The sequence below is a fragment of the Ahaetulla prasina genome, chromosome 17 (assembly GCF_028640845.1).
Source record: "Ahaetulla prasina isolate Xishuangbanna chromosome 17, ASM2864084v1, whole genome shotgun sequence".
NCBI classification, from domain to species: domain Eukaryota; kingdom Metazoa; phylum Chordata; class Lepidosauria; order Squamata; family Colubridae; genus Ahaetulla; species Ahaetulla prasina.
In genome coordinates this window covers 10,406,707-10,533,834 of record NC_080555.1, presented here as the reverse complement: position 1 = coordinate 10,533,834, position 127,128 = coordinate 10,406,707, and the positions used below count along the sequence as shown (strand labels likewise).

The 127,128-nt window shown below is 44.7% G+C and overlaps 2 protein-coding genes across 4 annotated transcripts; one reads left to right on the top strand and one right to left on the bottom strand.

Annotated features, from left to right (window-relative positions):
- The first annotated feature begins 2,528 nt into the window (after window positions 1-2,528).
- On the top strand, window positions 2,529-49,433 carry NAALADL1 (N-acetylated alpha-linked acidic dipeptidase like 1). Its single transcript, XM_058160754.1, has 19 exons — window positions 2,529-2,731; window positions 5,739-5,911; window positions 9,236-9,354; window positions 12,788-12,910; window positions 18,717-18,906; window positions 20,906-20,999; window positions 26,063-26,167; window positions 26,307-26,392; window positions 27,794-27,913; window positions 28,830-28,915; window positions 29,007-29,070; window positions 30,247-30,314; window positions 31,309-31,400; window positions 33,851-33,941; window positions 35,106-35,187; window positions 45,173-45,346; window positions 46,396-46,486; window positions 48,115-48,207; window positions 49,262-49,433. Exons 1-19 carry the CDS (start codon window positions 2,529-2,531, stop codon window positions 49,431-49,433), a joined length of 2,226 nt encoding a protein of 741 aa, XP_058016737.1.
- Window positions 49,434-65,496: 16,063 nt separating this feature from the next.
- Window positions 65,497-115,183, bottom strand: TMEM79 (transmembrane protein 79). Of its 3 annotated transcripts, XM_058160680.1 has the most exons (6): window positions 114,849-115,183; window positions 109,581-110,439; window positions 106,168-106,381; window positions 85,892-86,016; window positions 66,650-66,799; window positions 65,497-65,733 (listed from the first exon to the last, which is right to left on the bottom strand). In XM_058160680.1, the coding sequence occupies exons 2-6, from the start codon at window positions 110,296-110,298 to the stop codon at window positions 65,648-65,650; spliced, it is 1,293 nt and encodes a 430-aa protein (XP_058016663.1). In that variant the 5' UTR covers window positions 110,299-110,439; window positions 114,849-115,183; the 3' UTR covers window positions 65,497-65,647. The 3 variants fall into 3 exon arrangements, with proteins under 3 accessions (XP_058016663.1, XP_058016665.1, XP_058016664.1); XM_058160682.1 differs by lacking the exons at window positions 65,497-65,733; window positions 85,892-86,016 and adding an exon at window positions 77,756-77,820 and having other exon boundaries at window positions 66,748-66,799; XM_058160681.1 differs by lacking the exons at window positions 65,497-65,733; window positions 66,650-66,799; window positions 85,892-86,016 and adding an exon at window positions 98,069-101,422.
- Between the last annotated feature and the right edge of the window lie 11,945 nt (window positions 115,184-127,128).

Genomic DNA, 127,128 nt, shown 5'->3' with positions numbered 1-127,128 from the left:
GCACATACGTGCTAGTCATTCCCGACTCTAGGGGGCGGTGCTCATCTCCGTTTCAAAGCCGAAGAGCCAGCGCTGTCCGAAGACGTCTCCGTGGTCATGTGGCCGGCATGACTCAACGCCAAAGGCGCACGGAACGCTCTTCCCTTCCCACCAAAGATGGTCCCTATTTTCCTACTTGCGTTTTTTTTTTACGTGCTTTCGAACTGCTAGGTTGGCAGAAGCTGGGACAAGTCACGGGAGCTCACCCCGTTACGCGGCAGCGCTAGGGATTCGAACCGCTGAACTGCCGACCTTTCGATCGACAAGCTCAACGTCCTAGCCCCCGAGCCACCGCGAGCCCTCTAAGAATTGGGTATGGCTAGTTTAATGAAAAGAAGAACTAGCAGTGACATGAGAGCAGCGTTCCAGTATTTGAGGCTTTACCACAAAGAGGGATCAACCTATTCTCCAAAGCACCAGAAGGCAGGACAATAAACAACAGATGGAAACTAATCAAGGAGAGAAATAACATGGAATTAAGGAGAAACTTCCTAACGGAACTATTAACCAGTGGAAAGAGTTTCCTTCCAGAAGTTGTGGGTGCTTAATCCCTGGAGACTTTCAAGAAGAGATTGGACAAGCCATTTGTCTGAAATGGGAGAGGTCCGTGATGGCGAACCTATGGCATGCGGTTTTCTCTCTCACCTGGCTCCAGAGCCTTTCTCAGAGTCTGGAGAAGGCGAAAACCGCCTTCCCCACCCTCCCGGAGGCCCTCTGGGCCTTTGTCCATTTGTCAACTTCTGGTGGGAACGGAAGGCCCGATTTTTGCTATCCCCAGGCTCCAGAGCCTCTCTAGGAGTCTGGGGAGGGTTAAAACGGCCTTCCCCCCCTGCCCCCCGGAGCCCCTTCAGAGGCCAGAAATGGCCCGTTTGCCAACTTCGGGTGGGACCGGAAGTTGACAAATGGGCCATTTTCAGCTTCCGGAGGACCTCTGGGGGGGTGGGGGGTGGGAAGGCTGTTTTCACACACACCTCCCAGACTCCTAGAGAGGCTCTGGAGCCAGGTGAGAGAGAAAAACGGGCCTTCCTTCCTTCCTTCCTTCCTTCCTTCCTTCCTTCCTTCCTTCCCTCCCTCCCTCCCTTTTTCCTTCCTTCTTTCCTTTCCTCCCTCCCTTTTTTCTTCCTTCCTTCCTTCCTTTCCTCCCTCCCTTTTTCCTCCCTTCCTTCTTTCCTCCCTCCCTTTTTTCTTCCTTCCTTCCTTCCCCTTCCCTCCCCCTCCCTTTTTCCTTCCTTCCTTCTTTCCTCCCTCCCTTTTTTCTTCCTTCCTTCCTTCCTTCCTCCCTCCTTTTCCTTCCTTCCTTCCCTCCCTCCCTTTTTCTTCCTTCTTTCCTTTCCTCCCTTCCTTTCCTCCCTCCCTTTTTTCTTCCTTCCTTCCTTCCCCTTCCCTCCCCCTCCCTTTCCTTCCTTCCTTCCTTCCTTTCCTCCCTCCCTTTTTCTTCCTTCTTTCCTTTCCTCCCTCCCTTTTTCCTTCCTTCCTTCCTTTCCTCCCTCCTTTTTTCTTCCTTCCTTCCTTCCCCTTCCCTCCCCCTCCCTTTTTCCTTCCTTCCTTCCTTCCTTTCCTCCCTCCCTTTTTCCTCCCTTCCTTCTTTCCCCTCCCCTCTCCCTCCTTCCTTCCTTCCTTCCTTCCAAACCGAAAGACCCAAGAAGGAAAAAAGAGGAGCAAATCTACAACATACAATGTCAGAACTTCAGCAAGCGCTCTGTAGGACAAGCAGGCGGAAGACTGGCAGAACGCATCCACTGGCAGTCAGAAGACACGAGGAAAATTCTTCCATTTCACAACCTACGGACAGATTTGACCCTAGTTTCAGTGCGGAAAATGTGACCCTCCTAGACCAGACCAAGTCCCCAAAAATGCCAGGGACTTTCTAGAAGCCAGACACTCTGATGCATCAGCCATCAATAAGACACCAACAAAGCTGGCTGAGGAATTCTGGGAGTTGAAGTCCACAAGTCTTAAAGTTGCCAAGGTTGGAGACCCCTGGACTAGATGATCTACAAGGTCCCTTCCCACTCTGTTAATCTGTAAAGAACAGAAGTTGCCTTCGGAAGTTGTAGGAGCTTCATCCCTGGAGGCTCTCAAGAAGAGACTGGGCTGCCATCTGTTAGAAAAAGTGCAGGGTCTCCTGCTTGGGCGCGGGGTTGGACTAGATGGCCTCCAAGGTCCCTTCCCACCCTGTTTAATCTGACTACCTGTAGCCCATTCAGCCGCTAGGCGACCAATTCGACGTGGCTTTGGAGCGCCAGAATGCCACTGGGAAAACTCACCTCTTTCTGCCCGATTGGTCCGAAAACACAACCCCCCCACCACTCTCCCAGCCCCCTTTGTCAGAACCACGTAATCCATTTCCTTGATCGGCCCATCCCAGACGATCAAAGGGCATGTCATCGTTGCAACACGCCTTTCTTTTCACGCCCCGGCACTGAGCAAGACCTGCCTGGAGCCAGGAGCTAAGAAAGGGGCTGCCAGGGTTAGGGTTAGGGTTAGCCATGGCAAACTGGAAATGCATTCTGGGCTCCGTCTTCGGGGGAGCAGTGCTGCTGACCGCGGGGATCCTGCTGGGCCACTTCGCCATCCCCAAAGAGTCGCCTTCCCCCAACTGGGTCAAAAACATCACCCAGGATCTGGATCCAGAAATCCTGGAGGATTTCATGAACCAGGTGGAAGCTGCCAACATCCGAGAGAACCTCAAGTAAGCATTTTTTTTGGGGTGTGTGTGCTCGGGACCAGCCCTGAAATCATGGGCAAGGGGGGCCCCCTGTGGCCCTTGAGGCGCTCGTGTTTGTGTTTGAAAGTGCTGGCCCAGAAACCAGGAGGTGGCGAGTTCGAGTTCCATTGTAGGTATGAAAGGCCGCTGGGTGACTTTGGGCTAGTCCTTCTCTCTCAGTCCAATTCACCTCGCTGGGCTGTTGTGCGGGAAATAGGAGGAGGAAGGAGGAATAGTCATCTTGAGGAAGGAAAGAAGGAAGGAAAGAGAGAGAGAGAGAGAAAGAAAGAAAGAAGGAAGGGAGGGTGGAAGAGAGGAATGAAGGTAGAAAGGAAGAAGGAAGAGAGAGAGAAAGAAGGAAGGAAGGAAAGAAGAAGGAAAAAGGAAGAAAGAAGAAAGAAAGAAAGAAAGAAAGAAAGAAAGAAAGAAAGAAAGAAAGAAAAAGGCATGGAGGAAGGGACAGAGAGACATGGGGAGGGAGGGTGGAAGAGAGGAATGAAGGTAGAAAGGAAGAAAAGAAGAAAAGAAGGAAGGAAGGAAGGAAGGGGAGACAGAGAAAGAAAGGAAGGAAGGAAGGAAGGAAGAAAGGAAGGAAGGAGGGAAAGGAGAAAAAGGAAAGGAAAGGAAAAAAAGGAAACTTTCTTTCATACTCCCAGAAACATCAGCGCTGGGATTACATATTTTGTGTCTACCAGTCAGTTGGATTCAGGATTAACCCACCCTTGAAACCTGACCTGCTTGTCTGAATCCAAAGTTTGCAGGCGTCTTGCTTGCAGATCTTCAATCTCAGCGGCTTCTCTCAGCTTTCCTCAGAGAAGACCATGGATTAAGTCAGTTGCCTTCTTAAAATAGCCCAGATGTGATTCATTCGAATTTCAGCTACACTCCATTTCATTTGCTGGCAAAGCACGTTAAACTTATTATCTACCTGGTACGTGATGAATGTAGGACCTGAAAGGAGAAAAGTGGCTTAATTTTTAACCAGGTTACACATATTATAAAAACCAGCCTCTTTGGTAAATGTACCATGCAAAGCATCATCCAAACTCTGAAACAGCCAGCTTCTAAAACAGATTTAAAAGGGCCATTTTTTGGGGGTGGCTCTTGTAAATTCCTTGGACTAAAATGATTTAGCCGAATTATATGGTAGTCTCTGACCATTCATTTAGCAACAATCTGAAGTTACAACGGCAACGGCACGGCCGGCTGGGGAATTCTGGGAATTGAAATCCATACATCTTCAAGCTGCCTAAATTGAGAAACACTAATTTATACTATGAGGTAGATATTGGGATAAACGCAACATTGCAACCTCTGGGACAACTCCAAATATTTTGTACTAACAATCTCACCACGCCCTGCCACTGGTTATACTCTAAGCATGATGGGAGTGGTCGTCCAAAATATGTGGAGATTACCAAACTGGTCAGCCCCAATAACAGAATAACAGAATAAAGAGAATAAAAAATAACAGAATAACAGAATAAAGGAATAACAGAGTAAAGAGAATAACAGAATAACAAAGAGAATAACAGAATAAAAAAATAACAGAATAAAGAGAATAACAGAATAAAGAGAATAACAGAATAACAGAATAAAGAGAATAACAGAATAAGGAGAATAACAGAATAACAGAATAAAGAGAATAACAGAATAAAGAGAATAACAGAATAACAGAATAAAGAGAATAACAGAATAAAAAGAATAACAGAATAAAGAGAATAACAGAATAAAAAGAATAACAGAATAAAGAGAATAACAGAGTAAAGAGAATAACAGAATAACAAAGAGAATAACAGAATAAAAAAATAACAGAATAAGGAGAATAACAGAATAAAGAGAATAACAGAATAACAGAATAAGGAGAATAACAGAATAAAGAGAATAACAGAATAACAGAATAAAAAGAATAACAGAATAACAGAATAAAAAGAATAACAGAATAAAGAGAATAACAGAATAAAAAGAATAAAAAGAATAGCAGAATAAAGAGAATAACAGAATAACAGAATAAAGAGAATAACAGAATAAAGAGAATAACAGAATAACAGAATAAAAAGAATAACAGAATAAAGAGAATAACAGAATAACAGAATAAAAAGAATAACAGAATAAAGAGAATAACAGAATAACAGAATAAAAAGAATAGCAGAATAAAGAGAATAACAGAATAACAGAATAAAAAGAATAACGGAATAAAGGGAATAACAGAATAAAAAGAATAACAGTATAAAAAGAATAACAAGAAAGAGAATAAAAAGAATAACAGAATAAAGAGAATAACAGAATAAAGAGAATAACAGAATAACAGAATAAGGAGAATAACAGAATAAAGAGAATAACAGAATAACAGAATAAAAAGAATAACAGAATAACAGAATAAAGAGAATAACAGAATAAAGAGAATAACAGAATAACAGAATAAGGAGAATAGCAGAATAAAGAGAATAACAGAATAACAGAATAAAAAGAATAAAGAGAATAACAGAATAACAGAATAAAAAGAATAGCAGAATAAAGAGAATAACAAAATAAAAATAACAGAATAAGAAGAATAACAATAAAGAGAATAAAAAGAATAACAGAATAACAGAATAAAGAGAATAACAGAATAACAGAATAAAAAGAATAACGGAATAAAGAGAATAACAGAATAAAAAGAATAACAATAAAGAGAATAAAAAGAATAACAGAATAACAGAATAAAGAGAATAACAGAATTAGAAGGGACCTTGGAGGTCTTCTAGTCCAACCCTCTGCTCAATCAGGAGATCCTATCATTCCAGGCTAATGGCTGCCCAATCTCTTCTTAAAAACTTCCAGTCCTGGAAGTTTCCCAAAACTTCTGAAGGGAAGCCGCCGCTTTTTCTGCTTTTTCAATTCTCTGTTGAAAGAAGCAATCGTGTATATAAAAAAAAGAAAAAGAAAAAAAAGTGATGTTGGTCTCTGACATCTGAAATGTGCAACCCACGTTCTGTCCTTCACACGTTAGGAAGCTGTCAGCCAAGCCGCACATGGCAACCACGAAGGGGGACCAAGATCTAGTCAAACTCCTCCTCGAACGCTGGAGCGACCCGAAATCTGGTCTTGACAGGGCCATGGAAATGCGGTACGACGTTTTTCTGTCTTTCCCAGATCCAGAGAGACCCAACAGAGTGACTGTGGGTGAGTATGGGGGGAAAGGACAGGGCGGTGTTGGGCAGAGAGTTTTGGGGATATCCCCTCCCCTTGCAGCTTCCCCCCCACTTCCCATTAGGGAGGACTGCCTAAATTCCCCATTGAATACCCAGCCGGTTCGGACAAACCGGTAGTGGAGCTCTATGCTGTCCTATTTAGGCACGATTTTGAGGCCGAGTGCATGTGCGGAAGGCACGCACGCGAGCAAAACATGTGCGCAGAAGACCGGGCACATGAGCGGAAAGTGCTCATGCGCGCGGCGAACCGGTGGTATCAAAAGGTGAAACCCACCACTGGTCTCCATGCAACACCACGCTAGATGAATGCCAATTAGTTGTGTCGGAAGGAAAAATCCATCCGGGTCAAGTCCAATCTGGGAATGAAATAAAATGGCGGCTGATTGGAAAGGAAGTTTAATGAGGAATACAACCGTACAAACACGCTGTCGGGTCCCACTCCTCCGCTGACGGCCGGGTCAGGGAAATCCGAATCAGGCTTGCCTCTGCAGCTCTGCCCAAAGTCCTAGCAAAGTCCTCAGAGCAGGCAGGAGACCAGTAAGTGACTTCAGCAAGATAAGTTCGACTTTGCCTGACTCAGAGACTGCCAGAAAGCAGATCCTTTATATAGGCCATGGGGTGTGGCTCCATGACTCAGCACTCATTAAGGCCTGCCCCTCCCTTCCTTCTGTTGCCTCCGCCTATCCAGTCTTCTGATGCGAGGGTCACTCCAATCAGCAGCTGTTGGAAATAAACTTTCCTCAGGCTCACATGCTGTGGAGGAGGGGGAGAGGTCTAGCTGCTCCGTTTGCCTGGGCATGGAGCCAGGGCTGGGGCCGGGGGATGCTCCCTCCTCTGCAGCCTGCTTGGGCATGGAGCCAGGGCTGGGACCGGGAGGTGCCCCCTCCTCTGCAGCCTGCTTGGGCATGGAGCCAGGGCTGGGACCGGGAGGTGTCCCCTCCTCTTCAGCTTGTCTGGGCATGGAGCCAGGACTGGGGCCGGGAGGCATACATTCCTCCGTGTTCGGGAGCAGATAAGACGGCCCCGGCTGCTGTGAGAGCGGACAAGACACAACACACGCACACACAAAGACAGCGTGCAGTTCTGGGTCGGCTGAACAACTAGCTAGCTCAGGGGTCTGCAAACTTGGCTCTTTTAAGACTTGTAGACTTCAATTCCCAGAGTTCCTCAGCCAGCTTTCCTGCAGAGCCACATTTGCAGACCCCTGAGCTAGATGAGTGCCAGGATTCTGAAATGCTGCTGGGGGTAGTGGGGGGGGGGAGGTTTGTGCAATGAAGGAGGCTTGTATTCTGAAATCGGGTTGGGGCGATTCCTATCGTGGCTAATGGCTTTCATCCTGTGTTGGATCTTGGATGAGGGGATTCCTGCTGTACGGATCCTGCCTTTCTAACAAGGAATCTCGTGTCTTGAATGGGTTTCGGCCTGCAGGGTTTGCTTTGCTTATGAACGGAGCCGTCTAGATAGTTGGCTTCCTCGTTCAATAAGCTTTTTGTTTCCTTAAGTGCTGGCGTCCGCTGTGTGGCTGTTACTCGGGGAGCTGCTTTCTGCCTCTAAAAACATGTATCTCCATTTCTTCCTTATCGGGAAATATAATAATCGATGCCTCTTTTAAATATTTCCCAAAACATTTCATTCTTTGAGGTGGGGGGGGCTTCCCACAGCTGGATTGAAAAATGCTAAACTAGGTTTAAATCATGCAGGATCAAGCTGTGGTCTGTTTAACTGGCTAACCCCTCCCATGGCGGACTACCCTAACCCTAATCCTCGGCCTGATTTCAAAAGACAACAGGTGGCAATCCATGCAGGCAGCCTTTGATTTGCAATCATTTGTTTAGTGACCGCTCAAAAGTCACAATGGCGCTGAAAAAAAGAGAGCGAAATACAGAATAATGCAGCTGGAAGGGGCCTTAGAGATCTTGTAGTCCAACCCCCACCCCCCTGCTCAAGCAGGAGACTTAAATAATGGTAATATTAATCGTCACGCTCAAACAACAGTAATGGCAACAACAACAAACAACAGTGGTTTGGAGTTAGAGGTAGTCCTCGACGTACGACCGCAATTGCGGTCGTTAAGTTTGTCAGGCCCATTTTTGTGTCCATTTTTGCCAGGGTCGTTAAGTGAATCAGGTGGTCATTAAGCAAATCCGGCTTTCCCCTTTAGCCTGGCTTGAGGGAAGCAGGCTGGGAAGATCGCACAGCCGTCGTAAAAGCCGATGTTTGTCACGCACTTGAATTTTGATCGCAGGACCAAAATGGGGACATTGCAACGGTCGTAAATGCGAGGACTAATTGTAAGTCATTTTTTCCCCCCCAGCACCGTTGCAACTCTGAAGGGTTTTTAGAGCAGAGGTCTTCAAACTCGGCAGCTTTAAGACTTGTGGACTTCAACTCCCAGAATTCATAGCACAGTTGGCTGGGGAATTCTGGGAGTTGAAGTCCACAAGTCTTAAAGCTGCCAGGTTTGAAGACCTCTGCCAAGTTTTTTTTTTTTATTGAAAGAGTTTTAAAAACAAAACATTTTCCCCTTTTTCCCCTCCTCCCAAAACCCCTTCCCCTCCTCCCCGGCTTCCCGGTCAATCACAAGGTATTGTTATACATAAACCAAACATAGAATAAAATTTTCCTTCCAATCCAAATAACCACATCCAAAGCTTTTCATCTCCCAACCCCTCCCATTACATAAAATAACTTTCTAATTATTCAAAGGCAATCTGATATTTCTTAATCTGATATCTGTTTTGTAGATAATCAATCCATTTTTTCCATTCAATTAAATATCTTTCCTGCGTATTGTCTTTTAAAAAAGCTGAGATTTTAGCCATCTCAGCCAAATTAGTAACTTTCAGTATCCATTCTTCTATTGTAGGTATCTCTTCCTTCTTCCAGTATTGTCCAATCAACAGTCTTGCTGCTGTTATTAAGTTCAGAATCAATTTAGTCTCAATCCCTGTACAATCCGTTATAATTCCCAAAAGGAAAAATTGTGGCAGGAACTTTATCTTCTTCTTCAGTACATTTTGAATAATCCACCAAATTCTTATCCAAAAGACCTTAATTTTCTTGCAAGTCCACCAAATATGAAAATATGTAGTGTCATCACAATCACACCTCCAACATTTCGCTTGGATATTAGGATACATACATGATAATTTTTTGGGATCTAAGTGCCATCTTGACCTCTGCCAAGTTTATAGCATGCTGGCTGGGGAATTCTGGGAGATGAAGTCCAACCCTCTTAAAGCATGCCGGCTGGGGGAATTCTGGGAACTTTAACCAAAATTTCTTTCCTTTCCAGTGGAAAACCACACTGAGGTGTTTGCGTCCCGAGAAACTGAGGAAAAACTCACTCCCGATCAAGAAGATCCAGATATAGTAAAGCCCTATGCTGCTTTCGGACCCCCGGGGACCGCCGAGGTATAAATCCTGAAAGGCTAACTCTATCCTTGCCTTTTTTTAAATTCTTCTATCTCAGCGTTTCAACCTCGGCCACCTGAAGATGGGTGGACTTCGAGTCCCAGAATTCCTGAGGCTCCCGACGTTCTCCGTGCTGCCTGGAGGATTCTGGGAATTTAACAGATTTAACAGATTAACAGAATTGGAAGGGAGCTTGTAGGTCATCTAGTCCAACCCGTCCCCCCCCCCGTCCCCCGCACCCAAGCAGGAAATCCTACACCAGGGGTGAAATCCAGCAGGTTTCTAACAGATTCTGGAGAACCGGTAGCGGAAATTTTGAGCAGTTCGGAGAACCAGCAAATGCCACCTCTGGTTTGCACCCAGAGTGGGGTGGGAATGGGGATTTTGCAATATCTTTCCCTTGCCACAGCCACCAAGCCGCAATCAACCCATGGAACAGAAGTTTCTTTCGCAGCCCCTCAGATATTGGAAGATGCTCTCCTGTCTCCCCTGGTCCTTCTCTTCACTAGACTAGCCAGGCCCAGTTCCTGCAACCCTTCATCGTATGTTTTATTTCTCCAGTCCCCTCATCATTTTATTTATTTATTTATTTATTTATTTTGTCACAACAATATATGTAGGTATCATACAAAAAGATTATATAGTATATAAACACATATATGAGTAAATGTCATCCTGGTTGCTCTTCTCTGCACTCTTTCTGGAGTCTCAACATCTTTTTTATAGTGTGGTGACCAAAACTGGATTCCAACTGAGGTCTTATCAAAGCATTATAAAGTTCACTTTAACAGATTAACAGAGTTGGAAGGGACCTTGTGGGTCATCTAGTCCAACCCCCCGCCCAAGCAGGAGACCCTACACCGTTTCTGACAAGATGGCAGCTTCTTAAAAGCTTCCAGGGATGAAGCTCCCACAACTTCTGAAGGCAACTTCTGTTCCATGGGTTGATGGTCCTCACTGTCAGAAAATTCCTCCTTATTTCCAGGTTGAATCTCTCCTTGTTCAGTTTCCATCCATTATTCTTTGTCTGGCCTTGGAAAATAGCTTGATTTCCTTCCTCCTCTCTGTGGCAGCCCCTCAAATATTGGATGATGCTATCATGTCTCCCCTGGTCCTTCTCACTAGACTAGCCGAGCCCAGTTCCTGCAACCATTCATCGTATGTTTTATTTCTCCAGTCCCCTCATCGTCTTTGTTGCTCTTCTGTGCACTTTTTCTAGAGTCTCAACATCTCTTTTATAGTGTGGCAACCAAACCTTATGAAATCCACCCATCTTCAATGGGCTAATCGTAGGGGCAACCTCCTTCTATCTAATCTCTCATCTTTGTTATCGCATCTCCCAGGCTGGAATTTGCTCAGTTTTATGATCCAACCCCAGATAGCATGCTCCTCTTCTACTGCCGTTAAATCAATAAATCACCTTTATTGGCTGTTAAAATTATTGCTCAGCTCAGTGGATTTTTAGCTTCGGGAGGGGAACCGAAGGACAAAGCCGTCTTGAATTTTTTGCAAGATCTCTGATTTTTATGGTACTTTCGTATTGTTTTTCCCTTTTAACAACAAGAAACCTTGGATGTTTCCCCTTAAACATTTTACCCCGAGGGTCTTCTCTTTAGTTGACACATTAGACCAGGGGTGGGATTCAGGTAATTGAACAACTGGCTCTCTGCCCTAATGACCAGCTGGATAGGCGTGGCTGGGTGGTCATGTGACTGGGTGGGCGTGGCCAATTTGACATCACTCACGTCTTGAGGGGCGCTTCACCTCGCCATGCCCGGCCCCGCTTCACCCCTCCCCTCCCAGCCACTCCTTGTCACACCCAGCTACTCGCCCTGCCGCCCAGGTGAGCGAGCGGCCAGGTGGCCTGGTGAACAGGTGGGTGGTAAGCCGAAGAGTGGCTGGGAGGGGAGGGGCAAGGCAGGACCAGGCAGGGCAAGGCACACTATTGAAACACTTTGCCGAACTGCACAAAAAGTTAGCTACCGGTTCTACTGAATCGGCGCGAACCGGCTGAATCCCGCCACTCATTCAATCCATTCATTTAGTCACCGTTCAAAGTTGCAACGGCTTTGGGGAAAAAAACGACTTAAGGCTGTTTTTCACACTCAATGACTGTGGCAGACTCCTCCTAGATCAAAATTTGGACATTTAGCAACTTGGCTAATGTTTATGATGGTCGCAGTGTCCCCGGGGGTCACGTTACCTCCCTTTGAGAACTTCTGCCAAGCAATGTCAATGGGTAGCTGTCGTGTCCCACTCCTCCGCTGACGGCCGGGTCAGGGAAATCCGAATCAGGCGTGCCTCTGCAGCTCTGCCAAAGTCCTAGCAAAGTCCTCAGAGCAGGCAGGAGACCAGAAAGTGACTTCAGCAAGATATGTTTAGACTTTGCCTGACTCAGAGAATGCCAGAAAGCAGGTCCTTTATATAGGCCATGGGGTGTGGCTCCATGACTCAGCACTTATCCAGGCCTGCCCCTCCCTTCCTTCTGACGCCGCCGCCTATCAATTCTTCTGAAGCGAGGGTCACTCCAGTCGGCAGCTGTTGGTAATTGGCCTCCCTCAGGCTCACATGCTGTGGGGAGGGGGAGGGGTCTAGTTGCTCCGTTTGCCTGGGCATGGAGCCAGGGCTGGGGCCAGGAGGTGCCCCCTCCTCCTCAGCCTGCCTGGGCATGGAGCCAGGGCTGGGGCCGGGAGGCATACTAGGACATTCCTCAGCGTTCGGAAGCAGATAAGAAGACCCCGGCTGCGGTGAGAGCGGGCAAGACACAACAAAGCCTGATTCACTTAACAACAGTGTGACTAACTTAACAACTGCAGTGCAGTGGTGGGTATTCAGCCAGTTCTACCTGGTTCGGGTGAACCGGTAGTGACGACTGTGGGAGGCTCCGCCCACCCACCCGGACGTCATCACTCCTGTTTTTGATGCTCTGCGCATGCGCACATACTCACATTTGCGAACCGGTAGTGAAGGTAAGTCGATACCACCACTGCATCGGTGGCTCTCTTAACAACTGTGGCAAGCCAGGTCGTAAAATGGGGCAAAACTCACTTTTTTTAAATTATTTGCATTTATATCCCGCCCTTCTCTGAAGACTCAGGGCGGCTTACATTGTGTTAAGCAATAGTCTTCATCCATTTGTATATTATATACAAAGTCAACTTTTATTGCCCCCAACAATCTGGGTCCTCATTTTACTTACCTTATAAAGGATGGAAGGCTGAGTCAACCTTGGGCCTGGTGGGACTTGAACCTGCAATAATTGCAAGCAGCTGCTGTTAATAACAGACTGCATTAGCCTGTTGAGCCACCAGAGGCCCTGTCTCGTTTAGTAACATAAATTTGGACTCCATTGTGGTTCTAATTTGAGAACTACCTGTATTAGTGCATTAATATCAGGATATATCAATAATAACATGGCTTGATTGTCTTGCAGGGGAAACTGGTCTATGCCAACCAAGGAAAAACGAGCGATTATGAATTCCTTCTTAATCAAAATATCGACCTCAATGGCACCATTGCCATCACACGCTATGGAGGAGCCGGCAGAGTTGCAAAGGTATGTTTGTAGGATGCACAGGGCCAGAGGTTCAAAATCTAAATTCATCCATTGAAAGGATAAATCAGTATTTCCTAACCTGGATCACTTTAAGACGGGTGGACGTCAACTCCCAGAATTCCCTAGCCAGAATTCTGGGAGTTGAAGTCCACCCGTCTTAAAGTGTCCAGGTTGAGAAACACCAAGTTGGTTTAGCTAACGTACTGGAGAGGCTGTACAGTCCAATAAACTATACCACGTAAGCCAGGTTTTCCCAACATTTGATGGCGACAGATACACAAAAAAGGCCCGTGATCATAATTAACCACTTTAATTGAGCCTCACGTGACATAGGTCTTGAATTGACTTTTGTGCATGTTGTGCTAACATAAGTTACGTGCTCTGGTAGTGATTTAAGGCAGTTGCTGGGACCACAACTCTCTCTCTCAAAATACTTGACACGGTCCATCACTCCCAGCCTGGCTGAGGGTGATGGGTGCTGTAGTCACACATGCCTAGAAGCAGGGGAGAAATCCAGCAGGTTCTGACAGGTTCTGGAGAACTGGTAGTGGAAATTTTGAGCAGTTCGGAGAACCGGCAAATACCACCTCTGGCTGGCCCCAGACTGGGGAGGGAATGGGGATTTTGCAATATCCTTAACCTAGAGTGGGGAGGAAATGGGGATTTTGCAATATCCTTACCCTGGAGTGGGGAGGGAATGGGGATTTTGCAATATCCTTACCCTTGAGTGGGGAGGGAATGGGGATTTTGCAATATCCTTACCCTGGAGTGGGGAGGGAATGGGGATTTTGCAATATCCTTACCCTGGAGTGGGGAGGGAATGGGGATTTTGCAATATCCTTACCCTGGAGTGGGGAGGGAATGGGGGTTTTGCAATATCCTTACCCTGGAGTGGGGAGGGAATGGGGATTTTGCAATATCCTTACCCTGGAGTGAGGGGCGGAATGGGGATTTTGCAATATCCTTCCCCTGTCACTGCCACCAAGCCACACCCACCAAGCTACACCACGCCCACCAAGCCACGCCCGCAGAACTGGTAGTAAAAAAATTTGGATTTCACCACTGCCTAGAAGACATTGGAGTTTAGAGGGGTTGTGTGGTTGTTTTCTGCAGTATTTTGTAACACGCTGTTGAAGATATTTGGCCTCTCTGAATATGTTCTGCCCATTTTTAGAATGTTCATATATAATTATATTATACATATTTATCTATCAATATTATATATAATATATATTATAATTATAATATAACAGGCAATAGTAATGTAATGATATAATAATAGAATAGAATAGAATAGAATAGAATAGAATAGAATAGAATAGAATAGAATAGAATAGAATAGAACTTTTTATTGGCCAAGTGTGATTGGACACACAAGGAATTTGTCTTGGTGCATATGCTCTCAGTGTACATAAAAGATACCTTCATCAAGGTACAATACTTACAACACTTAATGATAATCATACGGTACAAATTTAACACTTAATGATACAACACTTAATGATAGTCATAGGCTACAAATAAGCAATCAGGAAACAATATCAGTATAAATTGTAAGGATACAAGCAACAAAGTTACAGTCGTAAGTGGAAGGATTATATTATATTAATTATATTATATTATATTATATTATATTATATTATATTATATTATATTATATTATATTATATTATATTATATTATATTATTAAAAAAAAGTTTTATTTTAACATTCATATCCAATAACATATTTAATGTACCATCATATACAATTAATCGGACCTGCTATATAATTATATACATTACAATATTATTATTGTAATGTATATAATTATGTTCCATATAATTATACTGGATATTTTATTATTTTAACTTTATAGTTTATTAGCAATCTTAACTTTAATTATCTTTTACCTCCTATAAGTATTGGTGGATTTATTGAAATTGCTGCAGTTTGGCTGTATTTTATGCCGGGCGACGCGGTGGCTCAGTGGCTAAGATGCTGATCTTGTCTATTAAAAGGTCAGCAGTTCTGCGGTTCGAATCCCTAGTGCTGCCGTGTAATGGGGTGAGCTCCCGTTACTTGTCCCAGCTCCTGCCAAACTAGCAGTTCGAAAGCAGGTAAAAATGCAAGTAGAAAAATAGAGACCACCTTTGGTGGGAAGGGAAGAGTGTTCCATGCGCCTTTGGCGTTGAGTCATGCCGGCCACATGACCACCGAGACGTCTTCGGACAGCGCTGGCTCTTCGGCTTTGAAACGGAGATGAGCACCGCCCCCTAGAGTTGGGAACGACTAGCACGCATGTGCGAGGGGAACCTTTACCTTTACCTTTATATATATAAAAAGTTTTTTATATATATAAAAAAACCTTTAAATAAAAATGGGGTGGATGAATGTTTTAGAATATTTTTAGAATGTTTTAGGAGTCACAACAAATATTTTGGTTCTAATAAATGGTAATGATTGACCAAAATTGGCAATAGCTTTTCCTATAAGGTTAATAAATAAACAGTTAGGGCAAAAAAGCCACAGGAGACTTTTTCAAAATATCATCATAGAAACAAGATTATTGCCTGCATAAAGATGGAAAGATACAGCTGGCGATGTTGACAGATTTTGCTTGGATGGATAAATTGACTTCTTTGATTGGAGAAAAGTCATCAACTGCATTTATTGCTGAGTAGAAGCCTCTGATGGACTTTTTTTATGTGTAAAACTGAAAAAAAACCCCGAAGTTGTGATAAATGGTTTTGATGATTAGATAGAATTATTGATTATAGAAAAAAGACTCATACGAAGTAAGTAGAGAGAGGCTGAAATATATTTGTACTGATAACTGCTGCGAAGAACTTCAGAAATCACTTTTTAATATCTTTTAAAATATCTGTAATATCTTATCTTTATTATTTTTTCCCCTTTCTTTTCTATTTTTCTTCAGCTTTTTTTCCTTTTCTTGTTGTCTCCCTCATTTTTTTCTTCTTTACTTTATGTTAGTTTATATTAGTTTTTATTGAATAAAAATGGCATATAAAATTGGCGATAGCCCCGAAAGGCTCAAAGCCTTTAGCTCAACTTATATTTTTAAAGTAAAATTCATCTCCACTGTGAGAGGAAGGAATTAAACCCAGATTTCTTTAATTATTTATTTAAAAAAACCTTAGTAATTAATTATTACTATGTATTTTATAAATTAAACCTCTATTAAGGAATAAAATATAAGTGAAAATAAAGATAGCAGGAAGAGAGAAGTGTGAGATAAAGGGGGGGGGAGAGAAAAAAATAGCATTAACTTTCAATTCTTTTCAGTTTCGGTAGAATAAACGTAATATCTTTGCATCCTCAATTTTGTACTTTTGCATACTAATTCCCATACTTTCTATAACAACCAACTTATCAAATCAGCAAATCCTGAAGTCAAAGAGTTTCATTTTTCCCCCCCTTCTGCCTCAAGGGCAAAATCCAGAAGCGGTTTCCAAATAAAAACAAAATGGGAAGTTTTCCTTGTTTAAGCATTAAATTTGGCCATCTCTGTCATTTTTTCCAGCTGTTCTACTACAGTGGGAATTCCTTGTGTCTGTCCATTTTCGCAGATAGAGCATTCTGGCTGTTGTCAATATTATACAGTAGTGGCCAAAATTGTGGAAACCTTTTGGGAAAAGTGTATTTTCTAAAACAAGCTAATAACACCACTTTTTTTTTGGAGTATACCATAAAATTATATAGAATAGAATAGAATAGAATTTTATTGGCCAAGTGTGATTGGACACACAAGGAATTTGTCTTGGTGCATATGCTCTCAGTGTACATAAAAGAAAAGATACGTTCATCAAGGTACAACATTTACAACACAATTGATGGTCAATATATCAATATAAATCATAAGGATTGCCAGCAACAAGTTATAGTCATACATTCATAAGTGGAAAGAGATGGGTGATGGGAACTATGAAACGATTAATAGTAGTGCAGATTCAGTAAATAGTCTGACAGTGTTGAGGGAATTATTTGTTTAGCAGAGTGATGGCCTTCGGGAAAAAACTGTTCTTGTGTCTAGTTGTTCTGGTGTGCAGTGCTCTATAGCGTCGTTTTGAGGGTAGGAGTTGAAACAGTTTATGTCCAGGATGCAAGGGATCTGCAAATATTTTCACGGCCCTCTTCTTGATTCGTGCAGTATACAGGTCCTCAATGGAAGACAAGTTGGTAGCAATTAGGGGTGAAATCCAGCAGGTTCTAACAGGTTCTGGAGAACCGGTAGTGGAAATTTTGAGCAGTTCGGAGAACTGGTAGCAGAAATTTTGAGTAGTTCAGAGAACTGGAAAATACCACCTCTGGCTGGACCCAGAGCGGGGTGGGAACGGAGATTTTGCAATATCCTTTCCTCAGGAGTGGGGTGGGAATGGAGATTTTGCAGTATCCTTCTCCTGCCACACCCACCAAGCCACACCACGCCCACCAAGCCATGCCCACAGAACCGGTAGTAAAAAAAAATTGGATTTCCCCACTGATATCAATTGAAAGATAATTGAATCAAGAATGTAATGCAATAACTTTTATGAAGGATTTGCTATTAGAATAGCAGTTATGGTATAAAGAAGAAAAGTGAAACACATAGAAAAAAAGGAGATATACAAAAATTGTCCCCATGTCAGTTAATCCTTCGTTGGGTCACCTTTAGCATGAATGACGGCCTTACAATGTCTTCCCATGGAGTGAACCAAGTTTTTGAGTTCTGCAGCTGTTCTAATGTGAAACCAAGATTGAAGGATGGCTTCTATTAACTGGGTTTTATTGCTGGGTCACTTCTGACTAACCAGTTTCTTGAGTCGGCTCCATAGATTTTCAATTGGGTGAAGGTCTGGGCTATTGCAGGAGTGGAATAGGATTATCTTGAAACTCCCAAAATAAAAGTGGTGTTATTAGCCATCAATCCTCAAAAATACACTTTTCCCAAAAGGTCTCTACAATTTTGGTCACTACTATACAATAACGAAGATCCAGTTTTTTTTTCCAAGTTCCTTGGCCATTAAACCTAAAAGAAAAGACTCTGGTTTGATTTTTATACAAGTAGTCCTTGACGTACAACAGTTCGTTTAGTGACCATTCGAACTTAAGAACAGCACTGCGAAGAGGGACTTGTGTGACCGTTTTTCACACTTGCAATCATGGCGGCATCCCCATGGCCACGTAACCAAAATTCAGGCGCTTGGCAATTGACTCAGATTTATGACGGTTGCCGTGTCCTGAGGTAATTTTTGCGACCTTCTGACGAGCAAAGTCAAGGGGGAAAAGCCAGATTTGCTTAACAACCGGGTTACCGAATTAACACATGCAATGATTCGCTTAACAACAGTGGCAAGAAAGGTTGTAAACTGGAGCAAAAGTCACCTCATAACTGTCTCGCTTAGCAACAGAAATGTTGGGCTAAATTGCGGTTGTAAGTCAAGGATCTTACCCAGTGGTAAAATCCAATTTTTTTTTACTACCAGTTCTGTGGGCATGGCTTGGTGGGCATTATGTGACTTGGTGGGTTGGCAGGGGAACAATACTGCAAAATCTCCATTCCCACCCCACTCCAGCTGAAGGATACTGCAAAATTCCTATTCCCTCCCCACTCCTGGGGGAAGGATACTGCAAAATCTCCATTCCCTCCCCACTCTGGGACTAGCCAGAGGTGGCATTTGCCAGTTCTCTGAACTGCTCAAAATTTCCGCTACCGGTTCTCCAGAACCTGATCTTATCCCAATCTTCCTTTGCTTTGTCACAAGTCTGCCGAAGATGTTTCTGGAATTAAATCCTGATTTGATGGGTTTTCCCTTCTATCTCCAGGCGATCAATGGGGCAAAATTTGGCGTCATTGGTGTGGTGGTGTACACAGATCCTGCAGACATCAACGATGGGAAATCTTCACCAAAGGAGACCTATCCTTATTCGTGGTACATGCCCCGCTCCGGTGTAGAGAGAGGCTCTTTCAAAACCGGCTTCGGAGATCTTCTGACGCCCTATTTTCCTGCCAAAAGTAAGAGGAAGCAGAAAGAGGGTCTCTTTGAAGGTCAGACGGTGGGCATTGAACCCTCTTCTCTTAGTGGACATCCAGCTAAATATGAGCCAACAGTGTGCGGTGGCAGCCAGAAAAGCCAATGCAATCCTAAACTGCATTAACAGAGGGATACAATGAAGATCAAGGGAGGTACTAATACCGCTCTATAAAGCCTTAGTAAGACCACACCTAGAACACTACATCCAGTTTTGGTCACCACGCTATAAAAAAAAAGGTTGAGACTCTAGACAGAGTGCAGAGAAGAGCAACCCCAGGATGATGAGGGGACTGGAGGCTAAAAAATACGATGAACGGTTGCAGGAACTGGGCCTGGCTAGTCTAGTGAAGAGAAGGACCAGTGGGGACAGGAGAGCATCTTCCAATATTTGAGGGGCTGCCCCAGAGAGGAAGAAGGGGGTCAAGCTATTCTCCAAAGCACCTGAAGGCCAGACAAGGAACAATGGATGGAAACTGATCAAGGAGAGATTCAACCTGGAAATAAGGAGGAATTTTCTGACAGTGAGAACCATCAACCAAAGGAGCAGAAGTTGCCTTCAGAAGTTGTGGGAGCTTCATCCCTGGAAGCTTTCAAGAAGAGACTAGACTGTCATCTTTTAGAAATGGCATAGGGTCTCCTGCTTGGGCGGGGGTGGGGTGGGGTTGGACTAAATGACCTCCAGGGTCCCTTCCAACTCTGTTCATCTGTTAATCCTCCTGTTAGGGTGGGGAATGATATTGGGGTGGTGTAGGATTCAGGATATGGTTTGATGAAGGACCACCTGAAAAGCTCTTTTGGAGGTCATTGAAAAGTTTTAGAATAACATGGGGAAGGGGCCTTGGAGATCACGTAGTCCAACCCGCTGCTCGAGAAAGAGGGTCTCTACTGTTTCAGACAAATTGCCTGTCTAATCTCTTCTTGAAAGCCTCCAGTGATGGGGCAACTTCTGAAAGCGAGCCAGGTTTTCTTTTTTTTTTGCCAGGTTTATCGTGTCTTCTGACAGTTAGCTGGAAAGATGTCGAGCTATATTGATTGTAGAATGGAAAATAGTGTTAAGTGCAGGGTCCCTTTAATTGTATTCATTTTATGTATTCAATTCATGCTTATGCTTATATATATTATCTAATACATATTTGACAAACAAATAAATAAATAAAAATAAAAAAATAGCTTAGTAAAAAAAAAATTCTAATTGCTTCCTTCTCAAGGAATCTTCCTAAAGAGACTCAAATGAGACACAAATGAGCTTGCAAAAAAAAAAATCATTTTTAGATTTGGGCGACTGCAAAGATATTAAGGCAGGGATAGGAAAGCCCAGCAGACTTCCGATATCTCAGGGGCTGCCCCAAAGAAGAGGGAGTCAAGCTATTCTCCAAAGCACCTGAGGGTAGAACAAGAAGCAATGGGTGGAAACTGATCAAGGAGAGAAGCAACCTAGAACTAAGGAGAAATTTCCTGACAATCAGAACAATTAATGAGTGGAACAACTTGCCTGCAGAAGTTGTGAATGCTCCAACACTGGAAGTTTTAAAGAAGAGACTAGACAGCTATTTGCCTGAAATGGGCAGGCTTTCTTGCCTAAGCAGCGGGTTGGACTAGAAGACCTCTAAGGTCCCTTCCAACTTTGTTATTCTATTCTATTCTATTCTATTCTATTCTATTCTATTCTATTCTATTCCATTCCATTCCATTTCAGTCCAGTCCAGTCCATTATTCTATTCTATTCTATTCTATTCTATTCTATTCTATTCTATTCTATTCTATTCTATTCTATTCTATTCTACCTACTTTTCTTAGCATTCCTCTCCAGCTGCCTGTACAAGTTGGGTCCACCAGGATTGTGAAGGGGCCACTGTTTGCTATTCTGCTCCCCAGCAGTTCTTTAATCTTTTCCTGAACCTCAGTTCTTGCTGGGTTCCCAAACGCCCCCAATTTTCTTCCCGTTTATCTTCTGTTCCATTTTCTCCTTTTGCTATTCAGGTTTCACCTACCGGATTCCAGAGGATCAAATCACTGGGCTTTCCACAATCCCTGTCCAACCCATTGGCTTTGAGGATGCCAAGGAACTGATCTGGTGGGTATCAAATCAAATACACGGAAGCCCTTCATAGGCAGAGCCCAGATGGGTTATATCAGGGGTTTCAAACTTGACAGCTTTAAGACGCGTGGACTTCAACTCCCAGAATTTTGGTCACCACACTATAAAAAAGATGTTGAGACTTTGGAAAGAGCGCAGAGAAGAGCAACCAGGATGATGAGGGGACTGGAGGCTAAAAAATACAATGAACGGTTGCAGGAACTGGGCCTGGCTAGTCTAGTGAAGAGAAGGACCAGGGGAGACAGGAGAGCATCTTCCAATATTGGAGGGGCTGCCCCAGAGAGGAGGAAGGGGGTCAAGCTATTTTCCAAAGCACCCGAAGGCCAGACAAGGAATAAGGGATGGAAAGTGATCAAGGAGAGATTCAACCTGGAGATAAGGAGACGTTTTCTGACAGGGAGAGCAATCAACCCATGGAACAGAAATTGCCTTCGGAAGTTGTGGGAGCTTCATCTCTGGAAGCTTTAAAGAAGAGACTGGACTGTCACCTGTCAGAAATGGTGTAGGGTCTGCTGCTTGGGCAGGGGGGTTGGACTAGATGACCTACAACCGTGATGGCGACCCTATGGCACGCAGTACCTTCTCTGATGGCACGGGAGCCGTTGCTCCAGTTCAGCTCTGCTGCGCATGCACGCACACCTCCTGCCAACCAGCTGGTCTTTGTCGTGTCCCACTCCTCCGCTGACGGCCGGGTCAGGGAAATCCGAATCAGGCTTGCCTCTGCAGCTCTGCCAAAGTCCTAGCAAAGTCCTCAGGGCAGGCAGGAGACCAGAAAGTGATTTCAGCAAGATAAGGTAGACTTTGCCTGACTCAGAGAATGCCAGAAAGCAGATCCTTTATATAGGCCATGGGGTGTGGCTCCATGACTCAGCACTTATCCAGGCCTGCCCCTCCCTTCCTTCTGTTGCCTCCGCCTATCAAGTCTTCTGACGCGAGGGTCACTCCAGTCTGCAGCTGTTGGTAATTGACCTCCCTCAGGCTCACATGCTGTGGAGGAGGGGGAGGGGTCTAGTTGCTCCGTTTGCCTGGGCATGGAGCCAGGGCTGGGGGCTGGAGATACTTCTTCCTCTTCAGCCTGTCTGGGCATGGAGCCAGGGCTGGGGCCGGGAGGCATACTAGGACATTCCTCCGTGTTCGGAAGCAGATAAGAAGATCCCGGCTGAGGTGAGATTGGACGAAACACAACAGTCTTTGGGTCTCTGCTGTGCATGCAGGGGGTGGCCACATGAGCATGTGTGGGGGGCAGGGAATGTACGGTTTGGGTGCATGCACGGGGCCTGCAAGCACATTGCATTTTTGGGGGGTTGGACCCGCAGTGCACATTCGCGCACACAAACACATGCTTTAGGCACCTCAGTCCGGAAAAGATTAGCCATCACTGACCTACAAAGTCCCTTCTGTTAATCCTTATCTGTAATTGAGTGTGGCTGGCTGGGGAATCCTGGGAGATGAAGTCCACAAGTCTTAAAGTAAGGTTTTAGATTTCAGCAAGGAAAACCAAATGTACAGATACAGATTAGGTGAAACATGGCTCAATGGCAGGAACTGCGAGAGGGATCTTGGAGTCCTAGTGGATAATCACTTAAAAGAATAGAACAGAATAGAATAGGATAGGATAGGATAGGATAGAATAGAATAGAATAGAATAGAATAGAATAGAATAGAATAGAATAGAATAGAATAGAATAGAATTTTATTGGCCAAGTGTGATTGGACACACAAGGAATTTGTCTTGGTGCATACGCTCTCAGTGTAACATAACATAACATAACATCAGAGTTGGAAGGGACCTTGGAGGCCTTCTAGTCCAACCCCCTACCCAGGCAGGAAACCCTACAACATCTCAGTCAGATGGTTATCCAACATTTTCTTAAAAATTTCCAGTGTTGGAGCATTCACAACTTCTGAAGGCAAGTCGTTCCACTTATTAATTGTTCTAACTGTCAGGAAATTTCTCCTTAGTTCTAAGTTGCTTCTTTCCTTGATCAGTTTCCACCCGTTGCTTCTTGTTCTACCTTCAGGTGCTTTGGAGAATAGTTTGACTCCCTCTTCTTTGTGGCAACCCCTGAGATATTGGAACACAGCTATCATGTCTCCCCTAGTCCTTCTTTTTGTTAAACTAGACATACCCTGCAACCAGTTCCTGCAACCGTTCTTCATATGTTTTATCCTCCAGTCCCCTAATCATCTTTGTTGCTCTTCTCTGCACTCTTTCTAGAGTCTCAACATCTTTTTTACATCGTGGCGACCAAAACTGGATGCAATATTCCAAGTGTGGCCTTACCAAGGCATTATAAAGTGGTACTAACACTTCACGTGATCTTGATTCTATCCCTCTGTTTATGCAGCCCAGAACTGTGTTGGCTTTTTTAACAGCTGCTGCACACTGCTGGCTTATGCTGTACATAAAAGAAAAGATACCTTCATCAAGGTACAACACTTACAACATTTAATGATAGTCATAGAATAGAATAGAATAGAATAGAATAGAATAGAATAGAATAGAATAGAATAGAACAGAACAGAACAGAACAGGAACAGAAACAGAACAGAACAGAACAGAACAGAATAGAATTTTTATTGGCCAAGTGTGATTGGACACACAAGGAATTTGTCTTGGTGCATATGCTCTCAGTGTATATAAAAGAAAAGATACCTTTGTCAAGGTACAACACTTAATGATAGTCATAAAATACAAATTTAACAATTAATGATACAACACTTAATGATAGTTCTAGGCTGCAAATAAGCAATCAGGAAACAATATCAGTATAAATCGTAAAGTTACAAGCAACAAAGTTACAGTCATAAGTGGGAGGAGATGGGTGATGGGAACAATGAGAAGATTAATAGTAGTGCAGACTTAGTGAATAGTTTGACAGGTGTTGAGGGAATTAGTTTAGCAGAGTGATGGTGTTCAGGGGGAAAAAACTGTCCTTGTGTTTAGTTGTTCTGGTGTGCAGTGCTTTGTAGCGTCGTTTTGAGGGTACGAGTTGAAACAGTTTATGTCCAGGATGTGAGGGATCTGTAAATATTTTCACAGCCTCTTTTAAAAAGGCCATCATCATTCACAGCCATCATTAAAAAAGGACAACAAAGACTGTTCTTTCTGCGCCAACTCAGAAAGCTCAAACTGCCCAAGGAGCTGCTGATTCAGTTCTACAGAGGAATTATTGAGTCTTTCATTTGCACCTCTATAACTGTCTGGTTCGGTTCTGCAACCCAACAAGACAGACACAGACTTCAGAGGATAATTAGAACTGCAGAAAAAATAATTGCTACCAACCTGCCTTCCATGGAGGACCTGTATACTGCACGAATCAAGAAGAGGGCCGTGAAAATATTTACAGACCCCTCGCATCCTGGACATAAACTGTTTCAACTCCTACCCTCAAAACGACGCTACAGAGCACTGCACACCAGAACAACTAGACACAAGAACAGTTTTCCCCCCGAAGGCCATCACTCTGCTAAACAAATCATTCCATCAACACTGTCAAACTATTTACTGAATCTGCACTACTATTAATCTTCTCATCGTTCCCATCACCAATCTCTTTCCACTTATGACTGTATGACTGTAACTTTGTTGCTGGCAATCCTTATGATTTATATTGATATATTGACCATCATTTGTGTTGTAAATGTTGTACCTTGATGAACGTATCTTTTCTTTTATGTACACTGAGAGCATATGCACCAAGACAAATTCCTTGTGTGTCCAATCACACTTGGCCAATAAAATTCTATTCTATTCTATTGATTCGTGCAGTATACAGGTCCTCCATGGAAGGCAGGTTGATAGCCATGGTTTCCTCTGCAGTTCTAATGATCCTAATTATTATTGGTTGCAGAACCAAACCAGACAGTTCTAGAGGTGCAGATGACAGGTTCAATCCTTCCTCTGTAGAACTGGATCAGCAGCTCCTTGGGCTAGTACTACGTGAGCCAGCAGTGCACAGGAGCAGCTGAAAAATCGAATACAATCTCTGGTTGTATAAGCAGGGGCATAGAATCAAAATCATGCCAAGTATTAGTATCGCTTTATAAAGCCTTAGTAGGACCATACTTAGAATATTCCAGCCAGTTTTTGGTCACCATATTATAAAAAACTGTTGAGACTCTGGAAAAAGTGCAGGGAAAAGCAACAAAGATGATGAGGGGACTGGAGGCTAAAACCAGTGGTGGGATTCAGCCAGTTCGCACCACTTCAGGAGAACCGGTTGTTAACTTTCTGAGCAGTTTGGTGAACTGGTTGTTGGAAGAAATCATTAGGGCAGAGAACCGGTTGTTAAAATTATTTGAATCCCACCACTGGCTAAAACATATAAAGAACGGTTGCTGGAATTGGGTATTTCTAGTTTAATGAAAAGAAGAACTAGGGGCAACATGATAGCAGTGTTCCAGTATTTGAGGAGGGCCACAAAGAAGCGGGGAGGGTCAACTAATCAAGGAGAGAAGCAACCTGGAATTAAGGAGAAATTGCCGCACAGTCAGAACCATTAACCAGTGGAACAGCTTGCCACCAGAAATTGTGGCTGCTTCATTCCTGGAGATTTTCGAGAAAAGATTGGACAGCCATTTGTCTTGAACGATATAGGGTATCCTGCTTGAACAGGGGGTCGGGCTAGAAGGCCTCCGAGGTTTCTTTCAATCTTGTTCTTTTATGTCGTACGGGCCGTGATAGCTCAGGCTGTTAGAAGCCTGTTATTAGAACACAGCAGCCTGCAATTACTGCAGGTTCAAGCCCGGCCCGAGGTTGACTCAGCCTTCCATCCTTTATAAGGTAGGTAAAATGAGGACCCAGATTGTTGGGGGGGCAATAAGTTGACTTTGTAAATATACAAATAGAATGAGACTATTGCCTTATACACTGTAAGCCGCCCTGAGTCTTCGGAGAAGGGCGGGATATAAATGTAAATAAATAATAATAATTAAAAAAAAGACAAAAACGTAACAGACCCATTGTGACTTCTGGATATTTTTCCCCTTGGTGAATTAATCCAGCTTTCGTGGTTTCTTTATATCTCGGTTTGCAGTAACCTTGATGGACCCAAAGCAGAGGCTGCCTGGCAAGGGGGCCTGGGCTGCCATTATCACCTTGGACCCGGATTCCGAGAAAATGGGCGCTTTTCTAACACCAGGTAGTTACACCTACGAGAAGTGAAATGGGGGTATGTCAAGAAGCTGGAATGTTTAGGGTGAGATATTGAACTCACCCCAAATAAGGGGTAAATTATGTCCCGTTGCAATTGATTAAACCCAGATTTCTTTGCATCCTAGCAACGTGCAGGTGAAGGTCTATAACAAGAGGCAGATCAAACCATCTTCCAATGTCCTGGGGGTGATACGGGGAAGCGTGGAACCAGGTGAGCTACTGTCCCGTCTTCTTTTCCTGTGCTCCCCTCCTCATTGGGAGGGTCCATTCTGGATCCTGGAAGTGCTTTCACTTGCAGGTTTTATTCTCTCAACGTCATCCGTCCTTCCGAGGTGGGTCAAAGGAGGACCCAGATTGTTGGGGGGCAAGAGGCTGACTCTGTAAACTACTTAGAGAGGGCTGTAAAAGCACTGTGAAGCGGTAGATAAGTCTAAGTGCTGTTGCTATTGTCCTTCCTTCCTTTGCTCCCTCCCTCCTCTCTCTTTCCCCTCTCCTTCCTTCCTTCCTTCCTTCCTTCCTTCCTTCCTTCCTTCTAAAGGTTGACTCCGCCTTCCATCCTTCTGAGGTGGGTCAAATGAGGACCCAGATTGTTGGGGGAAAAAGGCTGACTCTGTAAACCGCTTAGAGAGGGCTGGAAAGGCACTGTGAAGCGGTATATAAGTTTAAATGCTATTGCTATTTTCCTTCCTTCCTTCTTTCCTTCCTTCCTATTTACTTCCTTTTCATTTCCTTCCTTCCTTCCCTTCCTTCCCTTCCCTTCCCTTCCTTCCTTCCATCCATCCATCCATCCATCCTTCCTTCCTATTTCCTTCCTTTTCATTTCCTTAATTTCCTTCCTTCCTACCTTCCTTCCCTTCCCTTCCCTTCCCTTCCTTCTTTCCTTCCTTCCATCCATCCATCCATCCATCCTTCCTATTTCCTTCCTTTTCATTTCCTTCCTTCCTTCCTTCCTTCCTTCCTTCCTATATTCTTCCTTTTCATTTCTTTCTTTCCTTCCTTCCTTCCATCCATTCATCCATCCATCCATCCTATTTCTTTCCTTTTCCTTCCTTCCTTCCTTCCTGCCTGCCTTCCTTCCTTCACAATGGTTAGAATGCAGTATTTCAGGCTAACTCACTGCTCACTGCCAGGGGTTCAATCCTGACCAAATCAAGGTTGACTCAGCCTTCTATCCTTCTGAGGTTGGTAAAATGAGGACCCAGATTGTTGGAGGCAAGAGGCTGACTCTAAAGAGCTTAGAGAGGGCTGGAAAGGCACTGTGAAGCGGGATATAAGTCTAAGTGCTATTGCTATCTTCCTTCCTCCCTCGCTCCCTCCCTCGCTCCCTCCCTCCTCCCTCCCTCCCTTCCTTCCTTCCTCTGTCCACTGCCAGCAGTTCAATTCTGACTGGCTCCAGGTTGACTCAGCCTTCCATCCTTCCAAGGCGAGTAAAATGAGGACCCAGATCGTTGGGGGGCAAGAGGCTGACTCTGTAAACCGCTTAGAGAGGGCTGGAAAGCACTGAGGAGCGGGATATAAGCCTTAAGTGCTATTGCTCTATAAAAGTTCTTCCCGCAATTCTCTCCTAGTTTCCTCCACAACTACTAGCCCTTTCCTCTTCCCCCTCTTCTAGATCGGTATGTCCTGTATGGGAACCACCGGGACAGTTGGGTCCATGGAGCCATTGACCCCAGCAGCGGAACAGCCGTCATGCTTGAAATAACACGTATTTTGGGGAAGATGTTGAAGGAAGGTGAGTTTGCATGTGAGGGAGAAGGGTGGTTTAAAAAGGTAACAGATAAATACAACGCGGAACGAACGTGGATCCGAGATCCTTTGCTAATTGGATTTTAGTGTGTGCTGTGAAAATGGAACAGAACAGAATAGAAAATATGGAATAAAATGGGTAGGGGAGGGGAGAAGAGCAGAAGAGAAAGAAGAAAAGGAATATGAAAGCAGAGGAGAAGAGAACGGAAGAGGGAAGAGAAGAGAAGAGAAGAGAAGAGAAGAGAAGAAAAGAGAAGGGGAGGAGAAGGGAAGGAGAAGAGAAGAAGGGAAGGGGAAGGGAAAAAGAAGGAGGGAAGAGAAGAGAAGAGAAGGGAAGGAAGGAAGAGAGAGAAGAAGGGAAGGAGGGAAGGGAAGGAGAAGAGAAGAAGGGAAGGGAAGGGAAAAGAAGGAGGGAAGAGAAGAAGAGAGAGAGAAGGAAGGAAGGAAGGAAGGAAGAGGGAAGAGAAGGGGAGGGGAGGGGAGGAGAAGAGAAGAAGAGAAGGGGAAGGGGAAGGGGAAAAGGAGGGAAGGGAAGAGAAGAGAAGAGAAGAGAAGAGAAGAGAAGAGAAGAGAAGAGAAGAGAGAAGGAGAGGAAACGAGAAGAGGGGAAGGTGAAAAGAAGGGAAGGGAGGGGAAGGGAAGAGAAGAGAAGAATGCACACGGTTTAGAAAACGTGACTAAATAGGATGGCATAGCTCTGGGCCGGATGGGCTGGATGGATGAGCGGGCCCACCCCCACCCACAGGTCGCCACTTCCGGTTCGCCCGAACCAGTCCGAACCGGCTGAATCCCACCCCTGGTCAGACCCCTTGCTGGGATGTGTGTCCAGTCTATTCCCACCTTTGCGCATCTCCCGAACGGGGTTGAGAACTCAAGTTGTCTTCGCCTCTCTTCTCCCGCAGGGAAGTGGCGCCCGCGAAGAACCCTCATTTTTGGCAGCTGGGGTGCTGAAGAGTTCGGCCTGATTGGTTCGACAGAGTACACAGAGGTAACCAGTGTGAAACGGCAAGGGATTGTGGGCGCTGTAGTCCAAAGCATCTGGAAGGCACCGAATCTTTTTCTCTGTCTCTCACTCGTAGGAATTTTTCAGCAAATTGCAAGAGAGAAGCGTAGCCTACATCAACGTGGATATTGCTGTCTTTGGTAAGCTCCTCACAGCTTCTACAATTCGCCTTCGACAAGACCTAAGTTTAACTCATAGAATCATCTATTGTAATGTCCTTCCTGTCAAAGACTACTTCAGCTTTAATTGCAATAATACAAGGGCAACCAATAGATTTAAACTTAATGTAAACCGCTTTAATCTAGATTGCAGAAAATATGACTTCTGTAACAGAATCATCAGTGCTTGGAACACTTTACCTGACTCTGTGGTCTCTTCCCATAATCCTAAAAGCTTTAACCAAAAACTTTCTACTATTGACCTCACCCCATTCCTAAGAGGACCATAAGGGGCGTGCATAAGCGCACAAACGTGCCTACCGTTCCTGTCCTATTGTTTTTCTTTTCTTCTTCCTATATATGTTTATATGTTTATATACTATATAATCTTTTTGTATGATGTTGTGACAAAATAAATAAATAAATAAATAAACAATCAGGATTACGATCTGGCTATTTTCAGTGGTCCTGGGCATTAATTTAATTGAAATGAAATTCATAATTGTGGGGGGTAGGGAGAGAGGAAGGAAGGAAGGAAGGAAGGAAGGAAGGAAGGAAGGAAGGAAGGAAGGAAGGAAGGAAGGAAGGAAGGAAGGAAGGAAAAAGAGGGAGAGAAAGAAAGGATGGAAGGGAGGGAGGAGAAGGAGAGGGAGAGAAAGGAAGGAAGGAAGGAAGGAAGGAAGAAAAGAGAGAGAGAGAGAGAAAGAAAAGAAAAAGAGGGAGAGAAAGGAAGGAAGGGAGGGAGGAGAGGGAGAGAAAAGAAGGAAGAAAGGAAGAAAGGAAGGAAAAAAGAAAGAAGGAGAGAAAGGAAGGAAGAGAGGGGAGAGAGAAAGAAAAAAAAGACAGATGAGGGAGAGAAAAAAGAGAGAGACAGAGAGAAAGAAAGAAGAAGAGAAAGAAAGTGAGATAGATGGAGACAGAAGGAAGGAAGGAAGGAGAGAGAGAGAAAGAAAGAAAAAGAAAGAAAGAAAGTAAAAAGAGAAAGAAAGAGATGGAAAGACGGAAGGAAGGAGAAAGAGAGAGAGAGAGAGAGAGAAAGAAGGAAGGAAGGAAGGAAGGAAGGAAGGAAGGAAGGAAGGAAGGAAGGAAGGACGGAAGGAAGGAAGGAAGAAGCGTAACCTTTCAACATCTTTTCATGCTCAATGTCTCCTTCTCCAGCTAATGCCACCCTGAGGGTCCAAGGAACGCCCGCAGCCCAAAAGGTCGTTTTTGCAGCTACACAACAGGTAAGCAGAGAAGGTGAAGGCGAGGGAAGAGGGCAGCTGCTAAAATACAGCTGTTCCTTGGGGTGGCAAAAGCCTTGGAGACCCATTCGAGCCTCCCTCTCCAGGAGCAGCATACCTCACAGGGTCAAGTGCTGGAGAAAGGACAAACTTTTCAGGGCATCAAACTGGAGGAGAAATATTAAAAGTGGTTCGAATGGAGCCTAACGTAGAAGGGATCCAGCTTTGCTTTCCAAATGAAGACTGGAAGTTTTTAAGAAGAGGTTGGACAACCATTTGTCTGAAGTGGTGTAGGGTTTCTTGCCTAAGCAGGGGGTTGGACTAGAAGACCTCCAAGGTCCCTTCCAACTCTGGTATTCTATTCTATTCTATTCTATTCTATTCTATTCTATTCTATTCTATTCTATTCTATTCTCCATTCCATTCCATTCCATTTATTGTATTCCACATATTCTCTTCTCTTCTCTTCTCTTCTCTTCTCTTCTCCATTCCATTCCATTCCATTTCATTTATTGTATTCCACATATTCTATTCTATTCTATTCTATTCTATTCTATTCTATTCTATTCTATTCTATTCTATTCTCCATTCCATTCCATTCCATTCCATTTATTGTATTCCACATATTCTATTCTATTCTATTCTATTCTATTCTATTCTATTCTATTCTATTCTATTCTATTCTATATATTCTCCTATCCCCAGCCAGCATGAAATTCTGGGGGTTGAAGTCCTCCCCTCTTAAAGCAGGCTGGCTGGGGGATTCTGGGAGTTGAAGTCCACCACCCTTAAAACATGCCGGCTGGGGGATTCTGGGAGTTGCAGTCCTCTTATCTTGAAACTGTTAAGAAGGAGAAACACTCTGTGCTCAAAATTGAAAAACAGATTTCTTTTCCTCACCACCCAAATGGATTTCTTCTCTCTAGCTGGCGAGCACGATCGTATTTTAAAGAAATGCCAGTTTTGCATCCCCTTTTAAGAGCTCCTTTCTCTTTAGGTCAAGACCCCAGCAGATGCTTCGGTATCCATCTATGCAAACTGGAAACGCCATTTCAACAGAACTAGCTCGGCGCACGGAATAATCCCCAGGTAAAAGAGGTTGTTTCAGCTTCTGTGTGTGTGTGTGTGTGTGTGTGTTTTTCTGTGTGTGTAAGTAGGTGGGTGCATGGACTTTATACCCCCATATATTCAGTTCTTCAAGTAGCCCAGCCAGGATTAATTTCAGGTAGTCCTGACTTTACGACCGGTCACTTAGTGACTGTTCAAAGTTACGACAGATACCTCGAAAGGTGAGCCAGTTCTGAAATTTTTATGTCCCTTCCCCCCCCCACAGTCATGTGACCGCATTTGGGATACTCAGCAACCAGCCCACATTTATAGCTGTTTGCAGCATCCTGAGGTCACGTGACTGCAATTTAGAACGTTTTTTTTCTGAAAATTGGCCTTTGATTCTGGTTTCTAAGAAAAAAGAGCCCGTAACGAACAATAACCGCCACTAAAAAGGTCATAAAATCAAGTTGACCCGCTTTACGACTCTTATGATTTATGACTGTAATTGTCAGTAGGTGTTGGCTAACTTCACAAAACTAGTTTGACTATGTTTTATCCATCATGGCTGTATAAACCATAGTTTGTTGCTTTTGATCTTGGGGTTGCGTAAATGCCAGTCCTTACATCAGCCTGCCCATAAACGGAGCGTGAATAGGTTTCTTTGGGGTTGGAGCTCGTAGAAACTACATAAAATTTACTGGTTTTATTGATTAGATTTTTATCTAATTAGGTTAGTTTTTAAATTTATGGGTTTTTAATGGGTTTTTTATTATTTATCCTAAATTTTTAATCTCGGCCAATTGAATAAGTTTTTTAATTGTATTTTAATTGTATTTATTTTGTAATATTATTGTGTATTTTATCTGGCTGTGAACCGCCCTGAGTCCTTCGGGAGAAGGGCGGTATAAAAATTTAAATAATAATAATAATAATAATAATAATAATAATAATAATAATAATAATAATAATAATAATAATCCCATCCCATGACAACAACCTTGCAAGGTTGGTTGGGCAGAGAGAGAGAGAGAAAGAGAGAGAGAGAAAGAAAGAGAGGGAGAAAGAGGGGGAGAGAGGGAGAGAGGAAGAAAGAGAAAGAAAGAGAGGGAGAGAGAGGGGGAGAGAGAAGGAGGGAGAGGAAGAGGAAGAGAGAGAGGCAGGAGAAAGAGGGGGAGACAGAGGGAGAGAGAAAGAAAGAGAGAAGGAAGGGGGAGAGAATGAGAGAGAGAAAGAGAGAGAGGGAGAAAGAAAGAGAGGGAATGAGAGAGGGAGGGAGAGAGTTGGAATACATTGTTTATGTATTTTGTGCAACAACTACAGCAGTATTCAGTAGAGACAGCAGAGGGCAGTGTTTATAAAGTTTTTAATTGTATTTTAATTGTATTTATTTTGTAATATTATTGTGTATTTTATCTGGCTGTGAAGCCTCTGAGTCCTTCGGGAGAAGGGCTGTATAAAATTAAATAATAATAATAATAATAATAATAATAATAATAATAATAATAATAATCCCATCCCATGACAACAACCTTGCAAGGTTGGTTGGGTGAGAGAGAGAGAGAGAGAGAAAGAAAGAGAGAGAAAGAGGGGAGAGGGAGAGAGGAAGAAAGAGAAAGAGAGAGGGAGAGAGGGGAGAGAGAAGGAGGAGAGGAAGAGGAAGAGAGAGGCAGAGAGAGGGGAGACAGAGGGAGAGAGAAAGAAAGAGAGAAGGAAGGGGGAGAGAATGAGAGAGAGAAAGAGAGAGAGGGAGAAAGAAAGAGAGGGAATGAGAGAGGGAGGGAGAAAGTTGGAATACATTGTTTATGTATTTTGTGCAACAACTACAGCAGTATTCAGTAGAGACAGCAGAGGGCAGTGTTTATAAAGTTTTTAATTGCATCTTATGGTATATGCCATGACTTTTCTCTTAGTGAAGTTTCCTGCTTCCTTCTCGCAGTTAAGCAGGAAGGCACATGTGGACGGTGCACTGTTTGTTCTGTAAAGCTGTATACAGAATTTCTAACAAGAACTCACAGTCTCTTTCTCTCTCACACATACACACAAAGGCACACACACACACAGATAACAAAATAAACCAACATTTTCATTTTGCCCAAACACAACCGGGAGCTTTCTAAACTGACCGGGCCACCCGCTCTGCATCGGCACAAAGCCGTGGAGTAACTTTGTTCTCTAGGCAGACAAGGACTGAACGTGATACGATCTGGTGAGCACTTTGGAAAGGAGGCCACCAAGAAATCCAAAACCCAGAAAGGGCTAGTGTGCGCCCATAAAATCCCCCCCCCCAGTTTTTGATCTCAGTACAAAGAGAGAGAGAGTCACCTTCTTCAACACGTCGCCCCATAAACAAACCAAAGCATTTGGGTTCACGCAACCAAGCTAACCAAGATTAAAACGAACCCGGTTTCTCAAGGGACGGCAACGCAGCCTCAGTTCTTGAGATGTTTTGGGCAAACTCAGCTGGGGTTTTTTTTGCTTGCCCTTTGCAGCTTGGGGTCCCTGGGGGCTGGAAGTGATTTTGCTCCTTTTATCCACTATCTGGGCATCACCGCGATGGACATCGCTTACACCTACGATCGGGTGAGTTCCTGGGGCACACGTGTATGAGGGGTGGGATGCTGGGGGTTTGCAGGGGGTTCAGGAGAACCTCTAGCTAAGATTCTGGGCAGTTCGGAGAACCCCCAAATCCCACTCCCACCCCTCCCCTCCCCTCACAGGAGTCCCCAAGCGGCCCGTTTTGGATGCAGGTAAGTGCAGGGCACACATGGAGGCTCGAGGAGGGCAAAAAAATGGGTCTACCGGAAGTTCGGGAAGGCTGGAAACGGGCCTGTTTCCAGCCTCCAGAGCGCCTCCGGAGCCTGGGGAGACCATTTTCGCCCTTCCAGAGGCTCAAAGAAAGCCTCGGGAGCCCAGGGAGGGCAAAAGTGCCCCCCCTCACTGTGGTGCAGGAGGCCGACTAGGCCACGCCCACCATGGCCACGCCCACCTAGCAGCCAGGCAGAGAACCCCTGGCTAAAATTTTTGAAGCCCACCCCGTGTGTGTGTGTGTGTGTGTGTGTGTGTGTGTGTGTGTGTGTGTATGTGTGTGTTTTGTACACCAGAGGGGGCGGCTGAGGCCAGAAATGGAAGGAGTCCAGAGAGAAGAAGAGCTGAGCTTAATTCTAAATGCATTTCCTTTGGTTAAATAAGAAACAAGCGGTGGAATTCACCCTCTTTATTTCACATTTTTTTCCCCCTCGTTCGAGCACCCGGACAATAAAAATTTGACAATTCAATTTTCAATAAAAATTTGAAATTAAGAGAAAAAAATTATGCACCTGGTCCTTGACTTACGACCGCCCTTGAGCCCAAAATTCCCGTTGCTGAGCAAAACAGTTGTTAAGTGATGCTGCAAAGCTTGTAATTGTGAAAAACGGTCAGAAGTCACTTTTTGGAGCGCCGTCGTAACTTTGAAGGGTCACTAAATGAACAGTTGTAAGTCGAGGACTACTTATATTCAGTGTTTCGGATTCTGCTTATAGCCCACATTTCCTTTAAGACCTGCTTAATGTCTTAACAACCTCAGCTGGGTAGCATCTCATAGCTCTCATGGACTGAGCTCAAGAAAGGCAGTTGTAGCAGGTGGATGGGGCACCACAAGGAAACCACAGCTGAAAGTTGGAAAAACATTCTGATAAACCAGCAAACACATTGTGATGTGTTTTCTTTGCTATCCACTTTTCTTTTCTTTTCTCTTTTGTCCAGAGCAAAACGTCGGCGCGCATTTACCCTGCCTACCACACGGCCTTCGATACCTTTGACTACGCAGACCGATATATCGATCCCGGTAACGATTGGTGGGCAGTGGGACAGGCAGATCTCAAGCAGACCTTTTTTTTTTAAATTTGCATTTATATCCCGCCCTTCTCCGAAGACTCAGGGCGGCTTACACTATGTCAAGCAATAGCCTTCATCCATTTGTATATTATATACAAAGTCAACTTTTATTGCCCCCAACAATCTGGGTCCTCATTTTACCTACCTTATAAAGGATGGAAGGCTGAGTCAACCTTGGGCCTGGTGGGACTTGAACTTGCAGTAATTGCAAGCAGCTGTTGTTAATAACAGACTGCTTTAGTCTGCTGAGCCATCAGAGGCTACTGTTTTTATTTATTTATTTTGTTTATTTGCATCCCACCTGTATTATCTGGACAACGCAAAGAGGCAAACAGATCCAACACAGATCTTCCTCCTCCTATTTTCCCCGTAACAACAACCCTGTGAGGTGGGTGGGGCTGAGACAGTGATTGGCCCAAAGTCACCCAGCTGGCTTTCATGTCTAAGGCGGGACTAGAACTCCCAGTCTCCTGGTGATTGGCCCAAAGTCACCCAGATGGCTTTCATATCTAAGGCGGGACTAGAACTCCCAGTCTCATGGTGATTGGTCCAAAGTCACCCAGATGGCTTTCATATCTAAGGCGGGACTAGAACTCCCAGTCTCCTGGTGATTGGTCCAAAGTCACCCAGCTGGCTTTCATGTCTAAGGCGGGAGTAGAACAGTAGTGGGTTTCAAAACCTGGCGCTACTGGTTCATTGAGAAGATTCTGCATGAGATCGTTTTTTTGTTTTTTTAAAAAGTTTTATTTTTACAATCATATCAAATAATTCATCCAATGTACAGTTATATACAATTAGTCGGGCTTGCCCAGTCACCACCCCCCTTTTTAACACTCTTCCTCTTCTACCTTCTTTACTTTCCAAACCTTCCTCTCCTTCTCTTATCTACATCCACTCCTCCCTCCACCCTACACCTTCCTTCTCCTCTACTATCCCTCTTCCTTCCTCTTCTCCTCTTTCCTACCTCCTACTCTCTTTTCTCCTCCCCACCGTTCTAAAATGGTAACTATGCAGACCCGACCCTACATTAATTATATTTCTTCAATAATCCTGTACATTAACCATCACTCCATCTCTACCAAACCCCCCAATTCCCTCCCCTTACCCCCACCCCCACCCCGACTTCCCAGAACAAAATGCAGGGTATCAAAACTAACAATCATAATCCAAAATAATTCCTAAATTATAATCTTTAGTCACACCACACTTAGTCACACTCTCAATTCCCCTCTCCTTTATTTATTTTATTTTATTTATTAAATTTGTATACCGCCCTTCTCCCGTAGGACTCAGGGCGGTTCACAGCCAAGTAAAAAATACACAATAAATACAATTAAAATACAATTTAAAAACCTTATTAAATTGGCCAGAATTAAAATTTAGAACTAAAACCCATAAAAAACCCATAAACTAAAAACTAACCCAGTCCAGCGCAGATGAATAAATGAGTTTTAAGCTCATGCGAAAGGTTCGGAGGTCCGGAAGTTGACGAAGTCCTGGGGAGTTCGTTCCAGAGGGCGGAGCCCCACAGAGAAGGCCCTTCCCTGGGTGTCGCCAGACGACACTGTCGCTACCGACGGCACCCTGAGGAGTCCCTCTGTGAGAGCGCACGGTCGGTGAGAGGTATTCGGTAGCAGTAGGCGGTCCCGTAAGTAACCCGGCCCTATGCCATGGGCGCTTTAAAGGCGTTCACCAGCACCTTGAAGCGCACCGGAAGGCCACAGGTAGCCAGTGCAGCCTGCGCAGGATAGGTGTCACTGGGAGCCACGAGGGCTCCTCAATCACCCGCAGCTGCATTCTGGACTAACTGTAGCCTCCGGATGCCCCTCAAGGGAGCCCCATGTAGAGAGCATTGCAGTAATCCAGGCGAGGCGTCACAAGGGCGTGAGTGACTGTGCACAGGCATCCCGGTCTAGAAAGGCGCAACTGGCGCACCAGGCGAACCTGGTGGAAAGCTCTCCTGGAGGCGGCCGTCAGGTGGTCTTCAAAAGACAGCCGCTCATCCAGGAGAACGCCCAAATTGCACCTCTCCATCGGGGCCAGTGACTCGCTCCCGACAGTCAGCCGCGGACTCAGCTGACTGTACCGGGATGCCGGCATCCACAGCCACTCCGTCTTGGAGGATTGAGCTTGAGCCTGTTTCTCCCCATCCAGACCCGTCGGCTTCCAAACACCGGGACAGCACTTGATAGCTTCATTGGGGTGGCCCGTGTGAAAAGTACAGCTGGGTGTCATCAGCGTACAGCTGGTACCTCACACGAAGCCACTGATGATCTCACCCAGCGGCTTCATATAGATGTTGAACAGAAGGCGAGAGAATCGACCCCTGCGGCACCCACAAGTGAGGCGCGCGGGTGACCTCTGCCCGTCAACACCGTCTGCGACCGGTCGGAGAGATAGGAGGAGAACCACCGATAAACGGTGCCTCCCACTCCCAATCCCCCAGCCGGGCGCAGCAGGATACCATGGTCGATGGTATCGAAAGCCGCTGAGAGGTCTAATAGGACCAGGGCAGAGGAACAACCCTATCCCTGGCCCTCAGAGATCATCCACCAACGCGACCAAAGCCGTCTCAGTGCTGTAACCGGGCGGAAGGACTGGAGCAGGTCCAGATAGACAGTTTCCTCCAGGTGCAGGGGAACTGATATGCCACCATACTCTCTACAACCTTCGCGAGCGGGTTGGAGACTGGACGATAATTACCTAAAACAGCCGGGTCAGGAAGGCTTCTTGAGGAGGGCCTCACCACCGCCTCTTTCAAGGCGGCGGAAGACTCCTCCAACAAGGAAGCACTCGTAATCCCTGGAGCCAGCCTCGTGTCACCTCCTGAGTGGCCAGCACCAGCCAGGAGGCACGGGTCCAATAAACATGTGGTGGCATTCAGTCTACCCAGCAACCTGTCCATGTCCTCGGGAGTCACAGGGTCAAACTCATCCCAACAACATCACCAAGACCGCCCTCAGACATCCCGTCCGAATCACTACAATCTTGGTCCAAGCCGTCCTTCAGCTGAACGATTTTATCGTATAGATAACTGTTAAACTCCTCAGCACGTCCCTGCAACGGGTCATCCCGCTCCCCCTGGTGAAGGAGGCGGGTCACCAAACAGGGCAGCTGGGCGGTTATCTGCCGATGCAATGAGGGAGGAGGCGAGAACGCCGCTTCCCTCAGTGCCACTAGGTAGGTCCTAGTATAGGATCTAACTAGTGTCCGATCAACCTCTGAGCGGCTGGACCTCCAGGAACTCTCTAGGCGTCTTCTCCGGCGTTTCATCCCCTCAGCTCCTCGGAGAACCAAGGGCGGTTGGGATCTCGCGGGTCAGAGGTCCGCAAAGGCACGACACGGTCTAAAGCCCCAGCCGCAGCCCGTTCCCAGGCTGCAGCTAGTTCCTCCGCCGTGCCGTGAGCCAGACCCTCAGGAAATGGCCCAAGCTCCGTCCGGAACCTCTCAGGGTCCATCAGGCGCCTGGGACGGGACCAACGTAATGGTTCCCTCTCCCTGCGGTGTTGGGGAGCGGTCAGAAAGTCCAGGCGAAGGAGAGTGATCTGACCATGACAAAGGTTCAATGACTATTTCCTTTAAGTCCAGATCTCTCAACCACTGACCAGAGACAAAATCAGGTCCAGTGTGCCACCCCGATGTGAGTGGGGCCATCCACTACTTGAGTCAGGTCCAAGGCCGTCATGGAGGCCAAGAACTCCCGAGCTACCGTCGATGACAAGCCGGCAGATGGCAGTTAAAGTCCCCATGACTAAAAGTCTGGGGTCTCCACCGCCACCCGGCAAGCACCTCTAGGAGCTCGGGCAGGGCAGCTGTCACGCAGCAAGGAGCCAGGTACGCGACCAGCAAGCCCATCTGACATCTATGACCCCACCTCACAAGAGGATTCACACCCGGCAATCTGAGGTACAGTGGTCTCCTCGGCTCTAGACTCTCTTTAATCACAACCGCCACCTCCACCCCTACCCTGGGCCTCGGCTGATGGAATGCACGGAAACCCGTGGGCACATCTCAACCAGGGCACACCTTCAATGCCCAGCCAGGTCTCCGTGCGCCTATAATATCCGCGGCACCCCTGAATTAGATCATGTATTAGGGGGCTTTATTGGTGGACCGTGCGTTGCATAGCATCAGGCGAAGGCCCAGGCTCTGAGGGTCCTGACCATCCGGGAACGGGTAGTTAGATCGGGGCACGCGATCGCCTGCATACATCGAACGCGTGACCCCTGTGTCGATCCCCCTTCCGCCATATCTGCCTCCCACTTACCGTGCGATAGACTCACCCTCACACAAGGAACACCTCCCCATAACCTCCGCACCCTTTTGATAATCGCCACGAGCATGCGTTGGAACTGGTTTCCCTCCCGACGGGCTACCCCCCTCACCCGCCTTACCCCTCCCACCCCTTAAAAATACCCTGTCTAAAAACCCCCAAAGGCTCCTTCTTCTCGCATGCCACCTCTGTGGGTCCCAAGACCCGTCATTGAGGCCGGCCCTTGGTAGCGATATGGGCCATTCCTGCGGGGCACCTGCAGGCGCAAGAGTTCACGTGCAGTGTAGCGCATAGGAAAGTGCGAATCGCGAGGGATGCTAAGATGGTAAACTCCCAAAGTAACAGAAATGGTAGATCTTCCAGCAGTCCAGATGGTCAAAGGACAAATGGAGCAGGAACTGGATAGCGATGACAAAACAGGAACAGACAGGCCGACAGTCTCCAAGGCATGCCAATGGGGAACAGTTCTACAAGAGATCATAATTAGGTAGATGTGGCTAGCGGTCTGTCCAAGTCCGAGACCAGTCCAAGCTAGTCCAATCCAGTCCAATCCACTCCATCCCGCAGATGGACATGCATGACCGCCCAGTTTAGATGACCCATAGTCCGGAATAAGGGGGGGCGGAAATAGGACGGAGCAAGCCAGGCCATAAGGCCACAAAGGAAAATACGATGGAGCAAGCCAGGCCACCAAGGGCCATTCGATGACACGCGATGAAATAATGCGATAAAACAGGCCAAAAGAGGGGACAAACCTCAGCCACGGTTCCGGCCTCTTCTCCCACCGAGGCCTTACCACACCCATCCTCGGTGGGGCTGCCACATCTAGGGCGCCGTTGGACGGGCGCCACGCGGACCACACAGCCTCGCTGGGCACAACCAGCGCCGATGGACCTGGCGCCGATGGAACTGGCGCCAAAGGAGCCGGCAGGCCCGCCGACAGGCAAAAACCTTCAAAAATATATCTAATACAAAATATTTCCTAAATTTACTCATATGCTATTCGATATTTTTTTTTATCTGATACTTATTTTAAATATAATCAATCCACATTTTCCATTCTAAAATATATTTTTCTAGTATATAGTCTTTCAAGTAAGCGGAGATTTTTGTCATCTCTGCCAGATTTGATACTTTGAGTGTCCATTTGTTGTTTTGTTTTGTCCATTCTTCGATTGTAGGTAATTCTTCTTTCTTCCAATACTGAGCAATCAAAAGTCTTGCGACTGTTATTAAGTTCAAAATCAATTTAGTCTCTATAGCTGTATAGTCCATAATTATTCCTAGTAGAAAGAACTGCGGAGTAAACTTAATCTTTTTCAAAATATTCTGCATGATCCACCAGCCTTTAATCCAAAATACTTTAACTTTTTTACAAGTCCACCATATATGGTAATAAGTAGCATCTTCACAATCGCATCTCCAACATTTAGCAAGATCTAATATGTGTTTCTTGTAAACAGGTAATGTTTTTAAATTATTTCAAATAATGAAATACTTTCCTTCTCTTCTGCGGTGAATTCAGGCCATTAACATTCCAAGATAATAGTTTAATTGCCATTATCGGCCAAAGGAAACTTTTGGAACACCAGCCGCAGATCACATTTTACTTTAGGCCTTGCTCCTCCACTGTTTCCATTGTAGTAGTTGCCAGTTGTTGTTGTGCCTTCATCTCTTGTTCCTTGCGTTTAGCAGCAGCTCTAGTCAGCCTTTGTTCTTTTGAATCTAAACCCGTCGTAGGTATTTCCAACACTTGTAATAAATCTTCTTCCATCACAATCTGTTCTTGTACCTGCTTCACTTCTCTTTCCTTCACTTCAGCCTCCTTCTTCTAGCTTCCAATGGGGAAGACTTCCAACTTTAATACCTCAACATAAAATTCTCTTGCTTTTCCAACCGTATTGAACGATGTACTTTCCTGCATAATATACTATTATACCAGTTGGAATATCCCATCTATATTCAATCTGATGTTTTTAAGTTCATTCACCAGGAAGGCAAATTCCTTCCTAGCCCTTAACATTTTGGTGGAATTTCCTTTAATATCAAGATATCTTGACCAGCAATCTGAATCTTCTCCCCTTATATGAAGCTTGCAAAATCTGATTTCTCACTGTTCTGTTTGTAAAATAAATAACAACATCCCTTGGCAACTTTTTTGCCTTGCTATCCAAGAATTCACACGATATATTTTCTAGTATATAGTCTTTCAAGTAAGCGGAGATTTTGTCATCTCTGCCAGATTTGATACTTTAGTGTCCATTTGTTGTTTTGTTTTGTCCATTCTTGATTGTAGGTAATTCTTCTTTCTTCCAATACTGAGCAATCAAAAGTCTTGCGACTGTTATTAAGTTCAAAATCAATTTAGTCTCTATAGCTGTATAGTCCATAATTATTCCTAGTAGAAAGAACTGGAGTAAACTTAATCTTCTTTTTCAAAATATTCTGCATGATCCACCAGCCTTTAATCCAAAATACTTTAACTTTTTTACAAGTCCACCATATATGGTAATAAGTAGCATCTTCACAATCGCATCTCCAACATTTAGGAAGATCTAATATGTGTTTCTTGTAAACAGGTAATGTCATTTTAAATTGTTTCAAATAATGAAATACTTTCCTTCTCTTCTGGTGAATTCAGGCCATTAACATTCCAAGATAATAGTTTAATTGCCATTATCGGCCAAAGGAAACTTTTGGAACACCAGCCGCAGATCACATTTTACTTTAGGCCTTGCTCCTCCACTGTTTCCATTGTAGTAGTTGCCAGTTGTTGTTGTGCCTTCATCTCTTGTTCCTTGCGTTTAGCAGCAGCTCTAGTCAGCCTTTGTTCTTTTGAATCTAAACCCGTCGTAGGTATTTCCAACACTTGTAATAAATCTTCTTCCATCACAATCTGTTCTTGTACCTGCTTCACTTCTCTTTCCTTCCCTTCAGCCTCCTTCTTCTAGCTTCCAATGGGGAAGACTTCCAACTTTAATACCTCAACATAAAATTCTCTTGCTTTTCCAACGTATTGAACGATGTACTTTCCTGCATAATATACTATTATACCAGTTGGAATATCCCATCTATATTCAATCTGATGTTTTTAAGTTCATTCACCAGGAAGGCAAATTCCTTCCTAGCCCTTAACATTTTTGGTGGAATTTCCTTTAATATCAAAATATCTTGACCAGCAATCTGAATCTTCTCCCCCTTATATGAAGCTTGCAAAATCTGATTTCTCACTGCTCTGTTTCTAAAATAAATAACAACATCCCTTGGCAACTTTTTTTGCCTTGCTATCCAAGAATTCACACGATATATTTTATCAATTTGATAAGCCACATCTGCTGGACGAGCTGCTAATATCTCAGCAAATACTTCAGAAAAAATTTCCCTTAAATTCTCTTCCTTATTTTCTTTCAAACCTCGGATTCTAAGAGCAAATTCCATATTTCTATATTGTATCAAAACTATTTCATCCTCTGTTTTTTCCCATTTTACTTTGAAATTCATCCATTTTATTTTCTAATTTTAAATTATGTTGCTTAATTTCTTCAACCTCCTCTTCTAATAAAATCTCTTTCGTTGCCAAACTTTGTACTGCCATTACAAATCCTTCTTTAACTTCTTTATTTCCCACTTGAATTTCTGATATCTGCTCTTTCATTTCAGACATCTCATCAGTTATTACTTTAAATTTTTCTTCTATAAAGCCTTTTAAGTTCTCTTGTAACGCATCTAAATTCAATGATCTAGTCTCTGCTGTATGAGCTGGAGAGGCACCAGCTGATAAAGTTCCAGAGCTCTTTGTTACAGTAGACTTTAATTGTTTGGCTGCCATCTTCTATAAAATTATTTATTTATTTATTTCCAACTTAATATTCACTTTAAATCTTCTTAACTGAAAAACACAGTCTTTTAAAGCAGTATTTAAAAAATCTCCCTAGATTCTATCAGCAGGCAGCAAAGAGTTAAAGCAGCAAGTAACATGCAAATTACCAACTGCAGAGGCACACGCTGAAAGTATCACTTTCGCTTTCCACTCGTTAACTTGTTAACAATTCGCCTCCATTTTCTTGCTGTTTTCAAGCTTGTTACAAAGTATCGGGAATCGGCTTGGCTACTTGCTTAAAGTTCTCCCACTTTCGTTCTGTCCGGTATAATCCTTTATTGTCCAAAATAAATCTCGGCGTTTGGTCGTGGTGATTGGTTCCGCCAAAGCAGAAGAATCCTCGGATCTGGAGCACTTCGGGTTACTGGAGGGAACTTAACCCTTCAAACCCCTTTTTTCTCAGGGGCTTTAGGGAAATTCAACCTCTGCCCTCAGCTCACCCCTTCTCCTTCTCCCGAAGAGGGGGTTTTCCGAACCGCTGGACAGCAGATTTAAGCTGTCCTAGCGATTCCACATAATCCAGAGGTTGGTGATCGTAAAGATCACCGCCATCACCTACGGTGCCAAACCGGAAGTCCCATGCGCAGATCGTTTTTGATGACGTCTGGGTGGGAGGGTAGACCCTCCTGCTGCCGCCACTACTGATTCCTGCGAACCGGGAACAACCGACCACTGGACTAGAACTTACTGTCGCCTGGTGATTGGCCCAAAGTCACCTAGCTGATTTTTATGTCTAAGTCGGGACTAGAACTCAGGGTCTTCTGCTTTCTAACCAGTGCTGTAACCACTAGACCAAACAGGCTCTTGCCCAATTTTCTGCTTTTCTGCTTATTAGGCAGAGAGGTCTCACAAATCCTTGCCTACGACAATATGTCCCACTTTTAGAGATTTATAGAAATAGTCCTTGAGTTTCAACCATATATTTAGCGACTGTTCAAAGTTACGACAGCACTGAAAAAAGTGACAGGTCCTCGCACTTATGACTCTCATTGTGTCCTTGTGATCAAAATGTAACAAGCACACATTTATGACGGCTGTGGGGGTCCAAAGGTCCTGGGATCCCCTTTTGCAACCTTCCTAGGCACTTCCAATCAGCGAAGTCAATGGGAGGGGGAGCCAAATTTGCTTAATGACAGTGTGATTCACTTAACAACGGTGGTGATTCACTTAACAACCCTGGCATAAATTCGAGCGCGAGTCCCTTAACAACTGGCCAAGGTTGAGAAAGAGCTACAGATAGAAATGGCCCCAGAGATATTTGGCTCTGTTTATGTGTACGTGTGTGTTTGTGTGTGTGTGAGGCAGATGAGGAAACAAACTCTCCCTGTTGTGTGTGTTGTGTTGATACCTGCACTATCGCACACAAACATCACGACACTGATTTTCCTGTTGGAGTTAAACTGCCCGATTCCCTCATGGTAGCTTGTTGGGGCCCAAATGATAGGATGAAGATCGGGGTGGGGTTCACTTACCTTTAGCACCGATTTGCCCCACACGCGCACACTCGCTTCAAACACACACGTGTGTTTTCTGTGCATATGCCTGGCCTCGAAAACGTGCCTAAATAGCATGAATTGGAGCCAGGTGGGGAAGTGGGGGGGGGGTTAGGCCCATCTGCAATTGGCTCTACCGGTTCATGCGAACCGGTGCGAACCGGCTGAATACCACTTCTTCGTCAAAAGCTGGTGGAACTCCGATGGCCGCCATCTTGCCTTTTTTGACACGCCCAGGGTATACTGCAAGCTTCCCAGACATCCCGGTCAGTCTCCCCTCTCCCCACAGGATTCACCAGCCACCGGGCCGTGGCACAAACAGCCGGCAACGTCTTGTTGCGCCTGGCGGAGACCTTGATCCTGCCCTTCAACGTGAGCGACTACGGGGAGACCTTGCAAGCCATGTACGACACGGCCGAGCGGGCGTTCCAGGCGGACCTCCTCAACCACAAACTCTCTCTTGGTGAGGAAGCGAGGAGTGGCTTGCCTTGCAGGGCTGTTGTGCGGAGAGACGGCAAGGAAGGAGGTCACCACGGCTTCACATATCTATGGGATTCTCAGCCGTCCAGGGACATGGTTGTCCCAAAGGGGTCTGGTTTTTCTTTGAAGACGTTTCGCTTCTCATCCCAGAAGCTTCTTCAGCTCTGACTGGATGGTGGGGAAGGGAAGGATTGATATTCCTTGTGGACAGCCGGTCATTTGCATCCTTTTAGAGCAGGGGTCCCCAACCTTGGCCACTTTAAGCCGGGTGGACTTCAACTCCCAGAATACCCAGCCAGAAAGTGACTTGGAAAGTGAGGGGGAAGGGCTGTCAGGACTTACCTCAGGACCACCGGCTTCCCTGGCTCAACTCCAGGAGCCAGAGGCAGGCCAGGTGGAAGAGATAACGAGGCCTCCATCCCCTGACTCTTCCCCCCCCAGGCCACGCCTCCAGACCCAGCTGATGGCAATCAGGCTTGGTTGGACCCTAGGTTTCATAGGCAGGAGAGGAGGGAACAACAGAAGCAGGGGTGGGGCAGGCCTAGGAAGTGCTGAGTCATGGAGCCACACCCCAAAGGATATAAAGGCAGCAAGAGCTGCTGTGCTTCTTCGTAGCAGGCAAATCAACTGATTAACTAAGAGCTGAAGTTTGTTCCTGGATGATTCATCGGCGTCAAGGGAGATAACAGAGACACTTGGCAGACGCTCGCTATTTTGCTGCCAGAGCTGATAGTGCCGGCTAATTAAGCCATCACTCAGACAGAGGCGAAGGAGGACAGAACAGCATCAATATATCTGCTGAACAAAACTCCGCATTGACAACAGGAAGGGCATCCGGCCAGTAAACACTCCGTTCCCATCAGCTGCCCAGACTCCACCCCGCAAGGGATTACGGGATCATTAAAAAATGGGAAAAAAAATTAAAGATTTCATGCCATTGCAGGGGTCATCACAATTCAAATTATTGTACGTGAAGGAAATTGAAAAGGCATTTATCAATCTTTTCTCTTTCTTCGCTTCCCATCCTTCTAGTTCCCCTCCGTGACGCCATTGCTCGCTTCAAGTCTGCAGCTGCCGGCCTCAACCAGCACATCGCAAATTTGCAAAATGAAGATTCTCCCAGGTGATTTTGTTTTTTCATTTCTCTAATCCCGTCCAGTGCAGGTAGCCCTCGATTTACAACGGGTTCATTTAGCGACCGTTCAAAGTTAGAATAGAATAGAATAGAATAGAATAGAATATAGAATAGAATAGAATAGAATAGAATAGAATAGAATAGAATTTTTTATTGGCCAAGTGTGATTGGACACACAAGGAATTTGTCTTGGTGCATATGCTCTCAGTGTACATAAAAGAAAAGATACCTTCATCAAGGTACAACATTTACAACACAATTGATGGTCAATATATCAATATAAATCATAAGGATTGCCAGCAACAAAGTTACAGTCATACAGTCATAAGTGGAAAGAGATTGGTGATGGGAACTATGAGAAGATTAATAGTAGTGCAGATTTAGTAAATAGTTTGACAGTGTTGAGGGAATTATTTGTTTAGCAGAGTGATGGCCTTCGGGAAAAAACTGTTCTTGTGTCTAGTTGTTCTGGTGTGCAGTGCTCTATAGCGTCGTTTTGAGGGTAGGAGTTGAAACAGTTTATGTCCAGGATGCGAGGGGTCTGTAAATATTTTCACAGCCCTCTTCTTGATTCGTGCAGTATACAGGTCCTCAATGGAAGGCAGGTTGGTAGCAATTATTTTTTCTGCAGTTCTAATTATCCTCTGAAGTCTGTGTTTTTCTTGTTGGGTTGCAGAACCGAACCAGACAGTTATAGAGGTGCAAATGACAGACTCAATAATTCCTCTGTAGAACTGAATCAGCAGCTCCTTGGGCAGTTTGAGCTTTCTGAGTTGGCGCAGAAAGAACATTCTTTGTTGTCCTTTTTCGATGATGTTTTTGATGCTAGCTGTCCATTTTAGAAGTTACGACGGCAGTTTTAAAAAGTGTGACTCGGGATAGTTTTTCGTACTTGTGAGTCCCTTGCGGCATCCCCCATGGTCAGACGATTTAAATTCGGATGCTTGGTAAGTGACTCACATTTATGATGGTCGCCGTATCCCGGGGGACCACGTGATTCTCCTTTTGCGACCTTCTGACAAGCAAAGTCAATGGGGATTCCTTTAACAATTGCAGCAATTCATTTAACAGATACGGCAAGTCATCATTTAATGTCCCCGTAATCCAAGGGGGGAAATGTAAAATTTGTTACTACCGGTTCTGTGGGTGCGGCTTGGTGGGGAGGGGGGGGATGTAATGTGACTGGGTGGGCGTGGCCAACTTTTTTTTTTTTAACTTTTAAAAGCATTTTTTCTACAACCTCTTTGGCCGAAGAAAAAATGCTTTTAAAAGTAAAAAAAACCAAAAAACCACCTCTGACGATCGTGCGGCTCAGCCGGGCGGAGGGCGGGGCCAGGGACTTTTGCTACCGGTTCTCTGAACCACCCGCCAGCATCGCTACCGGATCACGTGATCCGGTCTGAACCGGGAGCCTTTCACCCCTGCCATAATCCCTTGCGAGGTGGAGTCGGGGCAATTGAATGGAGCTGAGTGTTTACTGGCCAGATGCCCTTCCTGTTGCCAATGCGGAGTTTTGTTCGGCAGATATATTCTCACGGTGCCCAGAGAGAGAAAAATATCACTCTTTCCTCCCTCTCTTTCTCTTTCTCTCTCTCTCTCTCCTGACATTCGTTTAGTCCTTTTGCTCTGCGGACGGTGAATGACCAGCTGATGCTGCTGGAAAGAACATTTCTGAACCCGAGAGCTTTCCCAGACACACATTATTACAGGTAACTCAACCTTCCGTTCCCCCCCACACACCTGGATTGTTTTTCCCATTTAGTCATTCTGAGCCTCTCTAAGGTTGGATTTGCCGCAGCAGGCTCAAAACAGTCAAGTTCTCCCGCAATCTGAAATTGTATGTCCTTCCTTCTTCTTGTCTTGTTTTTCTTTTTCTTTTCCTTTCCTTCCTCATCCCTTCCCTTCCCTTCCCCCTCTTCCTTTCTCTTCCTTTCCTTTCCTTCTCGTTCTTCCCTTCTTCTCATTTCCTTTTTCGAATTCCTCCCAATTATATTTTTCATAATTGCTTCCTATTTTCTTTCCTCTTTTCCTTCCTTCCTGTTCCTTCCTTCCTTCCTTTCTTTCTTCCTTCTTTCTTTTTCTTCCTTCTTCCCTCCCTCCCCTTCCTTTTCCTTCCTTCCTTCTTCCTTCCTTCTTTTCTCCCCTACTCCCTCTTTCCCTTCCTCCCTCCTTATCTCTTCTCCTTCCTTCCTTTTCTTTCTCCCTTTCTCCCTCCCTCCCTTTTTCTTCCTTTCCTTCTTTCCTCCTCCCTCCTCTTTTCTTCCTTCCTTCCTTCCTTCCTTCCTTCCTTCCTTCCTTCCTTCCTTCCATCCTTCCATCCTTCCATCCTCCCTCCCCTTCCTCCCTCCCTCCCTCCCTTTTCTTTCCTTCCTTCCTTCTTCCCTCCCTCCCTCTTCCCTTCTTTCCTCCCTCCCTCTCTCCCTCCCTATAATTTTGATGGGATCTGCACCAGGGGTCGGTTCTACTTTCCTTTACTACTGGTTTGCATCGTGCCTGCGTGCTCTTCTGCGCATATGCAGAAGAGTTTTGATGACGTTTGGGTCAGTGGGCGGAGCCTCCCACCAGTTTTGCTACCGGTTCTATAGAACCGGTCCGAACCGGGGGCAACCCACCACTGATCTGCAGTGTTTAGAGTTGCCATCTTGACTTTTTTGACCCCGCTCGGTAGACGCCTCTGGCTGTGCTCCAGTAGAACCGGGTGATAAGAATTCATATCTACTGTTGCCTTTCAATGCAATTTGCAATCTCCCTCTGTCCTCACAGCCACGTCATCTGGGCCTCCCGCTCGTCTTCCGTGGCTACTTTCCCAGGCCTGGCCGACGCCGTGGCTGTGGCCAGAGAGCAGGAGAAGTGGGACGACGTCCATAAACATCTGACGGTGGTTATCCAAGCGGTGGAAAACGCTGCCTCCTTTCTCGAACCCGTGGCCGAATGACCCGGCCTCATGGTGGCCCCCCTTAGGAAGCCTCGATTTATAAAAAGCCGGCTTTACGTCTTCGGAAGAAATAAAAGCTTTGCACTTTATAAACCCTCTCTTGAGCGTTCGGCGCCGTTCTCTCAGGCTCCGTGCCGAGCAATGCAAAACAGTCCTGCAAGGTGGTCTTAGGTGGCTTTGGGATCGTATTGCAGGTGGAATTTCCTCTAAAGCAGAGGTGTCAAACACAAGGCCTGCAGGCTGGATCCGACCCACGATGTGGTTGGATCCGGCCCGCGGGCCCATCCTGGAAAATGTAAGGGGCCGGCCCACATGGCTTCGACCAGGTTTACCTAGTGTGAAGAGGTAACATGCCAGCAGTTTGGGGAGTGGTGTCAAACTGGCCATGCCCACCCAGTGGTTTAATGACCCTGTAACCCTTGCGGGGTAAAGTTGGGCAATTGAATGGAGCTGAGTGTTTACTGGCTAGATGCCGTCCCTGTCACCAGTGCGGAGTTTTTTCCTCCCGGCAGATATATTCTCATTGTGCTCAAAGAGAGAAATATCAGCGTCAAGATGGCAACGATTTAGGACTGGATTGTTATTGTCACCTTGTGGAAGTGGTTAATTCTCTAGCCGGGATTTCTTTGCGGTGTCAACCAAGAACCGAGTAGCACTAAATGAAGTCCTGTCACTTATTCCAGGCCTTTATTTTCTGGGGTTGCGTCTCGTTCTCGACTTACGACCCTTTGTGACCCTTCGAAGATACAACAGCGCTGAAAAAGATGACTTACGACTTTTCTAGTCTCTCCAAGGCCCTTTCCAACTCTATTATTCTGTTAAATGTGGCTAGTTGTCTAATGGCCAAAGTGCAGCCATGTTACTCGGTGCTGGTGGGGGAGCAGCTGCAGGGGTGGGTTCCACTTACTTTTACTACTACCGGTTCGCAACGGGAGCGCACTTCTGCAAATGCGCAGATCGTCCATAATGACATCTGGGCGGGTGGCCGGAGCCTCCCACCGCTTTTACTACTGGTTCGCAAGAACCAGACTGTTGTGACTCGTCCTCCCTCCTCTCCTCAGCCGGGCCCCTCCCGTCTCCAACTGGGCCTTTTATCAGACTCCGAGTCTGATAATGAAGATGAACGGCCTGTCATGACTCCAGCCCCCCGGCCCTGGCCCCATGCCCGGAGAGGATTCAAGGAGTGAAAGGACAAGCCCGATAAACCTCACTCATACAGTGTGTGTTCCTTTGGCTCAGCCTTCAGAGCAGGAAGCCAACCAGGTGGTGGAATTACCCGGGCCTACTCCCTCTGACCCCTCCCTTTCCCAGACGCTGACAGCAGATCCAGCCGAAAACAATTCAGCGTGGGTGGACCCTCGCTTCCAGAGATCTGAGGGGCGACGCCACCAGAAGGAAGGGTGGGGCAGGCCTGGATAAATGCTGAGTCATGGAGCCACACCCCACAGCCTATATAAAGGACCTGCTTTTGGCATTCCAACCATGAGTCAAGCAAAGTCTTAGCTAGTTTGCTGATATCTGCCTCTATCGCTGAAGTCACAACTTGGACTCCTGCCTGCCCTGATAAACCTCGAAGGAACTTGGCAAGCTGCAAAGGCTTCGTTGCCAAGTCTGTTACGGACTTCCTTGACTCGTGCATCAGAGTGGTAGTGGGACACGACACGGACAGAACCAGGAGCACCCCATCACTGAGGAGCTGTTGGAATTTAGAAATGGGTCGTGAGTAATTTTTTTCAGGTTTGTTGTAACTTTGAATGCACTAAATTACTGGTTTATATGTCGAGGAGGACTCCCTGTAGACCAGGGGTCTCCAACCTTGGTCCCTTTAAGACTTGTGGACTTCAACTCCCAGAGTTCTTCAAGGTTGGAGACCCCTGCTGTAGACATTTTCCCCCTGCATTCAACAGTTAAAGCCCCTCCCCTGATTTTCAGCAGCCTAGGCAGGCAAGTCAGCCAAAGCTTCGCAACGAAGAACTGACCACAGTTCAACAACACGGCAACGTCTATGCAATTTAATCTTCACGACTATTTCGGGAGAAAGGGACAGAGGACTACAGGGTGGGGGGGCGGGATCCTTCGCCGAAGCTGCGCTTAGATTCCGTTTTTCCATGGGGAGAAATTTTGAGGCTTTGCGGCTATTAAGCGGTTAGCGGGAAACCATTGAGACATCAGAAGGAAGGCCCGAATCCCTCGGGCGGATAATTCAGCAAGTGGTCGAGATTCACTGTGTCGTCGGACTCTTCCCAAAACACCACTGGCTTGCAGTCCTGCCTAACCACGGTGGAATGTCTGTACTTGGCATCGATAAACATCTGAACTGTGCATTTCAATTTCTGGAAATTGGGAAGATAGTAGAGAAAGGGGAAAATGAGTTAGAACAGGGGTGTCGAACTGAAGAGCCCGCGGGCCGGATCTGGCCCGCGGGGTGCTTAGATCTGGCCCGTGGGGGTGCCCTAGAAGCAGCAAAGGACCTTTGTTGAGATACCTCTGCCAGCGAAAACGGAGCTCAGCCCAAAGTCACCAGATGGCTTTCGGGCCTAAGGCGGGACTAGAGCTCCCTGTCTCCTGGCGACTGATACGAACTCACTCAGCCGGCTTTCACGGCTAAGGCAGGAATAGAACTCCCTGTCTTCTGGCGACTGGTACGAAGTCTCTCAGCCGGCTTTCACGGCTAAGGCAGGACTAGAACTCCCTGTCTCCTGGTTTCTAGCCTGGTGCCTTCACCATCCGACTTGGTTTCTTCCTCTGGAATTTTTCAGTCTCTTAAAACCCCCCCCCCCCCACAAAAAAAAGATGCTGGGGCACAATTGCAGGATTCTCCCCTCACCTGAAGCCAGAGCTACCCAGGTGGGCAACACATATGCCTGCTGCCCATCTTACCTTCTGCTCGTCCTTGGGCAAAGCCACACATTTTCTGTGCTGAAACGCATCCCACCGGGTTGAAAATATTTGGCCTTCTTCTTTGGTACAGTTGGTGTTCACCAGATATTGAGTGAAGGTCACCGTAGTGCCAACGGTGTACTGGGAGAAGAAACAGAATAACAGTTGGAAGGGACCTCGGAGGTCTTCTAGTCCAACCCCCCAGCTCAAGCAGGATACCCTATACTGGTGATGGCTAACCTTTTTGCCATCGCGTGCCAAAAGCAGGGGGAGCTTTTGGGGGAGCGCGGGGGGGGTGTGTCGTACGTAGGCATGCCCACACTCATAATTCTATGTGCCTTGCCTCCGGCGCTCTCCCCCACTTTTGGCATGTAATGGCCCGGTGGGCCCGGTAGGTCCCTCTGGAAATTGGCAAACAGGCTGTTTCTGGCTTCCGAAGGGCTTCTGGGGGGGATGGGGAAGGTCGTTTTCGCCCTCCCCAGGCTCCTAGAAAGGCTCTGGAGCCTGGGGAAAGAGAAAACGGATTTTCCCCACCCGCCTCACAGGTAGGATAGGAAACAGCCTGTTTCCCTACTTCCGGTGGGCCCAGAAGGCCCCGAAAATCAGCTGGCCATAGGTTCGCCATCATGGCTCTATACTGTTTTGGATAAATGGTTGTCCAGTCTCTTCTTAAGAGTCTCCAGTGATGAAGCACACACAACTTTTGGAGGCGTTCCACTGATTAATTGTTCTCACTGTCAGCAAATTTCTCCTTAGTTCTAGGTTGCTTCTCTCCTGAATTCTAGGGACCTTGGAAGTCATCTATGCCAGGGGACCATCAACTTCATAATTTTAAATCCCGCGGACCACTAACATGATCTGCCTAATGACCGGCTGGCTGGGTGTGGCTAGGTGGTCATGTGACTGGGTGGGCGTGGTCAACTCAATGTCACTCACATCGAGGGGCGCCTTGCCAGCCTCTACTTGCTCCTCCCCTCCCAGCCGCTCCTTGCTTGCCCACCCGGGCTCCTTAGGGCCCCAACAGGAAGCAGTTGTTGGAGCTAAGTAGCCACCACGAGAAAAGAGTTGGCAAAACAGCTCAGTTCAAATTGGATCTGGCCGAGAAGGAGGCTCGGCAGAAGCACCTCACTGAGGACTAGGAGCATAGGCTTTCCAAGCAGAGGGAAGACCTGCGGGAGTGCAAGGCCAGGTACCGGCGCCTGGAGGCTCAGTGGGCTGAGATGGTCAGCCAGTTCCAGGCCATGATGCAGTCCCACTGGAACGAGGCCCTCCTCCTCTTCGCCACCTGCGGCTCTTCCCTGCAGCCTTCACCCAAAACCTCCCACCAGGGAGGCTGAAGCAGACCCCAGGTCGGAATTTCTGTCCCCCTCCGACCCCCACAAAAAGACCCCAAAAGGGGAGACTCTTTGCAGTAACACAAGCGTTCATTGGCCCAGGGGTGGTTCTGCAGACCACCATCAGTGGTCCGCAGATCACCAGTTGGTGACCGCTAATCTACGCCACCCCGCTGCTGTCCAATGGAGAAATTCTCAAATTACTTCAGGCAAAAAACTATTATGCAGGTGGAGAATATGGATCTCCAGATTGTGAGAAACGGCTATCTATCTATCTATCTATCTATCTATCTATCTATCTATCTATCTATCTATCTATCTATCTATCTATCTATCTATCTATCTATCTATTATCTATTATCTCTCTCTCTATTATCTATTTATTATTGATCTATTATCTGTCTATCTATTATCTATTATCTATCTATTTTCTATCTATCTGTCTGTCTATCATCTATCTATTATCTCTCTCTTTTTCTCTCTCTCTATTATCTATCTCTATTATTGATCTATTATCGATCTATTATCTAGCTAGCTAGCTAGCTAGCTAGCTAGCTATTATCTATCTATCTATCTCTATCTCATCCATTCAGTGTTAGGATTCAAGTAATTTAATAATCAGTTCTCTGCCCTAATGATTTCTTCCAACAACCAATTTGCCAAAATTCTCAGAAAGTTAACAACCGGTTCTACTGAAGTGGTGCAAACCGGCTGAATCCTGTCACTGATTCTTTGTCAGTTCCATTTCTACGTGTTTATTACTCCTTTCAAACTCCTGTATCTTCCTCATTTAATCTTTCCTTGCCCTTTATACGTCTCCTCTAACCATTCATACCATTTCTCCCATACCATGTAGTATTCTATTTCCTCCTTAAGTGTCATTAAGTGTTGCAAGTGTTGTACCTTGATGAAGGTATCTTTTCTTTTATGTACACTGAGAGCCTATGCATTCCTTGTGCGTCCAATCACACCCGGCCAATAAAATTTTCTATTCTATTCTATTCTATTCTATTCTATTCTATTCTATTCTATTCTATTGTAGTATTTCTTTCGTGAGTTTGTCCATCTCGGCGCACTAAAAAACTTTCCTGATCAAATTTTCTTCTGTTGGTACATTACTATTTTTCCAATTTTGTGCATATATTATTCTTGCTGCTGTTGTAATACATACAATTAAGTACTGTATTTTTTTTTTTGGTCATATGTCCCTAACAAAAATAATTCTGCTTTCATCTCTATCCGCTGTTTGGTCATCTCTTCTAAATATATTCTAACTTTACTTCGATATTGTTTTACTTTGGGGCACGTCCACCACAGGTGGTAATATTTTATTTTATTTTATTTATTTATTTTATTTTGTCACAACAATATATGTAGGAATCATACAAAAGATTATATAGTATATAAACATATATGGGTAAATATAAGGAGGTATAAGCATATATATAGAAAGAAGAAAAGAAAAACAATAGGACAGGAACGGTAGGCACGTTTGTGCGCTTATGCACGCCCCTTATGGTCCTCTTAGGAATGGGGTGAGGTCAATAATAGAAAGTTTTTGGATAAAGCTTTTAGGATTATGGGAAGAGACCACAGAGTCAGGTAAAGTATTCCAAGCACTGATGATTCTGTTACAGAAGTCATATTTTCTGCAATCTAGATTAAAGCCACTGACATTAAGTTTAAATCTATTAGTTGCTCTAGTATTATTGCAATTGAAGCTGAAGTAATCTTTAACAGGAAGGACGTTACAATAGATGATTCTGTGAGTTAAACTTAGATCTTGTCGAAGGCGACGGAGTTCCAAGTTTTCTAAGCCTAGGATTTCAAGTCTGGTGGGATAAGGTATTTTGTTGTTTACAGAGGAATGGAGAACTCTTCTTGTAAAATATTTCTGGACACGTTCAATTGTATTGATGTCAGAGATGTTCCCTGATGTTGTTTACAAGCATTTCTTTCGTCTTACTGAACTTTCAAACCCACGTCTCTGAAAAGTTGCATTCTCTTCAAAACCAAACACTCTTTGAATGGTGTGGGAGTAGGAACGGATTTCCAGAGGAAAAATTGCAGACTGCAGGAACCATTTGCACCACTCAGGTGACCCTGAGGACACAGGTAAACCTCCAAGTGGCCTCAAGGAGCCTCTAAAAAGATGCAAATGGCCAGCTGTCTGCAAGGAGGATCAGTCCTTCCGTTCCCCCACTATTCTGTCAGAGCTGAAGAAGCTTCTTGGATGAGAAGCGAAACCTCTTCAAAAGAAAAAAAAACAACCAAGAAAATCCAGTTTGCCTCCTGAAAAAAGCACTTTTGGGACAACCATGACCTGGAGGGCGGAGAATCTCTACAGATTTTCACCTGTACTGTAATTTAGACTAGCGTGTTATAAAACGTCAGGAAATGTACTCGACGTCTTTTCAGAAAAAGAAAACTAAAGGAATATTAAAAATGAGTCTGAAACAGTGACACCCCCCCTCCCCCCCAATGACATGCAGGAGAGTGAGGGAATGGGGAAGCAAGAACTAAGGAGAGATTTCCTAACGGTGAGAACTATTAACCGGTGGAACAGCTTGCTACCAGAAGTTTTGGGTGGGTCCAGAAGGGGATGTTCTCGGGGCTCATTTTTTGGCATGGGAGCGGGCAAATGACAGATAGGGCAGTTGCTAGTTTGGGATGGGTCAGGGGTAGCCGAACTCCTCTGTGGATTGCGTAACCCATCACCCCACCTGCGCCCCTTCCCAAGCCCGTCCCTTGAATTACCTTTGCTTTGATATCGGTATCTTCTATGGGTCTGTAGAGAGCCCCACGGCATTTGAGGAAGTAATCCAGGACCTGTTCCTTCATCGTCATGTAGTCGTAAATGCTGTGGCTGTACCACTGCATCCTTTCGCGATACTCCTTCGCACTTTCCTCCAGTTCTTCCAAATCCGGGTCCTCTGGAACCCAGAGCTTCTTCTCCTGTTTTCCCGGTTCTTCTGGGTTCGGTTCCGCCGGGACCGCTGGCTTTTTCTCTTGTTTTTCCGCTTCTCGTGGAGCGGAGTTGTCTTTAGGGCAGCAACTCTTTTCTGGAGGCACATCTGTCCCACAGCATTCTTTGTTTTCCTTCACCGCTGAAGTGCCCCAGACCAGGACACAGGCCAGGAGGAGCTGGAGACCCACCAGGGAACTTCTCATGGTGGCCAGAAGGTCGAAACCGTGAGCCGGAGGATGGAAGGGCGTTGATATAAGCTCTTAGGAAACCTCACCCTCCAGGAAAGCTCCACCTTGAATCTAGAAGAAGCCATCCTCCTGAGGCTGGGTCTTCTTCTGCTAAGCTTGCTCCAAAGAGAAAAGTTGGTCAAGTAGAACAACCACCTCCTTGCGTAGATGTTTTCTCCTCTTTTTTTTTTTAATTGAAAAAGTGTTAACAAGCAAAAACATTTTTCCCCCTTTCCTCCCCCCCCCACAAAACCCCCTTCCCTCCTCCCTTCACCCCCCCCCCCCGGCTTCCCGGGTCAATCACAAGGTATTGTTATACATAAACCAAACAGAGAGTAAAATTTTCCCTTCTAATCCAATTAACCTCGTCCAAATCTTTTCATTTCCCAACCCTCCCCATTATATAAAATAATACATCCTAATTATTCAAAGGCAATCTGATATCTCTTAATCTGATATCTGTTTTGTAAATAATCAATCCATTTTTTTCCGTTCAATTAAATATCTTTCCTGTGTGTTGTCTTTCAAAAAAGCTGAAATTTTAGCCATCTCAGCCAAATTAGTAACTTTCAATATCCATTCGTCTATTGTCGGTAACTCTTTTTTCTTCCAATATTCCAATTTAGTCTCGATCCCTGTACAATCCGTTATATTTCCCAAAAGGAAAAATTGCGGCAGGAACTTTATCTTCTTCTTCAGGACATTTTGAATAATCGAGATGTTTTCTCCTCTTATTGATCCTATATTTCTTCTGACTCATTGGTGGAAGTTGAGCTTGACTTTCAAGCCTTTTTTAGGTGGCCCGACCTAGTCGGCTAAGACACTTGAGCTTGCCGATCGGAAAGGTTCGGCAGTTCAGAATCCCGCGTACAGGTCTCCTGCGTGAGCAGGGGGTTGGGCTAGATGACCTCCAAGGTCCCTTCCAACTCTGCTACTGTTACTTTCTGAAATTATATACCTGGGCAATCCCAGATCCTCCAGCGTCTGGGAAGAATCTCAGGCAGATTTATTTTTGTGCAAGTGAGGACAGGTGTATTCAGAAGCACACCTGTATATCTGAATGGGTCTCCTCCCCCCCCCTCCGAGATATAATTGATGTTTAGCTTGGAAGCTCAGCCTTGGCAGGCTGGTTTAGGTATGATATATATAATCTCACTATTACATTTATTTATTTATTTATTTATTTTTCGTATTTTTATACCGCCCTATCTCCCTAGGGACTCAGGGTGGTTCACAGCCAGATAAAAATATACATATAAATACAAATAAAACATCCATTAAAAAACTTGAGAATAGAATAGAATTTTATTGGCCAAGTGTGATTGGACACACAAGGAATTTGTCTTGGTGCATATGCTCTCAGTGTACATAAAAGAAAAGATACGTTCATCAAGGTACAACATTTACAACACAATTGATGGTCAATATATCAATATAAATCATAAGGATTGCCAGCAACAAGTTATAGTCATACAGTCATAAGTGGAAAGAGATTGGTGATGGGAACTATGAGAAGATTAATAGTAGTGCAGATTCAGTAAATAGTCTGACAGTGTTGAGGGAATTATTTGTTTAGCAGAGTGATGGCCTTCGGGAAAAAACTGTTCTTGTGTCTAGTTATTATTAGACTTATTATTTATTAAACTTATTATTATTAAACTTATTACAAATGGCCGAATAATTAAAAATGGGCATAATGCCACGGTTAGGTGGCATTGCAAGCTTGGTTGAGAAACTTGTCAAGGTTTCTTATAGAACGGTGGGGTCCTTGGTACTTTCTGAGCTTGGTGGTTTTCTTGCAGACATTTCGGGACCAAGCTAGGTAATACCATCAATGGACTGATTTTATTACCTAGTTTGGTAATGAAACATCTGCAAGAAAACAACCAAGCTCAGAGAGCACTAAGGACCCAGTCTTCTTTCTCCTTCTCCTCTTCCTCCTCCTCCTTCCTCCTCCTCCTCCTTCTCCTCCTCCTTCTTCGTCTTCTTCTTCCTCCTCCCCCTTCTTCCCCGTCCTCCTCGTCCTCCTCTTCCTCCTTCTCCTCCTCCTCCTCCTTCTTCGTCTTCCTCCTCCTCCTCTCCACAAACTTCATTTCCTTCTACCCCTGATGATGCTACCTAGTTGGGTCATGAAACATCTTCAAGAAAACACCCATCCTCGGAGAGCCGCAAGGATCCCACAGATCAACCCTGAGCTGCAAGTATTCTCTTTGTGATACAAGCAAAGGAATGCATGATCTGAATTTAAATTTGCACCTTGTAATTTCTTCTGCAGCTTGCCGGCTGTTTTTCTGTCGATCTCTTAGTTCGACCAACATCCCTGAGGTTCCCGAAAAGGCCCAAAGGACAGAAAAAAAGGAACTTTTACCTAATGTTGCACTCTAGAAAAGACAACTCTTGAAAGATGTGGAGACTCTAGAAAGAGTGCAGAGAAGAGCAATGAAGATGATGAGGGGACTGGAAGCTAAAACATACGATGAACGGTTGCAGGAACTGGGCCTGGCTAATCTAGTGAAGAGAAGGTCCAGGGGAGACGTAATAGCAGTCTTCCAGTATTTGAGGGGCTGCCCCAAAGAAGAGGGGCATCAACCTATTTTCCAAAGCACCTGAGGGTAGGACAAGAAGCAATGGATGGAAACTAATCAAGGAGAAGAGCAACCTGGAATTAAGGAGAAACTTCCTCAAAGTGAGAACAATTAACCAGTGGAACAACTTGCCACCAGACGTTGTGGGTGCTTCATCGCTGGAGGTTTTAAGAAGAGATTGGACAGCCTTTGTCCGGAATGGTGTAGGGTCTCCTGCTTGGGTGGGGGTTGGTCTAGATGACCTAGAAGGTCCCTTCCAACTCTGTTAATCTTAACCTTAATCTCCAAGGTCCCATCCAACTCTGTTATACTGCTCCAGTTAATATTGTGCATTGTTAAGTATGTGAGATCACAACAACCTGGACAGTCAGTCACCAAACACTATAGTGACCAGACATCCCGCTTTTGGCGGGAGAGTCCCGCTTTTTAATAATTTGTCCTGCGTCCCGCGGCATTTCAAAAAAGTCCCGATTTTTTCCCCACTCCCATTCTGAAAATGGGAGGCGGCAACGCAAGAGGAGGAGGCGGAGAAGGGGGAATGGCGGGGAAGGGGGTGCGAGATCTTCCCGCTGCCTGGAAGAGCCGAGAGGAGAGCCGAGGAGAGCCGAGCCTGCCTGGAAGAGCCGAGAGGAGAGCCGAGCCTGCCTGGAAGAGCTGAGAAGCAGCAGCCGCTCCTCCTCCTTTAGCCAGGTGGCGAGACTCTGTGCATGCGCAGCCCCCGCCCCCCCGTCAATGGTGTCCCGCTTTGCCATCGCTGAAATCTGGTCACCTTACCAAATACCGAATACCTCTCTCCGACCCGTGCGCTCTCATAGAGAAGGACTCCTCAGGGTGCCGTCAGCGAGGCAATGTCGTCTGGCGACGCCCAGGGGAAGGGCCTTCTCTGGGGCTCCTACTCTCTGGAACGAACTACCCCGGACTTCGTCAGCTTCCGGACCTTCGGACCTTCCGCCGCGAGCTTAAAACATACTTATTTAATTGCGCAGGATTGAGTTAGATTTTAAATTTATGGGTTTTAAATTGGGTTTTATTCTTATATTTTTAATTATTGGGCTTTTAGAATAAGTTTTTTAATTGTTTTATATTGTATTTATGTGTTTTTTAAGTGCCTGTAAACCGCCCTGAGTCCTTCGGGAGATAGGGCGGTATATAAATATGATCAAATAAATAAATAAATAAATAAACACCCATCCCTGGACTTCCCACCACACAGGAAGACCCAGTTAAGAGAAAGCCAGCCTGACCAGTTTTGGGTTTCAGAAGGTCAATGTTTCTCAAGCTCAGCTACTTGAAGAGGGGCGGACTCAAGTCCCAGAATTCCCCAGCCAGCGTGGGAATTGTAGTCCACCAAGCTCGTGGGACACTGCTCCGGATTGCGATGCGACGTCTCCAGCCACGTGCCAACCAGTGGTGGGTTGCTCCCGGTTCGCGAGAACTGGTAGCGGTGGCGGGGACGGGAGGCTCTGCCCACCCGCCCAGACGTCGTCAGAAACGCTCTGCGCATGCAGAGAACCTTCAGTAGTGAACATACGGGACCGCCTGCTGTTACCCCATGCCTCCCACCGACCCGTACGCTCACACAGAGAGGGACTTCTCAGGGTGCCGTCCGCCAAAGAATGTCGGCTGGCAGCCCCCAGGGGAAGATCCTTCTCTGTGGGGGCTCCTACTCTCTGGAACGAGCTTCCCCCTGGTTTACGCCAAATACCTGACCTTCGGACCTTTCGCCACGAATTGAAAACACATCTGTTCATTCGCGCCGGGCTGGCTTAAGGCTTTTCTTTTAAATTGTCTAGATTTTTTAAATTCTAAATTCTATTTATGTTTTAAACTGGGGTTTTTAGATTTTTAAATATTTTAATTCTCGGCCAACTGTATAATAAGTTTCTTAATTCATTTTTAATTGTATATGGTTTATGTTTTATCTTGGCTGTACACCGCCCTGAGTCCTTCGGGAGAAGGGCGGTCTATAAATCTAATAAATAAATAAAATAAATTTTAAAAAACCCGGTAGTGCCGGGATTTGAAACCCACTACTGGTGCCCAACGAAGCAACTTTGTGCACTGCAGTTGTGGTTGTCTGGCAAGGTCCTTTTTGGCACCCATCTCCTCGTGCCTCAGGCGCCTCCAAGCATAAACCCCAAGCCAAGAAAAAAAGTCAAAGCACAGGTCAGTGGCACGGGCAGATTTCTGAACAATGAAGAAGGGGCACCATTCATTGGGATTTTGGTCGGCCCGCCGAAAGATGCCCTGTTACTAAACAAGCCGCCGTCCAAAGAAAAGTTCAAGGGGGGATTATGAAGGGCTTGGCTGGAAGCCAAAGTCAGCCTGGCCTTTTCTGCGGTTTTGGATGCGAAATGTCACCGCCCTTCAGTGCGGTTCGTTGAGCAGCCCGCTGGGTCCGGTGTTCAGGTTGAAGGAAAGATGACAGGCGGCCACAGATAAGCCTTATGAAGCAGGTGGCCTGGGTTGCTTGGTTGGTCTGCAGGCTGAGAATTGTATTTCCTTCCTTCCTTCCTTCCTTCCTTCCTTCCTTCCTTCCTTCCTTCCTTCCTTCCTTCCTTCCTTCCTCCCTCCCTCCCTCCCTCCCTTTTCCCCCTCCCTTCTTCCATCTTTCCTTCCTCCCTTCTTCCATCTTTCCTTCCTCCCTCCCTTCCACCCTTACCACATTTCCTTCCTTCCTCCCTTTTTCCAACCTATATCCTCCCTCCCTCCCTCTTCTCTTTCCTCCTTCACTTCCTCCCCTCCTTTTTCCTTCCTTCCTTCCTTTCTCCCCTCCCTCCCCTTCTACATTTAACATAACATAAGAACAGAGTTGGAAGGGACCTTGGAGGTCTTCTAGTCCAACCCCCTGCCGAGGCAGGAAACCCTACACCATTTCAGACAAATGGCTATCCAACATTTTCTTAAAAATTTCCAGTGTCGGAGCATTTACAACTTCTGCACTTCTGAATTTCCTTCATTCCTTCCTCCCTTTTTCCTTCCTTCCTTCCTCATTTTTCTATGTTTTTTTATCCTTATAATGAAACTTAATAAAATGTATTTGAAAGCCTACAGCTGAAATTGTGAAGTTGTGAATTCTCCAACCCTGGAGGCTTTTAAGAAGAGACTGAACAGCCACTTGTCTGAAATGGAATCGGGTCTCCTGCTTGAGCAGGGGGTTAGATTAGAAGACCTCCAAGGTCCCTTCCAGCTCTATTCTATTAAAACCTATTCGGCAAGCCACACGAAGGCAGGACAAGAAACAACGGATGGAAACTGATCGAGGAGAGAGGCAACCCAGAACTAAGAAGGAATTTCCTGACAGTGAGGACAATTAGCCAGTGGAACTGCTTGCCACCAGAAGTTGTGAATGCTCCAACGCTGGAAGTTTTAAAGAAGAGACTGGACAGCCACCTGTCTGAAATGGTATCGGATCTCCTACTTGAGCAGGCGGTTGGATTAGAACAGGGGTCTCCAATCTTGGCAACTTTAAGCCTGGCGGACTTCAAGCTTTGCTGGCTGGGGAAATTCTGGGAGTTGAAGTCCGCCAGGATTAAAGTTGCCAAGGTTGGAGACCCCTGGATTAGAAGACCTTAAAGGTCCCTTCCAGCTCTGTTCTGATTGATTGATGGATGGATTGATTGATTGACAAGGCTAGAACCAGGAGAGCTGTAGTTCAGGCTCAGGGTCCAGCTGGAGGACTTAGGACCAGTCCCTCTTTCTCACTCCTAGGAAGCCCGTTTGAAAAAAATCTAGCCAAGAAAACTGCAAGGATTATCAGTGCAACTGTCCAGAGCAGGAGAGAAATCCAGCAGGTTCTGACAGGTTCTGGAGAACCAGTAGTGGAAATTTTGAGCAGTTCGGAGAACCGGCAAATACCACTGGCTGGCCCCAGAGTGGGAGGGAATGGGGATTGTGCAGCATCCTTTCCCTGCCGTGCCCACCAAGCCACGCCCACCAAGACCCACCAAGCCACGCCCACAGAACCGGTAGTAAAAAAAATAATTGGATTTCACCACTGGTTCAGAGTCCAGATTAACTCAACGACATGCTCGCGGTCACAATCTGAAAACACGAACGCTCCAATGTTCAGTTCCATTGACGTCTTTTAGGGAGAGACAAGGGGTTCTCTGCCCAGTTGCTAGGTGGGCATGGCCATGGTGGGCGTGGCCTAGTCAGCCTCCTGCAACACAGCGGTATGTGTGTGTGTTTTTGCCCTCCCCTGGCTCCGGAGGCTTTCCGCGAGCCTCCAGGAGGGCGAAAAGAGCCTCTCCAGGCTCTGGAGGCCTTCCCGAACTTCTGGTAGGCCTCTTTTTTGCCCTCCCCGAGCCTCCGTGCGTGCCCTGCATCTAAAACGGGCTGTGTGGGGACTCCTGGGAGGGGAGGGTTGGGTGGGCGGGGCCAGCCAGGAGTGGGATTTGGGGGTTCTCCGAACTGCACAGAATCTTAGCTAGAGGTGGTTCACCCGGACCCCTACGAACCCCCAGCAGCCCAACCCTGTATGAAATCCAAGGGCTGTAAGGGACCTTGGAGGTCTATTAGCTGAGTGGTCCGAAACCTTTGTGGCTTGGAGGCCCCGTAGGGAAGGAGAAGGGAATCAGGACGTGTAAATGAGCAGGCCAGTCCACATGTGCGCAGCTCAACTTGCACGAGTAGTGGGCCGGCGGCGCACATGCCCAGGCACACACCACTCAATTTGTGCAAGTCGAGCTGTGTGTGCACGTGTGTGTGGCTGCCTAGCGTTCACTGCTGCCCCGTTGAGAATAGGCCACGGCCCGGGAGTTGGGGGCCCCTGTTCTAGCCCAACCCCTGCTCAAGGCAGAAGACCTTGTACCATTTCAATCAAATGGCCCTCCAATTCTTCTGTAAAACCTCCAGTGATGGAGGCACCCACAACTTCTAGTGGCAAGCTGTTCCACTGGTTAATTGTTCTAACTTCCACGTTGCTTCTCTCCTTGATTAGTTTCCATCCATTGTTTTTTGTCCTGCCTACAGGTGCTTTGGAGAATAGCTTGACTCTCTCTTCTTTGGGGCATATCTTCAAATACTGGAAGACTGCTATCATGTCATGCCTAAACTTTGTTAGACCAGAGTTCCCGCAAGTGGCGCAGTGGTTAGAGTGCTACTGCAGGCTACTTCTGCTGCATGCTGGCTGCCTGCAATTTGGCAGTTTGAATCTCACCAGGCTCAAGATCAACTCAGCCTTCCATCCTTCCGAAGTACAATGAGGACCCAGATCGTTGGGGGGGCAAGAGGCTGATTCTGTAAAGTGCTTAGAGAGGGCTGGAAAGGCACTGTGAAGTGGGATATAAGTAAATGCTATTGCTAAGTGCTGTATGGTTTAGCTTCAAGATTTTTGGACACCACATCCACACACAAATACACCCACACCCACATTGAAAACATCGGCTCCCCATCGTTCAGTTCTGCAGCTGCATCCTTCATCCAGTCTCACAAGTGTCACCCAAACCCAGGGTGGCTCAGCAGACTAAGTCTGTTTGTTATTAACACAGCTGCCTGCAACTACTGCAGGTTCGAGTCCCACCAGGCCCAAGGTTGAGTCAGCCTTCCATCCTTTATAAGGTAGGTAAAATGAGGACCCAGATTGTTGGGGGCAATAAAAATTGACTTTGTATATAATATACAAATGGATGAAGATTATTGCTTGACACAGTGTAAGCCGCCCTGAGTCTTCGGAGAAGGGCGGGATATAAATTCAAATAATAATAAAAAAAGACCAGGGGTGAAATGCTACCGGTTCGCACCGGTTTGGCTGATCTAGTAGTTTGGAGAACAATGGTGGCACAAGGCTCCGCCCACCCACCTGGTCGTCGTTACTTCCTGGTTTTAACCAGGAAGTAACCAGTTTTTTACCCTCTGCGCATGCGCAGAGGGTTCCACGCGCGCATGTGATGCGCGCCCGCGAGTACTTCCGAAACAGTAGGGAAGGTAAGTAGATTTCACCCCTGATCCAGACCCAAAAATTGAAGAAGAGGCAACACATGTGATCTGTGCAATTTAGGGTAATTTTATTCTCCTATTTCAAAGGCAAAGGCAGAGCTGTGGGGATTTGGGGATGAGATGGGAGCGCGATGGATTCCCCTTAGGGTGGGCGAGTGCGGAAGGTGGGTAGTTGCGTCTAAGTGATTATGTGGTTATTAGGGAAGGCGGGGGGTGGGTGGGCTTTCCTCCCAGAGCTGAGCATCAGATGGCCTGATCCTTCAAAGGTTTGGGTAACTCTTTACTTCCAGGGATTATAATGCAGTCCTGGCTGACGAAGGCTTTCTTTTCGGTTCTCATGTCGATGAAGAAACCGAAGGTGCAGTTCTGTTTCCAAAGACACCAAAGAAACCACAGAGTTATAAAATGGGGAGGGGTACCAGGTAAGGCATTGAGGCCGAGGCTTTGGATCAGGAAGTTAGCAAGAGAAGAGCTGGAACGGGGTCAAACGACACGACCCCTGGAAGACTGAACTGCTAAATTTGCACGATGCACCAAAGGCTGCGCGGTTTGTGGCAATGAGCCAGTCTGGCCATACGGCGAAGGCAGCAGGCTAGGAAGCAGGCGGTTGGGACTTCTAGTCCCGCCTTAGGGATGAAAGTCAACTTTGGGCCTATCACTAGGAGACGGTGAGTTCTAGTCCCACCTTAGGCATGAAAGCTACCTGGGTGACTTTGGGTCAATCACCAGGAGATGGTGAATTCTAGTCCTGCCTTAGAAATGAAAGCTGGGTGACTTTAGTTCAATCACCAGGAGACAGTGAGTTCTAGTTCTGCCTTACGCATGAACTTACGCTGTTCTGCCTTACGCATGAACTTACGCTGGCTGACTTTGGGCCAGTCACTATCTCTCAACCCTACCTACCTACCTTGCAGGATTGTTGTGGGGAAAATAGGAAGGTGTGTTGGTTATGTTCGCTGCCTTGAATTATTTGTCAAAATAATAGAGACAAGATACAAATCGATCGATCAATAATGTGCCACCAAACCCAGCCGGTTTGGTTAGGATTTCACTTATTTGGCGAATCCAGATAGCTTTTGCTAAGGAAGCTCCTGTCATTATTATTTATTATATGCCACCCATCCCAGAGATAAGGAGATTCTGAGCTGGGCAGCTACATAAATGTACAAAAAGGGCGAAGCCGGATCGCCGAGCCTTATTTCAATCATCCCCATTTAAAACCGAACATCGTTTTTTGCTAGGCTAGGGCCGATGGTTCAAAATTCGAACTCGCAACCGTTACCTCCTGTTTCGACTGCGGTAGAAGCTGGCAACCCTCCTTCTCCAGGTAGGCTCTGGAATATTCCACGGCAGCCTCTTCTCGCTCTTTGGTTTTGGTGCAGTTGGTCTCGGCTAAAAGCATCGTGACGTAGACCATGACGCCAATGGCTTTCTGGTGTCAAAGAAGAGGAAGAAGGAATCGCAATTCAGAAATGTGGATTTGGATCGCTGCATCTCTCTCTCACTCGCCCTTACAAATCCCAGGGAGATTTTGAACTGCGTTGGGATGCGTTCGGTCCGAACCCCAAAACTTTTAAGGGTTCGGTTACAGTTAAAAATGTAAGGGAGGGCCGCTTTGGACCATGTGCAGAGCGCCTTTTCAGTGTCAGCCACCAGGGAAGTAGAGTTTGTGCAATATTTGCACGCGCGTAGCAAAGAAACAAATTTTGATGGCGAGTAGACAAAGAAAAGAATAATTAGGGGCCTCTGGTGGCTCAACAGACTAATGCAGTCTGTTATTAACAGCAGCTGCTTGCAATTACTGCAGGTTCAAGTCCCACCAGGCCCAAGGTTGACTCAGCCTTCCATCCTTTATAAAATAATAAAATGAGGACCCAGATTGTTGGGGGCAATAAATTGACTCTGTATATAATATACAAATGGATGAAGACTATTGCTTGACATAGTGTAAGCCGCCCTGAATCTTCGGAGAAGGGCGGGATATAAATGCAAATAAAAAAAAATTAGGCTTTACATAAAAATGATGAGAGGGAGGGGGGAGGCTGCAGAGGCATTGGGCTAGAAACCAGGAGGCTGGGAGTTCTAGTCCTGCCTTAGGGGTGAAAATTGGCTGGGTGACTTTGAGTCAATCCCCAGGAGACTGGGAGTTCTAGTCCTATCTTAGGGGTGAAAATTGGCTTGGTGATTTTGAGTCAATCCCCAGGAGACTGGGAGTTCTAGTCCTGCCTTAGGCATGAAAGTTGGCTGAGTGACTGTGAGTCAATCCCCAGGAGACTGGGAGTTCTAGTCCTGCCTTAGGGGTGAAAATTGGCTGGGTGACTTTGAGTCAATCCCCAGGAGACTGGGAGTTCTAGTCCTACCTTAGGGGTGAAAATTGGCTGGGTGACTTTGAGTCAATCCCCAGGAGACTGGGAGTTCTAGTCCTGCCTTGGGGTGAAAATTGGCTGGGTGACTGTGAGTCAATCCCCAGGAGACTGGGAGTTCTAGTCCTGCCTTAGGCATGAAAGTTGGCTGAGTGACTGTGAGTCAATCCCCAGGAGACTGGGAGTTCTAGTCCCGCCTTAGGCGTGAAAATTGGCTGGGTGACTTTGAGTCAATCCCCAGGAGACTGGGAGTTCTAGTCCTGCCTTGGGGTGAAAATTGGCTGGGTGACTTTGAGTCAATCCCCAGGAGACTGGGAGTTCTAGTCCTACCTTAGGGGTGAAAATTGGCTGGGTGACTTTGAGTCAATCCCCAGGAGACTGGGAGTTCTAGTCCCGCCTTAGGCGTGAAAATTGGCTGGGTGACTGTGAGTCAATCCCCAGGAGACTGGGAGTTCTAGTCCCGCCTTAGGCATGAAAGTTGGCTGGGTGACTGTGAGTCAATCCCCAGGAGACTGGGAGTTGAAACTAACCAAGCTGTGCCAAGGTAGGCAGCCCTCGCTTTCCTGGATCTGGTTAGTCACAGGACGTGAACGAGTCCAAGAAGAGGTGAAGCTGTGTCTTCCCAATTTGAGTGGAGCATTTTAACCATTAAGCCCACTTCTCTGTTCTTTTACTTGTCACCTCTTGAACGGGAAAAGAATCTCTTGATAACTGGGGAAACCGAGTCATGGGTGCCCGGTGGAAAGAATCAATTAGGCCTCAAAAAAAAAAAAAGGAACAGGTTGCTTGGAGGATCTCTCTTGGGCCCTGGACCAAGCTGGCTGGTGGCTTTCCAACTGACTAAAATCACCCTCCTCTTCCTCACCCTGTCCAGGGTCTCCTGCTTGAGCGGGGGGCGGGGGGGCGGGCGGGGGGTTGGACTAGAAGACCTCCAAGGTCCCTGCCAGTTCTATTCTGATGGATTGATTGGTTGAAGTCGCCTCCCAAAGCCAACGATTCTCATCCTTTCATGCAACTTGAAATTAAATAGGCCTGGGAAGGCAGCCGGTTGGAGCCACACCTTCAAAGGAGCCGCCTCTGGGTATGATGGGCCTGGGCTGGGGATAATGGGGGTTGTAGTCTCAGCTTCCTGGAGGAGGCACCAGGACAGGAAGCAGAGAGGGTGGAGTTGGGTTGCACCTGCCACCTTAAGCCCTGAGATCTTTTCCTGCCAAAACTTGTTATAATAATTGGTATAATCTGATAATAGAGGAAGTCCTTGACTTACAACAGTTCGTTTCGTGACTGTTCAAAGTTACAACGGCGCTGAAAAAGGTGACTTACGACCGTGTTTCGCACTTGCGACACCTTGCAGCATCCCCTGCAAGGGGTTACGTGATCAGAATTCAGACGCTTGGCGACTGACTCGTATTTATGACGGTCGCCGCGTCCCGGGGTCACGTGATCCCCTTTTGTGCCCTTCCAACAAGCAAAATCAATGGGGAAGCCAGGTTCACTTAATGACCGGGTTCCTAACTTAACGACTGCGGTGATTCACTTAACCACCGCGGCAGGAAAGGTCATAAAACGGGTCAAAACCTCACTTCTCAACTATCTTGCTCAGCCTGGGAAATGTTGGGCTCCATCGTGGTCCGAAGTTGAGGCCTGCCTGTAATACTTGGTATGATAGACTCAACGACCTATCCTTTGAGAGCTACAGTGGTGGGTATTCAGCCGGTTCTATCCGGTTCGCGTGAACCGGTTGCCGTGGCTGCGGGAGGCTCCGCCCACCCACCCGGATGTCATCACGTCCCGTTGTTGATGCTCTGCGCATGCGCAGAAGGTCCTGCGCACACGCAGTGGTGTCGCGCGCGTGCTCGCGTTCGCAAACCAGCAGCGAAGGTAAGTGGATACCACCGCTGGATAGGTAGTACTTTGTAAGTACGGTAAATGAAGGGGCTTCGGCTGGCCCGGGCGCTTTCTGCTCACCTTGAATTCCGGCTGACCATCCTCCAGAGGTTTGTAGTAGGTTCCCTCGCTTCCTTGATTGAACTGGGCGACGGCTTTCTCCTTCCTGTAGTGAGGCACAGCCTGGGAGGTTTGAGCTGCTAGTTCCTCTACGTTCTGTTGCTCGAACTTCGCCCAGAGCTCGTAATATTCACTGGAGCCCGGATTAAATTCTAGCAACTCTCTGAAATAGTGGCGCCTCTTTTTAGGACGTTTTTTCCCGGCGTGGGAATCCTTGTTTTCGTCAGCCTCTTCTTCTTCTTCTTCTTCTTCTTCTTCTTCTTCTTCTTCTTCTTCTACATGGGAATGCTGCTTCTTGCAACATTCTTCATCTTTGGGATGATGCCTCTTCTCGCAACAGCACTCCTCTTCCTCGTGGTGGCACCTACAACATTCCTCCACGCGGTGATGCCTCTTTTCACAGTGACACTCCTCTTCGGAAGAATCTTCCTCTTCCTTGTCGTGTCTCCCTTCCACTGTAACCACGGCCAGCAGCAAAGCGCAGCCGAGAAGGACCAGCTGTAAACCCAGCCAGGACCTTCTCATGGTGGCCAGGAGATGCTGAAAGAAGCCAACGATCCCGGCTGGAGGACGGAGGCTGATATACTTCTCAGGGAGCCCTGCCCCTCGGTTGGCTCTGCCCATCAGCTGGAAGAGCCCGTCTCCTTGAAGTCAGGTCCGCCCCATTGGCAAGATCTGGGAGGCAGGGAAGGCTGAAGGGCATTTCATTGTTTTGTCCCTCGTGATTCCAAGGGGACATCACCGTAGAAGTCAAGGCACCATAGGCAATGGCTTCATCTCTACAACAGATTTGCAATGTTAGAAGGGGCCCTGGAGGTCTTCTAGTCCAACCCCCTGTACAAGCAAAAGACCCTGTACCGTTCCAGACAAGTGGCTGTCCTGTCTCTTCTTAAAAGCCTCCAGTGTTGGAGCACCCACAAGTTCTGGAGGCAAACAGTTCCACAGGTTAATTGTTCTCACAATCAGAATATTTCTCCTTAGTTCCAGGTTGCTTCTCTCCTTGATTAGTTTCCACCCGTTGCTTCTTGTCCTGCCCTCAGGTGCTTTGGAGAAGAACTTGACTCCCTCTTCTTTGGGGCAACCCCTGAGATATTGGAAGACTGCTATCATGTCTCCCCTAGTCCTTCTTTTCATCAAACTAGACATACACTCAATTCCTGCAACCAAGGAAGGAAGGAAGGAAGGAAGGAAGGGTATGGAGGAAGGGAGGGAGGGAGGAAGAGAAAGGAAAGAAGATAGAAAGGAAGAAAAGAAAGGAAGGAAGAAAGGAAGGAAGAAAGGAAAGAAAAATAGGAAGGGAGGAATTAGTTAGAGAGAAAACATGAATGAGAGACGGATTGGGGAAGAGAAGGAAGGAAAGGAAAGGAAAGGAAAGGAAAGGAAAGGAAAGGAAAGGAAAGGAAAGGAAAGGAAAGGAAAGGAAAGGAGAGGAGAGGAGAGGAGAGGAGAGGAGCTAGAGAAAGAAGAAAGGCAGCCAGGAAAGGAGGAAAGGGAGAAGGAAGGAAGGAAAAAATGGAGGAATTAGGTAGAAGAAAACAGGAATAAAATAGGATTCAAGAGAAAAGGAAGGAAGGAAGGAAGGAAGGAAGGAAGGAAGGAAGGAAGGAAGGAAGGAAGGAAGGAAGGAAGGATTTTCAAATTAGCTCAGAATTCTCTGTGCCGTGAAGTCCTTGGTATTCTCTGTGCTGGCTGTCCCTGACCTCTTCCCATTGGATGCTTACCTAGCTGGAGATACTGGGATCTGAATGTGGGATCTTCTACCCATGAAGAAGACACCTGGGACACTGAGGGAGCCACAGTCTCATTGCTGAAATCCTCCCAAACATTCTCCCTTCCCTCTTTGATCTCTTGACAGTGGATCACTTTTCTTGGCCACCATTCTCAAAAATCTTCTGTTTTGAACTTTCTGCCAGCCTGATTTTGGGGGCCGCTCAGATTGCTCGCCTCCCTCTGGACAGGATATTATTATTTCTGGCGAGGGGACCCTTCCCTGGGCCAGACTACTTCGAAGTCATTGAAGGACCAGAAGTAAGAAGCCCCTTGAGAAGGTTTGTGTTTTTTAAAAAGGAGCCAAAGATAATAATAATAATAGTAATAATAAAGACAGTCAGTCCCAAACAATGAAGAAGGGCCTTCATTTCTGAAAGACCCAATTCACCTGGGCTTGACTTGGCCAGAGCTAATTTTAAGCACATTAGAGATAACCAATGCACACATATTCCAACCGGCCAAGAAAAATCTCTGGTGACTTGGAAAAATATTGGGTTATTGTCCCAAAGGTTCCTTTTCTTCATCTTTAGGGCGTGAAAAGACACCTGTAAAAACCCCTGCTTAAAATGTCTGTTCCAACACACTCAGGCGCACGCACATCCTTCCCCAGGTCTAATCTTTTAATCCCTTTCCACCCGTTTCATCTTCCAGAGGGGTCAGGGAAAATAATGTCTAAACTTAATTTCTCTTTGTTGTTCTTTTTTCAGCAAGAAAAAACAAAAACAAAAGTGCCGAGAAGTTTCTTTGTGAGGACAATGTACCTCTCTCAGAAATTTTAGGTGGGCGTGGAAGGCCGTGGTAGGATTTGACATACAAACCAGAAGGATGAGACATGTCATCGTTTCTCTTCTAAAAGGGCCATTTTTTCTGTCTACACCCAGAATGTCAAATTTATTTATTTAACTTATAATTTAAAGGGGGGAAAAAAAACATTCTAATCGGATGGCTTTGGCGGCATTTAAAATCTCTAAATTGGTCTGAATGAGCCAGTCAAGCAAAGCTGACTTATCTCTCTTGTGTAATTGAATGAATATATTTGAATTTTGGCTTAATTCAAAGCCGGGGGCGGGAAATGTGAGAATTGGGTTTCGAAGGCTGGTTCCGGGATGACCTACCCAAAGATATCAATTCAGTGGTGAAATCTGAACCGGTTTATTACCGGTTCGCTGGCTGCGTGTGCATGGTTTGCACCACGCAGCAAATGCGAGGCGTGTGCGCACATGCAATGCACACCAAAAGGAGGCATGGGGTAAGGTGAACAGTGCGCCGGGTGTGTGTGTGATCAGCTGTGGTGCACGATCTTTTTTTTTTTACTTTTAAACGCATTTTTTTACAAGCTATTCAGCCAAATAGGTTGTAAAAAATGCTTTTAAAGGTTAAAAAAAAAGGCTCTGATGATCAGGCAGCTCAGCTGGGTTTGTCAGAGCCTTTTTTTTTTACCTTTTAAAAGCATTTTTTAAAAGAACCGGCAAGCTGGCAGGTGGGCAATTGGGTGGGCACGGGCAGGGGGGTGGTGTCAGGGATTTTTGCTATCGGTTCTCCGAACCACCCGCCGCCATCGCTACCGGATTGGCCGATCCGGTATGAACCAGGAGCATTTCACCCTTGCATCAGTTGTGGGGTCAGATCCATGCCTACGGAGGGGAAGGCACGTGACTGGACCAAAGAAAAGGAATTTCAGGACCAACCAAAGTCTTTTTTTAAAGGAGTGCCATTCGATTGTCCAGCCTGAGATGCCTTCACCAAATGAACGTTTCCCTTTCGGGAAGTGTTCAAGGGAGGTGGAGCTGTCTGAACTTGGGGAGGGGGTGGAGCCACTGAACCTATATCAGTCAGTGCCCCCCACCCCCAGCTCGCCCATTGCTGCTCAAGGAGTTGTGGTGTTGACTTTGGCACCATGGGAGGCTACTGGAAGTTGGTCTTTGTCTGCTGCCTACTTGTCCAACATCTTTCAGCAGAGGAGTCGATGAAAGACAACTCAACCTCCGCGGCGAACAACAACTCGACCTCTGTGGCGAACCGAGACGAAGAGCTGGAGAAGAACATCGGGCAACGAATCGCTTCCCTGCAGGAAATGGGGCAGGATGAAATGCGCAACTTTGCCGACCTCGCCTTGCAAAATTTTAACACGCGGGAAGGGTCCCTGTTCACAACCTTGGGGGATGCAACCGTGAAGGTCAAGGTAAGTAGCGTATTGAAGCCACTGAGATAGTCTCCGTTTGATGATTGTTTCGGTGAGGATTGTAGCCATGTGGGGCCATTTAGCACCCTCTCACCCCACAGGAAGTCTGGGGGGATAGTTCCCATAATTCCCGGTCTTGTCAGTTGCAGAATTAGAGACTTTGCAATCCAACCCAACCAGCTGAGGAACTGTCATATCCATTCATATGAATACACCAACGCAGACTTAAAATCTAAACAGGGAGAAATGAACTACAGGAGAAGCAGACAGGGGTATACAATTGTTTAGTGGCCAGTCACTAAACCGTTGTTGAGCATGACGTGGTTGCTTGCTCTGATGCCGTTCACACATGGGATGGCTTCACACAATAACCCTGAACCTGGTTTAGGTTTTCAAGTCACAGTGGGCAAACCAGAATCCTCCACAATATGATTTACAAGGATTCCAGGTTCACCAAACATTCCAGGACAAAAGGTGAATTCTGACATTGGATTGCAGCCAGTGGTGAAATCCAATTTTTTTTTTAATACCGGTTCTGTGGGCGTGGCTTGGTGAGCATGGCAGGGGAAGGATATTGCAAAATCCCCATTCCCACCCCACTCTGGGGCCAGCCAGAGGTGATATTTGCCGGTTCTCTGAACTGCTCAAAATTTCCGCTATCGGTTCTCCAGAACCTGTCAGAACCTGCTGGATTTCACCCCTGATTGCAACCCAGTCACCCCAGACCCATCTTAGCCAAGCCTAGCAGGTTGAACAATCTTCATTCCTGGGGGGCGGGGGAACGGGACTCTGCAAGGATGCAGTGGTGGGTTGCTATCGGTTCGAGCGAATTGGTAGCAGTGGCAGCGGGAGGCTCCGCCCACCCGCCCAGACATCATCAAAAATGCTCTGCACATGCTCCCGAAAGCGAACCATAGCGAAGGTAAGTGGAACCCACCACTACAAGGATATAATTTTGCCTGTTTTCCCCGTGATTTCTACATGGTGATGGAAAAGCACTTTTCACATGCTGACAAACATTTAATGAGAGGGATCTTGGAGTCCTAGTGGACAGCCATGGATATGAGCCAGCCGTGTGCAGCAGCTGCTAAAAAATCCAACACAGTTCTGGGCTGCATAAACAGAGGGATAGAATCAAGATCACGTGAAGTGTTAATACCACTTTATAATGCCTTGGTAAGGCCACACATGGAATATTGCATCCAGTTTTGGTCGCCACAATGTAAAAAAGATGCTGAGACTCTAGAAAGAGTGCAGAGAAGAGCAACAAAGATGATTAGGGGACTGGAGGCTAAAACATATGAAGAACGGTTGCAGGAACTGGGTATGTCTAGTTTAAGGAAAAGAAGGACTAGGGGACACATGATAGCAGTCTTCCAATATCTCAGGGGCTGCCACAAAGAAGAGAGAGTCAAGCTATTCTCCAAAGCATCTGAAGGCAGAACAAGAAGCAATGGGTGGAAACTAATCAAGGAGAGAAGCAACTTAGAACTAAGGGGAAATTTCCTAATAGTTAGAACAATTAATAAGTGGAACAACTGGCCTGCAGAAGTTGTGAATGCTCCAACCCTGAAAAATTTAAGAAAATGTTGGATAACCATCTGTCTGAGATGGTGTAGGGTTTCCTGCCTGGGCAGGGGGTTGGACTAGAAGACCTCCAGGGTCCCTTCCAACTCTGTTATTGTTGTTGTTGTTATTATTATTATTTTTTTTGGTTTACATTTATATCCCGCCCTTCTCCGAAGACTCAGGGCGGCTTACAGTGTATAAGGCAATAGTCTCATTCTATTTGTATATTTACAAAGTCAACTTATTGCCCCCCCAACAATCTGGGTCCTCATTTTACCTACCTTATAAAGGATGGAAGGCTGAGTCAACCTTGGACCTGGTGGGACTTGAACTTGCAGTAATTGCAAGCAGCTGTGTTCTAATAACAGGCTTCTTACAGCCTGAGCCACACCGCGGCCCCATTATTATTATTATTATTATTTCCTGCTTGGAAGGGAGTGGTCGAAGCAGTCAAGATGGTGGCTGTGATTGCATACTTGTGGGTGCCATCTTGACGTTTTTGACCTCTCTCCCCGAGGATAACTTTGCCCTTTGGGGAGCATCTCACAGTCAAAACACCCCTGATTGTTTTCCTAGAAAGCTGTTGGATCCATGGTGACCCTGCGGATGACTGTGGAAAAGACCAACTGCACCAAAAAAGACGTGAAACCTCCTCGCAGCTTTGACGATTTATTGGACTCTGAAAACGAAGAACCCCGCCCGAAATATTGCGGGCCACTTGATGGTCATGACAAGGAGGTGAGGAAACAGGGTCTGGTCTTTAATTGAACCCCAAGCCGGGAAAACTCGGCAGAGTGACGCCTTCCCGCGACAGGATCCCCGGCAAACTGATCCATTTTTAATTATTTTAGATATTTTAAAGTCCGCCTTTTATAGTTTTTCTAAATGACTTAAGGCAGGAACGTATCTAAGAGTCCTTCTTCCTTCTATCTTCCCCAAAACAACAACAACAACCCTGTAAGGTGGGTTGGGCTGAGAGACAGATTGGACGAAGCCGGCTTTCGTGCCTATTGCCTAAGGTAGAACTAGAACTCAAGGCCTCGGAATGATTGGGCCAAAGTCATCCAATTGGCTTTCGTGCCTAAGGTGGGACTAGAACTCACTGTCCCCTGGTTTCTAGCCCGATGAATTAACCACTAGATCAAGGCAGGAGTGGGCCGCTAGAGATTTGCAAGGGTTCGGGAGAACCTCTAGCTAAGATTCTGTGCCATTCGGAGAGTCCTCAAATCCCACTCCTGGCTGGCCCCGCCCACCCCACCCCTCCCAGGAGTCCCCACGTGGCCCGTTTTGAATGCAGGTAAGAGCAGGCTATACGCGGAGACTCGCGGAGGGCAAAAAACGGGCCTACCGGAAGTTCGGGAAAGCCAGAATAGGTTGTAAAAAAATGCTTTTAAAAGTTAAAAAAAAAAAGGCCCTGGCGATCACGCGGCTCAGCCGTGATCGTCAGAGTCTTTTTTTTTTACCTTTTAAAAGCATTTTTTTACAACCTATTTGAGCCGAATAGGTTGTAAAAAAATGCTTTTAAAAGTAAAAAAAAAGGCTCTGACGATTGCGCGACTCAGCTGGGATTGTCAGAGGCTTTTTAAAATCTTTTTTAAAGAAGCGACAAGTGGGGAAGCAGGTGACCGGGCGATTGGGTGGGCATGGGCGGAGGGTGGGTGGGCAGGGATTTTTGCTAGTGGTTCTCCGAACCACCCGCTGCCATGGCTGATCCGGTCCGAACTGGGAGCATTTCACCCGAGAGAACCCCTTGTTAAAATTTTTGAAGCCCACCCCTGGACCAGGTCTCCAACCTTGGCAACTTTAAGATTTGTGGACTTCAACTCTCAGAATTCCTCAGCCAGCAAACTTGGCAAACTTTAAGTCTTGTGGACTTCAACTCCCAGAATTCTCCATCCAGCATGGCTGGCTGAGGAATTCTGGGAGTTGAAGTCCACAAATCTTAAAGTTACCGAAGTTGGAGACCTCTGCACTAGACTGTGCAATGTGCCTGTTAACCTGTTTTCTGGAGGCTGAACTCTGGATTTACACTCACTCACTCACTCTATTTATTTATTTATTTATTTAATCTACAGCAGGGTTTCTCAAAATTTGGTCCTAGGACCCTGGGAAATCCCAAGATCCTCTTAGGGTTCCGTAAAATCCAAATTATTTGCAAGCCCAAGTTGAAAAATAACACAAAATGGGTAGTCCTCGACTTACAACAGTTCCTTTAGTGACCGTTCACAGTGACTGAAAAAAGTGACTTGCGTGACCATTTTTCACACTTAAGGACCGTCGCAGCATCCCCATGGTCCTGTGACCAAAATTCAGATGCTTGGCAATGGACTCATATTTATGACGGTTGCAACGTCCCGGGGTCACGTGATCCCCTTTTTGCGACCTTTAGACAAACGTAGTCAATGGGGAAGCCAGATTCGCTTAACAACCGTGTTACTAATTTAACAACTGCCATGATTCACTTAACAACCGTGGCATGAAAGGTAGCAAAACTCACCTGACAACTAACTTGCTTAGCAACAGAAATTACGGGCCCACTTGCGGTCGTAAGTTGAGGACTGCCTGTAATGTACAGAAATGCATTAAATTAGAGAAACCGGGTTCCAAACGCAATTATTATTATTATTATTTATTAGATTTCTATACCGCCCTTCTCCCGAAGGACTCAGGGCGGTGTACAGCCAAAATAAAAACAAACAATTCAATATACAGTTAAAACAAGAGTTAAAAAACTTATTACACAATTGGCCTAAAACTTTAAAAAACGTTTAAAATTCTAAAAATCCATTAAAATTCATAATATAAATTTAAAAACCAACAAAATTTAAGCCAGCCCTGCGCGAATAAATAAATGTGTTTTCAGTTCGCGGCAGAAGGTTCGAAGGTCAGATATTTGGCGCAAACCAGGGGGAAGTTCGTTCCAGAGGGTAGGTGCTCCCACAGAGAAGGATCTTCCTCTGGGGGCCGCCAGCCGACATTGTTTGGCGGACGGCACCCTGAGAAGTCCCTCTCTGTGCGAGCGCACGGGTCGGTGGGAGGCATGGGGTAACAGTAGGCGGTCCCGTAAGTACCCGGGCCCTAAGCCATGGAGCGCTTTAAAGGTAGTAACCAGAACCTTGAAGTGCACCCGAAAGACCACAGGCAGCCAGTGCAGTCTGCGCAGGAGTGGTGTTACATGGGAGCTACGTGGAGCTCCCTCTATCACCGGCGCAGCTGCATTCTGGACTAGCTGAAGCCTCCGGGTGCACCTCAAGGGGAGCCCCATGTAGAGAGCATTACAATAATCCAATGCATTGAGCAGCGTGTTTAAAATGGCTCTTGCTCACCTTTTGGGGGGAAAAACTTTCAAGAAAAAATTGGACGTTCATTTTTCCAGAATTGCGTTCACTTCTCCTGCCTTGAGTTTTGATTCCACTATCATGACCCCCTTAGAATCAGAGATGGAAGGGACCAACCGCCTGCGTTTTTATGTTCCCAGGCATGAGTGACACTTATTTTATGTACCAGCCCATTTGCGATTGTGATGGGAAACTTTTTACCGCACATCAAACTTTCTAACTTGTTCCTTGGTTTTCCCTCCCCACCTCCCTCTCTCCCTTTTCTATTTTCAGCAACTGGACTGCAAATTTGACATTTTCAAAGATGAAAGGTGTTACCGTGAGGTTGTAGTGAGCCATGACTGTAAGCCAGTTAAAGTAGTCGGTAGGGAAATTTTTACTCATGGAACTATGAAATTCGATTGAAAGTGAATCCGATGAAGCAAGCTGGAAAACCAAGCCAAAGAAAGAAGATGCCTGCTGTTGCCCCACCTCGTGCTAGAATCGCCGGTAGCCCCCTCTTGCTCCCCTTGTCCTGAAATAGGAGAATAAAATAAACGCTTAGCCATGCGACTGACCGGCTGTGTCTCCCGCCTCTGCTCCTTGCAAGCTTCTATTTCTTTCCCAACCTTTGCAACTGCAGAAGTGGTCAACGGCCCCCTAAACAAGACCCTGCAAGTGATTGGAGAGCATCTGTTAGCCTTTGATTCCAGGGGTTCAATGGAGTTGATAGACGGTGGGATGCCAACAACGGAAGGATTAAATTTAGACCCACACAGACCCAGCCATGCAAGTTAGTCCTGTCATGGGGACTCTTACACCCAGTCAATCAAATCCTTCTCGCCCTTGCAATTTTCCAAGGAAAAAAAAAGAGTCAAAAAGAGCTGAAAAACAAAATATCCAAGGTGATGCATTATAGGTAGTCCTCGATTTACAACCGTTCATTTAGTGACCGTTTGCCAGCCATCCCAACTTGGAAAGTTAGAAAAGAAAGGCTCTCGGCTCCATTCTTAGTGAAAGTACTGTAGAAAGTTAGCACCCAGCCCTCACCTATAAGAATGAAATATTTTGAGAAATATTGAAAAGGCCGAATATTATATTTTCCTGGATGAGAAATGGAGAAACACGCTCTTGGAAAGCAGCTCCCTTAATAGCCTACAGCAGATGTCAGCACTTAAGAGATAGCTAGTTCTATTCACGGGCAAAAATTCCCTGCAACAAGGTTTGAACAAAGGTAGGATTAGCCCTCAGCCACAATAGGAATTGCCCAACAAGCCCCTTCATTGCATCAGCCCAAACTTCAACCAAACCTAGCTCAGACAAACATGACCCCTACAGGGCCTCGTGGGAGTCTGACAACAGCCAATAGAATACTTGTTCTTGCACAGGAACAGGAAGTTCAAGTGCAAAGCCCAAGAGAAGGTATAAAACCCCCTCACTCTCAACTCCATGTGGTCAGCTGCCCCAGAAGCACCCATGCGGTTCTGCTTCATCATTAAATCTTCTTTCCAATCAGACTCCATGTTTCCAGTGTCTTTCTCCCGGCTTGTAACTGAACCAGATGGAGATTTCTTCCAACAGTACACTTTACCAAAGCCAAGCGGTTACAGCGTGGCAAAGCCGAATCTGGTTTTTCCCCACCCAAAACATCTGGTTAACTCTTCCCTTCTTCCCTTGCCAATCCCTTGCCTCCCCACAGTTTCCCCCTGTTGTGTATGGCAGACGGGCATCTGGCAAAGCATTGGCAATCCCGACATTATTTGTGGCACTGAAACAAGTGACTTATGACCATTTTTCTCACTTATGACCGTTGCAGACTTATCCCCATTTTTCAGTTACGACCTTTGCAGTGTCCCTGTAATCATGTGATCAGAATTCAGATGCTTGGCAACTGGTTCATATTTATGACGGTTGCAGCATCCCAAGGTCGTCAGATCCCCTTTTGCGACCTTTCGACAAGCAATGTCGATGGGGAAGCCAGATTCACTCAACAACCGGGTTACTAATTTATCAACTGCTGTGATTCACTTAACAATGGTGACAAAAAAAGGTGGTAAAATGGGGCAAAACACACTTAACAAATGTCTCATTTAACAACATAAATTTTGGGCTCAGTTATGGTTGTAAGTCGAGGATTACCTGTACCAACCTAACAACTGCAGTGATTCATTTTGATCATGTGATGATCAATGGTCCTAAATGTGAAAAATGGCCACAAAGTCGTTTTTTTCAGTGCTGTTGTAACTTTGAACAGGCACTATAGGAATGGTTGCAAGTCGAGGACTACCTGCACATGCTTTTAAAGAAAAGTATAAATTATTATTTCTCCTTTCTCTGAGTTTTAAGAATAGGTGGTGCAATTTCCTTAAAAATCTACCACGCTACTTACTATCGGCTGCTCAGACCAGGGGTTAAATGCTATTGGTTTGGGCTGGTTTGCCCGAATCGGTAGTAAAAAATGCTACAGGTTCACTGAACCAGTAGTAAAAAAATGTTAAAAAAAAAAAAAGTTCCGACGATCAGCTGAGTGACGCACGATCTTTGGAACTTCTTTTTTTTTTTTTACTTTTAAAGCATTTTTTTACTTCCTATTCGTCTGAACTGGTAATTAATGCCTTAAAAAGGTGAAAAAAAGGTTCCCAAGATCACAGCTGTGGTGCGTAATTTTGGGAACCTTTTTAAAAACTTTTTAAAAGCATTTCTTACTACTAGTTCGGGCGAATACGTAGTAAAAAATGCTTTTAAAAAGTAAAAAAAAAAGAGGTTCCAATGATTGTGCAGCACAGCTGGGATGGTCAGAAGCTTTTTTTAAAAATTTTTAAAAAATTTTTATTTAAATTTTTAAATAAACCTATTTAAATTTTTAAATTTAATCTGTTGATCTGAAAAGTCAGTAAAAACAATTCGATTTTTGCCCCCTCCTCCCCACTGGGGTTTTATTTATTAAATTTTGAGAGGAGAAATCAGAATCATTTTATGATTAAATGTTGCTGTTCCTTTGTCAACAAAGGAGCTATCTTGGGCTTCCATTTGTTTTTTGAAATGGCAGCAAGGGAGATTGGGAGAAACTCTGAGTCTCAAGACACAAAGGAAAAATAATATTTCTGAAACACCAAGAAAACACCTCCTTCCCAGCTTTGTGGCATTATAGAGAAAATTGGGGCAAAAAGGGCTTGGTAGGAAAGAACTCTGCGCATGCCCTGAGGAGCAGCAGATTAGAGGACTTCGTGTCATCTTCCACAAAATGTTCTTTAAAAAGACATAAGATGTGATAACCTGTTCCTGACAGGGGAGGCTTTATTTGGGGGATTTGTTATTTTTACTTAGCAAATCTAGGGTTACCCATTTCAAAACACTATCGGAAATACTTTAATTAATTAATTGATTGATTGATTGATTGATTGAATTTCTATACCGCCCTTCTCCCAAAGGACTCAGGGCGGTTCACAGCCAAAGTAAAGACAGTTAGTATAATTTTTAAGACCAGTTTAAAAGGAAATGTCCTGGTGAAAAAAAAAAAGGAAAGAAAAAGGGCAGAGCTAACTCAGTTTCCCTGGCCGTTCAGGGCAAAATCCATGAGTTAATTTGAAGTACGGGAATAGAGAAGCTGCAGCAGGCCAGAAATAGTCTGGCAGCCATTTTGAGGCAGCTCCTTCCTTCTCCACCATTTTTGTGAGGTGGGCCTGCATGAGTGACAGGCCTCTTGTTCAATCAGAGGAAGCGGGAGTAGTCAGGCCACCGCCAGCCAGCCAATCCCGGGGAGGGGCGGGGAGATTTTGGCAGTTGGTGATTATTTTTTTCACCTCAGTAGTCTCAGTCTTGTCTGAGGAGGTTGTGGGAAGATCCCTGACTGGCTTCCAGGCCTATTTTATTTCTGTTTTCTAATTATCTAGAGGTTCCATTCCACTTTGTGCACTCGCTTACCTTCCTCTTTTAATGCCCTGGAGTCAGTCTTGAGTCTGGCGGACTTCTCCATCCTGAGGCTGAGAGAGAGAGAGAGAGAGGGACTAGGCCAAAGTCCTCTAGCTGGATTTTGTGTCTAAATTGGGGTGGAAGTCTGCTTTCCCTGCTCCTGCTCTAAAACCCTCAATCCCAAAACAGTAAAATAGGACAAAAATGGCTACCCTTCTCTTCCACTTTTAGCTGGATCTTGGCAGGCGGCGGCAGATTTAAGAGCTACCTAAAGAGTCAGCTTTTATATGGGAGGTTGGCGACATAAAGTTTTAATTTAGAGCATGTTGGCCCTTGAGGACTGTTTTTGGACAAGCCAAGGAGGAAAATGAGTTTACTAATCTTCCTAAGTGGTGGCAAATGTCCCTAGAAATTTCTCCTACTGCCAGCAAGAAAGTCTTTCAAACAGTGATTTCTCCAGACATTTATATTCCTGAAGGATTGTTGGAGCTAAGCAGCCACCATGAGAAAAGAGTTGGCAAAACAGCTCAGTTCAAACTGGATCTGACCGAGAAGGAGGCTCGGCAGAAGCACCTCACTGAGGACTAGGAGCATAGGCTTTCCAAACAGAAGGAAGATCTGCAGGAGTGCAAGGAGGCTGAGCAGCTGAGATGGTCAGCCAGTTCCAGGCCATGATGCAGTCCCACTGGAACAAAGCCTTCCTCCTCTTCGCCACCAGTGGTGCTTCCCTCCAGCCTTCACCCAAAGCTCCACACCAGGAGGCTGAAGCAGACCCCAAGTCGGAATTTCTGCTCCCCTCCGACCCCCACAAAAAGACCCCGAAGGGAGAGACTCTCTGCAGCAACACAAATGTTCATTGCATGTATCCGGCCCAGTTTGAAGACCTCTGATTTAGTGCAATATAAAAAATGCAAATAATTTTTCTGTGGACCACCCAAATTTTCTCGCGGACCACCAGTGGTCCACGGACCACTGGTTGGTGACCACTGGATTAGAGCATACACGGAGCGTACCTAACTCAACTTGTGATATTCGTTGCTGCTGAGAGAAGCTCCATTGTGACCCAATGCTCTATCTGCATAGGTAAAGCCTCCAGGCTAATTGGCAAGCCTCAAACTTCAAAATGTGAATTCTGCCTGTTTGCTGTAACATAATGAGAAGATAACAAACTCTGGGCTAATATGCCAGAAAATGTATTCCTTTCCCCATCTTAGGTCTATTTTTAGAGCGCTGAGAAAGTCATGAGCTCTGCATAAAACCACAGATATGAAATTATAGCAATGACAATCTATGCAAGCAGTGGGTAGACTATAAGAAGAACGAAACGTTTTTTGCCAGTGCGCCTGCTTTTTTCTCCTTGCCTTGCTGTTCAAGGGGTGGAGGTGGAGGTAGTTGGAGATTAAGGACGTTCATTCAGTCTTTGCTTTGATCAAAAGAAAAGAAAAACTGATTATCAGTCGCCTCGTGCTCAGCGTTTCATTGGCTTTATCAGATTCTCAGCAGCACCCAAAAACCTAACAATTTATTAAAGGTTTTCTGGATTTCAGAGAACACCCTAATCAAAGGGTTCATCCAATTAGCCAAAATGGGAAAAGCTCTAAATCCTCCTTTCTAGAAGAGATTCGGAGGGCTTGCCTGTTGACTTTCTGTATTATCCCTACGGGCTCCGGTTACAAGGAATTAAAATGGGGTGGTTTTGGCCCGGAGGGGGCTGAACATCACAGGACTAGCAAAGCCCCCTCTGAATATCCAAAAATGTCTGAATATCCAAAAATGGAATATCCACGTCTGAATATCCAAAAATGGAGTGGTGGTGGGGAGTGTTAGTAGCAAGCTTTGATAAAACATGAAACGTGCTTTTAAACATGAAAGAACCCGTGGTGGAAGGAAGAGGACACTGGAGTTTCTGCCTTAAATTTTGCCTAAAATTTAAGCTTATCCTGACATAAAATGCTGGTCTCTGAAGAGTCAGTAATGGCGATTCTACATTGGTCCTATATTAGCTTTTGGGAGGAGTAATAGGAATTTTCCAAGGAGGGGGAAATGTTCCTTGGTCAAAAAAAGGAGTCATCTTGTGCTTCCATTTATTTATTTATTTTGGGCGAAAATGGCAGCAAGAGAGGCTGGGGCAAAAAAAAGTCTGAAGACAGAAAGGAAAATAATATTTCTGACACAACAAGAACATCCTCTTAGCCTCTGCATTTAAAGAGAAATAGAATAGAATAGAATAGAATTTTATTGGCCAAGTGTGATTGGACACACAAGGAATTTGTCTTGGTGCAGATGCTCTCAGTGTACATAAAAGAAAAGATACGTTGGATTCATTATTTTTACTTAGCAAATCTGTGGTTAACCCATTCAAATACTGTTAGAACTATTTAAATATCCTGGTGAAAAAAAAGCACTGGTAATTTGAGGTAGAGGGCTGCTTCTTTTTTTTTTTCATTTTCTCATGGCTCTGGAGCCACCACCTGTCTGGAGAAGACTTGGTGGGATCCCAAAAAGGGAAGACAACCTGCAAAAGGCCAGAAGCCCAGCAGCCATTTTGAGGGGAAAACAGCTCCTCCTCCTCCTTCACCATTTCTGAAGTTGCATGAGCGACAGGCTCCTTGCTCAATCAGAGGAAGCGAAGTAGTCAGGCCACTGCCAGCCAGCCAATCCCAGGGAGGGGTGGGGAGATCTTGGCAGTTGGTGATTTTTCACTTCAGAACTCTTCTTAGTAGTCTCAGGGTTGTCTGGGGTGGTTGTGGGAAGGTGGCCTGACTGGCTTCCAGGCTTATTTTTTTTTTCCAATCAATCAATCAATTTATTATTACAGTCTTAGACCAGAGACCAGAAGAAAGTATATATACACTTAAAAATTCTAGTATAAAATGATAAATAACAACTGAAATCTATAATAAAATCCAGTCTCTCAATTATACATGGTCTGACTATACAATAATTGCAGTCCCTAAACGGTGTGGCCCATTGTAGGTTCAGCGCTAAAAGGGAAATGACAAAGCAGTGCAAAGGGTGTCTTCACCATAGCGATGTTATATAAATTTCTGTTTCTTTTCTCTTTTTTTTGTATATGTTTTATTTGCAGTTTTCCTTTTAAAAACCAATATATTTTGTGGACAGTGTAATGACTGGGTCTATGCATTTTTACACAGTGCTAACAATAGTTGTTAATAATAATTGTTAGTTGTTAATAATAATTGTTAGTTGTTAATAATAATGAAAGGGACGCGGTGGCTCAGTGGCTAAGATGCTGAGCTTCTCTATCAAAAGGTCGGCAGTTCAGTGGTTCGAATCCCTGGTGCCGCCTAACGGGGTGAGCTCCCGTTACTTGTCCCAGCTTTGGCCAACCTAGCAGTTCGAAAGCACGTCAAAAAAAATGCCAGTAGAAAAACAGGGACCACCTTTGGTGGGAAGGTAACAGCGTTCCCTGCGCCTTTGGTGTTGAGTCATGCCGGCCACATGACCCTGGAGACGTCTTCGGACAGCGCTGGCTCTTCGGCTTTGAAACGGAGATGAGCACCGCCCCCTAGAGTCAGGAACAACTAGCACATATGGGCAAGGGGAACCTTTACCTTTTTAACAATAATAATACAATTACATATACATGGTTTTTGTCTTCCAACTTCTAACCTTAATAAACTCATAATTATAAAATATTCTTTTATACATCAATGTGTGTATACTATTTTCCCAATTTATACTCCCCCCGCTCACTTATTGGGGTTCTTCCATATTCATCTCTATCTTTAAACAGTACCAGTCTCTCTTAATGATCTTTATCGCTTTCTCTAATGATCTATTTAAACATCAATTACATGTGATACAATGTGTTTATTGACCCCATTAGATCAGCAATATTTTAATATTTTAAATATTACTCAAATTCCATCAAATTCCTGATATCTCAGTTTTCTGTAGACACCAATATAACCATTTATTAATAAAAAAATCGGTCCCAGAGTTACCGTATGTCTCTAAATCCCCTGAATTTGTAATCCTTAAAGCTATAAATTCCAAAATATTTTGCTCACTATTAATAATACATTTAAATATACCTAATCACAATCTTCCACCTCCTAACCTTAGTATGTTTATGAGTATAGTAAATTCTACTATATATCTATATATGTGTTACTATTTTCCCAAATTATATTTCTATTTCTACTAATTTTTAATATCCCAGTATTGCAAAATATTGTATCTCTATCTGTCATCTCTCAGCCTTTTTTGAATTACATTATTTTTTGATTTTGGTTTGTCTCCTCCACCACTCCTTCTGATTTCTCATCTATCTTCTGAATATTTTGTTCATCTTTTCCTACCATTTCCTACACTCACTTCTTTATCTTTAAAAATTCCCATCATCTCCTTGTGAGAGTCTTCTACTTTCATGTCTTTATCTTTAAATATTCCCATCAACTTCTTATAATTCTTTGTTCTATTTCTTCATAAAATTTTATTATCTCCTGCTGAGTCATTTTGTAACAAGTTAATATACCTCTGAAATTCCAATATCTAAAAGACTCCAGAAAAAAATCAATTCTTAATAGTTTGGTCAATCTCAAGATTATTCCTCCAAATCCCCTAACTTTCTACTCTTCAAATGCTGTAAGTTTGCGTTTTTCAGTCTTTATATTTTCCAATTCCCACCTTCCCAATTATCCAAATTTTAAAGTCTTGTCTATCTTTTCTTCTTCTTATTTTATCTGCCTGTTCACCGTCCTGAGTCCTTCGGGAGAAGGGCGGTATACAAATTAAAATATTATTATTATTATTATTATTATTATTATTATTATTATTATTATTATTATTATTATTATTATTCTGTTATTTTTCTTCTTTTGCTTCATAAAATGATCTGTCACGTGATGTTGATGCTCCAAGTCCAATTTAGCCCACCGGATTTCTTCAGATTTTTATTTCCGTTTCTGAATTAGCTAGAGCAGTGCTTTTCAATCTTAAGGTATCAAAAACCTGATGACCCCCCAAAAGTGAAAAAAGTACACCCACTTACCACACTTTTGATGGGAAACTTGTGTCTTTTTCTCTGACATTAATCTTTACACTTGTGTATGGAGACTGTTTAACTGAATCCATCTGAAGAAAATTCCTTAGTTTTTATACACGTCAATGAAGAAAATTCCTTCTTGCGCAAATGTGTGGAACCATATGGCAGTAATGCTACGATAGCTTTCCCCCCTACTTCAGGGTATAAGTTTTGCAACTTGGCTCCGGAACTCAGTCTGTATTTTTTTCCATTAAAAAGTTCCTTCAAATTGTAGTCTGATGTCAGTTCCAGAAGTGCTTCTTTCTCTTGAAAGGAAACATTGAAGAGTTCCCAGCCTTGTCTATAATGACCGGCAATGCAACCCTAAGAATTCCAATATCACATCCTCTTGACACAAATGGAAAAATACAACGCAAATTTGGTGTGCAATTTTTCTCAGTGATTTTTGATGACAGTTTCTATGTCTTCAGTGTCAGCAACAGTATTTTAGTTCAATAAAGTCGTGGCATATTGTGAATTGGTTGTAAGTGAGAGCCGGTCATGTCACTGTTTTCAGTGCCTTTGTAACTTTGAATGGTCATTAAATGAATTTTTATTTATTTATTTAATTAATTAATTAAACTTTTATACCGCCCTTCTCCCAAAGGACTCAGGGCGGTGTACAGCCTGCATTAAAACAATTTATATACACACTAAAATAACAGTTAAAAAACTTATTCCAAAAAGGCCGAAATTAAAACCGTCCAATTGACCATATAAAATACTCAATAAAATACAATTAAAATTTAAAATTTAAGAATTTAAAAAATTTAGCATTTAAAAAAAATCAGGCCAGTCCCGCTTGGATAAATAAATAAGTTTTCAGTTCCCGGCGAAAGGTCCGAATGTCAGGCAATTGGCATAAACTGGGGGGAAGTTCGTTCCAGAAAATGAATGATTTGTAAGTTGACTCCCTGCAAACTAATCGATTACAAATGTAATGGTCTATGACAAACCTGCTTTAAGAATGCAATGGCAGACCAAAGTACGTTTAATAGGCCTCAAAATCCTGTAAGAAGCTACAACTGTTAGATTGGAACCACGTAACTTTGCTTGCTCCTAAACCCAGGCCCAGCTAAACCCAAACCCTAACCCTAACTTACGACTGGTGAGTTAGCCAATGTGTCAGGTTCTGATGAACCTACCTGGAAGGATACTTACGATGCAGATTCAATTTAACTGGAGTCAAAATGAGCAAGAGAGGATGTGCAGCATGGGATATGTTACTGCCTAAGCTATCCAGTTTTTCTTTTTGGGGATCTTTATTCATGACTCTGCACATTGAGATTGGACGCAACCATAGATCTGTGCTAAACCGCCATCCTTAACTGTACAAGGACTAACGGTTCTGTCTTGACAAGATACTTGGCCATTCATATGAATCTGTTTGCCTGGCCCAGCTGCTCACCGGAGACTGGGAGGGAGGGTGAATCCCACCACTGAAGCTGGCCCTTCTCCCACCAGCCCGGAAGTCCTGGCTGCTTTGCCGGCAGCAGCTCTTCTTTCTAAGCCAGTGGCAGCCCTTCTCTCACCGGCCCGGAAACCCTGGTTGCTTTGCCGGCAGCAGGGCTTCTTTGTAAGCTGGTGGCAGTCCTTCTCCCGCTGGCCCGGGAGCACATGGCTGCATCATCACCCCTCAGTCAGCCAGCCCTCCTCCGCACCCTTTGGCCTTATCTTCAGCAGCAGCAGTGCGATGAGAAGGGCTGTTGAACCATTGCAGAAGTATGGGTGGAGTGGACGCTCGGCCAATGGCGGGCAAGGCGAGGCTGAATCCCACCACTCTGCGGGCTGAATACTTTGCGTTGGTGGGCTGTATCCGGTCCATGGGCCATAGTTTGAGGAACCCTGCTTTAGAGCCTCTGAGCTCCTCTCCCAGGCAGTTCGTTTTTAACAGAAAGGTCTCTCAACTAGGTTGGCATGCAACCTAGAGGGGGGAAGCCACAGAGTCTGGGTGCAAAAACCATGGAGAGTGGGAGGGCTTCTGGACTCCTTTTATCCCTCAAAGTCCTTGCTTTGTTGGTGGGGAGGGGCTTCCCATGTGCTTAGTTCCAACTTCTTTTGTAATTGTGTTTCCTTAATGATTGGGTTCCTTCCTGGCATGCTTGCTTGATTTACCTTTAGGTAGTTGTAGCTTAGGCCTCGTCTCACCCTCCTCCTCTTCTCAAGCAGGACACTGTGCACCGGTGATTCCCAACCTGTGCATTGAGAATGATACAAATTTGAGCGGAGCAAGGAGAAATTCAGGCAAGCGCCACATTTGGTGCTGGCGAGTCTTCCGTACAAGCCCCCATGTTTGTCCGTGGGAAACCCCAGCGCTCTCCCAACACTTGGCAGGAAGCCATACGATCCATCCACAGGTGGCGGTTTGCAAAAGAGGGATGGGTTTATACCCCGATCCGCTGGCAGTCGGGAGACTTCAGGCCTCTTGTGGCCCTTGCAAGGCTTTGGGGGAGTTGACCCCCTTGCATGCAAAGGGGCACAGCTCTGGGACAGCTTCTCCAAACCTTTTCCTTGCTTCTCCCACCCTTCTCTCTCTCGGCTTCTCTCAGCCACTGTTCGGCGCAAGCAACCAGGATAACTCCGTAAAGAAACCGGAGCAGTTGCTTTGATGCTGATAAGCTCTTTTTCCAAGGATCTCGCCAGATGGGCTGCATTCCTACATTATCTGGCAGGTAATTTGCTAGTCCAGCCGGAGAGACTTCAGGCTTTGGTGCCGCCTTACTCCTCCCTCTCCGTTAGCCGGGAGTCTCCTCCATGGCCATGGCCTGTCTGAAAGCCTCTTTGGCCTCAAATGCTGCACTGGACCCGAATCTTTGCTGGGCTCTTTCCACCTGCTGGGCTGGTGTTGGCTCTGCAAAGCTTTCAGCTTCTCATCTGCTTCCTTTTTGCACCCGGAATGGGGGCCGGGCTCGGCTCTCCCACCCCTGAGGCACCTATGCTCTACTTAACGAACACGTCAGGGAGAATAGAAGGTGGAGGTCCTTAAGCCAGGCAATCTCACTTAATGATTGTCACAACACAGTCGTGACGATTATTAAGGGGGCAGTGCTCTGACCCAGCTCGCCAAACATGACAAACCCTCTGACGTGAACACAAAAGATTCCTTTATTAGGAATGCCGGCAAAAAGTTTTATCTCGCAGGCTAACAGGTCCTTCCGGCTGGAAGATGAATAGTTGTCATCCATTTGTGACATGAGATGTCATGAGATGACCTATTCATCTCCACCCCCTGCCTATTATCCCCAGAGCTAGGGTGGTGCTTCGCTCCGTCTGAAGGACCGGCCCACAGATTTCCACTGCTTTCATCTCTTCCGCTCCTCTTCTCCGCAGCCGCGCATCAGGCACTGGACCCAGCTGCTCCTCCTCTTCCTTATCAGCCACCTCCAGACCGGGAGGGGGGCTGTTGGCTCTCCATCTGAGGGCTAACGGACGGCCCAGACTCCGCTTCTGTCTCTCTGACAGCTCCATTCCCTCTTCCTCCTCAAAACTCTCAGCTTGCCTTGATGCTGATTCTGACTCCCACGCCTCCTCCTCCTCCTCCTCCTCCGAGTCAGGCCACAACAGGAAGTCTCCCTTAGGGCCATAGGTCAAAGTCTACTTGTACTTGCTATGGTGTGTTTATGGACAAGGAGCGTCAAGCCCCTTTTCAGCCCGTGGTTCCCTGTGTGGCGTCACTAAGATCATCAAGACTTCATAGCATCCTCAAGAAGCCAATTTGGAATTGTTTGTGCAGAATCTTGATTTGCATCAGCCCAAAAGACAGATGTCAGCGTTGCGTTGAGGTTCCTCTCTCTCCTGGATGTCATTTTAGATGAAAGAACTCCGGTTTGTAAGAACATCAACTGCTCTCAGTAGTTCCTCTTCTGGGGGCACATCTTCATTTCCTCTCCACATTTGTGAAGCCCTCCTGTTACAGGATCAGCAGACCACTCCCTAGCTATAAAACACAAATAGCCCCTTCAACCTCCTGACGCTCTACCAAACAGGCCACTTGGAAAGACTTTGGAAACTGAATGTCTCCGTGCATCCAGACGCGATACACATTCCAGGGACGTGGAATTAAGACGAGTCCTGCTAAGAAGCTGAGAAGGACTCTCCCGCATTAAAAAAAAAAAAAGATGACTGTAAAATTTATCCCTCCGCTGGTTTGGAAGATGTTGCAGATGGCGAAACTCATGAACATGTTGGGCCAATGCTCTCACAATGCAACAGAAGGGCATTGCATCCTGAGCTAAAAGAAAATCTCTTGGCAGCACAGTGAAGTCTGCGGTGAATTTCACACAGCGGGCATATGTGTTATCTAGATGACAGCTGGGCAGATAATACGCTCTCCAGATGCCCGTCTGTATTTTGCCATCCTGATTTTCCACGTACCATGTTCTCTAATGTTCGGTGGCTCTGGAAGTAAAACACATAAGTCGTCCCAGCACTCTAAGCAAAGAAGCGGATAAGTGGGTCCCATTAATCCAGACTGAATCTTTAATTGGTTTATTGGCCGGGCAAATTGACTCTGGATTCCTGAAATCAAGACAGTGTGTATTTATACTGTGATATAGACATTTGCATGTCAATACATGGATAACCTAGAGGCGTAAAAAACTTTCGCCGTTGATACCATTAAGAGAAAAAATTGCCTTCCATTTGGGTTCCCTCGCAATATAAATGTACGTTTATTAATATGCTAATTGTTGACATCAGGAGAATTGGTATTCCTTCTGCAGTCAAGGACTGAGGCTGGGAACTTCTCTCTGGCTGCTTCCAAGCTCTTAATAGCCACAAATAGGATCTCAAGGAAGAAAAGTTGGGTAGCAGAGGTGGTAACACATCCCATGCTACACATTTCCTCTTGCTCATGTGACACCCCCCCAATGAAGTATGCCTTTGAATGTGGCAGCCAACCCTGGTGACGATGACTCTATGCGGTTACCAAACAGCCATATCCACATTTCGTTCCATTTGGAGGCTGGTGGAGAAGGCCCCGACATTGCAAGTTTTCTCCCAGGTATTGAGCGGCTACTTGTGGGGAAATGCAGCACAGAAGAAGGAAGAGGAGGAGGGAAAGGCAACAAGGCAGGGGAGGGGTGAGAACTGAAGAAACAGATACCCTGAGCTCCCCCTGTCCTTTCTCTTTCCTTCCCTCGCCAGCCCGTTGGGCCAATGGACCCATTTGTGGTAGAGAAGAGGTTTTTTTTTCTTAGGTTGCTCAGGAAAAGGAATTTGCAAAGCCACGGGAAAACTTATAGGAGCTGAAAGAAAGTGTGCAAGGGGTTAGGCTCGTTGCGCCAGTGAAGCCACTCACAACGAATAAGTTTTTTCTTAGGTTGCTCAGAAAAAGGGATTTGCAAAGCCGCGGGAAAACCTCCATGCAGGAGCACAGTCCTTGCTGCCTATGATGGCTTTCTGAGTCAAATGTTGGGGGGAGGTTAATTCATGAGCACTGGACTTGCTGGCCATGGAAGTTTGGGCGGTACGGTTCTTCTGGGCAATGGCTTTTGAAGTTGAAGGATGGATGGTGGGCAACGGTAGACGGGATAAATTGAGGCCAGCTGGACGTCAGGGGCCTCGCATAAAGGCACGTCCCAAAGATCCGGTGGGGATGAGCGAGCGAGAGAGGGCATCAGAAGACGTATCATTCAGGGCTCTTCCCTTGGGCATGGCTGAGCTCCTTTGCTCTGCTTCACTCGGCGGCTCCACCCATCGCATTGGCTCCACGCTGCTCATTTCCATCTGGTTCAACCTCTCTCAGTGACTCTACCGACTCGTTGCAGTTAGCAGCCAGATACCTCCACTTGGCATCTTCATCCCATTCTGCCATCCTCTTTGCTCGCCCCCTTAGTGTTTGGGTGAGCGAAGTCCTAGGGAAAGTATAATATTCCAAAAATACTCACCGTCTCCTGGTTATTGGTCCAAAGTCACGAACTTGCCTTTTCTAAACAATATTCCAAAAATACTCACTGCCTCCAAGTCATTGGCCCAAAGTCCTACTTCTGGTTGCAGTACTTCTGGTTGGGCTAGAACTCACCTACTGCCGGTTGGTTCAGGAGAATTGGTTCTTTACAATTAATAATTGAGGCTGGGAACTTCTCTCTGGCTGCTTCCAAGCTCTTAATAGCCACAAATAGGATCCCAAGGAAGAAAAGTTGGGTAGCAGAGGTGGTAACACATCCCATGCTACACATTTCCTCTTGCTCATGTGACCCCCCCACCCCATGAAGTATGCCTTTGAATGTGGCAGAGAACCCTGGTGATGATGACTCTATGCGGTTACCAAACAGCCACATCCACATTTCGTTCCATTTGGAGGCTGGTGGAGAAGGCCCCGACATCCTGAGCGCCTCCTGTCCTTTCTCTTTCTTTCCCTCGCCAGCCCGTTGCGCCGGTGGACCCCTTCGCAGTAGAGAAGAGTTGTTTTTTTTCCAGAACAGATGAAGGAAGAGGAGGAGGGAAAAGCGGCAAGGCAGGGGAGGGATGAGAACTGAAGAAACAGATATCCTTAGCGGCTCCCGTCCTTTCTCTTTCCTTCCCTCGCCAGCCTGTTTTGCGCCGGTGGACCCATTCGCGGTAGAGAAGAGTTTTTTTTCTTAGGTTGCACAGGAAAAGGAATTTGCAAAGCCACGGGAAAACTTCCAGGGTAGGGTGACAAGAGTAGTTGGGGGAAGATGCAGGAGCATAGTGCTTGCTGTCTATGATGGCTTTCTGAGTCAAACGTTGGCGGGAGTGTGGGGAGGCCCAAAGTCAATAGGACCCGGTTGTCCACTCACTCTTCTGCCCCACTACATATGCAGCTCGACATGCAGCTAAACCCACCTATCCTCCAATAAAACAGACCTTGTGCATAGATCGGAATGCAAAGAGCAGTGGAAAATAACATACAATGAGAACCAAATACAAGATAGACAGTCTTGAGTTACTGCTGAACATAACAGTGAATAAATACAAGCAATTTAAATCCCACCAGCGATGCTCTGTGTGGGATGTGGGTTTGTCCTTGGATATGTTATTTTCCACTGCTCTTAATGTGCCACACATTAAGTTGGCTGCTTCTTTGTGCTCCTGCCTTCTCCCAATGCTAAAGGAAATGAACTCTGGCTTCCCAGTGTGCACCTGGTTTGAAAGTGGGGGCTGATGGGTAAAATGGGTTGGGTCAGCTTCAAACAATATACTTGGTATTTGTCCCTCCGGCAGCTAGATGGGGGTACAACAGTATATAAAGATTGTACATTGGGGCATATTTGTGGGGCTAGAGAGCAACAACATTATATAAAGATCTTATGTTGGGGCATCTGGCTGTTGTCCCAAAGTCACAAACCTGGCTTTCCTGTACAATATTCCAAAAATACTCACCGTCTCCTGGTTATTGGTCCAAAGTCACGAACCTGCCTTTTCTATACAATATTCCAAAAATACTCGCTGCCTCCAGGTCATTGGCCCAAAGTCCTACTTCTGTTTGCAGTACCTAAAGCTGGGCTAGAACTCACCTATTGCCGGTTGCTTCAGGAGAATTGCTATTCCTTTTGCAATTAAAAGATTGAGGCTGGGAATTTCTCTCTGGCTGAGTCCAAGCTCTTAATAGCCACAAATAGGATCCCAAGGAAGAAAAGTTGGGTTGCAGAGGTGGTCACACATCCCATGATGTACATTTCCTCTTGCTCATTTGACCCCCGTTTGAAGGATGCCTTGAAAAATGGCAGCCATCCTGGTCATGATGACTCTATGCGGTTACCAAACAGCCACATCCACATATTGTTCCATTTGGAGGCTGGTGGAGAAGGCCCCGACATTGCAAGAGTTTCCCACAAGACTACTTGTGGGGAAATGCAGCACAGATGAGCATGGCTGAGCTGCTTTGCTCTGCTTCACTCGGCGGCTCCATCCATCACATTGGTTCCACGCTGCTCATTTCCATCTGGTTCAACCTCCCTCAGTGGCTCTACCAACTCTTTGCGGTTAGCAGCCAGATACCTCCACTTGGCATCTTCATCCCACTCCGCCATCCTCTTTACTCGCCCCCTTGGTGTTTGGGTGAGCAAAGTCCTAGGGAAAGTATAATATTCCAAAAATATTCACCGTCTCCTGGTTATTGGCCCAAAGTCCTACTTCTGGTTGCAGTACTTAAGATTGGTCTAGAACTCGCCTTATTGCCTATAGGATCCCAAGGAAGAAAAATTGGATCCCAAAGGTGGTAACACATCTCATGATACACATTTCCTCTTGCATATTTAACCCCCCCCCCCATGAAGGATGCCTTGGAAAATGGCAGCCAACTCTGGTGACGATGATTCTATGCAGTTACCAAACAGCCACATCCACATTTTGTTCCATTTGGAGGCTGGTGGAGAAGGCCCCGACATTGCAAGAGTTTCCCATAAGTATCGAGCGGCTACTTGTGGGGAAATACAGCACAGATGAAGGAAGAGGAGGAGGGAAAGGCAGCAAGGCAGGGGAGGGGTGAGAACTGAAGAAATAAACATCCTGAACGCCTCCTGTCCTTTCTCTTTCCTTCCCTCGCCAGCCCATTGCGCCGGTGGACCCATTTGTGGTAGAGAAGAGGGTTTTTTTCCTTAGGTTGCTCAGAAAAAGGAATTTGTAAAGCCACGGGAAAGCCTCCAGCGTAGGATCTCAAGAGTAGTTGAGGGAAGATGCAGGAGCACAGTTCTTGCTGCCTATGATGGCTTTCCGAGTCGAACGTTGGCTGGAGTGGGGGAATTTTTTTCCTGGATTAATTTACGAGCACCGGACTTGCCGGGGCATCGGAAGATGCATCGTTCATGCATCAAGTGCTCTGCCCTTGGGCATGGCTAAGCTCCTTTGCTCTGCCAGTGGTTCCAGCCAATGTTTGTTGGTTAATGGCTGCTTCCAATGGCCGTTGTGTTCTGTTCAGCAGCCCCTCAGCTATGGTCTTTTGAAGGTATTTCTGGGAGTCTTATGTCAGACAGATGCAGCTTTTCAAACTTCTGAATGTGGAGTTTGGCGTTGCGGGAGATTTTGTTGGGGGGCGGTGAGACGGATTGGGCGGAGGATCGCTGGGGGAGCATGCAGGAGCCCAAGGCCTCCAGGTGTCGGGAGCGGTGGGAGATTGTGGCAGGGGGCTAGGAGAGGGCAGGGTCACATGGTCTTTGTGGGAGGATGCAGCACGGTGCTTTGTTCCTTGAAAGACTGCTAGACTCAGTGATGGAAGTTTGGGGAGGTTTTTCCTGGGGGAATTCTTTGCTGCCCTTGGCTTTCTTTGCGGAAAGATTGGGGGGTGGTGGTGGGGGGAAGCGTGTCTTGGGTTAGGTCATGAGCATTGGACTTGCTAGCCATGATGGTTTTGCCAGCCTGCTTCTTGTGGGGTTTTGAAGGATTGAGGATGGGCAGCGGTTCTCGGAATAAATTGCGGCCAGGTGGACGGCAGCGTTCTTGGATAGAGGTACCCCCCAAAAAAAATGCATCTTTCAGGGTTCTGCCTTTGGGCATGGCTGATCTCCTTTGCTTGCCCACTTATCCTCACTCACCGGATTTTTATGCGAGGCCCCTAACCTCCAGCCGGCCTCAATTTATCCCAACAATTGCTCCATTTTCACCAGTAGGGACACCGCAGGCCCCCAGCATCAACATCACATGTCAACTCTGAACCGAACCTGGCTGAAGCCATCTTGTGCTGCCTCATAGTTGCCTGGAAGCCTTGAGTGGGGGAAGGGAGGCGGGGAGTAGATAGCCCAGCTAACAGTCAAAGCAAAAGATTTTTCTGTGGGGAACCAAGGTCATTGAAAGAGGTGACTGTTTTAAGAGGAGAGGAGCCTGTCTTCCATCTTCATTGGACAATGTGACTGGTGACACTTGGGAGGGAGGGAGTTTTACTCTTTTAATTAGGTGAAAACCGCGGGAACTGTTAGAGTTGGTTTTCACCGGCTGCGCCGATACGATGTATCCATTAAAAATGTCCTTGGAGGAATCTACCTGCCTCGGAGTTCTGCTTTTAATGGATGCATTACTCGGAATGCTGACAACGGTCCTTACAGGCGTTCTGGACTATCTTAAAAACAGGCCTCTTGTCTCTGCTGGCAGTAGCACCCGGCAGACGCCTGGCCTCTTTCAAACCCTCCGCATCCTTTCCTAAATTGACACTCCTTACAAGTGAATCACCAACCAGACGGTGGCTTCTCTTTTTGTGGATACCTTGCTCTACTTGTGTGACTGACGTGTAATACCTGATTCACACTTTCCCCTATCCAAAATGAGTTCTTCATTATCCCGGTCATGTGAGTTACCATCATCATCATCACGGCTACCTTGACCTGCCACCTTACTATCCCTATTAAGGTCAGCAAGGGCACTGTGTCTGTTATGTGGGGATGCAGCGAAAGCTTTGTGTTTGTGACTCACGGTTCTTGCCACGGTTGTCCATACTTTACTCCTGTAGAAGAGGCCGATGGGGGGAGGGGGAGGGGGAGAGCTCAATAGAACAGAAAGAAAAGAGTAGAGAGACTGTTCTGACCCAGTCTTAGCACAAACAAGAGACAGACTCCTTGTCACAAAAAAAACCCTCTTTATTTATCTCCTGTGAATTAATGGCATTCACACACCAAAAAGTCCAGGGAATAGTCCTTCAAAGAGTTAACTGCAGTAACAGACCTTATCAGTTACTCGCGATAATTGCCAGGCCAGGAGCTCCCAGCCAAAAGCCTGCAAATTTAAGTTCTGGCTAGCAGTCTTTGATGCATGAAACACAGTGAGCAAAATCTTCAGAAATACGAACGGTTGTCTCCTACGATCACCACTCCCCTTTCCTTCTATTTATTCCCCAGCCAGGGAGGGGCCATTCAGGGTTCCCGTGTGCTTTTCTTCCCGAGTCAACTCCTTGCCCTCAGTTGTTCTCCTAACAGCTCTGCGCATATGTGCATCTGGAACAGGACCCAGCTGTTCTTCCTCCCCAATCATCTCCGCCTCCGAAGGCAGCTGCCTCTCCGGTGGCTGGGAAATGTCAGACGGCCGTGGCTCTATCTCAGTGTCTGACGCTGAGCTTCCGTCAGAGCCTTCCTCAGGCGCCAGAACTGGCCCAAGTTCTTCCCCAACCTCCTCATCGTCCGAACCTGCCGCCTGCTCCCCTGGCAGCTGGCGGGCCACAACAGAGAGATTGGAGAATATCCCGGGGGAGAAGAGTTTTTTTTTTTCCTTAGGTTGCTCAGAAAAAGGAATTTGCAAAAGCTACAGGAAAACTTACAGGAGAGCAAGTAAAAAGGGCTTCACATAGCAAGGGGATTAGAGCCCCAGAAGTTAACCATGTCCCTATTTTACAAAGCAAAAACAGAAGAAAAGGAAGAGATTGAGAAGCTATATTTAAAATTACTTTTTATTCTTTATACTGTTTCCATTCTCACTTAAAACATGAAGTGAATCTACAGCCTGGACTCATTATCAGCGTCTCCACTAGATAATTGACAGTCAAGCTGCAACTAAGTGAACCAACTATAATTAGCAAACTTCCTCAAACCCCCAAATAAGTTACCCAGACCTAATCCACGTATCAAAGGATAAGCTCTGCAAATACAAACGGAGTTAACTAAATTTCGTCTCCCAGAGGAACTGTATGTTCACAAGAATAAACATACCTATGCACACGGCCCACAAGTGTCACCTGAGAAATAGCACGTGGACACTCCCATACCCCGGACAAGCTCCCGCTATAAAAAAAAAATCTTCTGTACCTCATTTCTTGGCAGCCTGCGCCTTAAAGGCAGACTCCCTCGCTTTTAGGAAGAAAAATATTTCTTCTTTCCTCACAGCTGTCTGGCTCTCTTTTTTATTTATTCACGGGCGCCGCTCTCCGGAGTTAAAGCCCCAAATTTAGTCTTCTAGATGGCACCCCAGTGGGACTTGAGACTAACCTGACCAGCGGGATCTATCCCAGGTTAAGTTCCACCTGGCTACCAGCAGACCATTTTCATCGGTGGGTTCTGCTCTGACCGCTTGACGCTGGTAGTGAAGGGGTAGCTTGCAGTTTGAATCGGACAGTTGCTTGAAAAGAAGAATCTGGTAAGCACCTCCAAATTTCAGTTGGGTTTTTTTTGTGTGTGTCAGGGAGTGAGTGAATGCATTGTGTGTGCGCATGTGTTTGGGTTTTTTCCTCTTTCATTTTCATTACTGTTTGATATTATGCTCTGTGCCTTTCCTAACTCCCCCCGTCTCCCGCCCAATTCTTGTGAGCTTCACCTGGCTGTGATCAAGAGACTTTGGATAGCTAAGGCACACCAAGGGGCCAGGGGTGGGCTTCAAAATTTTTAGCAAGGGGTTCTTTGCCCGGTTGCTGGGTGGGGGTGGCCCAATCAGCCTCCTGCACCACGGCGGGGGGAGGGTTGTTGCCCTCCCCAGGCTCCGGAGGCTTTCTTTGAGCCTCCGGGAGGGTGAACAATGGCTTCCCCAGGCTCCAGAGGCCGCCTGGAGGCTGGAAACAGGCCCATTTCTGATCTTCCCAAACTTTTGGTAGTCCCGCTTTTTGCCCTCCCCGAGTGTCCATGCCTGCACTGCACTTACCGGCATCCGAAACAGGCTGCGTGGGGACTCCTGGGAGGGGCGGGATAGGCGGGGCCAGCCAGGAGTGGGTTTTGGGGGGGTTCTCCGCACTGCACAGAATCTTAACTAGAGGTTTTCCCGAACCCCCAGCAGCCCACCCCTGCAAAGGGCTGTGAATCACACATATATAGAGGGGAGAGAGAGAGAGAGAGATGGAATGAGACTGGCATATATATATGTATATATATATGCCAGTCGCACTCTATATCTCTCTCCTATCTATCTATCTATCTATCTATCTATCTATCTATCTATCTATCTATCTATCTATCTCTATCTCTATCTCTATCTATCTCTATCATCTCTATCCATAGGGCAATCCATAGGTGGGGGGGGGAGACCCAAGTGCCCAGAGAACCAAACAAGCCCCCAGTGGTAGGGCCATGGTTGGGGTCCCGGCCACCCTGGTGGGGGGGGGGTGCTGCTGCTGACCAGCTATCCCAGCCTTGCTGCTCCCTCGTGGGGATTGGTCTGGGGATTGGACTCGCTGGGGCAGAGGCAGCCCTAAGGGAGAAAAAAAAAAAGCCAAAAAAAGGCCTCAAAATTGGCCAAAAAAAGCCTTAAAATGGGCCGAAAAAAGCCTTGGAACCGGCCTGAAAAAAGACCTGAAAAAGGTCTTATAGTCCGAAAAATACGGTAATTGTTAATTAATAATCAACCCCCTCTTCTTTGTGACAGCCCCTCAAACACTGCATGTCTCCTCTAATTCTCCTCTTTGATTGGGGGAACATATTGAATTTGATGAATAATATTGAAGGGGATATGGAATGTGCCAGCCCACCTCCCGTCTCTAAAGAGAGAAGAAGGACCAGACTTGGGTTCTTTCCTTCCAAAAACAGAGGAAGGCACCCAGACGAAGATCAAAAAGGAGTTCTAAATAAACTCGCTGAGGCTCCAATGGTGCAGAGCAGAGATGGGCTTCTCTCCAAGGAGTTGAGGAGCTGAGGTTGGCCAGTCTTTTCAATGCTTTCACTGGTTTGGACAGAGGCTGGGTGAGACTACATGGCCTCAGGTGGCTTCTCCCAATTCTAAAGTCGGCCAAGGGTGGAAATGAGCCCAGCAGTGGTGCAGAAAGAGAAGACTGGGACATTCCTTGGCTTCGAGCTCTGCCCGGCTTCACCCCCAGTACCAGGGCCTGGAGACGTCCAACTCCTTTTCCTTCTGCGATGGGGAAGCCGCCTTGGGACTCCTCACGGCAAACATGTTCTCCGTGTCCAGCAGAAACATGCTGTAGAGGTTGAAGAGCAACATGGCGACCAGGGGGAAGAAGGTCAGGCCGAATCCGAAGCCACGGAACGAGCGGCCCATGGCGTATGCCAGCCAGTAGAGAAGCCTGGAAGTGCGTGAAAGAAAAATGGTCAAAATGGGCGCCACGATGGTGGGATCCAAGCGTCGCATCCATCACGTCCTTGTAGATATCCCAACAAAAGCCCAAGCCAGCCCTTGCTTGCATTTCACAGGAACAATTCCAGTTAACAGAATAAGAGAGTCGGGACCTTGGAGGTCTTCTAGTCCAACCCTCTGCTCAAGGTGGAGTCTCTATATAGACCCGTGATGGCGAATCTACAGCACGCGTATCGGAAGTGGCACCGCAAAGCCATCTCTCCAGGCACGCGAGCCATCGCCCGTTGCTCTTCCGGGTTTTGGCATGCCAGCCAGGTGGTCTTCACGTGTGCGGGAGCACCAAATACCGGAAGAGAAACCGCCTGGTGTGCATGCGCGCGCCGGGAAGAGGATCTGGTTTCTGGCAGGCGCATTGCTGGCCACCTGGTCTTCTGGTTTCTGGTGCGCATCTGCGTGCAAACACTAGCTGGCCCATACACATACGCATGCATTTTAATCAAAATGCAGTTAAAACACTATACAACCCATCCAGAATATAACTATATACATCCAAGAGGAACAGGAAGTGCCTCACAGGAGCAGATAGAGGTATATCCTAGAGAGGCAGGAAATGCATCACTGAACAACGGAGATGAATGCTAGAGAGGAATAAAGTGCATACAAGGCAGACAACCCCTGTGATAGCGTAGGCATGCACGCCGGGGCAGGGGGAAATGCAGGGGGTGTGGTGGGCCCCCCTGCGCCCCGGTTTTGGTCCCAGGGAACTTCTTTAAGGAGGCCTGCTAGGCCTAAAACGGGACACGGGTTGCGGGGGCGGGAAAGCATGGGGGTGGCGCGTGCATGCGCAGGGCCTGTGTCGTGCGGGCTTTGTATTATGGGTGTGGGCATGCACGCTGTCATACACATGCACACACTTTGGGCACGCAAGGACAAAACGGTTAGCCATTACTGCTCCATACCATTTTGGACAGATGGCTGTCCAGTCTTTACCGGATGTAGCATCTGCAACGTCTTATCTTTATGTTTGTTAATTGGGTTATGGGGGGTTTTTTGGGTTAATTTATGTTATGTCTTTGCAGGATTTTTCCACTCGGGAGCTCAAAAGACAGCTGAGCCTTGCAACAACCAGCCTGTGAGGTAGTGTTGTGTCCCACTCCTCCACCCACTCCTCCACTGACGGCCGGGTCAGGGAAATCCGAATCAGGCGTGCCTCTGCAGCTCTGCCCAAAGTCCTAGCAAAGTCCTCAGAGCAGGCAGGAGACCAGTAAGTGACTTCAGCAAGATATGTTTAGACTTTGCCTGACTCAGAGAATGCCAGAAAGCAGGTCCTTTATATAGGCCATGGGGTGTGGCTCCATGACTCAGCACTTATCCCGGCCTGCCCCTCCCCTCCTTCTGTCGCCGCCGCCTATCAATTCTTCTGAAGCGAGGGTCACTCCAGTCTGCAGCTGTTGGCAATTGACCTCCCTCAGGCTCACATGCTGTGGGGGAGGGGGAGGGGTCTAGTTGCTCCGTTTGCCTGGGCATGGAGCCAGAGCTGGGGGCTGGAGGTACTTCCTCCTCCTCAGCCTGTCTGGGCATGGAGCCAGGGCTGGGGCCGGGAGGCATACTAGGACATTCCTCAGCGTTCGGAAGCAGATAAGCAGACCCCGGCTGCGGTGAAAGCGGGTGAGACACAACAGGTAGGCTGGTTTGGATTCTCCCAGCACACGAGACGAGGCCTTTGCCAGGTTGGGCTTTCTACCTTGAGGAAACCCACCCCTTTTTCTTAGCGAGTGGAAGCAGCCTCCCGGAAACTCAGAAAGTCACGAGGATTTTTTTTTAACACATTAAAACTGTTAATTGCCTGTGATCTACTGTATCTCTTCTCCAGGGGCAGGCTTAAATTTTTTTAGCAAGGGGTTCTCTGCCCGGTTGCTGGGTGGGCGTGGCCATGGTGGGCGTGACCTAGTCGGCCTCCTGCACCACAGCGGGGGTTTGTGGCATTTTGGCCCTCCCCAGGCTCTGGAGGCTTTCCTCAAGCCTCTGGGAGGGCAAAAACGGCCTCCCCAGGCTCTGGGAGTCCTCTGGAGGCCAGAAAAGGGCCTTCCTGAACTTCCGGTAGGCCCAGTTTTCGCCCTCCCTGAGCCTCTGCGCGCGCGCCCTGCACTTATTCAAAACAGGCCACGTGGGGATTCCTGGGGAGGGGTGGGATGGGCAGGGCCAGCCAGGAGTGGGATTTGGGGGTTCTCTGAACTGCACAGAATCTTAGCTAGAGGTTCTCCCGAACCCCCAGCATCTCACCCCTGCTTTTCTCTAAATCTCTAAATCCAGGAGCCCCTCCCTCATATCTGCACAGCAGTTGCATAACACTTACTGCGATGTAAAATCCCAGTGGAGATTTCCCAGCTGTCTGGGAAATTCTGGGAATTGAAATCCACCCCTGTGCATGTTTGCCAAGGTCGGGAAACTTTGGTGGTGCCACTACATGTATCTGATGAATGGTGTTGCGGCTCCCAAAAGAATACACCCAGTTCTTCCGCGCAGGACTGGCATAGAATTTTTAGATGTTTTTATGGGTTTTTAAAATTTTTTAGCAAGGGGTTCTCTGCCCGGTTGCTGGATGGGCGTGGCCATGGTGGGCGTGACCTAGTCGGCCTCCTGCACCACAGCGGGGGTTTGTGGCATTTTGGCCCTCCCCAGGCTCTGGAGGCTTTCCTCAAGCCTCTGGGAGGGCAAAAACGGCCTCCCCAGGCTCTGGGAGTCCTCTGGAGGCCAGAAAAGGGCCTTCCTGAACTTCCGGTAGGCCCAGTTTTCGCCCTCCCTGAGCCTCTGCGCGCGCGCCCTGCACTTATTCAAAACAGGCCACGTGGGGATTCCTGGGGAGGGGTGGGATGGGCAGGGCCAGCCAGGAGTGGGATTTGGGGGTTCTCTGAACTGCACAGAATCTTAGCTAGAGGTTCTCCCGAACCCCCAGCATCTCACCCCTGCTTTTCTCTAAATCTCTAAATCCAGGAGCCCCTCCCTCATATCTGCACAGCAGTTGCATAACACTTACTGCGATGTAAAATCCCAGTGGAGATTTCCCAGCTGTCTGGGAAATTCTGGGAATTGAAATCCACCCCTGTGCATGTTTGCCAAGGTCGGGAAACTTTGGTGGTGCCACTACATGTATCTGATGAATGGTGTTGCGGCTCCCAAAAGAATACACCCAGTTCTTCCGCGCAGGACTGGCATAGAATTTTTAGATGTTTTTATGGGTTTTTTAAATTTTTAATTAGTTTTTTAGGATTTTTAAATGTATTTTAAATTATGGGCCAAATTTGAATAAGTTTTTTAAGCTACTGTTTTATCTGTATTGTGTGTATTTGATTGTTGTTTTATTTGGCTGTTCACCGCCCTGAGTCCTTCGGGAGAAGGGCGGTATACAAATAATAATAATAATAATAATAATAATAATAATAATAATAATAATAATAATAATAATAATAATAATAATAATAATAATTATTATTATTATTATTATTATTATTATTATTATTATTATTATTATTATTAGTTATAAAATCTGAATTAGAGAAAAAAAAATGTCAGCAGACTTCCATCGAATTCTTGTCACCAAAAATGGCTGCCATTCTACTTTCAGTGCCCCAAAATATATTAAAAGACTTTCTAAACCAACTGTACCGTCAACAGGACGGAGATTTCCCAACAATCGGATTTTTCGATCTTCAAATAAATAATAATAATAATAAAAAAAAAACAGGAGCCGGCTGACAGATTCGTCTGACGAACACCTTTCAATACATTTTTGTCTGTCAAAATTGGCCCCTTGAAGACGGGTGGGCTTCAGCTCCCAGAATTCCCCAGCCAGCCTGTTTGAAACATGTGGAACTTGAGACTACACAGCTCAGGCTGGCTGGGGAATTCTGGGAGTTGAAGCCCACCCCTCTTCAAGGGGTCATGGTTGAAAAACAAGGTTAAATGATGGATGAATGACGAGTTGGAAGGGACCTTGGAGGTCTTCTAGTCCAACCCTTTGATCACCCAGGACAAGGCATGAAAGTCACACAGCCAGCTGAGAGTTGAAACTCCCCTTTCCCACGTTCTTGGCACGTCCCAGAGCAAAGTGCGCATGTGTGCACACAGACACAAACACGGCAGCCTCTGGCTGTGCCCAGTCCAGCAAAGCAATTTGAGTCTACGAAGTCAGGAAGAAGCAAGCAGTCCTTAAGCAGTATTGGCACACCCCTCTACCAATTCAGCATTTGTTCCCAGCAAATGCCCCTTCCCACAGCGTCTCCTTAAATCTCAGTCCCCAGGTGTGCCTTGTGAAGAGCGGCGGGGCGCTCTCCTGAATCGTCGGGTCTGCCTGTGCTGTTTCTGCCTTCTCTCCACTCTCCATGCTCGGAGATCAGTAGGGGGCTGTCTTTGCTCATCTCCTGAGCTCCGTTGCTCCTCATGTCCACTGCTTACCCACTCTCAGTCATCCTGCCCCTGTTCCTCCCTGCCTACAAGCTGTCCTAATCCTGAGGGGGCCCTGGGCAGCCTCAGCCTGCTTCTCCCCACATTCCTCCAAAGCCAACAAAGCCACCCCCTCAATCTCTGGCTAGTCATCCTCTGCAGATTCAGGCTCCAACGGGTGCAAGACAAACCCGCTGCTCAAATGGGAGACCCTGTACCAGGCAAAAAAATCCAACCCAGAGGAAGGGTCCAGAAGTGAGAGGAGAGGGGTGGAGAGGGGTAGTCTCTTACCGTGAGATGGCAAAAAGGCCCGTCAGCAGCGGGATCAGCTTGAGCCCTTCCTGGGGCAGGTAGGTGGAAAGGACAGCAATATTGAAGAAGTAAAGAATGAAGAGGTCGACCGACTGGGAGACGAAATGCCGATGGATCTCCACCTCCCGGCTCAGCTCCTCAAAAGGCTGCAGGGAGGAGGCACAAAGACGGGACACCCCATAAACCATCATCCCTGCAGGGGAAGAGGGACAGGAAGAAGGAGTCAGGAAAGGCTGGCTCAGGGGGGACCTTATTGAATCAAAGAGCTGGAAGGGACCTTGGAGGTCTTGTAGTCCAACCCCCTGCTCAAGCAGGAGATCTTATAACATGCCGGTCAAATGGCTGTCCAATCCCTTCTTAAAAGCCTCCAGTGATGGGGCAACCCACGATTTCCGAAGGCAAGCCGTTCCACCGGTTGATCGTCTTCACTGTCAGGAAATTTCTCCTTCGTTCTAGGTTGCTTCTTTCCCTTGATTAGTTTCCATCTGTTGCTTCTTATCCGCCATTCAGGGACTTTTCTTCCTTATGGCAGCCCTTCAAATATTGGAAGATGGTATCAGGTCACCCCTGGTCCTTCTCTTTGTTACGCTAAACATAACCTAGTTCCCTTAGCCATTCATCTTTTGATTTAGCCTTCGGACCCCCAAGGCAGTGGTGAGATGCTAATGGTTCTCACCGGTTCGGGCGAAACAGTAGTGGCAGCAGCACAAGGCTCCACCCACCCGCCCGGACGTCATTCCTGGTTAAAACCAGGAAGTAACCTGTTTTTGACCCTCTGTGCATGCACGGAGGGTCCAAAACGCATTTGACGATGGTGCGGCACGCTTACTTCCGAACCGGTAGGGAAGTAGATTTCACACCTGCCCCAAGGAGATCATTCTGCACCTGAGGCAGAATTCCGAAGGGGTTGGGGGGCAATTCCCATCATCTCTAAGGAAGGTCTGACTTTATTTTTAAGACGGAGGTCTGAAAGCAGGACAAGAAGCAATGGGTGGAAACTAATCAAGGAGAGAAGCAACCTAGAACTAAGGAGAAATTTCCTGACCATGAGGACAGTAAGCCAGTGGAACAGCTTGCCACCAGAAGTTGTGGGTGTCCCATCCCTGGAGGTTTTTAAGAAGAGACCGGGCAGCCATTTATCCGGAATAGTATAGGGAGGGTCTTCTGCTTTTAAGCAGAGGGTTGGACTAGAGGTTCTCCAAGGTCCCTTCCAACTCTGTTATTCCATTCCATTCCAACATTCCTGGAAGTCCAGATTAGAGAACTCAACTGGGTCTTCAAGTCATGCAGGTTCCGGGTGCTGCTAGATCTGGAAGTCCAGCTGTTCCAGGGTCTTGAGGGATGCTGAAGAAAGTCAGATGCTGAAGATACAGCCCCCCAGCCACATCCACCCCCACTGCCTGTTTTAAGAAATCTAATTAAAAGAGTTACCTTGAGATAAGATGGATGGCCTATAAAGTTAATAATATAATAAATAAATAATATAATATAATATAATATAATATAATATAATATAATATAATATAATATAATATAATATAATATAATATAATATACGTATAAAAGCTAAAACAATTCACACCGTAATCACGAAATCTCCAGAACTGTAAAGTCTACAAACTTGAAATTTGCCACATATGTTCCTCACTAAGAAAGGATTTTTCAAAATGACCATCAGAGCATAAGTATTTCCTAGATTATGATTAACATGCTCTGATGCTAAGGAGTTCCACTCCCCCTCCCCACCTCAAAAGAAATCTGTTCCAAATGCAAAACACAAGCAGAGGAGAGAAGTTTCACTTTCGGTTTCACTTTCACAGCAGCAAGCAGCTTTACTATAGAACAGTTGAGCTAAGCCATGTCCAGCAACCTTCCTGTCTCCTTCTTGCTTACACAGCAAATACCGTTTGAGTTTCCAAACACCCCTCAACTCTCTCACACACTGACAGGATGCTAGCCAGATGAATACTGATGGATGCTGCGGATTGGGACAGTGTACTTCCCCTCCCTCTCTGTTCCAACTGCCAGTTGCATTATATTAACACACACTGATGCTACGGAGTTACACATTCTACATTAAATTTCAGGCTGTAAGTGTCAATTTATCAAAGCCCAGCACATAGTTTTGTACTGAAGCACGGGCATCCAGCTAGCTAATATAATATAATAAATATAATATAATATAATATAATATAATATAATATAATATAATATAATATAATATAATATAATATAATATAATATAATATAATATAATATAATAATATAATATAATATAATATAATATAATATAATATAATATAATATAATATAATATAATATAATATAATGGCCTCTGTGGCTCAGACTGGTAAGACAGTCTGTTATTAACAGCAGCTGCTTGCAATTACTGCAGGTTCTAGTCCCACCAGGCCCAAGGTTGACTCAGCCTTCCATCCTTTATAAGGTAGGTAAAATGAGGACCCAGATTGTTGGGGGCAATAAGTTGACTTTGTATATAATATACAAATGGATGAAGACTATTGCTTGACACTATGTAAGCCGCCCTGAGTCTTCGGAGAAGGGCAGGATATAAATGCAAAATAAAATAAAAAATAAATTAATATAATATAATATTCTATAAAAATTCTATAATATAATATAATATAATATAATATAATATAATATAATATAATATAATATAATATAATATAATATAATATAATATAATATAATATAATATAATATAATATAATATAACATTATAATTATAATTATAGAATATATTAATATAGAATATAATATATAAATAAAGGGAGGGAGGGCCTTGGAGGAGCCAAATGTCTAACTTAACAACAGAAATTTTGGGCTCCATTGTCGTTGTAAGTCGAGGACTACCTGTACTATGGTCATTAACTGAGTCAACACATTGTTATTCAGCAAATCTGGCTTCCCCCATTGACTCTGCTTGTGGGAAGCCAGCTGGAAAAGTCGCAAATAGGAGATTCAAGTGACCCTGGGAGATTGCAGCCGTCGTAAATGGGTGAGATTTTAGATTTGGGGCTTTATTTTGCCCAGAGTCACTAAGTTGGGCAGCCATACAAATTTTCCAAATAGATAAATAAATACAAATAAAGAGGAATATCTGGTTGTAGAATTTAGCTGGCTTTCCCGGTGGCCAAAGAAGGCCAGCATCACAATGCGTTCAATAATGCAATGATTGTGGGGGCTTTTTTTTTTTTTTTTTTTTTTGCTTTTTTGGAGACTCCACTTGCAGATTTCCTGGCTCGTGGAGCGCTTCAACGGAGCCTTTCGCCAACCCTGGGGAATGAACCGAGGGGGACTCTGTGCTGACGATGAACGGCGGCTTCCCCTGCCTGGCACCTTCTCCACGGCAAGCAGACGCCGCTCACCTAAAATGATGGGGAAAGTGGCGAATACCCCGCAGCGCAGCGTGTACACCAGCCGGGCGCTCATGCTCTCCATGATGGGCACCTCGAAGGGCAAGAAGACGTAGGCACCGTAGATCAAGCCCGGGAAGACGATCAAAGCGGTAGTCATGGAAGCCACAGCTTTGAGGTTGGCCGAGTTGCAGCAGCCCTTCGTCCGGCAACACGGGTTCTGGAATGGCTCCCTGGCAGGATCGGGCAAGTCGTGCAAACAGCCCGAGCAGCCTCGGCTGAGGAAGAGCTGCTGCTCTGGGTCACCCTTCTCCTCCTGGCACGGTGCCCCGTCCTGCGGTGGCACTCCCAGCTGCCACGGCTGCTTCTTGTGGCTCCTGGGACGGCGTTCGATGCAGAGGGGGTCGATGGGGACGAAGGCATGGGCTGCCACGGAGGGCACCCCACTGCACTCGTTGTCCTCCGGAGGCTTCAGGAAAGCCTGATGGTCCGTGCCGGAGTCCAACGCGGCTGCCTTCATGCTCCCTTCTGGGCTCGGCCGGGCGTCCGTCTCCAAAACCACCGGCATCTTGCCCACTGCATCATGTTGGGCTCGGTCCCAGGGCAAAGTCGCCTCGGCATCATCCGAACTCGACTCCTGGGTGTGAGTGTGGGCCAGCTGAGCAGCAGGGGACGAATCCTTTCCCAGGGGCACCATCGCCAAATCTTCCGAAGGGGCAATGGCCGACATCTTCAACTGTTTGTTCTGTATCCGTCGAGCTTTTTTCTGCTAAATCTTTGCGGTCTCCATTCCTTCTTCTCCAGAAATGGGAGGCGGCTCTGGGAAAACGAACCAGGGCAACCTCAGGATGTGCCGCGGCCGGTTCTTGCGCTGCAAAAGGGATGGAAAAATATAAATAAATTGGTTTGGAGACAGCAAGAAGCAGCAAAAAGCCAATATTAGGGATTAGGGAGCTGGAGGCTAAAACATATGAAGAAAGGCTGCAGGAACCGGGTAGGTCTAGTTTAACGAAAAGAAGGACTAGGGGTAACAGAATATCAGTCTTCCGATATTTGAGGGGCTGCCACAAAGGAAATGGGGGAGGGGTGGTCAAGCTATTCTCCAAAGCACCAGATGGCAGGACAAGAAGCAAGCGATGGAAACTAATCAAGAGGACCAACCTAGAACTAGTGAGGGATTTCCTGTTGGTGAGAACAATTTGTCAGTGGGACGACTTGCCTCCAGAAGCGGTGGATGCTCCACATCATTGGAAGCGTTTAAGAAGGGATTAGACAACCATTCGTCCAGAATGGTATAAGGTCTCCTGGTCGAGCAGGGATTGGACTAGAAGATAACCAAGGCCCCTTCCAACCCTTTGATTCTATGAGATAGATAAGATGAGAGGGAGGGAGGGAGGGAGGGAGGGAGGGAGAAGATTAAATATAGATAGATATAGATAAAGAGAGTGAGTAATGATTGGATAGATCAACACAGACATAGATAGATGATAGATAGAAGATAGATAGATGATAGATAATGAGATATATATATAAGATAGATCGATTGAAAGATAGATAAATAATGATAGATAGCTGATAGATAATGAAGATGATTAGATAGATAGATAGATAGATAGATAGATAGATAGATAGATAGAAGATAGATAGATGAAAGATAATGAGATACATATTAGATAGATAGATAAATAATGATAGATAGCTGATAGATAATGAGAGATGATTATATAGATAGATGATAATGAGAGAGATGATTAGATAGATAGATAGATAGATAGATAGATAGATAATGATAGATAATGAGAGAGAGTTGATAGATAGATAGATAGATAGATAGATAGATAGATAGATGATAGATAATGAGAGATGATTAGATAGATAGATGATAATGAAAGGGATATGATTAGATAGATAGATAGATAGATAGATAGATAGATAGATAGATAGATAGATAGATAATGAGAGATGATTAGATTGATTGATTGATTGATAAATGATTGATAGATAATGACAGATTAGATAGATGATGAGAGATGATTAGATAGATAGATAGACAGATAGATAGATAGACAGATAAATGATAGATAATGAGAGAGAGATGATTAGATAGATAAGATAGATAGATAGATAATGATAGATAGATAGCTGATAGATAATGAGATGATTAGATAGATAGATGATAATGAGAGAATGATTAGATAGATAGAAGATAGATGAGAGATAATGAGAGATATATTAGATAGATTGATAGATAGATAATGATAGATAGCTGATAGATAATGAGAGATGATTAGATAGATAGATGATAAAGAAAGGGATTTGATTAGATAGATGGATGGATGGATAGATACATAGATTGATAGATAGATGATAGATAATGAGAGAGATATTAGATTGATTGATTGATTGATTGATTTGATTGATAAATGATAGATAGATAATGATAAATAGCTGATAGATAATGAGAGATTAGATAGATAGATGATGAGAGAGATATGATTAGATAGATAGATAAGAGATAGATGAGAGATAATGAGAGAGATATGAATGGATGGATGGATGGATGGATGGATGGATGGATGGATGGACGGACAGACAGACAAGCCTTCTTCCCGGAGTTGGGGGTGCTCCAGCTCTGGAATTTTCCTGGGCAACCATTTGTCTAGAATAACATGGGGTCTCTTGCTTGAGCAGGAGATTGAACTAGAAGACCTCCAAGGCAGGGGTGAAATGCTCCCAGTTCGGACCCGATCGCAAAGCACGTGTGCGAAGCGAACCAGTGGCAAAACCGGTTAGAACCCACCACCGGTTGGACTAGAAGACCTCCAAGGTCCCTTCCAACTCTGTTATTCTGTTTTCTGTTTACTTTCTAGTTTTTCTTTGAAGATGTTTCGCTTCTCCTCCAAGAAGCTTCTTCAGCTCTGACTGGATGGTGGGGAATGGAAGGATTTATATTCCTTGCAGACAGCTGGTCCTTTGCATCCTTTTAGAGGGTTCTTGAAGCCACTTGGAGGTTTATCCTTCCATACCCCATTTACACCTGTCAGGTGACCCTGAGGACACAGATATCTTACGGCATCTCCGGACCCCTCCACAATTGGATAAAAGTGTTCCTGTCAAACAGACAACGTCAAAATAGGCAGTGCCCTATCAAATCCTGTTCCTGTCAAGAGCGGCGTTCCCCAAGGCAGCGTTCTTGGACCAACACTCTTCATATTATACATGAATGATCTCTGTGACCATATTATAAGTAATTGTGTTCTCTTCACTGACGATGTTAAACTATTTAAAACAACCAACAATACAGCTACCCTTCAGAAAGACCTGGACTTTGTGTCGGAATAGTCAAAAACTTGGCAACTCCAAATCTCAACCAGCAAATGCTCAGTCTTACACATTGGAAAAAAGAATCTGAACACTAAATACAAACTCAATGGATATTACCTTGTTGATGACCCTCACCCCGTTAAAGATCTTGGAGTTTTCATATCAAATGATCTAAGTGCCAAAGCCCGCTGCAACTACATCGCAAAAAAGGCTTTAAGAGTTGTAAACTTAATCTTGCGTAGCTTCTTCTCCAGAAACACTACACTACTAACCAGAGCATATAAAACATTTGCTAGATCAATTCTTGAATACAGCTCGCCTGTCTGGAACCCATACCTCGTTTCGGACATCAGTTACAATTGAGGATGTCCAGAAATATTTTACAAGAAGAGTTCTCCACTCCTCTGATTACAACAAAATACCTTATGCCACCAGACTTGAAACCCTGGGTTTAGAAAATTTCCGCCGCCTTCGACATGACCTGAGTTTAACTCATAGAATCATCTGTTACAATATCCTCCCTGTTGAAGACTACTTCAGCTTCAATCACAACAATACACGAGCACACAAAAGATATAAGCTTAATGTGAACCGCTCCAATCTTGATTGCAGAAAATATGACTTCAGTAACAGAGTTGTTAATGCTTGAAATACACTACCTGACTCTGTGGTCTCTTCCCAAAATCCCCAAAGCTTCAACCAAAGACTGTCTACTATTGACCTCACCCCATTCCTAAGAGGTCTGCAAGGGGCGTGCATAAGAGCACCAGCGTGCCTACCGTTCCTGTCCTAATGTTCCCTTTGATTGTATCCAATTTCATATAGATATTACATACTTACGATTATATATATGCTTATATATCGTATAGTTATTTCATGCTTATGCTTATATATACTGTTGTGACAAATAAAAGAAATAACTAAATAAAAGAAATAAAGGCACAGAAATGTTTATTACGTAGCATGTCGCACCCACCTAGCCATTGTATCTTCAACGTAGATTAGTCGGCTGTTGGCATCCAGGCAATGGCGGTTTAAGCATGGCTAAGCAAACTACGCAAAGTAGGAATCCAAACAAACAATTAAGGAATTCTGTTCTGATCAGTATGATGTGCAAACAAGCCGTTTCGGTTACATTTTTAAAAAAAAATATATCCATTATATGTGAACCGAACAGAGAAAAACAGCAAAAAGTTAAATTGTGTAGCAGAATGCATCAAACCCAACTGACTGCATTTGAAGAAAGTAACAATAAAACTACACACCGGTGTAGTATTTCAGCCCCTCCCTCCTCATCAGGTATGTGTGTGGGGGGGAGTGAAGGTACAGATGGTCCTTGACTTACGACCACAATCGATCCCAACGTTTATGTTGCTACGTGAAAAGTTTTGCCCCGTTTTATGACTTTTCTTGCTATCCTTGAATCACTGCGGTTGTTCAGCGAGTCACACGGTCGTTAAGTGAATCGGGCTTCCCCACTGACTTCGGCTTGCCAAGAAGGTCGCAAAAGCGGATCGCCTCACCCAGGGAGACGCTGCGCCTGTCATAAATGCGAATCAGTCGCCATAGGGTCTGAATTTTGATCACCCCGGATCGTGAAAGACGGTCATAAGTGTGGGAAACAAAATGCTCATAAGTAGCGTTGCAACTTCGAACGGTGACTAAAGGAACTGTTGTAAGTCGAGGGCTACCTGTATTTCAATCGTGTTTACACACTTAACTTGCCTACTGGATCAACAAACTTTCTGCATTCGCACAACATAGGGAACGATTGACGCTAAAAGGATGCGAATCGGCGGTGTCACACCAGGCTCAGCAGCCAAGGAAACCAAATAGGGAGCAGGCAGAAACCCAACCGGTTGAGCCCCAGGAAGGACTCGCCTGCATTTAGGAGGCGAGAGCAGAAAGAAAAATGCGAGAGAAGCCGAATGAAAGTTGTTGGTTTACAAAACCTACCAGGGAGATGGAGAGAAATCCTCGGTCCTTTTACCTGGTTCTCTTTTCTCACGTCTTGTACTCTCGCTTTTTCACGCTGGGACCTGTATTTTTTTTGGGGGGTGGTGGTGGAAGGAAAGGGGAATAAACTGGAGTGGCTTTAGGTGCCAGGAACTCCCCGTCCGGGCGGCCCTTCCGCAAGTTTGTCGAGTGCGCAACTTCGATTTTCCGGCTTTTTGTCCTTTGGACTCCCAAACCTGTTTGACCAGCCCAGGTGGAGTCCCTGGAGAGAACTGCGGGGGCCGGTTGGCTGAGCCTGGCCCGCCCGGTTTCTGAGTTGGGAAAACACACACACACACACACACACACACACACACACACACGAGAGAGAGAGAGACACACACACACATGAGAGAGAGAGAGGAGAGAGACACACACACACAGAGAGAGAGAGAGACATGAGAGAGAGAGGAGAGAGAGAGACACACACACACGAGAGAGAGAGAGACATGAGAGAGAGAGAGAGAGAGAGAGACACACACACACACACACACAGAGAGAGAGAGAGGAGACACACACAGAGGAGAGAGAGACATACACACACACCATGAACAGTCACACACAGGAGAGAGAGACACACACACAAACAGACAGAGGGAGAGAGAGAGACACACACACAGAGAGACACACACACACACACACACACCCATGAACAGACACACACAGAGGAAAGAAAGGCACACACACACAAACAGACAGAGGGAGAGAGAGACACACACACACACATACAGACACACACAGAGGAAAGAAAGACACACACACACAAACACAGAGGGAGAGAGAGAGACACACACATACAGACACACACAGAGGAAAGAAACACACACACACACAAACACAGAGGGAGAGAGAGAGACACACACATACAGACACACACAGAGGAAAGAAAGACACACACACACAAACAGACAGAGGGAGAGAGAGAGAGACACACACACAGAGGGAGAGAGACACACACACACACACACACACCCATGAACAGACACACACAGAGGAGAGAGAGACACACACACACAAACAGACAGAGGGAGAGAGAGACACACACACACCTATGAACAGACACACACAGAGGAGAGAGAGACACACACACACAAACACAGAGGGAGAGAGACACACATGCATACAGACACACACACACACTCTCATACAGACACACAGAGGGAGGGAGTCACAGACCCAGAGGAAGAGACACACACTCTCTCACACAGAGACAGACCTACACAGAGAGAAACACAGAGACACACACAAACACACACAGAGGGACAGACACACACATTCACGGTGGGGGGCGGGGGGGGAGGGAGAGAGAGAAAGACAGACAAGGACACACACACACACTTACAGACGGACACACAAAAATGTACAAACAGGGAGGGAGACACGCAGTGGTGGGATTCAGGCATTTCGCACCACTTTGGTAGAACCGGTTGTTAAATTACTTGAATCCCACCACTGGATGGATGGATGGATGGATGGATGGATGGATGGATGGATGGATGGATGGATAGATAGATCTATCAAGATAGAGATAAGTGTTATCACTTATGATAGACAGACAAACAGATAGATCTATTTATCTAATAGATAGATGGAGATAAGTGATAGATAGGTAGGTAGGTAGGTAAGTAGGTAAGTAGGTAGGTAGAGAGATAGATAGATGGATCTATCAAGATAGAGATAAGTGATAGACAGACAGAGAGAAGACAGACGGATAGAGATAAGAGATAGATAGATAGATAGATAGATAGATAGATAGATAGATAGATAGATAGATAGATAGATAGGATTCAGCCAGTTTGCATCACTTCAGTAGAACCGGCTGTTAACTTTCTGAGCAATTTGGCAAATTGGTTGTTGGAAGAAATCATTAGGGCAGAGAACCGGTTGTTAAATTACTTGAATCCCACCACTGGAGACATGTACACACAAATGGAGGGGGGGAAGAGGAACACCCCCCCCCACCAGAAGAGAGACAGACATACAGGAGAGAGGGGGGGGGGAAAGACGCATAGATAGACACACAAACACAAACACACAGAGTGAGGGAAACACACAGACAGATACAGACAAACACAAAAATGGGGGAGGGGAGACACACACACACACACACACACACACACACACACACACACGGCAGGAGAAATACACACACACACTCTTTCTCCCCCCCCCACTCCCCCCCCAAAGCCATTAACCCAAAGGCCTTATTTGCAACCTGCGCTCCCCACCTGTCTCAGCCCAGGTTCGCCACTAGAGGGCAGCACAGCTGTTTCCCTAACTTTCAGCTGTGTGTGCGTTGTGTAACTAACCGAGTCGGGAGGGACCTTGGAGGTCATCTAGTCCAACCCCCTGCTCACGCAGGAGACCTATGCTAGGGATTCGAACTGCCGACCGTTCTGATTGACAAGCCCAGTGTCTTAGCCACTGAACCGCCGAGCCAGGCTAAAATTATTGAAATTTATTTAAAACTCTGGCACCTTTCCCCACTTTCCAGACCAAGAAAAAAAAAAACTCTTCATGTTAGGTTTAGCGGATTATTGATTCGACAGGAAGTCCTTGACTTACGACCACAATTCAGGCCAAAATTTCCATCACCAATCAAGGCAGCTGTTGAGTGAGCTGTTGGCCTCTGTGGCTCAGACTGGTAAGACAGTCTGTTATTAACAGCAGCTGCTTGCAATTACTGCAGGTTCTAGTCCCACCAGGCCCAAGGTTGACTCAGCCTTCCATCCTTTATAAGGTAGGTAAAATGAGGACCCAGATTGTTGGGGGGCAATAAAAGTTGACTTTGTATATAATATACAAATGGATGAAGACTATTGCTTGACACAGTGTAAGCCGCCCTGAGTCTTCGGAGAAGGGCGGGATATAAATGCAAATAAAGATAGAGATAGATGAGATAGATTAGATAGATAGATGATAGATAGATAGATAGATAGATAGATAGATAGATAGATAGATAGATAGATAGATAGATAGATAGATAGATAGATAGTTAGATAGATGGGCCTCTGTGGCTCAGACTGCTAATGCAGTCTGTTATTAACAGCAGCTGCTTGCAATTTCTGCAGGTTCAAGCCCCACCAGGCCCAAGGTTGACTCAGCCTTCCATCCTTTATAAGGTAGGTAAAATGAGGACCCAGATTGTTGGGGGCAATAAGTTGACTTTGTATATAATATACAAATGGATGAAGACTATTGCTTGACACAGTGTAAGCCGCCCTGAGTCTTCGGAGAAAGGCGGGATATAAATGCAAATAAAATAAAATAAAATAAATAAAAAAATTAGTGTTGCCCCATTTTACGAATTTTTTTGCCACAGTCGTTAAGCGAATCACGGCAGTTGTTAACGTTAGTAACCCGGTGGTTCAGTGAACCTGGCTTCCCCACTGAGGGTCGCAAAAGCGGAATCTCATGACCTCGGGACACTGCGACTGTCGTAAATATGAATCGGTTGCCAAGCATCTGAATTTTGATCAGGGGCGGTTGCGATGGTTGTAAGTGTGGAGAAAAAAAGGGTCGTAACTCGCAAGTCCCTTCTTTCAGTGCCATCATAAGTTTGAACGGTCACTAAAGGAACTATTGTAACTTGAGGATTCCCTGCAGGAAAACAAAATTAATCTCTAAATCAGATTTCCCTATTTTCTAATCAATTTTAATTTGCTGGCTGGGGAATTCTGGGAGTTGAAGTCCTCTAGGCTTAAAAGTTGCCAAGGTTGGAGACCCCTGTTTTATATTATGATAAAGTTGAGAAACGTTGTGTGGCGGATCTCACAACGGTGTCGGTTGCCATTTCTTGGTAAGTCACAAATTTCACCTTGGTGTTTTTTTTCTGACATTTCCTCTGCAACCGCCCGGCCTAGTTTAAAGCTCCATGGAATTTCCTGGTGGTCTCCTTTCCTGATCCTGCCTGCCTGTTTATTAGCAAAAGTCTATGGAGATTCTCAGTTCTCCAGGTCATGGTTGTCCCAAAGGGGCTTTTTGTCGAGAACGGGACTTTCTGGTTTTTCTCTGAAGAATAGAATAGAATAGAAAATATGGAATAGAATAGAATAGAATAGAATGTGAAAATAATTAGAATAGAATAGAATAGAAAATATGGAATGGAATGGAATAGAATAGAATAGAATAGAATAGAATAGAATAGAATAGAAAATATGGAATGGAATGGAATAGAATAGAATAGAATAGAATAGAATAGAAAATATGGAATGGAATGGAATGGAATAGAATAGAATAGAATAGAATAGAATAGAATAGAAAATATGGAATAGAATGGAATAGAATAGAATAGAATAGAATAGAATAGAAAATATAGAATAGAATAGAATAGAATAGAATAGAATAGAATAGAATAGAAAATATAGAATGGAATGGAATGGAATAGAATAGAATAGAATAGAATAGAATAATATATGGAATGGAATGGGTTAGAGTAGAATGAATAGAATAGAATAGAATAGAATAGAATAGAATAGAATAGAATGTGAAAATAATTAGAATAGAATAGAATAGAATAGAAAATATGGAATAGAATAGAATAGAATAGAATAGAATGTGAAAATGAATAGAATAGAATAGAATAGAAAATATGGAATGGAATGGAATAGAATAGAATAGAATAGAATAGAAAATATGGAATAGAATGGAATAGAATAGAATAGAATAGAATAGAATAGAATAGAATAGAATAGAAAATATAGAATAGAATAGAATAGAATAGAATAGAATAGAAAATATAGAATGGAATGGAATAGAATAGAATAGAATAGAATAGAATAATATATGGAATGGAATGGGTTAGAGTAGAATGAATAGAATAGAATAGAATAGAATAGAATAGAATGTGAAAATAATTAGAATAGAATAGAATAGAAAATATGGAATAGAATAGAATAGAATAGAATAGAATAGAAAATATGGAATGGAATGGAATGGAATAGAATAGAATAGAATAGAATAGAATAGAATAGAATAGAATAGAATAGAATAGAATAGAATAGAATAGAAAATATGGAATGGAATAGAATAGAATAGAATAGAAAATATGGAATAGAATAGAATAGAATAGAATGTGAAAATAATTAGAATAGAATAGAATAGAATAATATATGGAATGGAATGGGTTAGAGTAGAATAGAATAGAATAGAATAGAATAGAATAGAATGTGAAAATGAATAGAATAGAATAGAATAGAAAATATAGAATAGAATAGAATAGAATAGAATAGAATAGAATAGAATAGAATAGAATAGAATAGAAAATATAGAATGGAATGGAATGGAATGGAATAGAATAGAATAGAATAGAATAGAATAGAAAATATAGAATGGAATGGAATGGAATAGAATAGAATAGAATAGAATAGAATAGAATAGAATAGAATAGAATAATATATGGAATGGAATGGGTTAGAGTAGAATGAATAGAATAGAATAGAATAGAATAGAATGTGAAAATAATTAGAATAGAATAGAATAGAAAATATGGAATAGAATAGAATAGAATAGAATAGAATAGAATAGAATAGAATAGAATAGAATAATATGGAATGGAATGGGTTAGAGTAGAATGAATAGAATAGAATAGAATAGAATAGAATAGAATGTGAAAATGAATAGAATAGAATAGAATAGAAAATATGGAATAGAATAGAATAGAATAGAATAGAAAATATGGAATAGAATAGAATAGAATAGAATAGAATAGAATAGAATAGAATAGAATAGAAAATATAGAATGGAATAGAATAGAATAGAATAGAATAATATATGATATGGAATGGAATGGGTTAGTGTAGAATAGAATAGAATAGAATAGAATAGAATAGAATAGAATGTGAAAATAATTAGAATAGAATAGAATAGAATAGAAAATATGGAATAGAATAGAATAGAATAGAATAGAATAGAATAATATGGAATGGAATGGGTTAGAGTAGAATGAATAGAATAGAATAGAATAGAATAGAATAGAATGTGAAAATGAATAGAATAGAATAGAATAGAAAATATGGAATAGAATAGAATAGAATAGAATAGAATAGAATAGAATAGAATAGAATAGAATAGAATAGAAAATATAGAATAGAATGGAATAGAATAGAATAGAATAGAAAATATGGAATGGAATGGAATGGAATAGAATAGAATAGAATAGAATAGAAAATATGGAATGGAATAGAATAGAATAGAATAGAAAATATGGAATAGAATAGAATAGAATAGAATGTGAAAATAATTAGAATAGAATAGAATAGAATAATATATGGAATGGAATGGGTTAGAGTAGAATAGAATAGAATAGAATAGAATAGAATAGAATAGAATGTGAAAATGAATAGAATAGAATAGAATAGAAAATATGGAATAGAATAGAATAGAATAGAATAGAAAATATGGAATAGAATAGAATAGAATAGAAAATATAGAATGGAATGGAATGGAATAGAATAGAATAGAATAGAATAGAATAGAATAGAATAGAATAGAATAGAATAGAATAGAATAGAAAATATAGAATGGAATGGAATAGAATAGAATAGAATAGAATAGAATAGAATAGAATAATATATGGAATGGAATGGGTTAGAGTAGAATGAATAGAATAGAATAGAATAGAATAGAATGTGAAAATAATTAGAATAGAATAGAATAGAAAATATGGAATAGAATAGAATAGAATAGAATAGAATAGAATAGAATAGAATAGAATAGAATAGAATAGAAAAATATGGAATGGAATGGGGTAGAGTAGAATGAATAGAATAGAATAGAATAGAATGAAATGAATAGAATAGAATAGAATAGAAAATATGGAATAGAATAGAACAGAATAGAAAATATGGAATAGAATAGAACAGAATAGAACAGAATAGAATAGAATAGAACAGAATAGAAAATATAGAATAGAATGGAATAGAATAGAACAGAATAGAACAGAATAGAATAGAACAGAATAGAATAATATATGATATGGAATGGAATGGGTTAGTGTAGAATAGAATAGAATAGAATAGAATAGAATAGAATAGAATGTGAAAATAATTAGAATAGAATAGAATAGAAAATATGGAATAGAATAGAATAGAATAGAATAGAATAGAATAGAATAGAATAATATGGAATGGAATGGGTTAGAGTAGAATAGAATAGAATAGAATAGAATAGAATAGAATGTGAAAATGAATAGAATAGAATAGAAAATATGGAATAGAATAGAATAGAATAGAATAGAATAGAATAGAATAGAATAGAATAGAACAGAATAATATGGAATGGAATGGAATAGAACAGAATAGAACAATATGGAATGGAATGGAATAGAATAGAATGTGAAAATAATTAGAATAGAATAGAATAGAATAATATATGGAATGGAATGGGTTAGAGTAGAATAGAATAGAATAGAATAGAATAGAATAGAATAGAATAGAATGTGAAAATGAATAGAATAGAATAGAATAGAAAATATGGAATAGAATAGAATAGAATAGAATAGAAAATATGGAATAGAATAGAATAGAATAGAATAGAATAGAATAGAATAGAATAGAATAGAATAGAAAATATAGAATGGAATAGAATAGAATAGAATACAAAATATGGAATAGAATGGAATGGAATGGAATGAATAGAATAGAATAGAATAGAATAGAGAATAGAATAGAATAGAATAGAATAGAATAGAATAGAATAGAATAGAATAGAAAAATGGAATAGAATGAATAGAATAGAATAGAATAGAATAGAATAATATGGAATGGAATGAGAATAGAATAGAATGAATAGAATAGAATAGAATAGAATAGAATAGATATGGAATGAATAGAATAGAATAGAATAGAATGGAATGAATAGAATAATAGAATAGAATAGAATAGGAATAGAATAGAATAGAATGAATGGAATAGAATAGAAAATATAGAATAGAAAATATGGAATAGAATAGAATAGAATAGAATAGAATAATATGGAATGGAATGGAATAGAATAGAATAGAATAGAAAATATGGAATGGAATAGAATAGAATAGAATAGAAAATATGGAATAGAATAGAATAGAATAGAATGTGAAAATAATTAGAATAGAATAGAATAGAATAATATATGGAATGGAATGAATAGAATAGGAATAGAATAGAATAGAATAGAATGGAAAATAATAGAATAGAATAGAATAGAATGGAATGGAATGGAATAGAATAGAATAGAATAGAATAATAGAATAGAAAATATGGAATAGAATAGAATAGAATAGAAAATATAGAATGGAATGGAATGGAATAGAATAGAATAGAATAGAATAGAATAGAATAGAATAGAATAGAAAATATAGAATGGAATGGAATAGAATAGAATAGAATAGAATAGAATAGAATAGAATAGAATAATATATGGAATGGAATGGGTTAGAGTAGAATAGAATGAATAGAATAGAATAGAATAGAATAGAATGTGAAATGAATAGAATAGAAAATAGAATGGAATTAGAATAGAATAGAAAATATGGAATAGAATAGAATAGAATAGAATAGAATAGAATAGAATAGAATAGAATAGAATAGAAAATATAGAATGGAATAGAATAGAATAGAATAGAATAGAATAGAATAGAATAATATATGATATGGAATGGAATGGGTTAGTGTAGAATAGAATAGAATAGAATAGAATAGAATAGAATAGAATAGAATGTGAAAATAATTAGAATAGAATAGAATAGAAAATATGGAATAGAATAGAATAGAATAGAATAGAATAGAATAGAATAGAATAATATGGAATGGAATGGGTTAGAGTAGAATGAATAGAATAGAATAGAATAGAATGTGAAAATGAATAGAATAGAATAGAAAATATGGAATAGAATAGAATAGAATATAATAGAATAGAATAGAATAGAATAGAATAGAAAATATAGAATAGAATGGAATAGAATAGAATAGAATAGAATAGAATAGAATAATATATGGAATGGAATGGGTTAGAATTAGAATAGAATAGAATAGAATAGAATAGAATAGAATAGAATAGAATAGAATAGAATAGAATAGAATAGAATAGAATAGAATAGAATAGAATAGAAAATATGGATTGGAATGGATTGGATTGGATTGGATTGGAATGGAATAAAATGGAATGGAATAGAATAGAAGAATAGAATAGAATAGAATAGGAATAGAATAGGAATAGAATAGAATAGAATAGAATAGAATAGAACAGAATAGAATAGAATAGAATAGAATGGAATGAATGGAATAGAATAGAATAGAATAGAATAGAATAGAATAGAATAGAATAGAAAATATAGAATGAATGAATAGAACAGAATAGAATAGAATGGAATGGAATAGAATAGAATAGAATGAATAGAATGGAATGGAATGGAATGGAATAGAATAGAGAATGAATAGAATAGAATAGAATAGAATAGAATGGAATAGAATGGAATAGAATAGAATAGAACAGAATAGAAAATATGGAATGAATAGAATGGAATGAATAGAATAGAAAATATGGAATGGAATAGAATAGAATAGAATAGAATGGAATAGAATAGAATAGAATAGAATAGAATAGAACAGAATAGAATAGAATAGAATAGAGAATAGAATAGAATAGAATAGAATAATATGGAATGGAATGGAATGGAGAATGGAATAGAATAGAATAGAGAATAGAATAGAATAGAATGAAATGAATAGAATGGAATAGAATAGAATAGAATAGAATAGAATAGAATAGAACAGAATAGAATAGAATAGAATAGAATGGAATAGAACAGAATAGAATAGAATAGAATAGAATAGAATAATATGGAATGGAATGGAATGAATAGAACAGAATAGAATAGAATAGAATAGAATAGAATAGAATGTGAAAATAATCAGAATAGAATAGAATAGAATAGAAAATATGGAATAGAATAGAATAGAATAGAATAGAATAGAATAGAATAGAATAGAATAGAATAGAATAGAATAGAATAGAATAGAAAATATGGAATGGAATGGAATGGAATGGAATGGAATGGAATGGAATAGAATAGAATAGAATAGAATAGAAAATATGGAATGGAATGGAATAGAATAGAATAGAAAATATGGAATAGAATAGAATAGAATAGAATGTGAAAATAATTAGAATAGAATAGAATAGAATAATATATGGAATGGAATGAGATAGAATAGAATGAATAGAATGGAATGGAATAGAATGAGAATAGAATGAATAGAATAGAATAGAATGGAATGGAATGGAATAGAATGGAATGGAATAGAATAGAATAGAATGAATAGAATAGAATGGAATGGAATGAATGAATAGAATAGAATGAGAATAGAATAGAATAGAATAGAATAGAATAGAATGGAATGGAATAATATATGGAATGGAATGGAATAGAATAGAATGGAATGGAATAGAATATGAATAGAATAGAATAGAATGAATAGAATAGAATAGAAAATATGGAATGGAATGGAATGGAATGGAATGGAATGAATAGAATAGAATAGAATGAATAGAATAATATGGAATGGAATGAATGGAATAGAATAGAATAGAAAATATGGAATGGAATGGAATGGAATGGAATGAAATGAATAGAATAGAATAGAATAGAATAGAATAATGGAATGGAATGGAATAGAATAGAATAGAATAGAATAGAATAGAATAGAATAGAATAGAATGAATGGAATAGAATAGAATAGAATAGAAAATATGGAATGGAATGAATAGAATAGAATAGAAAATATGGAATAGAATAGGAATAGAATAGAAAATATAGAATGGAATGGAATGGAATGGAATAGAATAGAATAGAATAGAATAGAAATAGAATGGAATAGAATAGAAATAGAATGGAATGGAATAGAAATAGAATGGAATAGAATGGAATGAATAGAATGAGAATAGAATAGAATAGAATAGAAATAGAATGGAATAGAATAGAATAGAATAGAATAGAATAGAATATGGAATGGAATAGAATGGAATAGAATGGAATAGAATAGAATAGAATAGAATAGAATAGAATGAATAGAATGGAATAGAATGGAATGGAATAGAATAGAATAGAATAGAAAATATGGAATAGAATAGAATAGAATAGAATAGAATAATATATGGAATGGAATGGGTTAGTGTAGAATAGAATAGAATAGAATGTGAAAATAATTAGAATAGAATAGAATAGAATAGAAAATATGGAATAGAATAGAATAGAATAGAATAGAATAGAATAGAATAGAATAGAATAGAATAGAACAGGAAGGGACCTTGAAGGTCTTCTAGTCCAACCCCCTGCTCAAGCAAAAAACAAAAACAAAACCGTTTCAGAGGAGTGGCTGTCCAGTCTCTTCTTAAAGGTCTCCAGTGATGGAGGAGCCACGGTTTCTGGAGGCAAGCTGTTCCACCTTGGAGGTCTTCTAATCCAACCCTCTGCTCTAGCAGGAGAAGGAGTCCCCTCAGCTAGAATGGTCAAAGGCTCCTGGGCCCGGGTGGGACATGGGGTCTCCTCCACTGAGGGTTGGGGGTTTCGACCACAGGGGCTAGGGATCCTGGCAAGGGGACCTGGCCCAGAGGACCCGCAGAAGGGCTTCAGGTTACTGTTCTTGTTTGCCTCCTTTGGGTTAGCTGTTGATAGAAGAAAAGATGCCAGGCTTAGGGATTATGGGGGCCAGCCTTTTGGTGGTCTTCCCAGAATTCCCCAGCCAGCCTGGTTCAACATGAGTGGACTTCAACTCCCAGAATTCCCCAGCCAGTATGCTTTAAGCAGGGTGTATCAACTCCCAGAATCCCCCAGCCAGCATTCTTTAAGATGAATGGACTTCAACTCCCAGAATTCCCCAGCCAGCATGCTTTAAGATGGGCGGACTCCAACTCCCAGAATTCCCCAGCCAGCATTCTTTAAGAGGGGAGGACTTCAACTCCCAGAATTCTCCAGCAAGCATGCTTTAAGAGGGGCGGACTCCAACACTGCAATGCTCTCTACATGGGGCTCCCCTTGAAGAGCACCCGGAAGCTCCAACTGGTCCAGAATGCAGCCGTGCGGGTGATAGAGGGAGCCCCTCGTGGCTCCCATGTGACATCTCTCCTGTGCAGCTTGCACTGGCTTCCGGTGGTCTTTCGGGTGCAATTCAAGGTGCTGGTTACCATCTTTAAAGCGCTCCATGGCTTAGGACCGGGCTATTTACGGGACCGCCTACTGCCACCAACAGCCTCCCATCGACCT

Excerpts from the sequence above, each read along its gene's own strand:
- NAALADL1 (XM_058160754.1), top strand. The coding sequence starts at position 2,529 with ATGGCAAACTGGAAATGCATTCTGGGCTCCGTCTTCGGGGGAGCAGTG. Across the intron at positions 2,732-5,738 it reads AACATCCGAGAGAACCTCAA|GAAGCTGTCAGCCAAGCCGC; the intron begins GTAAGCATTTTT and ends TTCACACGTTAG. Across the intron at positions 48,208-49,261 it reads CCAGACACACATTATTACAG|CCACGTCATCTGGGCCTCCC; the intron begins GTAACTCAACCT and ends CTGTCCTCACAG.
- TMEM79 (XM_058160680.1), bottom strand. The coding sequence starts at position 110,298 with ATGTCGGCCATTGCCCCTTCGGAAGATTTGGCGATGGTGCCCCTGGGA. Across the intron at positions 106,382-109,580 it reads CACTTTCCCCATCATTTTAG|GGATGATGGTTTATGGGGTG; the intron begins GTGAGCGGCGTC and ends CTTCCCCTGCAG. Across the intron at positions 86,017-106,167 it reads GGCCTTTTTGCCATCTCACG|GGGGCGGTGCTCATCTCCGT; the intron begins GTAAGAGACTAC and ends TCCTGACTCTAG.